The 144,179-nt window shown below is 41.1% G+C and overlaps 1 protein-coding gene across 1 annotated transcript; it reads left to right on the plus strand.

The window, feature by feature from the left end:
- The first annotated feature begins 5,334 nt into the window (after window positions 1-5,334).
- On the plus strand, window positions 5,335-114,748 carry AFG1L (AFG1 like ATPase). The gene is made up of 13 exons (XM_075862245.1): window positions 5,335-5,473; window positions 10,360-10,583; window positions 52,908-52,959; window positions 55,880-55,981; window positions 64,550-64,680; window positions 76,652-76,751; window positions 83,560-83,618; window positions 91,005-91,087; window positions 94,581-94,651; window positions 94,908-95,008; window positions 101,506-101,646; window positions 113,613-113,726; window positions 114,092-114,748. The coding sequence occupies exons 1-13, from the start codon at window positions 5,335-5,337 to the stop codon at window positions 114,218-114,220; spliced, it is 1,446 nt and encodes a 481-aa protein (XP_075718360.1). The 3' UTR covers window positions 114,221-114,748.
- Window positions 114,749-144,179: the final 29,431 nt, after the last annotated feature.

Below are 144,179 nucleotides of genomic sequence, written 5' to 3' on the forward strand. Positions count from 1 at the left end.
GGCAGGCTCAGGAGTGGGAGAGCCTATCGCGGCCTGGTCTGTCGGAGTTAGCTCCGCCCCCTGTCCTTTATTACCTGCCCTGTTCTCTCCCTCAGTGCTTGTAATTCTTTTGGATTCCTGGCCCCACTGCTGCTTGCTCCAGCCTGCTTCTGCCGTGCTTCTGCCTTGCTGCAGTTCTGCTTGACCTGCTTTGCTTTGCCCCTGGCTTGCTTCTGTCTCCTTGCCCGCTTGGGTGTACTCACTTCGTCCTGGTCCTGACTGTCCGTTCGCCGCTCCGTTTCCTCGTGGCGTTCCGTGGCTACTGCCCCTTCCCTTGCATGTTCCCTGTTTGTTTTCCTGTGCACTTAGACAGCGTATGGACCGCCGCCCAGTTGTACCTCGTCGCCTAGGGCGGGTCGTTGCAAGTAGGCAGGGACTGGGCGGTGGGTAGATTAGGGCTCACTTTCCCTTCACCTCCTTCCTGCCATTACAATTAGAAAGAGGAGGAAAAGCCCCTTCCATCAGCCCATCCCTCCCCCTTGTCATGTTTGCAGAGTGCAGATGGTTGTCATGGCAACCTGGGGGCTCGTAGGTCTGCCATTGTCGTGCCCCTAATAGTCCCTTAATGGAGAAGGTCAAAAATAGAATACACTGCAATACATAAGTATTGCAGTGTATGGTACCAGCGGCCAAATGATCGCTTGTTTAAGTCTCCTCGGGGGACTAAAAAAAAAAACCACAAAAACAGGTAAAGTATTTTTTTTATATACAAAGTATATACTACAGTCCCCCCCCCCCAAAAAAGCAAAATAATTAAAAATACAAAAAAGTTATGGGTGTGAGAATATGGTGATACAAAACAATTTTTTTTTAACAAATCGTTTTTTCTCTGTAAAAGTTTTTCACTGTGCAATAGTAAATATACGTTATTTTTCCCTTGAGTAATATATGTGTTTCACTGGATAAATACCAATGGGAATTTTTTGGTTAGAGCCTAACCTTTAATGTGAGATTTATTTCACTTTTTAGCAATTTAAGATAGTGATACAATTGTATCCATAAAGTTCGTTCACTAGTGCTTGCGCACTTTACATTGACATATGTAATAAATTCGGATAGGACAAGGATGAGATTTAAATGGTTAATACCATCACACTCTAGTATTTATATTTTATTTTAGAATTTTCCTGGTTTTTATTTATATATTTTTTTTTAAAAATATTATATTTAAATATTTTAGTTCCAAGTTGGGACCGGTACCCTCCTTAATATTAACTCTGTGAGCCCCTGATGAATTACTGCAGAGTTACTGATAGGCAGGATTAGTGTTTTGCTAAACATGAGATCTTCACAGTGGAATCCACAGCAGCAGCAGCTAAGGCTGGATTCACACGAGCACATTAACGTCCGTAATGGACGGAAGTATTTCGGCCGGAAGTCCCGGACCGAACTCAGTGCAGGGAGCCGGGCTCCTAGCATCATAGTTATGTACGATGCTAGGAGTCCCTTCCTCTCTGCAGGACTACTGTCCCATACTGTAATCATGTTTTCAGTACGGGACAGTAGTTCCACGGAGAGGCAGGGACTCCTAGCATCGTACATAACTATGATGCTAGGAGCCCAGCTCCCTGCACTGAGTTCGGTCCGGGACTTCCGGCCGAAATACGTCCGTCCATTACGGACGTTAATGTGCTCGTGTGAACCCAGCCTAAAGCTGAAGCTGTATCAGCTCCTGGCACGCACTGTGCTTGATAAAGCAGCTGATCTGCTAATAAGAGAGCTGCACAGCGAAATCTATAGCAGCAGTAGCTGAAATACAAGAGATTCATATAGAGGAACTCCTAGAGCAGCTGCTCATGCTGCATCAGTTCCTGGCACACACCTTGTGACAAGGAGGGTACCGGTCCCAACTTGGAACTAAAATATTTAAATATAATATTTTTTTTAAAAATAAATAAAAACCAGGAAAATTCTAAAATAAAATATAAATACTAGAGTGTGATGGTATTAACCATTTAAATCTCATCCTTGTCCTATCCGAATTTATTACATATGTCAATGTAAAGTGCGCAAGCACTAGTGAACGAACTTTATGGATACAATTGTATCACTATCTTAAATTGCTAAAAAGTTAAATAAATCTCACATTAAGGGCAGATACAGACGGACGTTGCGTTTTTGCGCGCGCAAACAACGCAGCGTTTTGCGCGCACAAAAACCATTTTACAGCTGCGTGTGTCATCCATGTATGATGCGCGGCTGCGTGATTTTCGCGCAGCCGCCATGATAGAGATGAGGCTAGTCGACGCCCGTCACTGTCCAAGGTGCTGAAAGAGCTAACTGACCGGCAGTAACTCTTTCAGCACCCTCGACAGTGAATGCCGAACACAATATACAGCAACCTGTTAAAAAAAAAGAAAAAGTTCGTACTTACCGAGAACTTCCCGGCCGTTGCCTTGGTGACGCGTCCTTGGTGACGCGCCTCTCTTGACATCGGGCCTTACCTCCCTGGATGACGCGGCAGTCCATGTGACCGCTGCAGCCTGTGCTTGGCCTGTGATTGGCTGGAGCTGTCACTTGGACTGAATTGTCATCCCGGGAGGTCAGACTGGAGGAAGAAGCCGGGAGTTATCGGTAAGTCAGAACTTCGTTTTTTTTTTACAGGTTCATGTTTATTGGGATCGGTAGTCACTGTCCATGGCGCTGAAACAGTTTAACTCTTTCAGCACCCTGGACAGTGACTATCTCCGGACGTCGCGTACCGGAAGTTTTTTTGCCGGGTTCGGCCACAACGAGTTAGGCCGAACCCGGTGAAGTTCGGTTCGATTGTCCGGGTTCGCTCATCTCAAAGACACTCCATTTGGATGTTTGGAAACAGAAAAGCACGTGGTGCTTTTCTGGTTACATTCATCCTTTTGACAGCTGGTGCGCTGTTTCAGTCGGTTCGCACGGAAGTGCTTCCGTGCGACCTGCGTGGTTTTCACGCACCCATTGACTTCAAAATACGCGAAGATATTGAACCTGTCGCGCTTTTTGCGCAGCTGACAAACGCTGCGCTAAAAAGCACGGACTGTCTGTACTGCCCCATAGACTTGTATTGGTCTGTGCGTGGCGCGTGAATACCACGCGGCCCGCACGGACCGAATACACGCTTGTGTGAATCCCCCCTAAAGGTTAGGCTCTAACCAAAAAATTCCCATTGGTATTTATCCAGTGAAACACATATATTTCTCTGTAAAAGTAGTTAAAAAATAAAAAAACTATATCAATTTGGTATCGCTGTAATTGTATTGACCCATAAACACCGTAAAAAGTAAACCAAAAAACTATAGCGGAATCACATTTTTACTATTCCACACCTCAAATAATTTTTTTTTTACTTTCCCAGTAAATTATATGGTACGATAAATGGTGTCATTAAAGAGGCTCTGTCACCAGATTATCAAATCCCGATCTCCTATTGAATGTGATCGGCGCTGCAATGTAGATAACAGCAAAGTTGTTTTTTTTGCCCAAGTTATGAGCAATTTTATATTTATGCAAATGTGCTTTTCAATGGACAACTGGGCGTGTTTTCTCGTTTTACCAACTGGGCGTTGTGAATAGAAGTGTATGATGCTCACAAATCAGCGTCATGCACTTCTCATCGTTCCCACCCAGCTTCTTTCACTGCAGACACACAGCGTGACGTCACCTACAGGTCCTTCAACCTTGGCGTCGGATGAGAGAAGATACATGGGCTCCAGCCGTCCGAGAAGGTAATATGCTCGTCTCTAGGGAGTTTACTATGCTTACCTGCACATGGTGATGCTGCTGCAGATTCAACTGTACCCTCTGACGCCTGGAGCGGATGTGTTTTCTCTCTTCCGACGCCAAGGTTGAAGGATCTGTGGGTGACGTCACGCTGTGTGTCTGCAGTGAAAGAAGCTGGGTGGGAACGATGAGGTCACCCACAGGTCCTTCAACCTTGGCGTCGGACGAGAGAAGACACATCGGCTCCAGGCATTCGAGAGGGTACAGTTGAATCTGCAGCAGCATCACCGTGTGCAGGTAAGCATAGCAAACTCCCTAGAGACGAGCATATTACCCTCTCGGTCGCCTGGAGCCGATGTATCTTCTCTCGTCCGACGCCAAGGTTGAAGGACCTGTGGGTGACGTCACGCTGTGTATGCAGTGAAAGAAGCTGGGTGGGAACGATGAGAAGTGTATGATGCTGATTTGTCAGCATCATACACTTCTATTTACAACGCCCAGTTGGTAAAAAACACAATACACGCCCAGTTGGTAATCACACAATACACGCCCAGTTGGTAAAACGAGAAAACACGCCCAGTTGTCCATTGAAAAGCTCATTTGCATAAATCTAAAATTGCTCATAACTTGGGCAAAAATGATCGTTTTTAAGAAAAAAAAAACTTTACTGTTATCTACATTGCAGCGCCGATTACATTCAATAGGAGATAGGGGTTTTATAATCTGGTGACAGAGCCTCTTTAACTACAACTTGTCCCGCTAAAAACAAATCCTCATATGGCTATGTTGACGGAAAAAAAAAACTGGGCTTTTGGAATGCAGGGAGGAAAACAAAAAATGACACCGCCGGCTTATCTCCGGGGAGAAAAAAGGGTCGGAAATCCAACATGTAGGACTGCCCCTATTCACAGTGGATTGCTCAGCTGACTCGTATCTAATGTATACGGCCAGCTTTACCAATGTTCTGATTATGTATCGGATTTTCATATATCCAGCGCTATGGCGTAGTTTTCCTCTGGCATGGTACAGAAATGCCTGGAGGGAACCTGATGCCAGGATTGGTCTCCTATGGCATGAGAAGTTCTGGCATCAGTTGCATTGGTTTTATTGCCGGATGTCTACCTTCACCGGAGAGGAAAACGTTGCATGCTGCGTTTTTCTGTCCGGCTATGGACGCTGGACCGGTGCACAACTTTGCCGACTTCAGTCATGTCTGGCTCAGGATAAAGCAACTGGCCAGACATAGCTGATATTTGTGAAGCCAACCTTTTTGGCGTTACATATTGGTCTTTATGCCACATTTAGTCACTATGTGACAAGAACATTTATGAAAATGCTAAGAAAGAGAAGAATTGTATATGAATAAATAAAATATAGTATTTTATTCTACCTGTTTTCTCATCAGGTGTATATATAATACTTATCTACTCCTTTCACATGACGTACAAATATGTAACGAAATGAAGAAATCACTAATGGCTGTGATCCTGCTGTTACTTAGGTTGCTTAGTAACTGGCCTCGCCCCATTCCATGCTCCGGTGTCAACATTTGCCGTCTCTTTGGCTTTCTAAATAAAGTTATTGAAACCTGCCACTTCCAACATGGCGGCTCCCATTGCGCCCTTGGTTCCTTTGCGCTGTTTATTAACAGTTTACCGAAGTTGGCGAAGGCTGCAGTATAATGCCCAGTGTGCTCAGCTGGCACGTCGTACAGTTCCCTGTCTATGGAGTACTGCGACGGGTGAGTGGCTCCGGGATTATACAGCTGTTCTAATGTGAGATCAATGAATGAAAGGCTGAGGAAATAATAACCAAACAGACTGTCTACTGGGATCACATGGTTTTTATTCTCCAGTGTAATCACTAGAACATAAATCCTTGCATGCAGCCTTTACAGTGTCCGGAGTGTATGCATTCTGCTCCTGTTTTATGTAAATAAAGCTTGTTGAAATGAACATATGCTGTGTATACCCACAAAATATATTAGTGTTGCCCTCAGCAACCAATTAGATCACAATATTTTCAGAGCAGGATGGAAAATGAAAGCAGTGGTATGATTGGCTGCTATTGGCAACTTTTATACAGGGAAATCCCACTGTTTGTAAATAAACAGCACCTCATAGTCTGGCATCAGCTCTGTGGGGAACAAATAAAAAGGTATCCAACTTTCTAATGTACTGTGGACCTATTGCAAAATCTGTAATAACAAAAAGTGTCAGTGTTGACCACTGCAACCAGATTACACCTTTCTATTTTTTAAAAGTGGGTTAGAAATGAGGGAAGTGATCTAATTGATTGCTATGGCCGATACTAATTGGTATTGTACAAAAATGTGTAGACCAGGGGCCTCAAACATGTGGCCCCTGATGCTGTCATCTGCGGCCCGCAGGGCACCGAAACTCCCTCGGGAGAGGAGAGAGCAGGCCAAAGGAGGAGAGCGCCGGTGCTCCTTTATGACGTCATGAAGAAGCGCAGACCTTTTTCTGCGCTGCTGGATCATTGGTGGTAGGTGATCAATGGCCACACAGCCCACTGTAGATAGCGCTACACCCCCCTCCCCTGTAGATCGCTCCATTGGGGCTCCCTCTAGGAGTGGAATCCCCAGCCAGAGCTTGTTCGGGGAATCCAGTCCAGGAGGATCGCCTGATGTCACTGTCCATATATGGACAGCGACTTCAGGGGCTTCTCTAGCAGAGGAATCCCGGGCCAGAGCGCTCTGGCTGAAGAATCCGGCCCAGGAGGATCCCCTGATGTCACTGTCCATATTTGGACAGTGACTTCAAGGGCTTTTCCAGCAGAGGAATCCCTGGCCCGAGCATCGGCAACGCTCTTGCTGGGGATTCTAGAGGGAGCCCCAATGGAGCTATCTATAGGGGGGTGGTGGCTCTATCTGTAGGGTGTGTGTCATTTTCTACAGAGGGCAGTGGGGCAATAATTACGGAGGGCACTGTGGTATTATCTACAGAGGGCACTGTCTAAAAAGGGGCTACCCAATCCTGATATTCTTGTGTCGGCCAAACGCTGCCAACTGAGCAGCCAGACTGCATTTAGCGACACCTAAACTGGGAAACTGGATTGTTAAAATAAGCACGTGGAGTAAATGCGCAAATTTCCGGTAAGTTTACACCTAGCGCTATTATTATAGTAATGTATTGTTATAATAGTTCAAATAACTCATTGATTAACAGTAATTTTGTATTGTATCAAAGTAAGGCGGCCCGTCAACTTCAAATTTTTTCTATGTGCGGCCCATTTACCTGTGTGAGTTTGGGACACCTGGTGTAGACGGAAAGCTAGTTCCACCAGTGATTTGTAGTATCCAGTGGTGTCTGCAGCAGTGATATGTTATCGGGCAGAGTGACAAAAACTGGCTACCTGAGAGCAGATGCATACTGAGTTTTGCATAGTGTCATCTTTAGTCCTCCCTTGCTTTCGTTCCTATGGCTTATACAACCAAGGTAGAAAAAAGAGAGATAAAAGCTGAAAAAGAAATAAAGCTGAAAAGATATGTATGTGAATAGAGCCTACACCTAAGTAAGTAGTCAATGTGTGCCTGGTCACCTCGCCTCATATCTTTCCAGCTTTATTTGCTAGTTGTTTAAATTTCACCATGTTCCTCTCTCAGTTTTACATTTTGATGTTGCAGTATTATTGAGTCACGTCATGTGCATCATCTTCTTACCATATATAAAGCTGGGATTTACTGCATAATTCCATCACATAAACTTGATAGCCATTCAGCTGTTGTTTACCTTTCAAATAGATTTTTGCCATATATTGTTGTTCTATTACATAATAGCTCCATATTCCACTGTCATTGTAGATGTAAACTACAATTCTGTCTGCCCATTGGTTCTTTTTGGTGATCCATCTCTTCTCATTCTTTTATTATGTGAAACATTTTTAATGTATTTCAATAAAATATATATTTTTTGTTGGTATAAGTAGTTATGGCTGCATTACTTTTTTTTTTTCTACCTTGGTTATATATTTGAATGGAGTTATAGCCACGTTCAATTATTGGTTTGGACTATATATGTATAATACTTATGGACTTGTCTACTTTATTTAAACTTTTAATTTTTTGTCTTATTTATATACTGATTATAAAAAAAACAGTTTCTTAACTGCTGATCTTTCTTTATTAGACCTCGGACAAAGTACAGTTATTGGGTATTACAATACAATGGAGGGTAAGGGTATGTTCACACGATTAACAAAATACGTCTGAAAATTCTGAACTGTTTTCAAGGGAAAACAGCTCCTGATTTTCAGACGTTTTTTGAGCAACTCGCAGTTTTCGCAGCGTTTTTTACGGACGTTTTTGGAGCTGTTTTCAATAGAGTCTATGAGAAAACGGCTCCAATTACATCCCAAGAAGTGTCCTGCACTTCTTTTGACGAGCCGCCATTTTACGCGCCGTATTTTGACAGCGACGCGTAAAATGACAGCTCGTCTGCACAGAACATCGTAAGACCCATTGCAAGCAATGGCCAGATGTTTGCCGACGTATTGGAGCCGTCTTTTCAGGCGTAATTCGAGGCGTAAAACGCCTCCATTATGTCTGAAAAGAGGTCGTGTGCACATACCCTGAGGCTGGGTTCACACGACCTATTTTCAGGCGTAATGGAGGCGTTTTACGCCTTGAATTACGCCTGAAAACACGGCTCCAATACGTTGGCAAACATCTGCCCATTCATTTCAAAGGGTTTGCCGATGTACTGTGCCGACGACCTGTCATTTTACGCGTCGCTGTCAAAAGACGGCGCATAAAATAACAGCCTCGGCAAAGAAGTGCAGGACACTTCTTGGGACGTAATTGGAGCCGTTTTTCATTAAATCCAATGAAGAACAGCTCCAAATTACGTCCGTAATTGACACCTCGCAAAACGCGACTGACCGACTGCAGCGTTTACAACACGCTGTAAGCTGATTGACTGACCGCAGCGTTTACAACCGGCTCCACAGCTTTTGGAACAGCCTGTAAGCTGACTGACCGGCCGCAGCGTTTACAACAGGCTGTAAGCTGACTGACCGGCCGCAGCGTTTGCAACAAGGTGTAAGCTGACTGACCGGCCGCAGCGTTTACAACAGGCTGTAAGCTGACTGACCGGCCGCAGCGTTTACAACAGGCTGTAAGCTGACTGACCGGCCGCAGCGTTTGCAACAAGGTGTAAGCTGACTGACCGGCCGCAGCGTTTACAACAGGCTGTAAGCTGACTGACCGGCCGCAGCGTTTACAACAGGCTGTAAGCTCACTGACCGGCCGCAGCGTTTACAACAGGCTGTAAGCTGACTGACCGGCCACAGCGTTTACAACAGGCTGTAAGCTGACTGACCGGCCGCAGCGTTTGCAACAAGGTGTAAGCTGACTGACCGGCCGCAGCGTTTACAACAGGCTGTAAGCTGACTGACCGGCCGCAGCGTTTACAACAGGCTGTAAGCTCACTGACCGGCCGCAGCGTTTACAACAGGCTGTAAGCTGACTGACCGGCCGCAGCGTTTGCAACAAGGTGTAAGCTGACTGACCGGCCGCAGCGTTTACAACAGGCTGTAAGCTGACTGACCGGCCGCAGCGTTTACAACAGGCTGTAAGCTGACTGACCGGCCGCAGCGTTTACAACAGGCTGTAAGCTGACTGACCGGCCGCAGCGTTTACAACAGGCTGTAAGCTGACTGACCGGCCGCAGCGTTTACAACAGGCTGTAAGCTGACTGACCGGCCGCAGCGTTTACAACAGGCTGTAAGCTGACTGACCGGCCGCAGCGTTTGCAACAAGGTGTAAGCTGACTGACCGGCCGCAGCGTTTACAACAGGCTGTAAGCTGACTGACCGGCCGCAGCGTTTACAACAGGCTGTAAGCTGACTGACCGGCCGCAGCGTTTACAACAGGCTGTAAGCTGACTGACCGGCCGCAGCGTTTACAACAGGCTGTAAGCTGACTGACCGGCCGCAGCGTTTACAACAGGCTGTAAGCTGACTGACCGGCCGCAGCGTTTACAACAAGGTGTAAGCTGGCTGACTGACCGCAGCGTTTGCAACAAGGTGTAAGCTGACTGACCGGCCGCAGCGTTTACAACAGGCTGTAAGCTGACTGACCGGCCGCAGCGTTTACAACAGGCTGTAAGCTGACTGACCGGCCGCAGCGTTTACAACAGGCTGTAAGCTGACTGACCGGCCGCAGCGTTTACAACAGGCTGTAAGCTGACTGACTGGCCGCATCGTTTACAACAGGCTGTAAGCTGACTGACCGGCCGCAGCGTTTACAACAAGGTGTAAGCTGGCTGACTGACCGCAGCGTTTGCAACAGGCTGTAATCTGACTAGCCGACCGTAGTGTTTACAACAGACAATAACTAGCTATACTATTGCTACAGGCACAATGCTGCTACACTGTAAAATATAGTATACATTAAACATATATTTATTTGTACTGGCTCTCCATTTTCTCTCATAAGGAACAGGGGACCTTACGCCGCTATGATAACCATATATCCTAATAGGGCATATGGACAAGTGATTTTCCAATTGACCAAAGCCTTTAATTTGGCGTCTCATTGTACTATAGACAACTGTGAACAGGATTTGTTTTAAAATCCTTAGTAATGTCATTTTTTTTCTCTTTCAGCAACTATTAGTCACGTAGCGGAGTCTTCTGTTTCCAATTGTGAAATAAACACAAATTCCAACGTGCTTAAAGAATGCACTGGGCCTCTTCAACATTATGACCTTCTAGTAAAGGACTGTGTGCTTCGAAAGGATGAACACCAGCGAAGAGTCATGCAGAACTTGCAGAGTCTTCATGAGGCTCTCCATGGGTACAGGAAGGAATCCAAAGGCGTTTTGTCAAAGGTAAGGCATGCAAACATTTGGTGGAATAAATCCATTACTATGTTGGACACGTCCTACTCTGCTCCATTAAAGTAGTTTTTAGGTTTCCAGCTTGCATTGTTTGAGTGGATGGATGGAAAGATTGCTATATAGATGTTCAAAATAAGATTGTCATGTGCTAATATTGTTTTTCTCACTTTTGGGACGAATCCTAAAAGGTGTAGTTTGTAGCTTCAAAACATTTTTATCATGGTAGATCTTAAGTACCCTCTATATTACTACAGTAGACCTTCACCTCACCAAGGTCTACTACTGATATACAGTATCAGTTACACAGTTTTGGTGCCCTGTTAAAAAATATTTGAGTCTTCCACAAAAACTGAGTTTAAATAAGGCTGTGCTTCAAGCGAATCTAACCTAGTCCATGCTGTCCTCTCGGAGAGCAGCATACAGTGACAGGCTCGCTGTTTTGATCTATATGACTGTAATGTGTAATAATGCTTTTATTTGGGTGAACTTCCATTTTATTGGTTGCAGCACGAACAGTAGTGCTGTGGATATTGTGAGCCTGGAGCCTGATGTATTTATGATCCCACCCACCTGTTGCTGATTGGCAACTTTCTCCTAGAATCTGCCATTACTCCATTATTATGTTAGCCTCAAGCTAGCCAAACATTGTAGATAGCCGTTCAGCCGAAAGCTATTCCAATCGACTCCCCTATACACATTCATGTTTTCTCAATAGCAAGAAGGAGTAAAGGCCCTTTTACACTGGCCGATATTCGTCCAGTGCAGCGAGCGACGATCAACGAGACATCGTTGATCGGCGCTCGTTTGCTCCGGTCACACGGAGCTATGGATGGGGACTCGTCCTCATCCATTATTATGTCGGCAGCGCGTCTCCCTGTATACGCAGGGAGATGTGCTGCCGACAACGATAATATTTAACTTTTTTAAAACGGTACCACCAGCAGCTGATCTAGCGTTTACTCATTCATCTACTGATCGTTCCCCTGTTTAGACTGGGCAATTATCAGTAACGAGCGTTCTATGAGCTCTTGTCTGCCCGATAATCGTCCTGTGTCCCATTAAGTCACTGCCTGATACCTCTGGCAGCAGCTTATCTTATTGCAAACAAATGAATCCAAAATGCCCGATCCTTCTTTCGTTACACCACCATACACATTAGATGGTCGGCCGGTCCTGATGAAATCGGTGGCTCACATGCATCCTCGGCTTCAACATTCCCAAAAGTTTTTTCCACGACATCTGCCCTCTGGGATGGTTGGGACACCCCATATATACTAGATTTGACTGACATTCATCTAATGTGTACGGGCACCTTAAGTCATCATTCATATGGCATATTGTACCCGTATTTAATTTCCTGTAACACTTGGACCACCCATGGTTCTTCTGATCTGAACTCGCCTCACCATAGATCCCTATGCCCCTTCAAGCACTGTTGTCTACATACTTACAAATAGTCTCAGACAATTTTTTTTAAGGCTTTTAGGACACATTGATTCTTGTTCACGCTTTATGATTGGCAGGGTCCTTTTTATTTTTCGATGTCCTGCTGCTTGACGCTTGTAATAAACAGCAGTATATGACTATGGACATAAAAGTTACAAAAGTTTTCAATTTATACATCAGTAAACAAGATTCTTTGCACCTCTATGGTACTCTTCAGCCTACACCTTTTGTGGGAGTTTAAGTGAATGTTCTTATTTAGTATTCACTCACTGAGAAAAAGTTACATTCAGTGAAGTTTGATAGAATCATTGCAATTTACATTGCTTGGGCAGTTCAATTCTTAAGAAAATGTTCTCAGACGATGAAGTGGTATACTTTAACACAGAAGTGTTCCTTGTGGAAAGTGATATAATGCTAGGGCTTTCTCAGGAAATAATTATACAGCAAATTCTGACTAGAATCGTCTGTCTCTGATTCTTTAAGGAGATAATGATGGATCCAAGAAAAGGAAATCATACATTTAAAAAAAACAAAAAAACTACTAGGCTTTTAAAGAATAAAGTTAAACAAGCAGGGCTTCTTGTACATGTATGGGGATAAATCATTGCATTGCCAAGGGACATTTATTTCATGATCTCGTCTAACAATAACTTAATTGAATAAGGTTGATTGAGGTAATTTGACTTCCGGCTATATACAATGAGAAAGTAGTACTGGTTTGTCTGAATAGTCCTAAGTGAGATACACTATATGGACAGAACTATTGGGACGCCTACACATTACACCTGCAGGAGCTTTTATGACATCCCATTCTAAATCCATAGGCATTAATATGGAGTTGTCCCCCCCTTTTCGGCTAAAACCGTCTCCACTCTTCTGGGAAGGCTTTTTACAAGATTTTGCATTGTCTGTGGGAATTTTTGCCTATTCATCCAGAAAAGCATTTTTGAGGTTAGACAGGGATGTTGGATGAGAGGGCCTGGCTAGTAATCTCTGATCTACTTCATCTCAATTGTGTTTGATGTGGTTGAGGTCGGGGCTCTGTGCGGGCCAGTCAAGTTCTTCCTCACCAAACTCACCCAACCATGCCTTTATGGACCTTGCTTTGTGCACAGAAGCACAGACATGCTGGAACAGAAAAGGACCTTCCCCAAACTGTTCCCACAAAGTTGGAAGCATACAATTGTCCAAAATGTCTTAGTATGCTGAAGCATTAAGATTTCCCTTAACTGAAGCTATGGGGTCTAGGCCAACCCCATAGCTAGGGCTGGGTGATTATGACCTAAATCAAAATCATGATTAATTGAACTTGTAACCTCGATTACGACTAATAAACAATTTTAGACAACACCCCTTTTTACATGCCATGACCCCTTTTTGCATTCCATTTAATTAATATAGATCCCCTGAGCCTGCTGTATACTATTGTATATAATATACCCCCGACACTACCCCCCACACAGTATAATGCCCCCATAGCTGCCCCCACACAATATATTGTCCCTATAGCTGCCCTCGACGCAGCATAATGCCCCAATAGTGCCTAATAAAAATAAAGAAATACATACTCGCCTAACCCCATTTCCAACGACGAGTGCAGGAGATCCATCTGCTTCTCTGGTATGTTTAACAAAGTTGCTGTGGTTCCTAAACGCTTCCACTTTGGAGTAATACTACTCACAGTTCATCATGGAATATCTAGGAGGGAAGAAATCTCTAGAACTGACTTCTCTTTAGAAATGGCTTATTCTGTCACAAATGTTTGTGAAGGCCGACTACATGGCTAGGTGCTGGATCTTATACACCTGTGTAGGGTTGTCATGATAGCAGAATTTGGACTTCGATACCGATACTTTGTGTAGTATTGCGATACTTGATACCAAAATGATACCTTGTCAACAATAATAAAGAAAAAACAAGTTCTTCCATTTTCTGATGTGAAGCACGTGGTGTGATGAATTTTAAACCTCCATGTGCCTCACATTAATAGTAATTAACCCCATCATGTTCCTCAGTCATAATGGACAACATTGGGTTAATGTGTAAGGTACATGATTGGGTTAATTACTATTAATGTGAGGCACATGGAGGTTCAAAATTCATAATACCTTGTGCCTACGAGCGTGTTTGGTCCGTGATATACGGTCCGTATGTCGGCCGCATTTGCCGGACCAAACACACTGCAGGGAGCCAGGCACCTAGCATTATGACAACTCGCTGCTGGACAACTGTCCCGTACTGTAATCATGTTTTCAGTACGGGACAGTTGTCCCGCAGCAAGGCAGTGACACCTAGCGTCATAGATAACTATGATGCTAGGAGCCCGCCTCCCTGCAGTGTGTTCGGTCCGGGAAATGCGGCCGACGTACGGACCGTATATCTCGGACCGAACACGCTCGTGTGTGTCAGCGTAACATCATATAACAGCATAAACATCATAATTATTGTTATTACGGTCGCGACGATACCGAATATGTGTATATTTTATGTATTGAGACTTATTTTAATGTTTGTTGTAATAAATTGTGTATTTTATTTTATATAACATTACGTTATTTTTTGTTTACTTTTTTAATTTTTAAACTTTAATGTACTGGCATATATCTTTATGCCAGTACATTAGCCTGTGTACTGATAGTACACAGGCAGATGTTAGGACATACTTAAGTATGTCAGAGAGCCCTGGGGTCCTTCAATGGACCCTGGGCTGTCTGCCCAGATATGGTATATCCCTCGATAGCGTCACAGGGATTACCTGTGACGTGATCCAAAGGGCATCCCCCCTTCTCATTTACCCCTTCAATGCTGCGGTCCGAATTCAAGGGAATAGCGGCGGAGATCAGAGGTTTCTCTGATCTCCGCTGTTAGAGCGGGGCTGCGGCTGTGCAATACAGCCATTGCCCCACTCCTGACAATAAGTGTGTGCTCACGATCAGCATAAGGTGGTGCTGCAATAATGAGTGGCGGCGCAGGCACTGAAGACAGAACATGGGGGTGTTTTGTAGTGCGCCCGCCATGTTCTTTCTTCAGTGCCGGCAATTATTAGTGCAGCACTGGTCGCATCACATCATTCTGACCGCGCGCGCACACTTGTCAGGACTCAGGAGCAGGGCAATGGATGTATTACACAGCCGCAGCCCTGCTCCAACTACATTTATGTGTTACTATACTTAGCTGTGCGGCCGCACAGCTTAGTATTGAAATACATGAATTAACGGTATTGAACAGTTTGAGGGTGCACGGTATTTAAACAGTATCGAAGTTTCGATGCTTCGTGCAACCCTGCACCTGTGGCAATGGAACTGAATGAAACACCTGAATTCAATGATTTCATACGTGTGTCCCAATACTTTTATCCATATTTAGTGCATCTACAACACCCTTCCGAAACTTGTCTAATCGCAGACAGTCCCACAATACACCCATCAAGTCGGCTTCTCCGGAGTTGCACCTTGGGCATGCTGGATCGGCTTGCACTCCTATAGTAAATTAGAACACAGGTTTTTATGCACTCTATGTAATAAATATAGATGTGACAACCTGTGCTGATAGCTGGGGTACTCTCTCAAGAATCTTCTACTATTGACCCTCCTCAATAGGCCCAATGTCCCCCTCCCATTTCTCTTTGCTACACTAGAAATTTAGTCAGTATCCTATCTAACAAGGACTTTCCAAGTAGAAATGACTCCAGCAGAACCCTCCATTTTCACTATTTGGCATATTCTGTTATTGGAAACCCCAGTGCCTCCCTTTTCAGCCGCCTCTGCCTGGTAAAAAGGTCTCCGCTGCAAGTATTTATTAATTTGTCTAGGGGAGGTCAAATTCCTTCCTTAGCTGGGATAACCCTTTAACCCCTTCCCGCATTTTCACGTACATGCACGTCGGGGAATGCAGCCTGGCATGGCATAATAGATTGCCTGTCAGTTTTACACTGACAGGCAATAATGCTTTGGTATACTAAGTATACCAAAGCATTATATATGCGATCAGCAGATCGCATATTGAAGTCCCCTGGCGGGACTAAAAAAAAAAAAATGTAAATCAGTTAAATAAAGTTTGTGTAAAAAATAAAATTACAGTCAAAATCAAATAAAACCCAAAAAGTGGTTTTATCTAGTAAAAGTGTCAAAACAAATAACACATGCACATATATGGTATCCCCGCGATCGTAACAACTTGACCAATAAAATGAACACTTAAATTAAACTGCCGGATGAACAGCGTCCACAAAAAACAACGGCAAAATTCTCTCTTTTCTCCCATTCCCCCCATAAAAAATTAAATAAAAGTTAATCTATAAGTCCTATGTACCCCAAAATAGTACTAATGAAAACTTCACATTGGCCCGCAAAAATCAAGCCCACATACGGCCACATCGACGGAAAAATAAAAAAATTACGGCTCTTGGAATGAAGTGATGCAAAAACAAGTAATTTTTTTCTAAAAGGCTTTTTATTGTGCAAACGTAGGAAAATATATAAAACCTTTACATATTTGGTATCCCCGTAATCGTGCCAACCCATAGAATAAAGTTAACATGTTATTTACGCTGCATAGTAAACGGCGTAAATTTATAACGTGAAAATGAATGCTGGAATAGCTTCTTATTTTCAATTCTCTCCTTAAATAAAGTTAATAAAAGTTAATCAATATATTGTAAGCATCTAAAAATGGTACAATTACAAAATACAACTCGTCCCGCAAAAAACAAGCCCTTATATGGCTATGTCGACGGAATAAAAAAAAAGTTCCGACTCTTAGAATGCGACAGTGAAAAAAACAAAAAATAATCCTTGGTCATTAACGCGCAAAATGGCCTGGTCATTAAGGGGTTATAAACCTCACCATCTGTAACGTGTATTAATCTCCTAACAGCTTTCTTCTTCCATCTATCAAAATCTTCCAATAAGTATAACCAGGGGGTATCCCATATTAAAGTGCACTGCGTGGGGCCAGATATAGCCTGTATCTTATGTACCTTCTAATATAGCTTATAAAGCAACCTTAGGGTTGGGGTTTGGGAAGCAGATATTTTAAATCTATGTCAAAATCTGATCAATGGGAAGAATTTTCTATATTTAGTGTTTTTCTAACGTTGATATTACCTCTGTCGTATTCCATTAATTTATGTAGGAAGTTTTATTATCTTCTGATCACTTTTTACAGTATGTACTTTCCTTGCTGACTGATTTCCTTGCAAATAACATTATTGTATTATTTTTTAAAGTGACCTCAGATTTGAGGTCTTTTTTTCTTTTTTTTTTCCTTGATTAAGCAAAATTATGCATATGCATTTTTCTTCCTGTGATTCTGATCATGACTGGATATTTGCATGATGCATATCTACAAAACCTGCCAATCTTCTACAAATAAGAAAAAATATATTTCATGATTGTGTGTGGGTTACGTTCCTGACCAAAGACAAATTACCTTTACTCCGTGATATCCAAGTGATAATCAAATGCATATACTGTATGTTTAGTTCATCAACCTCTGTCAGGGTTCATCGCTTTGGCATAAAGCATAGATACATCTTCGCTACGTCACTAAATGATGACCTTTTTTTAAGTTGCTCCAAGGCCCCATGTACATGACCGTAAAAACTCCCGTAATTACGGGTCGTAATTACGGCCCGTAATCATGGGCCCATAGACTTCTATTGGCCACGGGTACCTCCCCGTATGCTTACAGGAAGGTGCCCGTGCCGTTGAAAAAGATAGAACATGTCCTATTTCAGGCCGTAATACGGCACGGGCAGCCCATAGAAGTCTATGGGGCTCCTGTAATTACGGGTGACTACGTGTGTGCACCCGTAATTACGGGAGCGTTGCTAGGCGACGTCAGTAAATAGTCACTGTCCAGGGTGCTGAAAGAGTTAAACGATCGGCAGTAACTCTTTCAGCACCCTGGACAGTGGCTACCGATCACAATATAGATAAAGCTGTAAAAAAAAAAACCGTTCATACTTACCCAGAACTCCCTGCTTCTTCCTCCAGTCTGGCCTCCTGGCTGCAGCGGTCACATGGACTGCCGCGTCATCCAGGGCGGTCGGGCTGGATGTGAAGAGAGGGACGCATCACCAAGACAACGGCCGGGTAAGTATGAATTTCTTTAACTTTTATTACAGAAAGGGCTGTCCCTTCTCTCTATCCTGCACTGATAGAGAGAAGGGCTGCCGATTACTGCAGTTCTATTTTGCAGCCAAAAACGTGCCCGTAAATACGGGTGGAATACGGGTGACACCAGACCCGTATTTATGGGCACGGGTCCGTAAATACTGGTGCAATACGGGTCAAAAACGTGTGACCAAGGACCCGTATTTACAGGTGGGCAAAAATACGGTCGTGTGCATGAGTGATCAACACTTCCCTAGTACCAGATGGTTGAAAGGAAAAAAAAACCTTAAATGGTTTAAATCGCTGCTCCAATATAGGAATAAATGTGTTCACAAACACGTGGCAAAATAGCGCTTTTCAAAAATCGTGCCAAGTAATGCATTTTGACCCGCAGGATCAGAATACCTGTGCAGGTCAGGATTTGAATTCTGCTCTAAAAAAAATAAAAATAACCGTTTTAAATTCCAAAACGTAATTATTTTCTCCTTACCAGTGCTTGCAGCACATGAACAATATAGATTTGAAAAAATGGGTGAGGCTTAAAAATGAATCTCTGCTTTATATCATCATGTCGTTTTAATGTCCAAAATTCTGTGCTGATTAACTTTTTCTACATCTTTATCATGGATGGCTCTCCATTTTTCTAACGCATAGCTCTAAATTTCCTGCATAGACATCCTGGCTATCTGCAGGCGCTACTATAGGGGGCATGGGAGCTTACTACCAATTATTGTCTCATTGAGTACAATGTATGACCATAGGCAATACCGAAAAAAAGGTAACAGTGGGCACACATATATATATGTATCACAAGAGTGCAAGAGGTTTACACCTAAAGATAAAATGCAAAAAAACAACTGAGACCACTGTGAAAGTTGGCTGTTATTCCGGCGATATACATGGGGCAGGATATGGTGCAGCACCTAATTTTGGCAGATGTATCATCGTCTTTACCCCATTCCTAACATTTGATGAAAGGTTACGTCATACTTCGGAAAGGAGAGTATGGAGCGGGCTGAACCCTGTCCGTACTTAGCAGGTGTCCGGTGCATGTAACTACAAATTTGGATCTCTATCTCTCCCTCTCTCCTTTCTTAAAAAAAATTATATATATATTTATCCTATTCCAATATTCCCCCAAAAGTAATGTAAAGAAACAAACCAAAAACATAATTTGCATCGCCACATCCATAAAAGTCCAAACTATTACAATAAAACAATATTTAACTTGCACAGTTAGTAGTGTAAAGAAAAAGTTTCCAGAATTCCTGTTTTTTGGTCATGTCGTTTCCCACAAAAAATTCAATAAAAAGTTTCATGTACCTCCAAATGGTACTAATAAAAACTATGGCTCACATTGCAAAAACCAAGCTTTCACAATGCTCAATCGATGGAAAAATAAAAAGCTATGGGTCTATATAGCCACACAAACATTATTATTATTAGTTTTTAAGCAATTGAATTTTTTGGGTAAAAGTAGTAAAACATAAAAAAGATATACATTACCGTTCAAAAGTTTGGGGTCACCCAGACAATTTTGTGTTTTCCATGAAAACTCACACTTATATTTATCAAAAGAGTTGCAAAATGACTAGAAAATATAGTCAAGACATTGACAAGGTTAGAAATAATGATTTTTATTTTAAATAATAATTTTCTCCTTCAAACTTTGCTTTCGTCAAAGAATGCTCCATTTGCAGCAATTACAGCATTGCAGACCTTTGGCATTCTAGCTGTTAATTTGCTGAGGTAATCGGGAGAAATTTCACCCCATGCTTCCAGAAGCCCCTCCCACAAGTTGGATTGGCTTGATGGGCACTTCTTGCGTACCATACGGTCAAGCTGCTCCCACAACATCTCTATGGGGTTGAGATCTGGTGACTGCGCTGGCCACTCCATTACAGATAGAATACCTTCTGTCTGCTTCTTCCCCAAATAGTTCTTGCATAATTTGGAGGTGTGCTTTGGGTCATTGTCCTGTTGTAGGATGAAATTGGCTCCAATCAAGCGCTGTCCATAGGGTATGGCATGGTGTTGCAAAATGGAGTGATAGCCTTCCTTATTCAAAATCCCTTTTACCTTGTACAAATCTCCTGCTTTACCAGCACCAAAGCAACCCCAGACCATACCTCCACCATGCTTGACAGATGGCGTCAGGTACTCTTCCAGCATCTTTTCAGTTCTGCGTCTCACAAATGTTCTTCTGTGTGATCCAAACACCTCAAACTTCGATTCGTCTGTCCATAACACTTTTTTCCAATCTTCCTCTGTCCAATGTCTGTGTGCTTTTGCCCATATTAATATTTTCCTTTTATTAGCCAGTCTCAGATATGGCTCTGTCTTTGCCACTCTGCCCTGAAGGCCAGCATCCCGGAGTCGCCTCTTCACGGTAGACTTTGACACTGGCGTTTTGCGGGTACTATTTAATGAAGCTGCCAGTTGAGGACCTGTGAGGTGTCTATTTCTCAAACTAGAGACTCTAATGTACTTGTCTTGTTGCTCAGTTGTGCAGCAGGGCCTCCCACTTCTCTTTCTACTCTGGTTAGAGCCTGTTTGTGCTGTCCTCTGAAGGGAGTAGTACACACCGTTGTAGGGAATCTTCAGTTTCTTGGCAATTTCTCGCATGGAATAGCCTTCATTTCTAAGAACAAGAATAGACTGTCGAGTTTCACATGAAAGCTCTCTTTTTCTAGCCATTTGGAGAGTTTAATCGAACCCACAAATGTAATGCTCCAGATTCTCAACTAGCTCAAAGGAAGGTCAGTTTTATAGCTCCTCTAAACAGCAAAACTGTTTACAGCGGTGCTAACATAATTGCGCAAGGGTTTTCAAGTGTTTTCTAATCATCTATTAGCCTTCTAACACAGTTAGCAAACACAATGTACCATTAGAACACTGGAGTGATGGTTGCTGGAAATGGGCCTCTATACACCTATGTAGATATTGCATTAAAAATTAGACGTTTGTAGCTAGAATAGTCATTTACCACATTAACAATGTATAGAGTGTATTTCTGATTAATTTTATGTTATCTTCATTGAAAAAAACTGTGCTTTTCCTTCAAAAATAAGGAAATTTCTAAGTTACCCTAAACTTTTGAACGGTAGTGTAAATTTTGGTATCACCCTAAAGGTATTGACCCGCAGAACAAAGTTAACATGTCATTTTTATCGCACGGTAAATGCCCCAAAACCCAAAAAACAATGGAGGAATCACAGTTTTTTTCCCCATTCTACCCCACATAGATTTGCCAATTTCCCAGTACATTTTATGGTACAATAAATGGTGCCATGAAAAACTACAACTTGCCCAGCAAAAAACAAGCCCTCATATGGCTATATCGATGGACAAATAAAAAAGTTATGGCTTTTAATAGATGAGGAACAAAAAACAAAGTGAAAAGACGAAAAATGTCTGCAGCGGCAGGGGGTTAACAGCAGGGGGCCCCCATGTCTGCCATTGACCCAAACCTATTAGGCCCTGCCAGATTATTACAGTGTATTATGTAAACTATCAACAAATTGCTTGTTAACCCCTTCCCGACCACCCCACGTAGATTAACGGGCTGCAGCACTGGTCTTTGTGCCTGCAGCCCGTTAATCTACGTGTGCTCCTAACAGAGCACACAGGCACTTCCCGCAGTCCGGCATCTCCCAGTACAGGCAGCTTTAGTACTGGGGGAATCATCAGGTCGGATCACAGCGGTGATCCGAACCGATTAACCCCTTAAATGCGGCGGTCAATAGCGACCGCCACACTTAAGTTGTTATAACAATATCGGCACCCCGTGTGAAACTGACAGGTATAATACCCTGCAATACATAAGTATTGCAGGGTATTATAACAACGCTCCAACAATTGGATTCTCAAGTCCCTAGTCCTTTATTATTAGATAAAAAATAAAAAAATTAATAAACTATGCATAATTGGTATCGGTGCGTCCGTAACGGCCTGAAGTATAAAAATATAATGTAATTTATCCTGCGCAGTGAACGCCATAAAAAAACGATACCAGAATTGCTATTTTTAGTCATTACAGCTCCGAATTTTTTTTTATAAATAGGGATCAAAAAGTCGCATGTATTCAAAAATGGTACCAATAAGAACTACAATGGTTCCGCAAAAAACATTTTTTTTTTTAAAACCGTGATTTTATAATGCAAACACAATAAAACATAAAAAAACCTATATACTTATGGTATCGCCGTAATCGCAACGACCCACAGAATAAATTAAATATGCCATTTATAATGCGCGGTGAACGCCGTAAAAATAGAATAAAAAAAGAATATAAGTTTTCACGGCCTAATTACACTAAATTCAGCAAAAAAAGTATGGGATCAAAATGTTCACTATACCCCTAGATAAATTCTTTTCAGGGCTGTAGTTTCCCAAATGGGGTCACTTCTGGGGGTGATTTGGTCCCGCAGGGGCTTTGCAAATGCGACATGACGCCAGAAAACCCATCCAGCGAACTTGAGCTCCAAAAGCCAAATAGTGCTCCTTCCCTTCTGAGCCCTGCCGAGTGTCCAAACAGCTGTTTATTACCAGTTATGGGGTATTGCTCTAATCAGGAGAAATTGCTTTACAAATCCTGTAGTGCTTTTTCTTCTTTATTCCTTGCAAAAATGTATAATTTCTAAGTTTTATTGGAAAAAATTTAGATTTTCATTTTTATGGACGAATTCCACTAAATTCAGCAAAAAATCTGTGCTCACTATACCCTTTGATAAATTTCTTGAGGGGTGTAGTATGCCAAGTGGTGTCTTTTTGGGGGTGTTTCCACTGTTTTGGCCCCACAAGACCTCTTCAAACCTGACGTGGTGCCTAAAATATATTCTAATAAAAAGGAGGCCCTAAAATCTTCTAGGTGCTCCTTTGTTTCTGAGGTCTGTTCTTCAGTCCATTAGCACATTAGGCCCACATGTTATTTAGAAAAACTGCAGTATCTGGGCAATACATATTAAGTTGCGTTTCTCTGGTAAAACCTTTTGTGTTACAGGAAAAAATGGATTACAATGGATTTTCTGACAAAAAAAATAATAAAAAAATTTGTACATTTCCCCTCTACTTTGCTTTAATTCCTGTGAAACACCTAAAGGGTTAAGGAACTTTCTTTATGCTGTTTTGAAAACTTTGAGGAGTGCAGTTTTTAAAATTTGGTGACTTATGGGGGTTTCTAATATATAAGGCCCTCAAAGCCACTTCAGAAGTGAACTAGTACCTATAAAAATAGGTTTTGAAAGTCTTCTTGAAAATGTGAGAAATTTCTGCTAAAGTTCTAAGCCGTGTAACGTCCTAGAAAAAAAAAACGATGTTCAAAAAACGATGCCAACATAAAGTAGACATATGGGAAATGTTAATTAGTAGCTATTTTGTGTGGTATTGTGCTATCTTTTTTACAAGCAGATGTATATTTAAATTAAAAAATTTTTTTTTTTCACATTTTCTCTAAAGTTTGGTGTTTTTCACAAACAAATACTGAATTTATTGATCAAATTTTTCCACTAACCTAAAGTACAATATGTCACGAGAAAACGAATCGCTTGGATAGGTAAAAGCATTCCCAAGTTATTACCACATAAAGTGACATGTCAGATTTGAAAAAATTGGCTGCGTCCACAAGGCCAAAACAGGCTCAGTCCTGAAGGGGTTAAAGTATTCTTGTAGATATAATACATTTTATAAAATAAAAGTAAAAAAAAAGTTTTCGGAAGTATAAAAAAAATAAACTGTACAAAAAAAAATAAAAATGTTTTATAATATTGGAAACAATAAGCAAATAAAAAACTATACAAAATTGGTATTGCCACATCTCTAATTATCACGTTATTGTAAAAAAATAAGAACATTTTAAAATGCCAGCATTTTTTTTTTCATTCATCCAGCCTCACAAACAACAAAATAAAGAAGACATTAAAAATTTGTATGTACCCCAAAATGGTACTAATGAAAACTACAAGTCCTCCCTCAAAAAACAAGCTTTCATACAGCTCTGTCAATAGACAAATACAAATGTTATGGCCAGGGGCGTAACTAGGAAACACGGCCCCATAGCAAACTTTTGACTGGGCCCCCCTCTCCTGGGTGCCACACACAGCCTGCCCTTGTAAATATTGCCCACTTGTAGATAGTGCCATACAGCCCCCTGCTGTAGACAGTGTTATACACCTCCCCTGTAGACAGTGCTATACAGCCCCCCCTGTAGACAGTGCTATACAGCCCCCCTGTAGAGAGTGCTATACAGCCCCCCTGTAGACAGTGCTATACAGCCCCCCTGTAGACAGTTCTATACAGCCCCCCTGTAGACAGTGCTATACATCCCCCCCTGTAGACAGTGCTATACAGCCCCCCTGTAGACAGGGCTATACAGCCTCCCCATACAGTGCTATACAGCCCTCCCTGTAGACAGTGCTATAATTTCAAGTATCACAAAGAGAGACAATTGATACGGCGTGCAGCGGCAAATTTTTCTTTTCCTTTTAAGCCACGCCTCTAATCCCACCCATACACACCCGGTTCAGCCCACACAGTATCATGCTCTAATAGTGCCCCCCAGAATAAAGATAACATGTCATTTATAACACACGTGAACGATGTAAAAACAAAAACTATAAATTAATTGCAGAATTGAAGGTTTTTTCTACTGCCGCCACCTCACTCCCAAATGTAAAAATAAGTTATATAGTACATTATAAATACCCCAGTAAAAAAAAAAAAAACAACAAGCCCTAGTATGGCTATGTTGTCGGAGAAGTAAGAATTATGGCTATTGAGAACAGGTGTCACCAGGCGGGACTTGGATCAGGTTTTCGATATAAGTGCGGTTCCTGGAGCTGGGACCCGCATCTATAAGACATTTATGGCATAATCTGAGACTAAGTTGAGTTCTTGCCATATTATGGACTACTCGAGCTAGAAAAAAAATCCTATAAAATTGGGCACAGTGTGTGCCTTTAAAATGATTATTGTGGTTCATCAGTCTACATCTGGTAAATGAAAGATTTTTTTTTCATTTAAATTTTCTTGTGAAAATAAGTTCGAGTTAAAGGCATTTACTTTGCTATTTATATATTTGTCGAAGAAACTAATCAGGACAACCACTCCATATACTAATAGGGACAACACCTGTCCATATGCTCTGTTAGGGCATATGGACATCATAGAGTGGGGCCCTACTTGGACTCATGCGTTACACGTTCGGCCATTCATTTAAAAGGTAACTAAACTTTTTAAAAAACTTTTGACGTCAGATCGCTAAAACAAATCTGCAGAAGCGCTTGGGTGAGCGCTGTGCTGCTTTGTTACTGATTGCCTTTCCTCGGAAAGCCAATTTGCAGTGTACGTGCTCAATAGAAAGTCTGTGAGTCCGTACACTTCTCGCTCAGCTTTCCAAGGAAAGACGATCAGAAACTAAGCTGCACAGCGCTCACCCCAACGCTTCTTCCGCTTCGTTATAGCGATCGGTGGGGTGGATCAGTGCTCAGACCCCCACCGATCAAAACTTCTGACATGTCACTATGACATGTCAAAAGTTTTTCAGTAACCCTGCAATGATATAGAAGTAGGCTTCCATTTAAAAAAAGAAAGTAGTTGTCTTTGTGACAACCCATTTAAAACATAAACCTTTGGCTATACCTGTCCAAGTAGGTTTCTCATTATTTAAAGTATTGTGTAGTTCTGTATGTGGGGGTTTTTCAGACTTTTTTTTTTTTTGTGTAATATTCCTTTAAACAAAACTGAAACCTTACTGTAAACTTCTCACTTTATATTTCTGAGGAGTATAATGAAATATTGTCGATCATAGCTTAAATATGTATTTAAATAAGTTTCACTGTTTTGAGGCTGTCTTGAAAATTGTGTCCAGGAGGAAATTGTGCCTCTACTCGGTCTAATTGAATTGTAACCCAGCGCACTATATCTTATAATCACAGAAACAAGAATAGTTTGAAAATCATAGCGTTTTCGGAACTAGCACCTAAAAAAAGGCACAGAATTAGCAACACAATGTCTACAGCTGCAGAGTAAAGCAGATGTTGCACATTTAAATCAAATGATGTCTACTAGACACTTATAATTTCACATCTGGCATATTGTAGCAAAATTGTTTTTTTTTTTTTTTTAAATGGATGGATCAACTATATATACTTTGTCCACCTTTTTGTACATTACAAATTGTTATCTTCTATTTTCACATGGTTTAATTAAAAAGTTACTTGCAATGAAAAGACAATTCATGTTTTCCAAATGCTGTTAAGTCCTGCATTAGGTTTATTACAAAAATGACAATAATATTGAGACGATAAATTCAGTTACAGGTTAGCAAATCCGTGGCAGATGCGTTTTATAGGGGTTTTCTGGGACCCTGATATTGATGACCTATCCTTAGGATAGGTCATCAAATTCAGGTTCGTGGGGGTCCAACTCCCAGAACCCCACCGATAAGCTGATATGATGAGGCCACGGTACTTGTTGCTCCGGTCAGTGCTATGGCCTCTTCATTGTTTACCAGACACAGCTCTGTACATTCGGTAGTGCCTGTGCCTGGTACTGCAGCTCTTTGCGCCTCAGTCCCAGGCACAACCACTACTAAATGTACGGAGCTGTGTCTAGTAAACGATGAAGAGGCTGAAGCACTCACTGGAGCGCTGCGGCGACTTCAATTTACTGATTGATGGGGGTCCTGGGAATTAGACCCTAATAAATCTGATATTGAGGACCTGTTCTAAGAATAGGACATCAATTTTAAAATCCTGGAAAACCCCAATAATTCTGATTTATTTATTTATTTTAATTTAGTGAGGTCATCCAATAAACAATTTTCATATAAAAAGTCACGAGATGCTCGTGTTTAAAGTAATTTGAGGTGTTTCTAGAATAAAAAATACTGTTCTCGTCTTTTTTTGCTGCTGCTACTCTGTGCTGCTGGGGAAGGGGCTTTGAGCAGAATCCGTCTCATTCCCCTTATAGCAGCTGACAATATAGTCCATTCTTACTTTCCCTGCAAAAACAATGGGGGAAAGACCAGATCGTATAGTAGTTTTATGCAATTAGCCAGATAAACAATCAGGACTTAGTACTTACACAATCCCATAAGGGAATAACAGCTAGTCTGGTTCTCATGAACCTCGCTTTTTCACTGTCTTCTCTGATTGTGGTGGCGATAGAAGGAAATCCCAAGTCTCTATACTCCCATATGGGAGAACAACAGCTTGTCTGGTTCTCCTGGACTTCACTGGTTCAGGTACTTTCCCTGCAGATTGGTAATATGGGATCCAGAGTAGTGAGGATATATGCTGTGTGACATCCACAGTATGCATACCCTTAGAAACCAATTAAAATATAATGAAACTGATTAAGGCTTGGTGGTCATGTTCAGGGTTCATATTTGCTGTGAGGATGCAGAGCTTTACAATCCTAACAATCTGAGAAGGAGTCTGCTCAGCTATACTGCCATTCTACTGCAGAGGCTTTGCTCCTTCCCTGACAAGCAGGTCAGACAATTATTTATATTGGCTGTTTTGCAGTGAACAGAGGATTACTGGATCATTATTTTAATGTAAATACTAAATTGTTACATTATTTATGACCTTTACAATAAATACGATATTTAATGGTTGGACAATCCTTATAAGGATGATCTGGATTACTTTACATGCATTGTTTTTTCTTGCTCATATTAAAGAGGCTCTGTCACCAGATTTTGCAACCCCTATCTGCTATTGCAGCAGATAGGCGCTGCAATGTAGATTACAGTAACGTTTTTATTTTTAAAAAACGAGCATTTTTGGCCAAGTTATGGCCATTTTTGTATTTATGCAAAAGTACAACTGGGCGTGTATTATGTGCGTACATCGGGGCGTTTTTACTACTTTTACTAGCTGGGCGTTCTGACGAGAAGTATCATCCACTTCTCTTCAGAACACCCAGCTTCTGGCAGTGCAGACAGCGTGTTCTCGAGAGATCACGCTGTGTCATCACTCACAGGTCCTGCATCGTGTCGGCCACATCGGCACCAGAGGCTACAGTTGATTCTGCAGCATCATCAGCGTTTGCAGGTAAGTAGCTACATCGACTTACCTGCAAACGCCGATGCTGCTGCAGAATCATCTGTAGCCTCTGGTGCCGATGTGTCCTCGTTCGTCTGACACGATGCAGGACCTGGGGAAGTGACGTCACAGCGTGATCTGCCAGAAGCTGGGCGTTCTGAAGAGAAGTGGATGATACTTCTCGTCAGAACGCCCAGCTAGTAAAAGAAGTAAAAACGCCCCGATGTACGCACATAATACACGCCCAGTTGTACTTTTACTTTTCAACACGCCCAGTTGTACTTTTGCAAGCCTCATTTGCATAAATACAAAAATGGTCATAACTTGGCCAAAAATGCTCGTTTTTTAAAAATAAAAACGTTACTGTAATCTACATTGCAGCGCCTATCTGCTGCAATAGCAGATAGGGGTTGCAAAATCTGGTGACAGAGCCTCTTTAAGCAACAGGAATATAAATGCATTATAAAATGTTTACCAATTTCTACATAATATTAATATATTTTAAAATGTCACTAAATTACTGTTGCCCTCAAATGATAGAAATGTATGTATTTGTGTAGCTTTTTTCCCAATGTGTTTATTGAACATTTGTTAAATTTTCTTATAATAAATAGTCCCTAATAAAACAACAGACCGCACCATTCATTGTGTGTCCTGTTTGCACTATAGTATTGAAAGAACATTAAACACTTTATTCAAGACATAATTTATCATGATGTTAGAAGAATTTTCCATACTTAGCAATAATGATTACAATTTTCATCCCAATAAGAGTTTTATTCTCATCGATGAGGAGACAAGTGTCAAAATCGGCAGTTGTCTGCCTTCATTACATAAGCATAGGTTGATATACACATATAACAACTGAAAACCGTTTGTGGATTTCCTGTCATGAGATTAGGTCACAGTTGGACTTCCTCTGGAGATTGCAATCTTTATTAAGAAGTCCAACCGCCTCACACACTTAAAGAGAGACTGTCATTTAACTCTTTGTCAACTAAAGTATTTTCTGAGAACCCTGCATGCACATTTAATATCTTTTACATGAAGTAAGAATACATTTAAAATAAAACTTTTCTAACATTCCCTCCTGTTATAAATTTATCAAGAAATGTTTTGTACGATTATCCAGGACAGGTTGTCTTCTTTTGAATCTCTTCGCACATTGTCTTTGTCACTGAGGTCTCATTTAAATTTTGGATCAATCCTCTTATGCAGGGTATCGCACAACATCTACAAACAGTCAATATACTGGCAACAACGGCAATGGTCATGAGTACAGATGTTACCAGGCCAGTCCATTTTCCAACTTACCCCTCAATCCATGAGGTGAAGATGTCATTTATTCTGGAGATTTCCGCATGCTCTTCGGACAGGGAATTGAGTCCTTCCAATGCCTTGGTAATACTGCCATCAGGAGCTGTATTATTGGGAATAAAAGTACAACAGAAGATACAAACATTTTGCAGACACCCCCTTTTTCTGCTAGTAACATATCCAGGGCCATGCTATTTTGCCTTGTCATTAAAGATGTACGTCCCCACTAATTTGCAATGCCCTTTATTTCCTCTCTGGTAAAATTAACAACTCTCTGTTGATTGTGATAAATGTAATTAATCCAGTCGACATTCTTATTTATCATAGACCACCAGCATGATGCAATCTGATTTTGGGCCTTAAACTCATTTGGCACCCCACAGGGTACTCCTACTTCATCTATGTATATTCTATGGTTAAAGGAACTTCCATGGATAGACCGCTTATAGCGATTCAGATAGTCTCCAGGGCGTTTTCTCATTCTCTGAAACTCAGGGACTGAAAACAAGTGGAATGGCATCAGAAGCTGAACCAGAGTACAGCCTCCCTGCCACTGGGCCTTCCTGTCTCCACGTAGCCACCAGAGATCAGTCCTTGCCCTTGTCTGGTTGGTAAACCAATTAGAGGAGTAATTACCATTATCGGTCACAGAACTCTTCAGTGAGGTTCCCTACTTTATTACCTTGCCCGTTCCTCAGAAAGCAGGTGTAGTTGCCTGGGTAAGCAACTACTAAGGGAGGGATTTCATCTCTCCCCACAGGTGGGTACAATAAAGAGAATGTCTTACATAATTTATCACCTGGATTATATGATGCATTACATAAAGATAACACGCATAGCAGACCTTGTGGGTTCTCCTTATCTGATAGCCTGAAAGGTATAGTAGCCAGATGTGGCCTGGCTTTTGCACAAGCGATACAGTTAGTCCTATTATTTTGGATTGCAATGTATCTCATCCAGGCTAACCATTCATGTGTATCACTGTAACCTGTTTCTATGTCAATTTATCTTCATAAGTAAAGTTGGCCAGATGGACTATAAAGGGTAGGTCTATCTTCAGAACTAAAAAACTTTCAGTTGCAAGAAATGCCCTATAGCGTCAGTACCTGAAACATCAGTTCCTATAGTCCCTTATCATTTTTATTGGGGTATTTACATAGATAGTATAAATGTACTTATCTGAATATGCTACTTTGTAAGCTATGTTTCTATCCGTGCAGAAATCTATTCCATATGTTGCAGTCTCACCTTCAGTGAAATTAAAAATATTTAACTCTCCAAGCTAAGTCTTTAGGAAATCACACTCTGACCCTGTTTCCCAGGGATCCCATACCTTTGGTTGACACACCTTGGACCCACATAGGATACCTAGAAGAACTAATAACATTTTGCCCTGTCTCCTCCCAGGCTCTGGATGTTTTCTTCGCTGAAGTTTGAGACCAGTCACTTCTAACAAATGACCACCCTTTGTAATCAGTCTTTTTTAGCCTAGAAGGATAGTGGCAATTCCCTAACTACCTTACAGTGTGATAAGTGTATCCAAGAGGTACGTTCGGCTATCTTTACAGTCGTAGGTGTGGTAAGCAGAACCTGATATTATCTTTTTCAACAACATTAATATCCAATTTCCTAGCTTCACAGATTCAGGTTCAGGTATATTGTCACCTGGAATACGATTAGAGATAGAAACTTCCTTGTTGGTTAACATTTTTGCCATATATTCAGCAAGTGTAAAATCAAACTCTTCATCCATCCCAGAGAATGGATGTAACTGTGGTATTACAAATAGTCTAACCATTTGGTGAATACATCAATAATCGCTAAACAATATTTCTTCGCTTTGGGTTTCGCATAAGAACTAAGGTCAAAAATAACTAATTTTAATAACATACGAAATCAGCATTAATATACTTGTCTTAAAAGAACAATGTCTTTCTTATTCACTACATAAGAACAAGACGGGGTCTCCAGACAAGATGGCTGCTGCACAAAATGAATTAATTTAAACATTATTTTAATCATTTTCATTTTTCCCACCTTTTGTTAATTTGAGGACATTTTGTACCCAAGCCAGGTACTTAAAATAGGGCTTATCCCCCTTATGGACTTTATTTTCTTAGCTTGCTCTATGGTCATGCTTGTCCTGCATAATGCTAAAAAGGTCTATACAGTGGCAATAGGTTGGGCAGCATTCAAAACATCAAACACATAATCTGTAACAGTGTCCAATCTGTCTACCACTTTCTCTATATTATGAGCATTCTTTACTGCTAAACCTACTAATATTGTCAATAATCCAAACGTCTCCTACCACGGTACATATTGGTCATAATTGTCGCACTGTCACTTACTGTCCTAATTCGACTTTTACCCCTGCAGATATAACAGGTTGTGGGCAGCATCTTCCCCAAACCTAAAGACACCCAGGTAACATAACCTCCAGGCTCTCATTGCTGCCATGTACTTCTTACTTATGAGTGACAACAACCAGTGACCTTCACGTCATAACTCCACGTCATAACTCCACATAAAATACCTCAAGTTGTTATTCACAGTACCGCGGCATGTTTACATACATTATAATTATAAACCTCAGACAATCTAAACAATAGGGTCTCAACTAATAAAATAATACTATCACCAATCTCATGCTATCACCCCTCATGTTTGGGTCCCATCAGTTCATTGACAAGTCCTGTACATCAAACAAACAAACAAACAAACAAACAAACAAACAAACAAACCCCTTTATATAAGAAAAACTTCTCTCTCCCTCTGGACAGGGCACATAGATAATATGTAGTTACTGGGTACATTTTATGTCACACTTGGTGTTACACTTTTCAGCAAGATTTGTACCTTGATCTGAGCTGATTATCTGTAACATCTTCTACTCACAGAAATATTCACAGATACCATACATTTTATCTGACAAGTGTTCCAAACCAAATTTTTTCAAATTAACGCCCTTATACATATACCTAATATCTTAGGAAGCAAAAACAACTTCAATGAAATTCATACAAATGTGTTAGAATGGATATTGTGGATTTGGGAACTGTCCTCTCTTTGGTCTTACATTCCCCTGTAGATTATATTTGGCGCATGTTAAACAAGTTAAACTAAAATTTTTTAGAGTAGTTAGTAAAGCACATTATATATGATCTCTACAATCCCCCCTGTTGAGACATGGCTTGTCCCATGGCTCAATATAACTGCACATCTGAATAAGTTACTGGGTAGGATGTATTTGTTCTTACAAAATCCATCTACAAACAGTATGAGATCACTATCTAGTAGTGGAATATCTTTATGATCTGATCTTGGTAACACTCTTTCTGCTATGGGGATAGGCAATCAAGTGGTACACCATCCTCCGCAGTAGACATCAAGGTCAAAAAATTTATAGTGGTACATCTTTCTATCATAAATAACACTAATGTGACTGAAGCTCTTGTAGCTTCTGTGGCGGCTACAACTGATTGAATACAGGGAGGTAAAGCTCTAGCTACTGGGTCGAGTTTTGATGAGTAGTAAGCTAGAGGTCTATCCTTTCCCCCCACACTCCTGTGTTAGCACTGAAGTCATGTATCCATTTTTACAATCTACAGTTTGAATGAAAAAAAAATCTTTGTTGTTTTTTTTTAATTTTTTTATAATCAGTTAGTCCAAGCACTGAAGAGCCTACAAGATCCTGTTTTATCTGAAAAAAATGCCTCTTCATAAATCAAAGACATCAATGGTCCCGTAATAGTAGCCTAATTGGCTATCCAACTCCTGCAGAAGTTGGTCATACCCAAAAAGGACATCATTTGTTTTTTTTGTCAGAGGTTTCGGTGCTTGGAGTATTGCTGACTTTCTTCCTTCATCTAGATGTTTACCTTCTTGGGTAATATGGTGTATGGAATGCCTGTGTGATGCCGAGACTAGTAAGTATATGCCCTAATACTTCTCCTATGAAGTGGGTTCCTCTATCACTCTCAATTACTTCAGGAACTCCATATCGGCATACTACTTCACTGGGTATTTCCCTAGCAGTGTTTTTAGCTATGTTTTTGGTTACTGGCCATGCCTCAGGCCAATTTGAAAACACGTCAGTACATATGAGGACATATTCATATACACCTACATTGGGTAGCTGTATGTAGTCCACCTGCAGTCGCTGGAAGGGGTAATCAGGGCAAGGCATGTTCTTACTGGGTGTTTTTATCATTTTACCAGGGTTGTGTCTGACGCATGTCAGGCAACCCTCTACATGTCGAGCAGCTGCGTTCTGAATTCCAGGGCAAACCAGTGTTGTATTGGTTTGCCTGCTGCTGTCAGAAAGCCTCTTGCTCACCATATTGTGCCATAATTGTGTGCAACTACAAAGGTGTACCTTGAGTCTGTAAAGACGTTCACCCTTTTACCTGTGCCCCACTTACATGCTTCTGCGACTGCCATGAGTTCTGCCTCCTGGGCAGAGCTGCTGGAGGGCAGTGACTTTTGCAGCACTGTCTTACCTTCCTGGACTACTGCATACCCGGTGGTGAAATGTCCTGTCTGCTCATTCCAGTATCTGGATCCGTTTACAAAATACTGAACATCATAGTTAGTCAAAGGTTCAGTGACACCTGGTAACTCTTGGGCTTCAAATTGCATTAAACTGTGACAATCAGACCCATGTTCCATATCAAACAAATCATTGTTATTTGCAAGTTTGTACATTAAGGAAACTGTATTTATAACTTTAAAACCTGATTTTACACAGCTAACTTTAATTAATTTCTTAAAAAGTCAGTCTATTTACACAATCTTGTACTTTAGTTCAATGTTCTAGGACTTTTTACACACTAATTTTACATATAATAATAATAATAATTTGAAATTCAATTAATTCAGTTCTTAATCTGGATTGAGAAAAACATCTCACATCAAACAGTACACAATTTCATTTTCTCCTCAGACTAGTCTGCAACACACACACACACACACACACACACACACACACACACACACACACACACACACTGTATACATGGACACACACACTGTATACATGGACACACACCCTGCATACACGGACACACACCCTGTATATACGGGGACACACCCTGTATACATGTCTTCATCATACGTCTCGTCATCATCCGCCTTACTCATTGCAATGTAACTATCTGTATTATTCTTTATCACTAGTGCAGTCACTGTTATCAAATGCTATTATTTTATGCACATACTATACATATTAACATTTATTGACACACTCTTCTATAGTTCTGCTTTTCCGATCATTTCGTGGTCTTTCAACCAACCAGCATTTTGTTCTATGAAAGTTTTTTATCTTGAACTATATAAACAAATTTCTTTTAACCTTCCTGATCATTTCAACATTCTGTTAGAACCTTCTACCTTGTTCCCATTTGTGAGATTCTTCCAACCGTCGTCTTACACAATCAATAGCACACTTCTCTTTTTCCTTCACTAAATTATAACATTCAATTACCCTCAAATTCCTTTTAAATCCAAATTTGCCACACCCTTATCATCATCATCATTTTACATTCACCACATCTAATTTGTGCATATTCTTAACATCCCCTTCTAAAGGAATATTTTAATACTTTTTAACACAAACAACCACATCCTGAAACTGTTCCTGATATGTTACCCATGTTACAAGCAGTGTCCTTTTGAAAGGAAATCTAATTTTAGCAATTTCAGTATATGTTCCTTTCTATTTAATGGACACCTAAATGAGGCGTCTTCTATGGATATATACAGTTTGTCTCCTTCTAGGTCCGTTAATAATATGCCAATAGTTTTTTTTCTAGAATAGGAGTCTTACATATATTTCATTTAAACACTTTTAATATGGATAGATTTGATTAACTTTGTATCCTTTATCAATTATTTTGACTATTCTCCAACCTTCATTAGAAATAGCCAACATTAATCCAAACCTACACTCAGGACAAGAGATTTAAAACAATTTGGTGGGCCTTTGTCCTTTTCTAATATTTTTAAATATCTTAATCATCACAAATACAGTAAATAATAAAAACCAACCAAACTTAATGAGAAGCCTTCGGGACAATAGACATTAATCCACTTTTTTGCTACGTGACAATTTGACTTACTAATATTAATTTATCCCTTTATTCTATTATTTTGTTCTTGGTTCTATGATATGACTCTAATTTGATCTCATTCAAAGAGTCTTGTAGAATTTTGATGGTCAGTTGGGAGTATTGAATAACAGTGTTCGCTGCACCTTATAAATAAGGCCGCTTACCAAAACGTTATTCTCCCTGGACTGTAGTACTCGCTGCACTCTAGACGCCTATAGCCTCTTACCTAAACACAGTCCCAAGACAGTAATGTCGCTCACCCAAGGTGACCACGACAAGAAAATGTGAAAGACTGTTTCAACTCTCACCTTTACCACATTTAGACAAGACACATAATTAACTATTAACAAACAGACAAATTCGATATGAATAACAAAATTTACTATCATATTCTATATTTCTGTATACCTCATATATCTTGGCCACAAGGTATTTTCACCAAAGTTTCACAGTACACACACAAAACACAACAATATTTACAAGTATTATGCTGATTAGTCATATACTTAAAGGGAATGTGTTGCCAGCAAAACATGTTTTTTTTTTTTTTTGTTAAACAGTTAGTGTGTAGGTGATTAAACATTGTTCAATTTTTTTTTATTTTTTCACGAGTCAGGAAATATTATAAATTAGATTGTAATTTATAATATTTCCCATCGCTGGTCACTAGATGGAGCTATTCCCAAAATTGCAGCATTGCATGTGGTAAAGCAACCACATTGCTTTTTGCTGCAAAATTGGGATAAAATCACTCGCTCTAGTGAGCTCTCAGAATCCCCCCCTCCTTTATCCTGGCTAGTGCCGGGAGAAACGAGGGTATTGAACTGTCTAACCTCCTACACTGTGTGTCGCCATTTTTTGAGCTAACACACAGTGTAGTAGGTTTACATACAGTAGTAAACACACACAAACCCGAACATACATAGAAATCTCTTACCTGCTCCTGCCGCCGCGGCTCCCTCCGGCCCGTCCGCTCCGTCTGCTGCCGCTGCTTCATGTGCACAAGTCCGGAAGCCGCGACCGGAAGTAGTAATCTTACTGTCCGGGCGCGACTTCCGGTCCACAAGAAAATGGCGCCGGACGGCACGCATTTCAAATTGGACTGTGTGGGAGCGGCGCATGCGCCGTTCCCACACAGACGGCGTACACAGAAGTGGATGGGACGTGGCCCGTTCGCAGTCCCTATGGGACTGTGGCTGCCGTATTCCATGTCTGTATGTGTCGTTAATCGGCACATACAGAAATGGAAAAAAAAATGGCAGCCCCCATAGGGAAGAAAAAGTGTAAAAATAGAAAAAAGTAACACACAAACACACAAATAAATAAAAACGTTTTTAATAAAACACTAACATAAAACTGACATGAAAAAAATTTTTTGGGCGACACTGTTCCTTTAATGTTCCTGGGTGTTTTAACAGTATTTTTCCTACTGATTTGTCCTTGTAACAATTTTACAAAGGACCATTCCTAATTGGACTCCCTTATACACACAGGGTTTTATTTATTTAACCCTCATACATGCAATCTTCCCAGTCAAGGAGTCTCATATCTATTTCATCTATAACAACCATTTCTTTCAACTGCACCAAATAAATACTTGATTACCTTAAAACTTCTGGTGTCAGGGGCGTCCAGAGACAATAAGAGGCTGGTCAGACCAGCAGCAGATGTCATGGATGTGTCTTTACACCACAGTTTGAAAGTCTTTATCTTTCTTTAACTTTGGATTTAGTTTATCTCAATCATTCAATACTTTTAGTCACAATCTTAAACTTTATAAAACAAATAATCCTAATACTCTATAACAAATAAACCTAATACTCTATAACAAATAATCCTAATACTCTATAACAAATAATCCTAATACTCTATAACAAGTAATCCTAATACTCTATAATCCTTAATCTATAGGAGATCCTCCAAATCTCCAAGTACTATATCTTTTACGTGCTGCACGGAGTTATTTATTACCTGTAGCCTTCTCACATAGGCTATGGACTACTAACCTCGAGAACCTCTATTCCCAGGCTTTTATATTAAGACCTGTGCTTAATATAACTAAGACCCAGTCTTAGTACCTTAGATCCAACTTAGGTTTTTTTTGTTTTCTTTTTTTTTTGGTTTTTTTTTGTCACATAACCTTATAACATCTAAATATGAAAAATAATAAAAACATATATACAAAAAAAAAACTATATATACAAAATTATATTACCGTTATTCAGATGAAAACTCGAATCCTCAATTGTTCTTACGATGTTCTTTTAAAAACCGTCACTCCACCTCGTCCCTCCGGCTGACTGGCCTCTTTTTAACTGTAATTTAACCGGAGGTCTTTGAATTAAGTGAGTATTTTGATGACTCACCCCGTGCACGGTGTACAGTCCTCGGGTGGACGAGGGTCTGGAGATATTGGTTTCCGGCTTCGAAGGACCAAGATGTTAGAAGAATTTTCCATACCTAGCAATAATGATTCAAATTTTCATCCCAATAAGAGTTTTATTCTCATCGATGAGGAGACAAGTGTCAAAATCAGCAGTTGTCTGCCTTCATTACATAAGCATAGGTTTATATACACATATACCAACTGAAAACCGTTTGTGGCTTTCCTGTCATATGAGATTAGGCCACGGTTGGACTTCCTCTGGAGATTGCAATCTTTATTAAGAAGTCCAACCGCCTCACACACTTAAAGAGAGACTGTCATTTAACTCTTTGTCAACTAAAGTATTTTCTGAGAACCCTGCATGCACATTTAATATCTTTTACATGAAGTAAGAATACATTTAAAATAAAACTTTTCTAACACATGACTAACCGTATTATCAGGAAAAGCATATTATACTAATTATTAGATTAAAAAAAAATATATATATATATCTCGCGAGGTAATTAATATATAATTATATTCACCTCTATATAAGTCTGTCCCGATCCGTCCAGCCTCCTCAAGAAGATCTAGAAATTAAATGTATCGATTAATGGTTTAGTAAATTACATAGGAAACAAAAGTATCAGCAAATATTCTTATAAGTTATTCCCAGAAAGAGAATGTAAGTAGCGCTAACGATTTTAGGAATCGGTGGCTGTACAGGAACCAAGACAAAACCATGTTGCAATAGAGTATGCTTTGTCATATAGTCTTGGTGGCAGCCAAATGGGAGGGGGGACTCATGGGAAAAGAGAGAGGAGGCAACAATTAGACCGTTGGACTACTGCACATCGAATTGATAGGATCTCAAAGGAATGGATGAGTCAAGGGATAGGCGAATCACCCATCACTTCTATTTCTAGGCGCCATGTAATCAAGGAAAGTTGATGTTTTATTTTTTAGTGTATGTATCTAGGAAGTGTAAGTATAAAAGATTCCCAGGATTCAAAGAATTTCTCCGTTTTGTTTTCCTTGCGAATGGAAGATTCCTCCCAATCTATTTGAAATAGATACAAACAAAAAACATCTTACGGGGAGACACATGAGGTGTTATCCATAGCTGTAGAATAGCTTTTTTTCGTTGCGGCAAAGTAATTTCCTACTTCCTACTTATGTAAGAATATGATTTACACTACCGTTCAAAAGTTTGGGGTCACCCAGACAATTTTGTGTTTTCCATGAAAACTCACACTTATATTTATCAAATGAGTTGCAAAATGACTTGAAAATATAGTCACGACATTGACAAGGTTAGAAATAATAATTTTTATTTCAAATAATAATTTTCTCCTTCAAACTTTGCTTTCGTCAAAGAATGCTCCATTTGCATCAATTATAGCATTGCAGACCTTTGGCATTCTAGCTGTTAATTTGCTGAGGTAATCGGGAGAAATTTCACCCCATGCTTCCAGAAGGCCCTCCCACAAGTTAGATTGGCTTGATGGGCACTTCTTGCGTACCATACGGTCAAGCTGCTCCCACAACAGCTCTATGGGGTTGAGATCTGGCCACTCCATTACAGATAGAATACCAGCTGCCTGCTTCTTCCCTAAATAGTTGTTGCATAATTTGTAGGTGTGCTTTGGGTCATTGTCCTGTTGTAGGATGAAATTGGCTCCAATCAAGCGCTGTCCACAGGGTATGGCATGGCGTTGCAAAATGGAGTGATAGCCTTCCTTATTCAAAATCCCTTTTACCTTGTACAAATCTCCCACTTTACCAGCACCAAAGCAACCCCAGACCATCACATTACCTCCACCATGCTTGACAGATGGCATCAGGCACTCTTCCAGCATCTTTTCAGTTGTTCTGCGTCTCACAAATGTTGTTCTGTGTGATCCAAACACCTCAAACTTCGATTCGTCTGTCCATAACACTTTTTTCCAATCTTCCTCTGTCCAATGTGCTTTTGCCCATATTTATCTTTTCCTTTTATTAGCCAGTCTCAGATATGGCTTTTTCTTTGCCACTCTGCCCTGAAGACCATCATCCCGGATTCGGCTCTTCACTGTAGACATTGACACTGGCGTTTTGCGGGTACTATTTAATGAAGCTACCAGTTGAGGACCTGTGAGGCGTCTATTTCTCAAACTAGAGACTCTAATGTACTTGTCTTGTTTCTCAGTTGTGCAGCGGGGCCTCCCACTTGTCTTTCTACTCTGGTTAGAGCCTGTGTGTGCTGTCCTCTGAAGGGAGTAGTACACACCGTTGTAGGAAATCTTCAGTTTCTTGGCAATTTCTCGCATGGAATAGCCTTCATTTCTAAGAACAAGAATGGACTGTCGAGTTTCACATGAACGCTCTCTTTTTCTAGCCATTTTGAGAGTTTAATCGAACCCACAAATGTAATGCTCCAGATTCTCAACTAGCTCAAAGGAAGGTCAGTTTTATAGCTCCTCTAAACAGCAAAACTGTTTACAGCGATGCTAACATAATTGTACAAGGGTTTTCAAGTGTTTTCTAATCATCCATTAGCCTTCTAACACAGTTAGCAAACACAATGTACCATTAGAACACTGGAGTGATGGTTGCTGGAAATGGGCCTCTATACACCTACAGTGAAGGAAATAAGTATTTGATCCCTTGCTGATTTTGTAAGTTTGCCCACTGTCAAAGACATGAACAGTCTAGAATTTTTAGGCTAGGTTAATTTTACCAGTGAGAGATAGATTATACAAAAAAAAAAACTGAAAATCACATTGTCCAAATTATATATATTTATTTGCATTGTGCACAGAGAAATAAGTATTTCATCCCTTTGGCAAACAAGACTTAATACTTGGTGGCAAAACCCTTGTTGGCAAGCACAGCAGTCAGACGTTTTTTGTAGTTGATGATGAGGTTTGCACACATGTTAGATGGAATTTTGGCCCACTCCTCTTTGCAGATCATCTGTAAATCATTAACATTTCGAGGCTGTCGCTTGGCAACTCGGATCTTCAGCTCCCTCCATAAGTTTTCGATGGGATTAAGGTCTGGAGACTGGCTAGGCCACTGCATGACCTTAATGTGCTTCTTTTTGAGCCACTCCTTTGTTGCCTTGGCTGTATGTTTCGGGTCATTGTCGTGCTGGAAGACCCAGCCACGAGCCATTTTTAATGTCCTGGTGGAGGGAAGGAGGTTGTCGCTCAGGATTTGACTGTACATGGCTCCATCCATTCTCCCATTGATGCGGTGAAGTAGTCCTGTGCCCTTAGCAGAGAAACACCCCCAAAACATAATGTTTCCACCTCCATGCTTGACAGTGGGGACGGTGTTCTTTGGGTCATAGGCAGCATTTCTCTTCCTCCAAACACGGCAAGTTGAGTTAATGCCAAAGAGCTCAATTTTAGTCTCATCTGACCACAGCACCGTCTCCCAATCACTCTCCGAATCATCCAGATGTTCATTTGCAAACTTCAGACGGGCCTGTACATGTGCCTTCCAATGGTTTTCTTGGTGACTGTGGTCCCAGCTGCCTTGAGATCATTAACAAGTTCCCCCCGTGTAGTTTTCGGCTGAGCTCTCACCTTCCTCAGGATCAAGGATACCCCACGAGGTGAGATTTTGCATGGAGCCCCAGATCGATGTCGATTGACAGTCATTTTGTATGTCTTCCATTTTCTTACTATTGCACCAACAGTTGTCTCCTTCTAACCCGGCATCTTACTTATGGTTTTGTAGCCCATTCCAGCCTTGTGCAGGTCTATGATCTTGTCCCTGACATCCTTAGAAAGCTCTTTGGTCTTGCCCATGTTGTAGAGGTTAGAGTCAGACTGATTAATTGAGTCTGTGGACAGGAGTCTTTTATACAGGTGACCATTTAAGACAGCTGTCTTTAATGCAGGCACCAAGTTGATTTGGAGCGTGTAACTGGTCTGGAGGAGCCTGAACTCTTAATGGTTGGTAGGGGATCAAATACTTATTTCTCTGTGCACAATGCAAATAAATATATATAATTTTGACTATTTGATTTTTTTTTTTTTTTTATATAATCTATCTCTCACTGGTAAAATTAACCTAGCCTAAAAATTCTAGACTGTTCATGTCTTTGACAGTGGGCAAACTTACAAAATCAGCAAGGGATCAAATACTTATTTCCTTCACTGTATGTAGATATTGCAATAAAAACCAGACGTTTGCAGCTAGAATAGTCATTTAGCACATTAACAATGTATAGAGTGTATTTCTGATTAATTTATTGTTATCTTCATTGATAAAAATGTGCTTTTCCTTCAAAATAAGGAAATGTCTAAGTGACCCTAAACTTTTGAACGGTTGTGTATGTAATATACAGTGTATCATTTCATATTACCTCGCTGAGGTTAATATTTTGTAGGTATATTCCAGTGAATTAAGATCAGTGGAAGTATTTATAAAGTCTAATATGGGCAAAAATCATTTGTATAGGTGTGAAATGTGACCTCTTGAGTTGCAGTTGTTAGTTATGTTAGTGCATAAAGAGGACTCATTATTCCAAGGAAAGATATGGTATGATGGAATTTGCTTTACTACGGACTTGGTAATAGGCAAAGAGGTATTTGAAGATCGGGTTATTTCGAAATACCCGAAGTTTAAAAAACTTTTAGTGGATAGGTTGACCATATGTAAGAGAGAACAGGCACCTTGTCTAGCCCAGGTATAAATAATAGAATGTGCTTGACCACGATGGAAGCCTGAGTTATGCAACAACGAAAGATGAAGAGAATAATAGGGAATGAGACTTTTCATTCTTCCCAGGCTTTCCACGTAGTCAATAGTAGCAGATTAGACTTTATGTCCGTTGGCAAAAGTGAGAATTGTTTATGTAGTTGGTTAGAAAGTATGATATTCAGAAAAATAGCTTGATCAATCGTGTTATCACCATAAAGGGAAGAGCAAGTTAACCAATCTCCTGTTACTCTAGTTATAGTAGCTAGATTAAGTGTGCTGAATTCTGGGAGATTAAGACCGCCATGCAAGAGGGGGCTATGAATGGGTTTTTCCAATATAATAGTGGAAGTTTTTTCAAGGTGAGCAAAGATGTTTCTACCTGGGTTATATATGGGGCAATGTTCAAAGTATACACCCCAGGTGGATTTCTGGGTATAACCACCCCTAGTTTCGGATAGCTTTGGTTTGCCAATTGGGGATGAAAAAAGACCAAAGGGGTCTACCCAGGCCCTTAAGTAAAAGGGCTTCAGATTTAGCAAAGTTGATTGTAAATCCGGTCATATAACCCAAGTACCACACCTCCTGTAGTATTTTGTGAAGTGTTTGTTTTTGGTACTAATAGCCAAAGTATATCATCAGTGAAACCCATTACTTTTACCACCGAACTACCCAGTTAAATACTAGTGAAAGTACAAGAAGCGTGAAGGTCCCATAATAGAGGATAAACTGTGAAATTGAAAAGTAATGGGTAAAGGGGACAACACTGTCTAATTCCCCTAAAAATATCAATAGGTGCAGAGTTGGTGCCATTAATATTTATTTCTGTGGGTGCCTGATCAAATGGTAAAAATTGTCACCAAAGTTCCTGGCCAACAGGGTGTTATAAAGAAAAACCCAAGACACCTTATCAAATGGCTTCACTGCATCAAGGCTTAACAGCATAGAAACTTAGGCATACGCATCCAGGGCCTTAACTGTAAGGCTGGATTCACACGAGCACATTACGTCCGTAATGGACGGAACGTATTTCGGCCGCTAATCCCGGACCGAACACACTGCAGGGAGCCGGGCTCCTAGCATCATAGTTATGTACGATGCTAGGAGTCCCTGCCTCTCCGTGGAACTACTGTCCCGTACTGAAAACATGATTACAGTACGGGACAGTTGTCCTGCAGCGAGGCAGGGACTCCTAGCGTCGTACATAACTATGATGCTAGGAGCCCGGCCCCCTGCAGTGTGTTCGGTCCGGGATTAGCGGCCGAAATACGTTCCGTCCATTACGGACGTAATGTGCTCGTGTAAATCCAGCCTAACAGCTATTTTTATACATATTTTTGGAGTTGAGTGTCTAGTGTGTAAGAAGCCCTTCTGTGTGTCTCAAAGAATATGAGGCAGGATTGACTGAAGGCGGTTTGCTGGGGTCTTTGTGATTTGTCTTATAATTCTGATTCATGACAGCTATGGGACGATATGACTGAGGTAGAGTTGGGTCTTTGTGGGGCTTAAGTAGTAGTACAGTTCGTGCCAATGTAAATGCAGCAAGCTGCGCCTTTTGTTTGTAGAGGGCATTATAAAGTGAGGTTCGGTATGGAAGTAGTTCCGTAGTAGCATCGAGTATTTCTCCTTGGGAAAGCCATCATGACCTGGGGTTTTATTGTTGTTAGATTGTGAGATTGCCCTCTGGGTGTGGTGCCTCCTCAAGAAGGGATTTTTGGTCTTTTGTTAGTGAAGAGAGTGTTAGGGAATGTAAAAAGTCGAAGTTGAATTGAATAGGGTGGCTTTTTACAAGTTCTCTAAATAGTCATTAAGTATTTCAGTGATTCTCCCTTCCGAGGTAGTTATGTTCGTCGGATTGTGGGGTGTAAGAATGGGATGATGTTGTCTGGGACGTTGTGACGTTTTAGTTAACAGAGATCCAACTTTATTTCTCCGTCTGTAATATTTGTTTTATATAGCTGATAAATGCCTTGTCGACTGGCTTTGTGATTCAAGTAGTGTCTTCGCTATAGGGATCTGAGTATGTTATTAACCACAGTGGGGGGACTTATTTTCGAAGTGTAGTTGTAGATCTTTATGCGGTTGTATAAAGTGTTTATAAATAATTAGCTGTTTTGCTACATAGTTAATTATATGTCCCCATAAAACGGAATTAGAAGTGGCCCATAAGAGTGTTATGTCCTCCACATATTGTAAGTTATCATACATAAAGTTTGCCCAGCTTGATAGTAAATATAATTTGAAATCAGGGGACGTTAGTAGATACGTTGGGAACTTCCAAATGGGGCTAAGGTGTTTTTCTGTGAGAATATTGAGGGTGGTAGTAACTGGAGCTTGGTGTGATAAACTTAGGGTTTTACTCGTGTCTGACACCCGGGGGAATATATGAAAGGGTGTAAGGAGATTATCGAGTCTAGAATATGAGTCATGAACTGCTGAGTAAAAGGAGGTTTCCCTAATTGTCTGAAGGAGTCACCGTGTATCACAGAGATACAGGTGTTGGATAAAATTATTCCGAACAACCGTGGATGGAGACGATTGAGCAGTAGTCCCAGTTTTATCTAATGTAGGGTCAATAGGAGCATTGATGTCTCCTGCAATTATTAGATTTATTTTTTTTGTCATCCATATAAATAGACAACAAAGAAGAGTAAAGTTTTAGGAAAATTAGGAGCATAAATGTTAAGCAATGAGAATTGTGACATTCAACAATAAGAATCTACCTCCTGGGTTAGCATATGTGTCCTGAATGGAACATAGCAGGTTTTTACGTGTAAGAATAGCCGCAACTCCTGTACTTTTAGACAGACCTAAAGCCGAGATGCAACATTCCAACCAAGACACTCTAAGCGTGGATGTATCATCAGACTTCCGGTGGATTTCCTAGAAACAGATTAAGTTAGTAGAAATGCTTTAAATATGTGTGTTTTCTTTATTTTAATAGGGGTATTAAAACCCACCACCATGTTCCATGACACTAACTTCAGATTAGTAGGAGTGGTAAAAGTGTGGGTGTCAAGGGTAAAAAGTGTTCTCATCCTTCCGGGCAGTTAGCAATCCAGATGAGGAATGAATGATACAGCAGTACGAGATGGACCATCCTGTCCCAGTGATGGGGGTTTTCTGTAGTTTAAAAATAAAGACATTGCCATCTTCTTTTTGTACCTTTTGAAAATTGTTCTGACCTTTTCCAAATGAACAGATCTCACATGTGTATTATTGCAGTGTATGTGTTTATAATGCATCTAAAGAAAAGTGATTTTACTTGCCAATTGTACTGCTCCCACTGAGGAAACGTTTTCATTTTAACCATCTTATGCTGTAGCGCATCTTCTATGGAGCTGTAAATTTGAAGGATTTATTCATATCCGAGCAAGGACCGTTGTAGTGCATTGTAGTGGTTGTTACTCTATTGTTTTACATCCTGATCAGCCTTTTGTTTTTCATTTTTATCGTAAGACATGATTTCTGTATGCTATAGCAAACAGAAGTGACTCAAAATAAGGAGAGGAAACCACTCGGAGAGAATTGCCAAGTGGAGAATATCAATTACGGAAGACTGTAACTTAATAGTCAATTTGTGTTTGAGAGTACAGGGACTAGTATGCGATCTGTGTTTTAATTCTATTGAGCTTTCTTTTATTATTCCCAGCTTTAAGTGATTGTCCAGAATAAGAAACATTGATCTGCTTCTGTTCCACAAACAGCACCACACTGGTTCCATGGGATATGTCTGGTATTGCTTCTCAACCCTATGGACTTAATTGGGGCTGAAATAATAGACACAGCCTTTGAATAAGAATGGAGGGGTTTCTAGAAAAAAAAAAGCAGGACCATTTTTCTAATCCTGGACAACAGCTTAAAAGAATATGTGAAGCCATGTCCCTGCTCCTCCAAGTTTCTACAAATCGCTATACTCGCCTCCTCCTTTCACCCAGGTAAGGGAATGACGTCTATCTTCTCTGTAAGAATCCTGGGCAGGAGTTATAGAGACACGTAAAAAATATGTGGTCACCTACAATCGTTTCAGAAAAAAGCGGTGCAAGTCTCACAGATCCTTCATCTTTCTTCTGATCTTATTGTAGGCAGCAGGCCAAACACATGAAAGCAAAAGAAGCTAAACCTGGCAGATCTATTAGAAGTCAATGGGATCTATTATACAGGGTGGGCCATTTATATGGATACACCTAAATAAAATGGGAATGGTTGGTGATATTAACTTCCTGTTTGTGGCACATTAGTATATGAGAGGGGGGAAACTTTTCAAGCTGAGTGTTGACCATGGCGGCCATTTTGAAGTCGGCCATTTTGTATCCAACTTTAGTTTTTTCAATGGGAAGAGGGTCATGTGACACATCAAACTTATCGAGAATTTCACAAGAACAACAATGGTGTGCTTGGTTTTAACGTTACTTTATTCTTTCATGAGTTATTTATGTCATTATGTGTGTCAGGTCCGAGCATTCCTAGCTGAACAGTTTCCTGGAATGTGGATTGGTCGTCGTGGGCCAGTTGATTGGCCCCCTAGGTCTCCCGATCTGACCCCCTTAGACTTTTATCTTTGGGGTCATCTGAAGGCAATTGTCTATGCTGTGAAGATACAAGATGTGCAGCAACTGAAACTACGGATACTGGAAGCCTGTGCTAGCATTTCTTCTGCGGTGTTGCTATCAGTGTGTGAAGAGTGGGAGAAGAGGGTTGCATTGACAATCCAACACAATGGGCAGCACTTTGAACACATTTTATAAGTGGTCAGAAACTTGTAAATAACTAATGAAAGAATAAAGTAACGTTAAAACCAAGCACACCATTGTTTTTCTTGTGAAATTCTCGATAAGTTTGATGTGTCACATGACCCTCTTCCTATTGAAAAAACTAAAGTTGGATACAAAATGGCCGACTTCAAAACGGCCGCCATGGTCAACACCCAGCTTGAAAAGTTTCCCCCCTCCCATATACTAATGTGCCACAAACAGGAAGTTAATATCACCAACCATTCCCATTTTATTTAGGTGTATCCATATAAATGGCCCACCCTGTAGAACAGATCACAGTGAATCTGTCATCTCCATTATGGCTCCTGTTAAAATGAAGGCCATTATTCCTGTATGAACAAAGTTTAAAAGAAACACATGCATAACTGCGCAGTGTGGACTTATTTTTGCTGGAAAGATCTGATACATATTACAAACCATGAACCTGTGTAGGCAGCACATTTACAGAACTGCTTTTCAGCCACGGAATGAGTGTCGATCACTGAAAGAGGTCGCCAGAGGCGTAGCTAGGTTCTCCAGCACCCGGGGCAAAGATTCAGTTTGGCGCCCCCCCCCCAACCTCTTTCTCGACATCTCCTTCCCCCTCGCCGTGTTTGTTTTCTCTACCAATCGACGTGTCATTTCTTTTTATGTAACGCGAGCATAAAATTATTTGTACATTTCACAAGCAATATGGTTCTATACACAACACCAGAACCAAGCTCGGTACATATATACAGCCCCAGAACAAATACAGCTCAATTTAGTGCAACCCCTGCCATATAGGTTTGTACGGCGTAAAACTACAGCTCCCAGCATAGCCCGAACAATGGTAAGGATATGCTGGGAGATGCCGTTTCACAAAAAATAAATCCTATCATAATCATACCACCCATCATCTCGCTGCAGATCATACAGTGACTACAGTGCTGATTAGAGGCAGAATGAACATTTACATTAAGTGACTCACCGGTGACGTCTTAGATTCTAGTTCTTTTTCTCCATTTGGTCCAGACCTCTATGATGACTTCTCCCGGTCCATTTCTGCAGTTTGCCGCTCACATGTCTTCAGCTTCTCACTTTTCCAACATTTCTGCACCTATAAATAAATATAAAGTTATCATTATACCACACACTACGCTCCTAAATATAATAGTGCCATACACTGTAGATAGTGCCTGCCATAGAGCCCCCTGTAGATAGTGCCTGCCATAGAGCCCCTGTAGATAGTGCCCCTATATAGACCACCCCTGTATATAGTGTCCCACAAATAACTCCCCCTATAGTGCTCTACAGATAGCCCACCCCTGTATATAGCCCCCTGTAGATATAGCCCACCCCTGTATATAGAGCTCTACAGATAGCCCAACCATGTATGTAGCCCCCCTGTAGATATAGCCCACCCCTGTATATAGTGCTCCACATATAGTCCACCCCTGTATATAGTGTTTCACGGATAGCCCACCCCTGTATATAGCCCCCCCTTGTACATATAGTCCACCCCTGTATATAGTGCTCCACTAGATAGTCCACCCCTGTATATAGTGCTCCACAGATAGCCCACCCCTGTATATACTATATACAAGGGTGGGCTATCTGTGGAGCACTATATACAGTTGTGGACTATATGTACAAGGGGGCTATATACAGGGGTGGGCTTTCTGTGGAGCACTATAGGGGGGAGCTATTTGTGGGATACTATATACAGGGGTGGGCTATATCTACAGGGGGACTATATACAGGGGTGGGCTATATCTACAGGGGGACTATCTACAGGGGTGGGCTATCTACAGGGGTGGGCTAACTACAGGGGTGGGCTATCTACAGGGGTGGGCTATCTACAGGGGGACCATATCTACAGGGGGACCATATCTACAGGGGGACCATATCTACAGGGGGACCATATCTACAGGGGGACCATATCTACAGGGGGACCATATCTACAGGGCTGGGCTATATCTACAGGGCTGGGCTATATCTACAGGGCTGGGATACACACAGGGGGGCTATATATACAGGGGTGGGCTATACACAGGGGGGCTATATCTACAGAGGGGGCTATACACAGGGGGCTATATCTACAGGGGTGGGCTATATACAGGGGTGGGCTATATACAGGGGGAATATATCTACAGGGGGCTATATCTACAGGGCTGGGCTATATCTACAGGGCTGGGCTATATACAGGGCTACTATATCTCCAGGGGGGGGCTATATACTGGGGTGGGCTATCTATGGAGCACCATATACAGGGGTGGGCTATATCTACAGGGGGCTATATACTATATAGCCCACCCCTGTATATGGTGCTCTGTAGACAGCCCACTCCAGTATATAGCCCCCCTGTAGATATAGTCCCCCTGTATATAGCCCAGCCCTGTAGATATAGTCCCCCTGTAGATATAGTCCCCCTGTATATAGCCCAGCAGATATAGTCCCCCTGTATATAGCCCAGCCCTGTAGATATAGTCCCCCTGTATATAGCCCCCCTGTAGATATAGTCCCCCTGTATATAGCCCAGCAGATATAGTCCCCCTGTATATAGCCCAGCGCTGTAGATATAGTCCCCCTGTATATAGCCCAACCCTGTAGATATAGTCCCCCTGTAGATAGACTCCCCCTGTAGATATAGCCCCCCTGTATATAGCCCAGCCCTGTAGATATTGTCCCCCTGTAGATAGACTCCCCCTGTAGATAAAGTCCCCCGTGTAGACAAAGTCCCCCCCGCAGATACAGCCACACTTCTATTACAATTTTTTTTTAAAAATGTCAAACTCACCTTATTCCCGCTCCCACGCCGTCCGGCAGCCATGGAGACCTGCTCTCTTCTGCGCAGGTCTCCAGGGGGTTGAACACAGCGTCTATGAAAGGCGCTGATTGGCTGGGCAGGATGACTTTCCCTGTCAGTCAGTCAGCGCCTTTCATCGACGGAAGCGTCACTGGTACAAAAGGTACCAGTCGCTTCATTCGTGGAAAGGCGCTGAATGGCCGGGCACGGAACGTGCCCGGTCATTCATTGCTTCTAATTGTACCTGTGTCCTTGCGACACAGGTACAATTACAGTGCAGGAGGAGGGGGTGCTGGCGCCCCCCTCTGAACTGCGCCCGGGGCACATGCCCCGCTTGCCCCCCCTAGCTACGCCCCTGGAGGTCGCAGAATAAGTGACGAGTTACTGCAATAATTACAGCCTTCGTTTGTACAGTTTCCTGCAAAAATAAATATGATTGTTATCATGTTCTCCTGATCTATAACACACTATTCAGGCACATATATAACCATATTCATAATGTTAATTTGTATGTCATTTCTATTTATGTAGTGCTGTTTACTATGTTTAACCCCTTTCCCCTGCATGCATTCTGGGCCTTAATGACCAAGCAATTTTTTTAGTTTGTCCATCGTCACATTCAAAGTGCTATAACTTTTATATTTTCCCGTCGACGTCTTTGTATGAGGGCTTGTTTTTTGTGGGATGAGTTGTATTTTTCAATGGCACCATTTTGGGGTGTATAGAATTTTATTTGAATAACTTTTATTAACTTTTTTTATTGGGGGGGGGTATAAAAAAAAACCCCCTGCAGTTTAGCCATTGTTCTATGCATTTTAAATTTACGCCGTTCACCATTCGCCATAAATATGCTACTTTTATTGTATGGGTCAGTACGATTACAACGATACCAAACATATAGTTTTTATATGTTTTACTACTACATTTGCAGAATAAAAACACTTTTGAACTAAAATAATTTTATTTTGCATCGCCGCTTTCCAAGAGCCATAACTTTTTTTTATTGTTCTGTCGACGTCCCGATATGAGGGTTTGTTTTTTGCGGGGCTTCATTTCTACAATTTTTGAGTACATGGGACTTATTGATTAACTTCTATTATTATTTTTTGGGGGGGAAATGGGAAAAAAAATGTGCGATTTTGCTGTTGTTTTGTTGCATATCTTTTTTTACAGCATTCACCTTGCGGTTTAAATAATATGCTAACCTTATTGTTTGGGTCATTACGGTCGCAGCGATACCAGATATGTGTCGTTTTTATTTATTTTTTACACTTTTACTAAATAAAATCAGGTTTCTGTGTAGCTTTATTAATAATGTTTATTTCACATTAATTATTTTTTCAGTCCCACTAGGGACTTCACTGTGCGATCTTTTGATCGCTTATATAATGCTTTGGTATACTTTGTATACCATAGCATTATTGCCTGTCACTATAAAACTGGCAGGCAATCTATTAGGCCATGCTTTTGGCACGGCCTAATAGGCATATAGCTAGTGCAGGCCTGGGGGCCTTTGTTAGGCTCCCGGCTGCCATGGCAACACATCGGCGGCCCGCGGTCGCATTTGCGGGTTGCCGATGGGTGACAGAGGGAGCTCTCTCACTGTGTAAACTACACGGATGCAGCGGTCACTAATGACCGCGGCATCTGAGGGGTTAAATGGTTGCGGTCGAAGGAAACTTCGATCTCTACCGTTGGAGCATGAGCCCGGCTGTCGTTAGACAGCCGAGCAACCACTCCAGCCTGCACGGGACACCCATGCAGGACTCCTGATTAGGCCACTGTGAAAAGGCGGTAGCCTAGAATAAGGCCCCTTAATGACCACCGTAAAAAGGCGTATCAGTGGTCATTAAGTGGTTAATAATATAGATGTATAAAGCAATAGAAACTGACATGAGTAGAATAAACTGGAGCAGATCCTGGATGCATCTGTACAGCAAAATAAACTTAAAGGGGTTTTCCCATAATCATTATTTATCACCTATTCACGGGATAGGCAATATATATTTGATCAGTGGGAGTCCGACAGCTGGGACCCCGTCCTATCACGAGAATGGGGTTACTTTGTGTTCCTGGAAGCCCCATAGGAATGTAGAGGTAGTGCGCATGCTCGACCGCTGCTCCATTCATTTCTATGAGGCTGCCGAGTGATATCTTCGGAAACCCCATAAAAATGAATAGTGCAGTGTCCGATCATGCGCACTACCGCTTCATTCCTATGGGGCTCCCAGGAACGGCAAGGTACGCCGTTTTCGTGATCGGTGGGGGTCCCAGCTGTCGGACCCCTACTGATCAGATATTTATCACCTATCCCGTGGATAGGTGATGAATAGATAAATATTGATTATGGGAAAACCCCCTTTAAAGCTTAGGCTAAATTTACTCTGGAGTATTACTTTCAGCGTACTTTTCAGTTAATGCTTCCGACATATACGTCTTAACGTGCCCATAAACTTCTTATAGCAAAGACGTATGCCAAAAGAGGTATATGTCTGTAATGCCTCAAATGTGGTGTGAACCTAGACTTATGTTGAATCACAAAAAAAAAATACAGAAGGCTTCTAGTTACTAAGAATTTTGTATTATAACATGTTACTGATAAACAGCAGAATTAGTAGAATAAATATACGCATAATATGCTTACATATATGCTTTATGCATTTTTCTTGTTCTAGCTTTTCACTCGACGAAAACCTCAAAAAGGGTTGTATGTCTTCGGAGATGTTGGTAAGTGATGCTTTTAAATAAATATTAATTGTCCCCATAAATCCTTCCCATCTCATAAACAGGCAAATGACAAGTACCATTGTATATTTCCCCAGAAACGTACAATGTCATGAAAATAATCCAGTTCCATCTAATGAATACATTTAGCCATCAGTGTTGCAATAAGGGCAGATTCACACGAACGTTGCGTTTTTGCGCGCGCAAACAACGCGGCGTTTTGCGAGCGCAAAAACCATTTGACAGCTGCGTGTGTCATGCGTGTCTGATGCGCGGCTGCGTGATTTTCGCGCAGCCGGCATCATAGAGATGAGGCTTGTCGACGCCCGTCACTGTCCAAGGTGCTGAAAGAGCTAAATCTTTCAGCACCCTCGACAGTGAATGCCGAACACAACAGCGAAAAACCTGTAAAAAAAAAAGATAAAGTTCCTACTTACCGAGAACTTCCCGGGCGTTGCCTTGGTGACGCGTCCTTGGTGGGGCCTCTCTTGACATCGGGCCCCACCTCCCTGGATGACGCGGCAGTCCAAGTGACCGCTGCAGCCTGTGATTGGCTGCATCCTGTGCTTGGCCTGTGATTGGCTGGAGCTGTCACTTGAACTGAAGTGTCATCCCGGGAGGTCGGACTGCAGGAAGGAGACAGGAGTAATCGGTAAGTTAGAACTTCGGGTTTTTTTACAGGTTCATGTATTTTGGGATCGCAAGTCACTGTCCATGGTGCTGAAACAGTTTAACTCTTTCAGCACCATGCACAGTGAATGTCTCCCGACGTCGCGGACCGGAAATTTTTTTGCTGAGTTTGGCCGAACCCGGTGAAGTTAGCTTCGGTTGTCGGGGTTCGCTCCTCGCAAAGACACTCCGTTTGGATGCTTAGAAACAGAAAAGCACGTGGTGCTTTTTTGTTTCCATTCATCCTTTTGACAGCTCGTGCGCTATTTCAGTCGGTTCGCACGGAAGTGCTTCCGTGCGACCTGCCTGGTTTTCACGCACACATTGACTTCAATGGGTGCGTGATGCGTGAAATACGCAGAGTTATTGAACCTGTCGCGTATTTTGCTCAGCGAACAAACGCTGCGCAAAATACACGGACTGTGTGTACTGCCCCATAGACTTCTATAGGGCATTGCGTGCCGCGCGAAAACCACGCGGCCTGCACACTGCCAAATCACGCTCGTGTGAATCCCCCCTAATAGTTCACACAGATTGATAACCATTGATCACATTGCTCCCATAATATCATACCTGTTCCAGTCATCCAGGTTGAAAAACCAAACAAAAAATAAAGCACTAAATTCTTCTAAAAACTGTAGTAGTTTCTTGAATTTTGCTGTTGGTCTAAAAATGTTTACAACAACTTATTCATTTTCTACACAACAATAAAGAAAATTTGCACGCTAGGTCCAACAATAAGACACATTTGTTGTTTTCCCATTTACTAAAAACTACACTAAAGCGACAAACAGAAGTGGGGAGACACCTGCATGTGTAGGACCAGGCAGCATAAAGCTTCACCAAAGCAAGAGCAAACGATACACCAGGACAAGCCCACTCCGCATAGAAGAAAAAGTAATACATTTATTAAAAAAAACAACAGAAAGTGACCCAAAATAATCAAATTAGACTCAAAATTTCTGGCTGCACTACATCTAATGTAGATATACAACTGTCTAAGTAGTGATTATTTTTTACTATGCTTTAAGTATGCACCCTATGTCTGACAATTGACTAAGGGTCCTTTTAACATTTACATTGGAGGCTCCGTTACAGGTTCAGCTGAAAATGACAGAAACACTAGTGCAGCCTGCTGCGTTATTTTAACCGGTAAAACCATAGACACCCTGACGGAAACCTGACGGAACCTATTAAAGTTAAAGGGGTTTTCCCATGAGAGACATTTATGACTTATCCACAGGATAGGTCATAAATGTCAGCTAGATGCGGGTCCCATCTCTGGGACCCGCACCTATCTATAGAACTGGGTCCCCTAAACCCCATTCTAGCTTTGTCTGATCTCGCTGACTCCCGGCCACTTCGTGGTTATATGGTCGGGAGTTACGAAAACAGCGTAGCTCGCTGTGGATATGTCATAAATGTCCCTCAAGGGAAAACCCCTTTAATGGCTTCCGTTGGGCGCCTATGTTTCATACAACGGAACCAGCGCTTCCGGTATTTTCATTTTTCTGTTCCTTTGACTGAGCAGAACAACAGAAATACCAAAGCTGTAAAACAGTAGTTTATCCATTGTGTTATCAGTCAATTTTAAAAGTGGCCAGACGTGTGTTAACGTATCTGAATAAATATTATAGGGATAAAGCCATTTGGTGGTCCAGCCAAGCAACCAAATACAATTTTACATGGCACAATTTTGCTCTTTAGTTTATTGTATACCAAACGCTGTACTGCTATTTTTTACCACTGAGGATATTAGTTAATATATTTTTGCCTACAGCTTTCAGTCTCACTTAGTGTTTTAGTACTAGTAAAGAGATAAATAGATGGCCTGGCTCTCCAGAGGAAGTAGGCCCAGGCTCTGACCCAATAATTGGCCGAAAAAAGGTGCAGCAGAAGTCAACTCATTGGGAGCTAACTTTCTAGCCAATCACTTAACACTAGGGTCTATTTCTTATGGGTTGATTCACAAAGAACGTATTTGACCTTATTGATGCAATTAAAACTGGACATGCTTATGTTTTGTATGGATAGAAGGTGGGCCTTCAGAATCACTCCCTCTGGTAGGCCCGAGAAAACCCAGTCCGACATTGACTACCACAATGGTTATAGCTCAGGCTGTACACTAGCACAGTTCAGGCCATCTGCCGGATTGGGTCTTGGAGTTCTTCAGGTAGTTTATTTGTGGAATAAGGATCAATCGCATACTAATTCTACGAAAATACTAATACATTCATGTTTCTCATCGTTTAAGGTACTGGCAAGACTATGGTAATGGACATGTTTTTTGCACATGTTGAAGTTGACCAGAAAAAGCGAGTGCACTTCCATGGATTTATGCTTGATGTACATGAAAGTAAGTAATCAGAATTCAATTTTTTTCCTCCCATGCCATTTATTTCCATTTTTTTATGTTCTGTGTTCATTGTATCTTACAAATAAAGCGTGCAACTAATTCATTACATAGGATTATTATATCAAGGACAGATGAGTTGTAATAAAGACAGTAGTCTGCATTAACTACATAATGGAGGAAATAAAGTCTCATCTGTGAGTATTGTTGGGTCATATATTGGACGTTAAATTGCAATCTGCAAACTATATTAGACCGTAATAAAAATTGGAAAAAATTCCTTCAAAATTAAATAATATATAACTTTTATTAATTATATCATTATTTTAAAATGTATTCACGCCATTACCTGCAAGCTTTAAAAACAAATCCTAATAGGGACTACGATTCATCATTCACTGTAGTTCTAATAATAAGAGAATAGAAGGAGGGGTGAAAGAAAAGTCTGGTAGAACTAGAGCTGACAAATGCAAGAAGATAATTTTCTCCTTCTTGCTAACAGTCTCTTTTTCTTTTACTACAATGCCTCAGACTTATTCTGTCCTCTTTCTCCCTAGTATTCATTTATTATATGATACATTTTCAGAATTGGCTCCCACATTAGTGACATTCCTGCATTCCTGACTTCCTTCTCAATGCGTTTCATCCGCTTATATTATCCCTGCCTCATCAGAAGTGCTTAGATACATATTGAAAAAATTATAACAAATCCCAGCACTAATAGTGTTCTGGACGCATGATAGAGTAATGCCGTGGTGACCACGAACGCCAAGCAGGGACTGTATGTCATGCACACATGTCCTGCCTATGGCCAATGGCATTTTTGTCTAGAAGTATGATGGACAATTTCTCATCTTCCATTATCATTGACCACATCAGCGTCTATTTGATCAATGTAAAAATTGGTCGAGGAGGATTTTTCTTTCAAGAAGGATTTCCATATAGAAACTTTCAGAGTTGCCTTCTTAGAATTCTATTTATAGTATTCAAATGACAAATTATATTAAGGCATGTATGAATAACAGATGCAAACATCGGCACTGAGAAAATAGTTTTAAGTATAGATGTGTATAAAATTGCCATAGGAAGCCAAAAAGACTAATCGGAACTCGTTTTAGTCTTTCTGGGTGTTTAAGATGTGTAGAGAATTTCTATATAATCTCTCTCTTTGTTATATTCCATTTATTTATATTTTTTCTTGTAAAATAAGATCTATTGAATATTTTTTATGTTAAATTTACCATTCTGAAATAAATATATATATATCATACATTTATGAACATGATATTGGTAGTTTTTTATTGCTTGAATGTGTATAACTGGTAAAACAAAAAAAGATAACATTTGTCCAAATCCACTGCTTTCAGCGAGATAGGCCGTTGATCTAATGTGTATGGTGGGGCCCCGAGACTGTCCCCCAATGGCCGATGTCTGAGGAAAGAAGAATGGGGCGAGTTGGATTTAACCCCTTCCCGCTCCTTGACGTACTATTACGTCATGGCAGCTGTATCGTTCGCGCTCCATGCCGTAATAGTACGTCTCGGGAGTAACGGCCGTTTCGGCCGTCCTCCCGACACATACAGGAGCTGTGACACTGCTGTCTTGTTCAGCAGCTGTCACAGCTCCTACAGCGGGGACCGATCGCTGTGTCCCCGCTGATTAACCCCTTAAAAGCCGCGTTCTATAGAGATCGCGGCTTTTTAGGGGTTAAGCTGCCATCGCCGGCCTGCTACGCGATAGCGGCCGGCGATGGTGACTATGGCAACCGGACACCAAACAATGGCGTCCGGCTATGCCATAGACGGAAGCCTAGTGGGTCCTGACAACGTCAGGACCCACTATGCTTGCTGTCAGTGAGTAGCTGACAGTTCTAATACACTGCACTACGCATGTAGTGCAGTGTATTAGAATAGCGATCAGGGCCTCCTGCCCTCATGTCCCCTAGTGGGACAAAGTAATAAAGTAAAAAAAAAGTTAAAAAAAGATGTGTAAAAATAAGAAAATAAAAGTTTTAAAAGTAATAAAAGTAAAAGTCCCACTTTTTCCCTTATCAGTCCTTTATTATTAATAAAAATATATAAACAAACAAATAAACTATACATAATTGGTATCGCCGCGTCCGTAACGGCCTGAGCTACAAAATTATTTTGTTATTTATCCCGCACGGTGAACGCCGTAAAAAAAAATATTAATAAACCGTACCACAATCACAATTGTTTGGTCACTTCACCTCCCAAAAAATGGAATAAAAAGAGATCAAAAAGTCGCATGTACCTAAAAATGGTACTGATGGAAAATACAGTTCGTTACGCAAAAAATAAGTCCTCGCACGGCTTTATTGCTTGAAAAATAAAAACGTTCTGGCTCTTAGAATAAGGTAACACAAAAAGTGAATGATTGTTTACAAAACGTATTTTATTGTGCAAACGCCATAAGACATAAAAAAAACCTATAAACATCTGGTATCGCCGTGATCGTATCGCCCCGCAGAATAAAGTGAATATGTCATTTATAGCGCACGGTGAACGCTGTAAAAAAAAAAGTATACAAAAACAATAGTAGAATTGCTGTTTATTAGTCACCACGCCACCTAAAAATGGAATAAAAACTGATCAAAAAGCCGCATGCACCCCAAGAAAACTACAATGGATTCCTCAAGGGGTCTAGTTTCCAAATTGGGGTCACTTTTGGGGGGTTTCCAATGTTTTGGCACCACAAGACCTCTTCAAACCGGACATGGTGCCTAATAAAAAAGAGGGCTCAAAATCCGCTAGGTGCTCCTTTGCTTCGGAGGCCGGTGCTTCAGTCCATTACCGCCCGAGAGCCACATGGGGGATATTTCTCTAAACTGCAGAATCTGGGCAATAAGTATTGAGTTGCGTTTCTCTGATAAATCCTTTTGTGTTATAAAAAAAATGGTATAAAAAGAGTAAATTTCACCTCTACTTTGCTCTAAATTTCTGTGAAACACCTAAAGGGTTCATAAACTTTCTAAATGCTGTTGTGAATACTTTGAGGGGTCTAGTTTCTAAAATGGGGTGTTTGATAGGGGTTTCTAATATATGGGCCCCTCAAAGCAACTTCAGAAATGAACTGGAACCTAAAAAAATAAATAAATGAGGCAATACTTCGCTTCTTACATTATACTGATAATGAGCCGTGCCCACTCCGAGATGACCCCAGTTTTGACCGTTTGTATAAACGGAGACCCCTATTAGACCGTTCCAGTGCCCGGTTTTCCCAAGCATACACCCCCGAGAAGTGTTTTTCTATTGATGAGTCCCTGGTACATTTTAAAGGGAGGGTTCAATTCCGCCAGTACCTGCCAGGTAAGAGGGCAAGGTATGGCGTGAAGATGTATAAGCTGTGCGAGAGTGCATCAGGGTATACCTACAGGTTTAGGATATATGAAGGAAAGGCCACCCCCAAACCAGACTGCATCCTGGACTACAATAGGTACATGGGAGGGATGGACTTGTCAAATCAAGTCCTGAAGCCCTACAGCGCCATGCGGTGTGGTATAAGAAGCTGGCCGGGCACATCATACAGATGGCTTTGTACAATGCGTATGTGCTACGTCGATGTGCAGGCCAGAGGGGAACTTTCCTGGAATTTCAAGATCTAATCTTTAGGGACCAGGAAGGGGGGGCACCCAGTACTTCTGGAAGCGAGGCCACACGCATCGTACCAGGGCAACACTTTCCAGGAGAAGGTCCCCAAACCGGTGGAAAGGGAAAGAGTCAAAAGAGGTGCAGAGTCTGCTATAAGAGGGGGATAAGGAAGAACACAATATACCAATGTGACACGTGTCCCGAAAAACCAGGGCTCTGTATAAAAGATTGTTTTAAAATGTATCATACATCCCTTGATTTTTAATTTACCCTGATGCACTCCGCACAGCTTACCCCCCTCATCTTTCCCTTCTGAGCCCTGCCGTATGCCCAGGCAGCTGATAACAGCCACATGTAGGGTATTGTCGTACCCAGGAGAACCCACATTACAATTTAAGGGGTGTATATCTCCGGTGGCGCATGCTGGGCACACTATATTGGACACTGAAATGGCATATACATATATAAAATTGCAAATCTCACACTGCACCATCTGCTGCGCATTATCTTTTACACAGTACCTGTGGGGTCAAAATGCTCACTACACGTCTAGATGAATGTCTTAAGGGGTGTAGTTTTTAAAATGGGGTCACTTCTCGGGGGTTTCAACTGTACTGGTACCTCAGGGGCTTCTGCACACATGACTTAGCACCAGAAAAGCTCCAGTAGGCCAAATGGTGGTCCTTTCCTTCTGAGCCCTCCCATGGGCCCAAAGGGCAGTTTATCACCACAAATGGGGTATTGCCGCACTAAGGACAAATTGGGCAACAAAATGGGGTATGTTGTTCCTTGTGAAAATAAGAAATTTTGATCAAAAATGACATCTTATTGGAAATAATATAATTTTTTTCATTTCACAGCCCAATTCAAATAGGTGCTGTGAAAAACCTGTGCGGTCAAAATGATAACAAAAACCATAAATGAATTCCTTGAGGGGTGTAGTTTCCAAAATGGGGTCACTTCGGGTGGGTTTCCATTGCTTTGATACCTCTGGGGCTCTGCAAATGCGACATGGCACCCGAAAACCAATCCAGCAAAATCTGGACTCCAACAAACACATAGCGCTCCTTTCCTTCTGAGCCCTCCCATGGGCCCAAACGGCAGTTTATCACCACAAATGGGGTATTGCCGCACTAAGGACAAATTGGGCAACAAAATGGGGTATGTTGTTCCCTGTGAAAATAAGAAAATTTGATCAAAAATGACATTTTATTGGAAAAAATATCATTTTTTTCATTTCACAGCCCAATTCAAATAGGTGCTGTGAAAAAACTGTGCGGTCAAAATGATAACAAAAACCATAAATGAATTCCTTGAGGGGTGTAATTTCCAAAATGGGGTCACTTCTGGTGGGTTTCCATTGTTTTGATACCTCAACGCCTCTTCAAACCTGGCATGCTGCCTAAAATATATTCTAATAAAAAAGAGGCCTCAAAATGCACTAGGTGCTTCTTTGCTTCTAGGGCTTGTGTTTTAGTCCACGAGCGCAGTAGGGCCACATGTGGGACATTTCTAAAAACTGCAGAATCTGGACAATACATATTTAGTAGTGTTTCTCTGGTAAAACCTTCTCTGTTACTAAAAAAAAATTGAATAAAATTGAAATTCAGCAGAAAAAATGAAATTTGCAAATTTCATTTCCACTTTGCTTTAATTCCTGTGAAATGCCTGAAGGGTTAAAAAACTTTCTATATGCTGTTTTGAATACTTTGAGGGGTCTAGTTTTTAAAATGGGGTGTTTTATGGGGGTTTCTAATACATAGGCCCCTCAAATCCACTTCAGAACTGAACTGGCACCTTCAAAAAAAGGCTTTTGAAATTTTCTTAAGAATATGAGAAATTGCTGTTTATGTTCTAAACCTTGTAACGTCCAAGAAAAATAAAATAATGTTCAAAAAACTATGCCAATCTAAAGTAGACATATGGGAAATGTGAACTAGTAACTATTTTGGGTGGTATAACCGTCTGTTTTTCAAGCAGATGCATTTAAATTCTAAAAAATGCTATTTTTTGTAAATTTTCTCTAAATATTGCAATTTTTCACAAATAAAGACTGAATATATCGACCAAATTTTACCACGAACATGAAGCCCAAAGTGTCACGAGAAAACAATCTCAGAATCGCTTGGATAGGTTTAAGCATTCCGACGTTATTACCACATAAACTGAAATATGTCAGATTTGAAAAATGGGCTCTGAGCCTTAAGGCCCAAACTAGGCTGCGTCCTTAAGGGGTTAAACCGGGAGATAAGCTGTTATACGGGTTGTTACCCTTTCTGGAGAGATAGCGATCTCATGTGTTTGCCTGGTATAAGTTTTTGACCTTCTGGTTTCTAGGTGCATTTCCTTTTCAGATAATGATCCTAACTTTTTTTTTGTTATCATATAGAGAGATTTACACTGAATGGCCACTGTATTAGAGAAACTTGCCCTTTCACGATTGGAGCCTCCCTTTGAGAAAACTAGTGGTCCAGGAGTGCAGCAAAAATCAATTGAGCAGGTTTTCGGTGGATCAGTTTCAGTTTGAATCCAAATTAGAATAGGAAAAGAGCGATCTGAGCTACTTTGAAGAAAAGCATGGTCATCAGTAGAGATGAGCGAACTTATGAAAAGCTTGGTTCGGCTGGTTCGCCGAATTTCACGAAAAAGTTCGAATCGGACCGAACTAGTTCTGACCGAACCTGTAATTTCTGTGCGCCGAGCATGGTACTGTCCAGGGTGCTGAAAGAGTTAATTGGCTGCACTAACTCTTTCAGCAACCTTCACAGTACCATGCTCGGCGCGCGGAAAATAAAATGTAAATGAAATAAAAAAAAATAATAAATACGTTCATACTTACATTCCTCCTGTCCGGCCTCTAGCGATGACGTTTCATCCATGTCGCCGCTGCAGCCAATCACAGGCTGTAGTGGCGGTCACGCATGTCACGTGACCGCCTCTGCAGCCAATCACGGGCTGCCGCGGCCGCTGCAGCCAATCACGGGCTGCCGCGGCCGCTGCAGCCAATCACGGGCTGCCGCGGCCGCTGCAGCCAATCACGGGCTGCCGCGGCCGCTGCAGCCAATCACGGGCTGCCGCGGCAGCCAATCACGGGCTGCCGCGGCAGCCAATCACGGGCTGCCGCGGCAGCCAATCACGGGCTGCCGCGGCCGCTGCAGCCAATCACGGGCTGCCGCGGCCGCTGCAGCCAACCACGGGCTGCCGCTGCAGCCAACCACTGGCTGCCGCGTCAGGAAAGAAGGTCGGACTGGAGGAAGAAGAGGGACTCGTCACCAAGACAACGACCGGGTACGTATGAAATGCTTTTTATTTTATTTTTAATCAGCAGCCTCTTTTCTCTATCAGTGATTGATAGAGACAAGTGGCTGCCGATTAGTATAATATTTTTGTAATGTTTTTTCTGCCCGCCCGGGTTCGGTCAAAATGTGTTCGGCCGAACCCGGTGAAGTTCGGATTCGCTGTGAACCGAACTTTTCGCGATGTTCGGACCGAAACCGGGTTCGGTTGTCCCGGTTCGCTCATCTCTAGTCATCAGTGCTAGACTAGCCGGGGCCAGTATTTACCAAAATTGCCAACCTTGTGAGGTTTTCTGATGCAACGGTAATAGTATGCCGAAATCGAGGAAAAACCATTCAGTGAAAGAGGATCCTGTGAACATCAACAACTCTTCCTCAAATGGGTCAGAGGAGGATGTCAAGAATTTATCTGACGGACAGGAGGGTGCACAGTCAAGGAAATTGCAGTGAAAAAGGTAATGTGTGTGAACGTACAACTTGTTGTTCTTTAGTACGGATAGGCTATAACAGCAGTCGACTAGTTCGAGTGCAATTGTTGTCAAAGGGAACTAGAAAAGCAAGACTCCCGTGGGCAAAAGAGCACAAAAATTGGATCACTAAGCAGTGGAAAAGCATCGCCTCGTGAGATGAATCTAGAATTCTGTTGCAACATGCTAAAAGAAGAATCAGAATTTGGCGCGAGCAACATGAATCGATGAACCCTTCCTATCAAGTGTCAACTGTTCGGGCTGGTGGGCTTACCTAAGCATTGTGGACGATCAAGTTAACCTTTTCTTGGCAGCTGTTTATCCTTTGGCAGAAGAACACTTTAGCGGCAACTGTGTGAAATTATCCTGTCTGCATGGGCAAATAATTTTGCAGTACAATTTTATCACCCGGCGGAATCTCTGCCACTACAAATTGCTGCAGGTCTAAAGGCCAAAGGAGGTCCAGTGTGCTACTAGATGGGTGTCTCTAAGTGGCCATTCAGTGTATGAACTTTGGAGTACTTGCATTACCCACATAGGACCTTACGGTCTAAATCAATGCTTCATGGTCTGGGTGTCCCCCCCCCCCCCCCCCCCAGTTCTCGGTGAAGTTTAGCTTGAGAGCCAATATTGACATGAATTTATTCTGCACAGTCCTTTCTATGATTGCACCAATATCTTTTTTTAGGAAAATAGTGGGGGCCTTTTGTGCATATAACAATGTTTTACTGGGTGTAGGAGACAAATTAGATTGAGGTAAGTTTTTACGATTTTGGCATGGACTACAAACAATAGTGAGGCATCGGTATTAATTACCACATTCTGCCTGGTGAGGCCCCAGTAGAAAAAGATTAAGAAGCTGTGGTCTACATGGTATAATATTCCATTAACAACTGTATGCAGAGGCATGTTAAAATTATCTACCATGTCCCATAAAATTCCCATGTAATAGACGGATATCAGTCAGAAACTATTGCTTCTTTGTTTCTTAATGCAAAATTTATCAGTTAAAATTGTCATTATCTTTTATGTGACACTCATTGCTTAAAATTGAGACTGTACAATTGTATACTTTTCTTATTTCATAATTACAGTTTTTTTATATATATTTTTAAGATATTTTTAAATTCTCAGCATTACGTTTAAAAATGCAAGTATGCGTAGTGTGTATTAAATATATTGTCTGTATATGTTTAGGAATACACAGACTCAAAAAAACCTTACCAAAAAGGAAGGCAGGGTTCATGGCTAAATCCTATGACCCTATTGCCCCAATTGCTGAGGAAATAAGCGAAGAAGCCTGTCTTCTATGCTTTGACGAGTTTCAAGTAAGTAGCGATAAACTGTTTGATGCCTGTTCCTCTAATGTGGTGGCCAGGTTAATATATTCTTAACACCTCATATGCAGCCCACAGCTTCACAGAAGGACTTTTAACCACCCTAGTCACAATTTTTTCTTTTTAAATTCGTTAAAATGAAGTACTCATTTATAGGGATGTCACGATACCAGAATTTGGACTTCGATAACGATACTTTGTGTAGTATTGCGATTTCGATACCAAAACGATACTTTGCCAACAGTGCTAAAAAAAAAAGTTCTTCCATTTTCTGATGTGAGGCGTGAGGTATGATGATGAATTTAACCTCCATGTGCCTCACATTAATAGTAATTAACCCCATTATGTTTCTCAGTCATAATGGTTTAATGTGTGAGATACATAATGGGGTTAATTACTATTAATGTGAGGCACATGGAGGTTAAATTCATCACACCTCGTGCCTCACATTAATAAGTGAAAAGTTTTTATTTTATTTTTTTTACAGCGTACACATCATAAATGACGCAAAAAAAATGTTCTGCAGGTTATTACGGCCGCGCCAATACCGAATATGTGTATCTTTTATGTATTGAGACTTATTTTAATGTTTATTGTAAAAAAAGGTAAATGTGTATTTTTTTAAAATTTCATATTACTTTATGTTTTTACTTTATTTTTAAACTTTAATGTACCGGCATATATCAGATATATGCCAGTATATTAGCCTGTATACGTATAGTACACAGGCAGTTGTTAGGACATACCTAAGTATGCCCTAACAGGAAATATGGTAAGACAGCCCTGGGGTCCTTCAATAGACCCTGGGCTGTCTTGCCATATATGGTATGGCCCTCGATCGCGCCATCAGGAATTCCCTGTGACGCGATCCAAGGGGCGTTCCCCCCTTCTCATTTTCTCCTGAATGCTGCAGTCAGCTTTGATCACAGCATTCGGGGGAATAGCGGTGGAGATAAGAGGTTTCTCTGACCTCCGCCGATATAGAGCGGGGCTGTGGCTGTGTAATAGTCATCCTGACATAAGTGCGCGCGCGGTCAGCATGAGGAGATGCGGCCAGTGCTGCACTAATGAGCACTTGTCAGGAGCGGGGCAATGACTGTATTACACGGCCGTAGCCCAGCTCTCATACATTCATATATTACAATACTGAGCTGTGCAGGGGCACAGCTTAGTATCGGAATACGTGAAACAATGGTATCGAACCGTTTGGGGATGCACAGTATCGAAGTTTCGATGCATCGTGCATCCCTACTCATTTGTATTAAGACTTTGAACAAATCAGATTAAATTAAAGCCCTGCATTCAGATTTATATACTGCTAGATGCCATACATCTTTTCTGCCATGAGGAATTGCTCAGACAAATTACTTCTAATCGGGTTCATACACCATTAAATCATAACATTAAAACCACTGACAGGTGAAGTGAATACCGTTAATTATGTCGTTACAATGGCACCTGACAAGGGGTGGGATATATTAGGCGGCAATGAAAAGTAAGTTATTGAAGTTGATGTGTTGGAAGCAGGAAAAATGGACGAGCCTAAGGGCGGATTCACACGAACGTGAGCGTTTTGCGCGCGTGGCAGCAGCGTGACAGCTCCGTGTGTCATGTTCATATGGTGCGCGGCTGCGTGCTTTTCACGCAGCCGCCATCATTATGACACTCCGTTTGGATGTTTGTAAACAGAAAAGCACATGGTGCTTTTCTGTTTAAATTCATTCTTTTACTGCTGTTACGCGAATAACGCTTGTCCCACGGAAGTGCTTCCGTGGGGCATGCGTGATTTTCACGCACCCATTGACTTCAATGGGTGCGTGATGTGCGAAAAATGCTCAAATATAGAACATGTCGTGAGTTTTACGCAGCGGACTCACGCTGCTCAAAAATCACGGACCGTCTGCACTGCCCCATAGACTTGCATAGGTCCGTGCGACCCGCGTGAAAACCACGCGGGCTGCACGGACGTAAATCACGTTCGTGTGAATCCGCCCTAAGGATCTGAGTGACTTTAAAAAGGGTCAAATTGTGATGACTAGATGAATGGGTCAGAGCATCTCCAAAACTACAGGTGTTGTGGGTTGTTCCTGGTATGCAATGTTTAGCAACTACCAAAAGTGGTCCAAGAAAGGACAACCGGTGAACTGGCGACCGGGTCATGCGCGTGAGGAGTGAAGGTAGCCCATCTGGTCAGATCCCACAGAGGAGCTACTGCGGCACAAATTACTCAATAAGTTAATGCTAGCTATGATAGAAAGAACATTGCAGCTTTCTGCGTTTGGGGCTGTGTAGCTGCAGACCGGTCATAGTGCCCATACTGACCCCTGTCTACCTCCAAAAGCGCCTACAATGGGCACGTGAGCATCAGAACTTGACCATGGAGCAATGGATTAAGGTCGCCTGGTCTAATGAATCATGTTTTCCTTACATCATGTGGATGGCTGGGTGTGTGTGTCAGTTATCTGGGAAAGAGATGGCAATAGGATGCACTAGAAGGCAAGCCAGCGGGGAGGCAGTGTGATGCTCTGGGCAGTTAGGTCTTGACATTTATGTGGATGTTACTTTGACATGTACCCCCTTACCTGAACATCATTACAGGCCAAGTACACCCGTTCATGGCAATAATATTCCCTAATAGCAGTAAACTCTTTTAGCACAAAAATGCCCTCCTGGAACATTTTAAGGAAAATTTAAGGAACAAAAAAAAATCTTGAAAAAAAATAATTGAAATTTCTAACAGGATGGACATGCTTTGTGCCAACACTAATTACTGGTTATGTATGCTTATATTTGCTATTCATTATGTGGCTCTGTACCAATCAGCCGACAGCAGAGTCCCAGGCACTTACACATGTAAATTAACTATTAGATTTTTCTTTTCCCTTTTTTTCTTAGTTAAGTGAGTCATAATAGAAAGCAACTCTAGGTCATAATAAATCTTTTCTCTTAAATGCTAATGAAATTTCTCCATTCTCTTCATTAGTAGACTGCCATTAGTGGTAATTTGTAGCCTTCTCTTTTGTTCTACTGTATAATGAATTCGGGATAGTAGAACAAAAAATAAAACATAAAAAAAAAGACTATCACAAGAACACGTTGCCCATTGTTTTTCTGCTTACTTCTCCTGCTCTGAAACAGAGCTGTAATTTTACAGTATAAGTAAGGGGACTAGATCAAAAGAGAGTAAATTGGCAAGCAAGCACATCAAGTGACTCTTGCTTTATTAATTAGATAGCTTTTACAAATCAATTTATTCTCCGAAGGCAAAAGGCATTGGAATCGTGTAGCATCAAAACACTACATTATAGCCCCAGGCAGATCTATTAAGTGTGTTTCTTTTCTTTATCAGACAGTTTGGTATATTTCGGTCGGTCATATAATCCAAATGTTATTTCAGAGCTTTCCAAACACTAGTTCACAAGTAATTTTTGCCTCTGTAAAAGGGAAATTGTTACAACTGTAATAAGGCATAAAGAGGAGAGTTAAATACACGTAAATTGCATGCCAATTATCTGAAGCTGCTCTATAATGTTCTTATACAAACATGGATATCATCACTCTAGTCAAGCGTCTGATCTGGAGTAGCATTTTATTAAAGACTTCAGTCTACTTGTTTATTTGTCTGCCATATGTTCCTGTTGTCCAGGAGTCAGGTACCTGATGCACCTAGAAATTTTCTACTAGATCCTAACTTTTGCTGGAGTGATCTTACTGGCTCCTATAGTCAACCGTTTTTTTTCCATCCCTATTATTGCTTTGTCCAAAATGTAAATACATGGATGAGACAGGTTTTCTTACAGATCGGTTCTAATAGTAGGGGGTCCCGAGTAGGTGATATGACGTCCATATGCCCTATCAGGTCCTATAAGATAACCCTTTAAATCATATCTAATCCTTATGGGCACAGTCTTTCTCTGCACCTGATATCTCCTACGATACCTCTCATTTGTCATGTGGTCATCCAGAGGGTCTTCCACCTTTTTCTCTTGGGTCTCCCTGACAGTCAGTCACAGTTGGATAAACCTCATGGTTTTATGCTTTTAAAATATGAAACATGATCTGGTATCAGTGACCAGATGTGTATTTTCCACTCTAGTTTACAGCCTGTCAGGTTAAACTGTATTTTTTATTATATTATTTTTTATTTTTTTAAACATTTTATCTGGGACTTTTTCAAATCGTCAGCATGGCAGGGTATGGTGCAAAATAGTCAACTAGCAGATACCCAGTGAAATGCCACCCGCTCCAGTGCTGAGACTCCTGTCCCGGTAAGCTCCTGCAGAGGCCACGTGCCGCTGCAGCCAATTGCGGCATCAACGGATTCATGGCAGCATCGTCGCTAAGGCCAGCGATTAGCTGCAACGGCACATGACCGCTGCATTTGCTTCTGGGTCTGGAGCCGTGGAGAACGGGGCCTCTGCGCTGGATCAGGGAGCACTTCAGTAGTTGGGTATATAATAGATTATTACTTTATATCATCCCCTGCCCTGCTGCCAATTTTGAAAAGTCCCAGATAACCCCTTTAAACCTTGTTTTATTTAGAGAAAGTCTAAGGTTTTGACTGCTTGAGCTGAGAATCTGACAACACACATAGATCAGATGATGAAAAAGTGTCAATTCCATGTGTCATAAATTTGAATGGCACATGGCAAATCTCGTAGAAGGTGGATTCATATTTTAACCCCTTAAGAACCAGGCCATTTTTCATTTTTACCTCCCACCTTTCTAGGGCCATAGCCGGACCTAGCCGCATGAGGGCTTTATTTTTGCAGGACAAATTGTAGTTTTTAGTGGCAACATTTATTGTACCATATAAAGTACTGGGAAACTTTTCAAAATTATTTGTGGGGCTGAATGGAAAAAAACCATCAATTCCGCCATTGGGTTTTCATTTTACGACATTCTCCTAGCGGTAAAATTGACATGCTAGCTTTATTCTGAGGGTCAATACGATTATCACGATACCAGATTTAGAATTTTGTTTTTATGTTTTATTACTTTTACAAAATAAAAACAATTGTTAAAGTTTTGTGTTGCCATATTCTGTGACCCATAACTTTTTTATTTATCCGTCGATAGATCTGTGTGAAGTCTTTTTACCATCTCCTATTAAGCTCTTCCTCTGTCAGTGCTTAATAGGGGCACTTATATGGCAGACCTGGGGGTCATCATTAGGTCCCCAGGCTGCCATGACAAATAGTGGCACCCTGCAATCGTGAGACGGGGTGATGGGGTGACAGCGGGCTCCCCGCTCTGCTTAGATGGTGCTGTTGCAAGTTATCTCCGTTCCTGGTCAACTGACACCCGCAGTGTGTGGAGCGGGCTCAGCCTTACCCCTTACAAAAAGATGCCTTACACAGCTCTATAGACCGTAACGTAAAAAAGTTACGGGAATCACAATATGGCAATTCAAAATTATAATTTTTTTAATAGTTTTTTCCAAACTTTAAAAAAAAAAATGTTAACGGTATTAAAACATAAACACTATATTTAAGGGCTGGTGGCATGTATTTATACGTTCCACCACCACCACCACGCTTATCGCTGGTGGCAGCTTAAACTGAATGCTGGGTTTTCGACTTCGTGCTATCAATTGGAAGACTTTGTAAAATTTTATAGAATTTTGTTTTTGGCACATTTTGAAAGAATCTCTAAATGGCAAATCCATAAGTATTTTATCAATTGATTGATATAAAACCTTTTAAAGATTGCAAGATAATATTAGTGGTTGAGGATTGAAAGAGGGATATTTGAGCACTTTCACACTCTTAATACTTGTCTCTAACCCTCATCTTATTACCCACAATATGGGAATAATGATTATATGAACATCAAGAAGAAGAAAACCAGTGTTACCAGGTGTACACAAATAATTGTATACTTGTCCACGTTCTATGTATCACAGAAGCATTGATGCAATTAATCAGAGTAAATGCTCTAATGCGTATGTCTGTATGCATGTAGTAAGGAAAATGGTGCGCTTGGTGTCTGTTTGAAGTGCACTTCCATTGTGCAATGCATTGGGCTGATGGGAGGTTACAGGTTAAGGTCTATTGAGGAAGTGACTATGAACAATTGTTTCAGACAATAATAATAAAGCTCTGGCTCACTATGAAGCTACATGGATTTCAGATAGGCCATCTGTTGAATTGTGTTGTTCAGTTATCCTATAATAGTATCTGTATCATTTGATTCCACTCAACCGCAGAGGACAAGTAGCTGACTAAAGTGCTGTAACCTAGTATCTTTCACTATTTATTCCTAGAGAATAATAGAAATGTAAAATAACATTCATGTTTTGTGGTGTTCATTATGTTGGCTCTAATTAAATGGATCACCCTAATGTTTATTTCGACTTTGTGAAGGAAGCACTTGTATTCTTTGAATGAAAGATAATGGTATCAGCTGAGCCTAGACGATATGATAGAAGCAAAAAAACGGATTTTGTAAAAATATCCACTAACCACTATACAAAATTACATGTTTTCGACTGTTACGTAGGAAATTTTTAGCTCAAATGCTTACCCGTGTAGAGCCAAATACTTAGAAATGGAACAGATTGTACAGTCAGCTACTACTCATTTATGTACTTTTTACGTGAATATCGTCCGTGTGCTGCGCATGGAAATGACGCACAGCACACGGACCCATTAATTTCAATGGGGCCGTTCACACATGCGTGAGTTTTCACGCACCTACGCGCCCATTGAAGTTTATGGATGCGTGAAAACCACGCACTGCACATGATTTGTGCATTAATTCGATTGACATAAAAAAGATGTGCTTTGCGAGCGCATGAATAACGCATGCCACTCGCAAATCACACGGATCAGATTCACGTGCGTTTTTCACACGCATGAATCTGATACGCTCGTGTGAATGAGGCCTTAGTGTTATGGTGGCTTTACACGCTTCGATGATATGACTCATCAATTCGACCGCTTGTTTGAATTTAGCTCCGTCAAGGATACGATGCATTTTTACATGGGGTGAATATTTGATATTGCAATAAAGTCGAAATCGTAGTCACAATTATCATTGTGCATCCTGCTAGATGGCTTTGCATGACATCACCCTTTTAATTTTCAACATCATCCAGTGATTACATTTACTCACAACAATTTGCTGATCTCAGAATAGATTTTTTTTAGCACTCCTCTAGATTTGCAATCTTGAGTTTGACCATCTAAAGTAGTCCCCTGGAACAATGAGAAGTGTATGAGGCTGATTGGTCAGTGATTGGTCAGCGTCATACACTCGTCTGTACAACGCCCAGTTGGTCAAAAGTAAAAACACGCCCAGTTGGTCATTAAGAATCTCATTAGCATAAATCTAAAATTGCTCCTAACTTGCTCAAAAATTATCGTTTTTCAAAATAAAACCACTGCGGTTATCTATATTACTTCGCCGATCAGATTATGTAGGAAATAGGGCACTTATAATCTGGTGACAGAGTCTCTTTAAGTACAGCATGACCCGGTTTATGGATACAGACTGTTGTAAAACAGCTTAAAACTTGCTTGATGATAACAGCGAGCCCCCTGGGCAGCTGAAATCCCCTCTTAAAGGCAAATGTCAGAAGGACATTATTACAGGTACGTACATGACTTAAAGGGAATGTGTCGCTAGAATTTTTTTTCTTTTTTTTTAGTTAAACAATTATTATTTGAGTGATTACACATTGTTTTAATTTTTTAAATTTTTTCACAAGTCTGGAAATATTATAAATTAGATTCTAATTTATAACATTTCCGTGTGCTGGGCTAGAGGGAGCAGTTCCCAAAATTGCAGCATGGTCAATGTGGTAAAGCAACCTCATTGCTTTATGCTGCAAATTTGGGGTAGACACAATCCCCCCTCCCTTATTCTGGCTAGTGCCAGGAGAAGGAGGGGTTGAATCTTCAAATCTCCTACACTGAGTGCCGCCATTTTCTAAGCGACTGCACAGTGTAGGAGGATTAGATACAGTGCTAAGCAGACAGTATAACACAAACACATACGAACATAATACACACATTACATACACAAACATAAATTACCTGCTCCTGCTGCCGCCTCCGCTCCTATTCCTTGCGCCTTCACTTCCTTGAACTTATGGCTGGAAGCCGCGGCTGGAAGTCGTCATCTTACTGTCCGGCAGCAGCTTCCGGTCCACATGAAAATGGCGCCGGATTTCGCTCTGCTAACGATCTTCGTTTCGGTCTGTGTGGGAGCGGCGCATGTGCCATTCCCACACAGACGGCGTACGCTGCAGAGAATGGAACGGCTCTCGTTCGCATTCTCTATGGGGTTGTATGTGCCGTATTCCATCTCTGTATGTGTCGTTAATCGACACATACAGAGATGAAAAAAAAAATGGCAGCCCCCATAGAGAAGTAAAAGTAAGAAAAAAGTAAAAAGTAGAACACAAATAAATAAATGTTATTATACTAAAAGCAATATGATAAAAAAACAAAAATAATTAATGGCACCTTCCCTTTAAAGAGGGGCTTGACTTCTAAGGAAGATGCTCTGGAGACTGACACATTACAGGTGGAATAGAAGTACCCCAGAAATCCCTCTCTAGACTCAATTAGCAGACAAAACAAAGGGCATATAACAACCTTATGACTGATAAAACTAAACAGACACCATTGTCCTCTCGGTTATCTAATGGATTAATCATTCATTTATGTGGGTGAAGACCATTCGTTACACCTTATTTACTAAAGGGGGTTTTACACTGGTCGATTATTGGGCAGACAAGCGTTCATAGAATACTCGTTGCCGATAATTGCCCTGTGTAAACAGGGCAGCGATCAGCTGATGAACGAGCAAACGCTCGATCATCTGCTGGTCGTATCATTTTAAAAAAGTAAAATATTATCGTTGTCGGCAGCACATCTTCCTGTGTAAATAGGGAGACGCGCTGCCGACATGATAACGGAGACGAGCGATCGAAGTAATGACCGCTCATCTCCAACTATAGCTAAGTGTGACAGGAGCAAACAAGCGCCGATTATCGCTGCACCGGCCGATTATCAGTGTAAAAGGGCCTTAAAGGGAGGGTGTCATGAAATATATTTTTTTGTATCATATTGTTTTTAATATGATATTAACAAATTTTATTTATTTGTGTTCTCATATTCTACTTTTTACTTTGTTCTTACTTTTACTTCTCTGTGGGGGCTGCCATTTTTTTTTCATCTCTGTATGTGTAGATTAACGACACATACAGAGATGGAATACAGCACATACAACCCCATAGAGAATGCGAGCGGGAGCCGTTCCATTCTCTGAAGCGTAAGCCATCTGTGTGGGAACGGCGCATGCGCCGCTCCCACACAGACCAAAACGAAGTTCGTTCGCAGAGCGAAATCCAGCGCCATTTTCATGTGGACCGGAAGCCACAGCCGGACAGTAAGGTGACAGCTTCCGGCCGCGGCTTCCGGCCATATGTTAAAGGAAGCGAAGGCGCAAGGAATAGGAGCGGGAGCGGCGGCAGGAGTAGGTAATTTATGTTCGTGTATGGGATGTGTGTATTATGTTCATGTATGTTCGTGTTATACTGTCTGATTACCACTGTATGTAATCCTCCTACACTGTGCAGTTGGTCAGAAAATGGCGGCACACAGTGTAGGAGGTTTGAAGATTCAAACCCCTCCTTCTTCTGGCACTAGCCACAAGAAGGGAGGAGGGATTGTGTGAGGACACTAGAGCGAGTGTGTCTACCCCAAATTTGCAGCATAAAGCAATGAGGTTGCTTTACCACATTGACCATGCTGCAATTTTGGGAACTGCTCCCTCTAGTGGCCAGCACATGGAAATGTTATAAATTAGAATCTAATTTATGATATTTCCTGACTTGTAAAAAATTAAAACAATGTGTAATCACTCAAATAATAATTGTTTAACTAAAAAAAAATATATAATAATTTCTAGCGACATATTCCCTTTAAGACACACTTAACATTGTTTTCTAGGTTTAGTTTTACTGTTGTTTTTAAGCATCTTCAAAGCAACTGAACCAATATATTCAATGTGTAAGGCTGGGTTCACACAGCATTTTTTGACGCGGAAACCGCGCCGCAAAACGCGCCAAAAATGCCTCCCAGTGATTTTTAACGGGAGGCGGAGGCATTTTTTTCCCGCAAGCGGAAAAACCGGCTTGCGGGAAAAAGAAAAAACATGCCCTATCTTTGGGTGTTTACGCCTCTGACCTCCCATTGACATCAATGGGAGGCAGAGAAAGCATATTTTGTGCGTTTTACGCTCAACGGCGTGCAGGCAGAATAAAATCTGCCTCAAAATTCTGTATGAGGGCTTTAATTTTTTGAGGGACGATTGTAGTTTTTATTGGTATAATTTTGGAGTACATGCGACTTTTTGATCACTTGTTATCACGTTTGTTTTTTAAGACCGGATTCATAGAAAACAGCAAATCTTGCATTGGTTTTTATTTTATTTTTTACGGCGTTCACCGAGCGGGTTAAATAATGTAATGACTTTATAGTTGGAGTAGTTACGGACGAGACCATACCAAATATGTGTAACTTTTTTTTTAAATTTTTTATTATTATAATAATAATAATAATAATAATAATAATAATAAAGCATTTTGTAAGGGGAAAAAGTGGGTTTTTCACTTTTTTTTTCACTTTGGATTTTTATTTATTATTAACTTTATTGAACTTTTTTTGTACTTTTTTTTTATTAGTCCCACTAGGGGACTTCACTACGCGATAACCTGATCGTTTTTATAAGTTTATTACTTCCTGTCAGTGTAAAACAGACAGGCATCTGCTAGGCCATGCCTCTGGCATGACCTAGCAGGCATTAACTAGAGGCAGACCTGGGGGCCTTTATTAGGCCCCCGGCTACCATAGAAGACACAGGCACCCTGCAATCTTGTCAATACTTATTTCGATCTCGCCGTTCGAGCAGGTCCGCTCCCAGCCCTCAGCTACCTCTGGTAGCTGAGAGCAGCGAGCTTTAACTCCCGGCTCTGTTTATTTATTCTGATGCAGCGCCATGAGAAGGCTACTGGATCGGAATAAAGCCCATTAGTGGCCGCTGTAAAAAACACTAATGGCGCTCACTAACAGGTTAATAAGCTTTGATTTAAAAAAATATTGGCCCATCTGGTATGAGATAATAAGAATCAGACTTATATTTAGGTTATGAAAGATAAAGACGGCATATTTTATACAGACCCTAAAAAAAAAATACCATAATATGTGGATTTTACAAGGAGAATGATATAGATAAAAGGGATCAAATTAAGATTAATTTACAGAATTTGGATAATGAAATGCTAGATCCATTAAATGCAACTCCAACATTTGGAGAAATAAAAGAAGTTATAAGTTCTCTAAGGTTGGGAAAGCGCTAGGCCCAGATGACTGTTCATGGGAATTTTATGAAATCTTAGAGAAAGAAATAACCAGTACGATGCAGCCATCTGGTAAGATACCTCTCTGCTAAATTCGTATCCACCGATATCGCTTATGAATTAATATCTTGTCTATGATAATGGCAGCGAGATTCTCTGTATATCTTCCAAGACTTATAGGGAAACATCAAACAGGTTTCATTAAAAATCAGACAGCAATATCAAATATCCAGTGTTGATGGTGATCAACATGATCTAAAATAAACTGGATTTGAATAAATGTCCTTCTCTGTTTGTAACTGATGCATTATTTCATAATGTTAAATGGGATTAGTTAGATTTTGGTCTTGATAAGTTCAGAATAAAACCCCTTTTTTGTAACTATGTAAGTGCAATTTATACTAGTACAAAAGCCAAGGTTTATACTCCTGGGTTGTAACATCCCATATTCGACTATAAGCTCAAGTAAATTTGACTATAAGTAAATTTGTGATCGGCGCAGTTTTTGGGTGCACCGCGACCGCATCTTAACCATCCAGCGGTTGCTTCTTGTGGCCTCACCCTAAAGTTGGCTGTGTTCTGTTTCTCCAGGTGACAGATATTGCTGATGCCATGATCCTAAAGCAGCTTTTTGAAAATCTCTTTAAAAATGGAGTTGTTGTTGTAGCAACATCCAACAGACCACCAGAAGGTAAACTTATTTTTATGTTAGTTTTAATTTTAAATTAATATTTTTATATGTTAAAACAGAACTGATTGAATTCTAATTTATTGCCTTTTGCTCATACAGTCAACAACCAGAAGGTAAAGTTAAAGGGGTATTACCGTTTTAGGCATTTACGGCATAACTGCCTAATAGGTGTTGGTACCAACTGTGTTACCTTCACTTATGGGGAAGTCAGGGGTCTCGTGTCCCTTGCTCCGCCATATTCTCCATACACTTCAATGGAGAGGTGGGCGCTTTTTTCTCGGCTCATTCCGCGAGCTTGGCCACCTCTAAATTGACGTATGGAGAATGCGGCAGCCCGGAATCAGCGAGTTGTCCCGATAGGTGAAGGTCCCAGAGTGCCTAAGATAGGAATACCCCTTTAAAGTAGATTTTTTACATAAAACAAACTCCCACCTTTGCTTTAGAAGTACAAGTGTAAAGATATGTAACTCTGTACACTGATGCACACTGTCCTGTCTGATCACAGGACAGTGTGCGCCAGAATTTCATGCTGCTTGTCTATATGTGCAAACGTAGTGTAGAAACATTTTGTAGAATATACATATGCCACATTCATTATTAAAGAAGACGTACAGCAGAAACATAACTCAGGATCACTTCACCCCCCAGTTAGTTGTCTATCTAGCTCTAGACTTCTTGCTGTCGACATGATACAATTGCATGGGAACGAACGATCATATCGGCGATCGTTCATCCCCATACATTAACAGTCGTTGCTCCTTGTAAATGGAGCTAACAAGCGACAATCGCTCATTTTTCCGGCCAGTATCGGGTCATGTAAATCCACCTTTGATCTTTTTCATTATAACTGTGTAGAAGGAGCCTATCTAATCATCAGCAGTAACTATGATCAGAGTTATTTTCCTCTGTGTGTGACATTTAGTGATAGATGCGGCAAAAAAAAGAACTGGTAAGAGATTGCCATGTGTCCCATTAGGAAATTCCATGGGTCAAACTTAAAGGGGTTTTCCGGAAAGACTTAATTGATGGCCTATTCTCAGGAAAGGCCATCAATATCTAATCTCACACTGCTCAATACTGTGAAACGCTAACACACTTGTAGTGGCGGTTCACAGTATTATAGCCTTTTCCTCTTCCCATTTAATCAAAGTTCTAGTTTTACCCAATATAAAATAGATTTGCAATAATATGGAAACGATATAGGTGGTCTCTATGGACAAATTACATGGGAGGGTTATAGAGGACTAAACACATCTTGTCAAAAACTGTTTAGGTATGCCAGGCCCCTGCAACCACAGTCCTCAAGAACTTCCTTTTACTTCGAACGCGCTTTACGTTATGGTGTAATCACTAGATGGGCTTTTCTGTTATAAGTCCGATTTATACATAGACCCTTTTAACAAATGGCAACATTGTAATGCATTTAGAAATGTATTTTTGAGGTAATACTTCATTGTTTTGCAACGTATGAGCAGATTTGTGAATGTTAAAAAGTTGCACTTTCCCGGAAGATTACTTTGTAGTTGACATATAATTTTCCTTTAAAAATTTTACTCTTCATTGTTGAGTATTAATGTTCTCAGTCCCTTAGTGATGATACTTCGTGATAATGCTCAAAGATATAAACACTCTGTCTCCTGTGACAGTATTTGGATACCATCGTTTAGAAAACATACTTAAAAGAGAGCAAGTTACCATGTAGTGAACCCTGATCTTTCATAATGTTCATTAAACAATAGGATTTGCATAGGTGCTGTACGAAAACATCACAAATTTTAAGTTTCCCTTTTTTTTATTCTTCAAGTTCTCAAAGAAAAGCTTTGAATACCTTGCAGATAAGATATTCTTGATAGTTGGAGGAGAATGGTGTACTTCATTACCTTTCTAATTAGCATCATAGTAAAAAAAAATCTCCTCTTAAGATTAATCAATAGTCTTTTTTCTTAAGTGTCATAGAGTAACTGGTCTCTCATACTGAAATGCTGAATAAATTATGTGGGTGTATTTTTTTTTAATAGATAAAAAAAGTTACTTTGGATTCTATTTTAATATAATTGAAATGAATTATAATTGAATAATTATTTATTAAATTAATTATAATATGCAAAAATGCCATTATGGGCAACTACATTGTCTTATACAGTATTTACTGTTTTACACTAGACAACTTTTTTTGTGACGGAGATTTCTGAGTATTTACAGAGATCCTGGAGGCAGGGAAAAAGGCTGCTGGAAGGTGGGGAAGATGACACATTGCCCTATTTCAGGGATCAAGGGTCCCCTGTCCCTGTGTGGTGAGAGGGCCGCTGCATCCAGGTGCAGGCTCAGTGGCAAACTGGCCAGAATTACAGAAACCGCCAATCTCACTGAGCTACGTTGTTTCCATAACTCCCACAGACGTAAAAGGGAGTTACGGAAACAGCACAGCAATCTACACTGTTTCCACAACTCCCAATTTCCGGATACAGCTCAGCGAGTTTGACTGTTTCCGGAACCAAGCCACCTATGCACCAATTTTCCTGCCTAGATGCGGCGGACAGCGGCCATTTCACCAGACGGGGACTTTGTCGGGGGACCCACTGATCTTGACATAGGTGCAGGTCCCATCAGACGTTTATGGCATATCCTATGAATATCCCATAAATGTCTGGAATGGGGAATACCCTTTAACAGATATGACAAATCTTCACAATTATACTGATTTATGCAAAAATAAATAAATTATATTAACGTTAAAAAAATAAACCAATTCTTAAGATGGGTTTTCTTAAACTTTCTAAACGAAATGGGATCTGCACATCTTCCTGTAAAAATCTTGCAGAGATCGCAGATGACAATTTCCTCCTGATCCTTGAATTTTAGCTGGCAGACGGCTCAGTAAGAGGCGGCCAAGAGGGCAGAGTGAGGTGTACCTGGTTTTCCATTGCATTATTTGCCTTTTAGATCTAGTGCGAGGTGGTTAACTCATATTTTGAGTTGTTTCAATAACAATAAGGTTGTTTCTTTGCCTAAAGGGACTCTGAGGCCAGATTCGGTTTCTGGAATTAGCTATGTCTGTTTACATATGCATATCTTTAAAGGCTATGAGCACTTGTGCAACTAATGTTTTTTAATTGCACCAATTCATCTAAAATAACACATTTTGAAAGAGTCTTGATTTACAAAAAATATATATATCTTAGGCTATGTTCACTTCTCCGTCAGAGCTACTTTCCCTCTGAGCTTTTCGTCAGAATGGAGCTCTGACTGACACAATCGGAAATCATAGATTACCGTTTCCATCACCATTGACTGATCCGGTGCCAATGGTTTCCGTTTGTCTCAGTTGTGTAAGGGTTCCGTCGATTTGTATTGATTCCGTCAAAACAACGGAACCCTTGCACAACGGATACAAACCGAAACCATTGGCACCGGATCCGTCACCATTGAAATCAATGGTTATGGAAATGGAAACCTATGGTTTCCGTTTATTTCAGTCAAGGCTTCATTCTGACGGAAAGCTCAGACGGAACGTCAGAATAGAGCCCTGACAAATATGTGAACAAAGCCTTACTCTATTTTCTATGCCCATTTACTTGCAGACAGTGGAAGAGGCAATTTGGCATTAAAGGGATAAATGTCCAGGATCAGAGGTTTCTCTTATCCCGCCCTTTACAGCAGGAGTCTGACTGTCCATCACAGTTGTAGAGATGAAGAAACCTATAAAGCACTCCAAATGATTGTGTAGATTTCCAAGAAGAATTTGAATTTTGAATTTTTTATTATTCGTTCATTCCATAAGGTACATTGTGTACAGAACAAAGGAAAGTAAATGCAAGCGATAGGTATTAAGGACGTTTCGGCCCAACCAAGGCCTTTCTCACATTCGCTGCAACTGTATATGGTCAAGAAAGAAGATGTAGGATCTAAATGGCGTCTGTATATGGATCTGCATATAATCAAGAGAGAGGATGAAAGGTATACTTGGCGTCTGTCAGACGCTCCAGAGTCTGGCAGACGCCAAGTATACCTTTCATCCTCTTCTTGGAAATCTACACAATCATTTGGAGTGCTTTATAGGTTTCTTCATCTCTACAATTGGGGTACAACCCGAACCTAGTAATAGCACCAACGACTAGGAGTGCATCCTTACTATATTTTTTAACATTGTCCATCACAGTTGGCCTTCCTCTGTTGACGTGTGATCACCCTGACATACCTGTATGCTATGGTTCCTTTAGACAAAGCAATCCGTTCAGTAGAGTAAAGGCCCTTTTACATTGGCCAATTTTTGGGCAAACGCTCGTTGCTGAAAATTGCCCTATGTAAACAAGGTAGCGATGAGCAGATGAACGAGCAAACACTCATTCATCTGCTGATCGTATCGTTTTAAAAATTAAAAATACTATCATTGTCAGCAGCACATCTCCCTGTGTAAGCAGGGAGACGTGGTGCCAACATAATGATAATGTATGAGGACCAGCGATCAGAGTAACGAGCGCCCATCCCCGTAATAGCTCCTTGTGAAAGGAGCAAACGAGCGCCGGTCAACGAGCTGTCTCGTTGATCGGCGCTCGTTTAACGACCCAGGACATCGGAGGACTTGTCATGGCGCACCAAGAGGTTAACTGTACTCTGAGGGATATTCGGTCACATGTAAATGTTCTTTTATGTATCCTGGTACTTTCCAATAATTTTGTCACAGTGAAGTTTGCAGCGTTTTGTCTTCATGGTGTTACTTTTGGCAGAAGGCTGACTCATAAGCATAAAATGTCTAGGATACTACATAGATCATGTCCATTTAACTAAGGATGTGACTTCTAAAACAAATTGTCTCTTCCAGTTGTGGTTTAGGTGTGTCAAAGTAATTGAATAAATAATTACGCATTCCTTATTTATGTGTTTATATTAAAAACTTTATTTGAACGTGGTAAGGTGTGGAACTTGTTTTTTACATTTTTGTGGAGGTACAAAATAAGAATACTTCCAAAAAGCCAGGTCATAATGGGGCATCAAACATGGTTGATACTTAGCGATGAGGATTGTAGAACAATCCCAACAATAGGTAACACTTAGAACCCAGAACACTAATGTACAAACATACAGTAGTGGCCAAAGTTGTGAACACTTTTTGAAACACTTTGCATGCTGTGACTACTTGGGGGCAAGTTAGCTTGTGGGATATCCATCCTCGAGGTAAGATGGTTGGCACACTAGAATATTCTCACTCCATCACAGTGGATTAGGTTTAAAACTGGCCGCAACCAGCTTTATTATCTTTGTACATGACAAAGCAGTCTTAGAACACAGTGCAAAATAAACCTTGGGCCGTCCAGCCTCTAACTAAACATATGGCTTCCCTAGCTATCGGGCTGAAAGGCATACTGCCCAGCACTTTAAAATAAACCTTTGTTCTTACCATTTTTTCATCAGTATTAACACAAAATTCTTCATTACACTGTTCTTTTTTTTTTTTTAAATGTAGAATCATATCTTTAAAAAAAAGTTAGACAGTTAACCCTTTGTGTTCTGACATGGGTGAGCACGCATAGTCCCTTGGCTCACCTCAATATACCTGACTCGCACAGAGACCTGGAACCTAAGCATCATTACATACAACCTCATTGGTTGTGGTATACACCGTATCAACAGCTACCAAACCATTTACTTTCAGTACTCCCTTCCATTTTGGAGTTTGAAACTGCATGATTCTTGGAAGTTAAAGGGGTTTTCTTACAATTAACATTTATCACCTATCCACAGGTCTTCTCCTTATCATTTATGAATTAAGAGAAACACCAGTTATACCCAATTCACCTCTGATGGCCTTAGATAAAATTCTGCTGTCCTTGAGACACAGCCTTTTTACTTCTGTTATCAACATATTTTGTGAACTTTTTCAGACCTATATCGATTTTGTTTCCTAATAGCAAAACTTTTGTACACCATATTTAGTTACTGTCCCACTAACTTGCCTTGCAATGTCAGCATAAGGAAGACAAAATTCATGTAATACAATAATCCTGCTTCTTTTTGTGGGTGTCCAATCAACTATTTTCTATGGTGCCATTGCTCTATTTATTAGCTACGCATTAAATTTGACTTTGAGGCGTCCATCAAAAAAAGGCAATTGAGGATAGAATTGTTTCCTTGGCCCACGTAATAATGGAGGAAGAGCTTAAAACAGTTGTCGGCTCAATGAGCGCGCCATTCACTGAATCCGTCAGTCCTGCGGACCTGACGAGTTCAATGACAGCGGGTCCTGCGTGTCTCTGACAGCCAGGACACACCTGTAAACTATCACATCTAAGTTATGACGTTAGAGACACGCAGGACCTACTGTCACTGAGACAGTCAGGTCCGCAGGACTGATTCATTGAATAGCGCTACACACAGCTGCTTTGTATAGAGAATGCAGAGCAGCTGTATCTAAAAAAGTAAAACAGATTTTTAATAAACCGTATTTGTATAGTTGCACCAAACCCACTGATACATCTTTTTATTTAAAAGGTGCCCATAGCCTTTAAAGCGTCATGTTGCAGCAATGTCCATTTAGTGGGGTTTCGGAACAGCTGTATTTGGGTGCCCTCATACCAAAGTGTGTGCCTGCCCCATGTCACACGGCTTGGTTGTTGGGACTGAGCAGGCTGAAGCTAGGAGGACATCAGACATGAGTTACACAGAGGCATTATTGAAGCCTTTAGTGCGTTTGTAACGAGTTGCCTTTGGTCATTTTGGTCATCATGTGGTTATACCTTTGGCCAAAATGAGGTCCTAGTATAGATTATGGTTAATGGGAATAAATATTAATAATGCTTGTCTTTTCCAGACCTTTATAAGAATGGACTTCAGAGAGTTAATTTTGTGCCCTTCATTGCCGTTTTAAAGGTAAGCAAAGCCACATAAGGATTTTTTTTTTGCGTGAATCTATGTTTGCCCATCCCACAAAGTATTGACTTTTTTGTTGATGTCCTGAGAAGGAAAATGCAGCTATTAACCTTTGGAAACTATGATTACATTTCTAAAATGATTTAGTGACCATCTTCTTCAGTGTCTTCATTGTTCCATTTTCTAGCCACGTGCTTTAAGCAATCAGATGGTTAAGATGCTCACATGTGGTGGATTTGATTCCGATTTTGTTGCAGATTTCACACACAAAATCTGCAGCAAGGTACAGTGCAGTGCAAGTGAAGAGGGTGTTGCAGAACCCCATTTACACGCATCAGAAATAAAAATAATCACGGCTTTGAGGGCATGCTGTGGTTTGTCTCTATCTTCCCATGGGATTTGGTCTAGATTTCACCCTCATCATTGCAAAGTGCGTGGCCAAATCTATATACATACAAAATATGCTACATACAAAATGTATTATGGATTTGCTGGCCTGTTCCACACGGACATTTCAGCTGTTTGTGCAAATGGGATTTTTTTTTTATGCTAATCACCAAAAATATGCATTTTAAGGGATTCAGTACATTATAGATTATGTATACCTTATACATAATCCCATGCCATGGAATACTTTAACAGGCAGTATGGCAGGACAGCCCTGGGGCCCTCTCTGAGGAGATATTACAAGACTTTCCTTTTAGGTCACAAATCTGCAGTAAAACAGTGGCAAAATCTGCATGTGTTACACAGAATAAATTGCAGCAAATTTGTAACATAATAGGCATGCTGTCGATTTGAAAATCCACAGCATGCCCTCAAATCCACAGTGGAAAAATCCACTACGCGTGGATAAGGATTTGAAAAGCCCATTCACATGTATTGTACTGTACTCTCTTGCAGATTTTCAGTGCGAAATACGCATAGAAAATTCACTATCAATCCTCAATGACTGAACGTGGCCTAATGATGTCAAAGCCCCCCTTTCCTTTTCATTGTAGTACTGATGACAGTCTTAGGCTATGCTCACATTTGCGTTGGTGCCTGTATTGCAAATTCCATCAGACTTGACAGGAGGAATAGCGCTGCATGCAGCACTATTCCTCCAGTGAAGACTACAGACACCACGATGAAACCTCATCCATTCCAGGTAAAACAAAAAAAAACATAACTCCTTCAAAATGCTAAGATATTAACATTCTCAATATACTTACCTTTGTAGCTCTTCACCGTTTCCATCACCGCCACTGTTGGGTCCCCTACTACATCTGTTTACAGTCGTGAGTGGGCTGGGCAGCCACTGGCTTCTGCAATGACACAAACCATGACTGTTTGGAATTAACTCTACATCATTACTAACATAGTGCATAATAGTAATTTGAGGGACACCACTGAGGATTATATTTAGTATACGGACATGTACAGTGCTAGGTCTCACCTATAAAATGTAGTTACGGGAATGGATAGTCCTCCATTAATAATCATCTATGGAAGTTCTTGAAATGTAATCAGAAAAAAACTCTATTATAACATTTCAATTTTTTATTTGATGGGTGTGTCTTTAGTAATGTACAGTAAATTGTATTCTGTAAAAAGAAGTACTTATGTAATGTGAAACACTTTTTTTCTTTACTTCATTCCCCTCAATGTTAATCACATCCCAGAAAGAACTATAAACCAGTTAAAAGGACTTTCTAAGTTCTTTATCACAAGCCATCATGGAGGTCTGGATAGAGAGTCTTTAATCCAATAAACATTTCATTGAGCTTTTGAATAGAAAGCCAAGGGAGAAGCTACAACAAGAGTGTGTTGAGGGTCAGTTTAACCAGGTGGAGTTCCCCAGGATTTGACAAATGTACTAAGAAATTCCTATTCATTTCTATCAATGTTTATGGGAGCATAATTAGTTTACCTGGCCAAACTTCATATTGGCCATATGCGAGAAGCCACTGCTATTGAAATAATCCAGTGTCAAGCAGGATGGACAGGGCATGCAGAGGCTGTGAGAAATTCACATAGCTAATAGCTCTGTCCAAAGCTGCTCTTACGAGGGACAGATAATTAGATGTAATTAGGGTGTATGAATTGTTGTCTCTTTGCCCTCAGCTTGAATAATTTTGGAAGTAAAAACTGCTCATGGTGTAAATGCTTTGATGTATGAAGAGTCATTGTGGCTTGGCAGTATAAAGGCAGTGTTTTATTCTTTTTACATAATGGCAGCAGTACATAAAGAGTGAATGGGCACTGCAACCCCCTAAATCTGCTCAATGGCAAGGACCTCTGGGTTTTCTTGAAACAGAATGTGGAAGAAGTTTTTTTTTTCTTGTAGGTAATGAGGGAATGAATGTAAACTCAGATGTGATTTTTTTTTCGTACTTTCTACATGTTTTGTGTTCCTTATTTAAATGTAACGGCATTTGTCCTGTAAAGTCTAGCTAAAACAATTTGTGAAACGAATGAAACACTGAAACAGCTAAAGATACGTATTCATACAAAAATTTATATTAATGTTACACATAAACAGCATAAACTGACTAGTCAACTCATAGACCAAAATGAGAGGCTATGAAGGATACAACTCAAAAACTTGGTTAAGGGATATGAGATTTTAGAAACCCCTACCTATTGGGCGAACTGGGGCCCCTTGACCTCCCCATTCAGGATTGACAACCTGACTTTTTTTCTTATATTTCTTACAGACAAAAAAGGAAAAGCAAAATAAATCCTAGAGCTAAGTAATGTATGTCTATAACTGAGAACACTAATATGACAACAGGAAGTGTGGCCATATTGGTTATCACTTTTGAATTGACTTCAGTATATTTTATCAGTTACAAAGTAAAAGTTCATGATCAGTTGCTGGAAAAAAAAGACAACCAATATGGTGTCACGACGCGGGGTGTGGACCCACTGGGCCGTACCACGTAGCCAAACAGGTACAGTACAAAGTCTATAGTCCAGAAAGGGTACCTGAGGCAATGCAGACAGCGGTAATTCAGGCTGAAGATAAGGCTCCGGCAGTAGACGGGCACCCGGCGGGGTGTGACGCAGTAGATGCAGCGGAAGACACAACTTGACTTCAACTTTAGACGGCACAGAGGCACGGTAGCACAAAATACAGGGTACAGGCAGCAGGAATGGGTAACACTGGGAACTGGAAAACACTTTGCAAGACAAACTTTAGGTACACAACAACGCTCAGGCACTGATCAAGAGGGCAGAGCCCTTTTTATAGTCCAGCAGCACTCTGGACTTGATTGCAGATTTCCTGCAATAGTGCGCGCACCGGCCCTTTAAGGCCATGCGTGGGTGCGAGCGCCCTGCGGGAGACAGTCTCAGATCCAGGAAGTGAGTTCGGCATCTCACAGGAGGAAGACACTGCAGGGAACTCCTGTGTCCATGGTCCGTCGGAGGGTAAGTCAGAACGACGGGCCGCGGCCATAGACGTTACATATGGCTTGAAGTTTCGGAAAATATAGGAGGATTCCTCTAGCTCACCAGTATGTATGTCCAGATTTGGACTGCGCACGGATCCACGTGGTGGCACACGGTACAAACACAGCAGAAACTGAAGAATTTGATCCAGCGCTGGATCAAATTCTTCCGTTTCTGCTTGAAGTTTCTGTTACACACCAAGAGCCAAACCAAACAGGGCCATAGGCATATTCCCTATACCGGTATAGGCAATATTTCTGTATGGCGTGCCGATAAAAGAAAATAATAAAAGATGAAGTACTCAGTGTGCCATGCAAACCTGAGTCATATACCACAAACTGACTTTTTTTTTTACAAAGATGATCCGTCTGTGGTGCACACAAGGCTACTGAACACCAGCTGGGGGGTGCACATAGGAGAGACCGCAGCTACTGAACATCAGCTTGGGGGGGGGGGACACATAGGTGAGATCATGGCTATTGAACACCAGCTTGGGGTGGTTGCGCATAGGAGAGAGCTGCCAACTTTTTCTTTTACAGAGCAGTTACTTAAATCAGTCCTTGCGGCTCTGATCACCAGGAGAGAGTGGCGCTTTATAGTGCGCTTGGGGATATTGAACACCAGTAGAAAAAGCAGTGCTGCACTGTGTGCTTGACAAGTGTTCAGCAGCGACAAACACAATAAAGCACTGCTCTCTCTCCTGGTTTACCGTGTTCAGTGCCACCAAGCACTCAATGGTGCAGGACACCGAGAGAGGTAAGTGTGCCAACAAACCATGCCCCATGTGCTGGCTGTGGCACCGGTGCCACAGTTTCCTGACCCATGCAATATACTATGAATTAGTCAGGATCCACCCCAAAAATACTTAATGCCTTTTGAGTGGCTTTAGTGTCTATCTCTTTTTTTTCTCCGGATTAAGTACAAATACATTGTTACCTCAACATTGTCCAAATTTAGTTGCTAAAGAGCTCTTGTCATTTATTAGCGTTTCTAGGTCAGTAAAAATATAGCAGAATTAACTGATATACCTTTGAATGAAACTGAGATATCACACTAATGAATGTCATACTTTATAACCTCTTGGTGATTGCGTTGTGATATATTGGTAAGTGTATGCGTTTTTGTATTTCATGAACTAGATATATTAATAGCTGAATAAGGTAAAGAACTTATATTACTGCCTGACCCTTCTGTTGATATATTTCTATTCTAGTTAAGTAGCGTTTGTTCGCAAATTCGGCAAGAGAAATGTTTGACAATGTTAGAACATTACAGCAGATGGGATAATTATGGATGATTGTGCTTCAGATATGGGTCACATACAGACACCCTTGTACTACAGCCTAGATCAGCATAAGAAAAACTTGCTCTTCAATTGGGAATTCTTTGAAAGCTATTTACAGCTAATACTTGCATGAAGGTTAGAAAGGTTGATGAAGTGATACCAAGTTATGCCTTACTATTCTCTTCATGTCAGAATATAATTACCATTGATTCATAAAACTGTCTCGGAGAAGAGCGGTGGTTTATTAATCTGCTGATCAAGACGAGAGCTGACAAATAAAGAACATACCATTTGGAGTCTTGTTGCTTTTGAATGATTGCTAATTACCCTGGAGGTCATGAGATTCATTGACATTATTTATTGAAAATGGAGTTAAATTGGCATGATGGTGTGATAATCTATAAATGTCAAACATTTTTTGCTTCTTTTGGACCACCTTGAGATGTTGCGTTTTTTAGCTTGTGTTCTTTTGTTTATGATAGCTAATGTGAGGTCATTGGGGTGGTCCGTAATAAGAGGTGAAAAAAGTATATAAGCTTTACTAAATAACATTTACATCAGAATGCTATAACAAGTGTGTTATGTGTTGTTGTAATTACCACTTTGATTATGTATCATTTATTTTCCTCTTTGGAGTGTTGCTATCATCACAACTGTCTTGACATATTGTTGCTATGTTCATAAAAAAGCAACTTTGCTATGAGTTGTAGTACCTCCTTCACTGTTTAATATCCTTGTCCAATTGCCATGTCCCCAGAAATGTATTCCTTCAAAACGACTTGTTGTAGAGGAGTCCCCATATTTAACGTGTCTGCACGCTCAATACGGTATCTAAGTAAGACTTGCTACATAGGGAAGGTGCAACAAAGCATGTGCGATCCACAAGAGGTGGATCCAGCAATGTCCTCCGTGTTCTGCTCAGCTTGACTCTGAGCCCACACGGATTCAGAGAAGGGCCGGGGATATGGACAACAATACTGATCAGCAGAAAGCCCTGCTCATTCACAAATAGAACACAATGATTTTGGGGTAGTAAGGGTACCCTGGGCTGAGCAATACATACTGGCACTATACATTACTTTTCCTCAATTGCAGTCTGTGTGGCTGGTCGAGTGGCTGGTCAGTTTGAAATTTTTCTGAAGGCTGAGAGATAAAACTGCAATAGAGAAAATGTACTAAAACAATTAGGTAAAGGGGAGTTTTGTGCTGAAATGAGCGCTGTCTTTTACGGCTAAATTATAATGATACTTTAACTTTACAAAAAAATATTTATTAATTGACTCCTTATTCACTTGTGTTCTAAGCGGGAGCAATTTGTAGCTAGTTAAAGAAGACCTGTCACTAGGTCAAATAAGTTGAGCTGGTTCACTGACCTGAATAGCGCTGTCTCGCTGATTCAAGTGCTGTTTTTGTGTTTCTGGACCCCTCCCCATTCAAGAGATATGGCTCACTGTTGTGTTGGCTCCTCCCTATATGCTAACTTGATGTAGTTGGCCAAGAGGGTGGAGCTTTCTTCCCTGTCTCTGATGCTGACCAATCAGCGCGAGGCTGCTTGAGGATAGTTCATGCCCTGTTGACTAACTACAGCAAATTAGCATAGAGGGAGTCAACACAGTGGGCAATATCTCTGGAACAGGGGAGTCCAGGAAAAAACCAAAACTCTAGAATCAGGTAGGCCGCGCTATTCAGGTTAGTAAACCAGTTCAACTTATATGACCTAGTGAGAAGTCCTCTTTATGGGTAGCCAAAGAAAAAACAAATTCCCTGTGTTGCTTCATGGACTACAACATGCAAAACACTCTACCTGGAAGATCTCAACCTGTAGAGAATTTGATTTTCCCACAGCTCTTATCCTCTAGCTGTGTGTGGATTGCTCCTGTTTGTAGTAGATCCGTAACCAATAAAAAACTGAAAAATAAAATCTGGTTTCTATAATTTTACTTTCATTCCTTCATAAAAATAGATCCCTCTAACAATCTAATGCTTGTGCCTGGCAGTCAATCATCTTCCCTACTGAAATAACATGCAATTTTTCATGTTGTTTAGTATCATGAACCACTTGAAAACTGAGGACATGAAGTAATAAGCAGCAATGGAAGGTTATGATCTAACCCATTGCCTTATGCAATATGAACTAGGCACATTTTACAGTTCTTTGCTGTCAGATTTAAGGGATTGTCTGTGATGAGATAACCCCTTAATTACTTACGTTGTTTCATTTGTTTAAATTTTGAATATTAATTATACAATGAAGTCCAAGAGATTTGAAGGTAACAATGTATGAGTAGGATTACACTATTGTAACTTTTTGTTGTAGTTTCGAACAAATTTCTGTCTAGATTGAATTCTTTCAATGCTGTTAAATTTAGATTATAATTTGCACAGTTGCTTCCATAGTCATCCGTTTCTGTCTGTTTACTACAAGATTGTTAAGGTTAGGAAGTGCAACATGTTGAGTTTGTGAACACTCTCCTCCCCACCCTCTATATAAAGGAAGATGTAGTGAATGCAGATCAGAAATGTAAAGATTTGCACGTTAAAAATTCTACAGGGTACTTTGGCTGCGTTACCTACCTATTTTAAATGGTTTCTAAATTGTACTTTAACCTTTATGTGAATTATTCAATATACAGGTTTGACAGTATTTAATTTATGTTTTCTTTAAGGAATACTGCAATACTGTTCAACTGGACTCTGGCATAGACTACAGGAAACGCCTTCTCTCTGCTGCTGGTAAAATATATTTTCTGTGAGTTCGGATTTCCTTTTGCATCATTCACTATATTTTAGGCACTTTAGGATATAGATTGTACACATCAGCATGTTTTCTGACTGTGCTGGGACTACCACCTATTACATACTGCAGAGTCAGTGAGTATATTACAAAGTGTGAGCTCTACATGTGCTGTATTAGATAAGCAGTGTTTATTTTAACACTAAGGGACCATAGGCTAGGCCGCTACCTTTTTTAAAGCAGCCTAGTCTAAGCCTTGTGTAGTGGGTGCTCGGATGCCACATATGCTATGCTGCATACCTCCCAACTTTCAAGTATAACCACAAAGAGGGACAACCGGTGCAGCGCGTCACGTCAAATTTTTTCTTTTCAGTCATGCCCCTAATCCCACCCAATCCCCGCCCATACACGCCCGGTTCAGCTCACACCGTATCATGCTCCCATGGTGCCTCCCACACAGTATAATACCAAATAGCTGCCACCAACACAGTATAATGCCCGCATAGCTGCCACCATAAAGTATACTGCCCCACAGATGCACCCATACAGTATAATGCCCACACAGATATCCCAATACTGTATTTTGTCCACACATATGCCCCCATACAGTATAATGACCCCTAGTGCCATTTCCCATGTAGATAGTTACACAGTGCCCATGTAGATAGTGCCCATGTAGATAGTGCCCATGTAGATAGCACCACACTGTCCCCTGTAGATAGTGCCCCTATATAGTGCCACAGTGTTCATGTAGAAAGTGCCACACTACCCTTGCAGATAGCTTCACCCCCCTGTAGATAGCACCATTGGGACTCCCTCTAGGAGCAGAATCCCCAGCCAGAGCGTAGGCCGGGGATTCCGCTTCTAGAGGGAAGCCCTGATGTCACTGTCCATATATGGGCAGTGATGTCAGTGGCTACTCCTTGAGCGGAATCCCAGTTGCCGACTATATGGACAGTGACCTCAGGGGTTTCCTCTAGGAGCGGAATTCCCGGCCAGATCATCGACAACGGGGATTCCACTCTGAACTAATGCTAAAGCAGGGAGCTGATGGTTCCTTGCTTCAGAATTGGGTTAAACTGTATCTGCGTCCTGAGGACATAGATACAGTTGACAGCGGGACATACCCCCAGCCGCCCGGGACAGCAGGACACCGCCTGGAATCCGGGACAGTCCCGCTAAATCCAGGATGGTTGGGAGGTATTCTGCTGTTTTACAGAAGAGATCAGACTATCACAAACCTAAAAAAAACAATGTTGGAATTGCTATTTTTCTGTTCCTCCCACCTCACAAAAAATCGAAATAAAATTAATCAAATAGTCATATGCATCCCAAAATAGTATCAATAAAAACGACAACTCATCCTGCAAAAAACAAGCCCTCATACGGCCGTCGGTGGAAAAATAAAAATGTTATTGGTCTTGGAATTCGGCAACGCAAAAGCAAATAATTTTTGTTAAGTGTTTTTACCGTGTAAAAAGTAGTAAAACATAAAAAAAACTATTCAAGTTTGGTTTCACAGTAATCGTATCGCCCCATTGAATAATGTTATGGAATAAAGTTAAAATGTTATTTATACCACACTGTAAAAGCTGTAAAAACAAAACCCCCAAAAACGATGGTGGTATTGCTGTTTTTTTCTACAACCCCCCAAAACAAATTCATAAAATGTATACGATACATTACATGTGCCATTAAAAAATACAACTCGTCCTACAAAAAACAAGCCCTCATATGGTTGTGTTGATGGAAAAACTTAAAACTAACGGCTCTTGGAATGCGACCATGACAAAACGGAAAAAAAGTTTGCTTGGTCCTTAAAGGGGTTTTCCCTGTGATCCGCATCTATTAGACATTTATGGCATATCTTGTGGATATGCCATAAATGTCTTAAATGGGAATACCCCTTTAAGGAACAAATTAGGCTGGTCAATAAAAGGTTTAAAAGGACAGTGCCCCTATAAAGATGTTGTAGGAATAGATAGATAACTACTACTATATGTCTGCTGAGCTACACTGAATTTGATTGGTCAGAGCCCTCACTGAAGCTCCTGCCTGTAGACTCCGTTAGACACAAGTCAACCCTTCAGACTCATTCGCTTCAAAGTGAAATCTACTGAAAATATCACTGAAGAGACACTAAAGTAAAAGATATCATTTACCTGAATGTTCACAAGGTAATAGATCATAAACTAAAGCCCTGTTCACATCTGCGTTGGAGGCACCGTTAGGGACCTATGTCACAGAATCCGTAATTTTTACTGGAAAAAATAGCGCAGCATGCTGCTCGATTTTATCTGCAGAAATCACGGAAACCTACCGGAATCCATTCAAGTCAATGGGTTCCATTGGGTGCCGTTGGTTCCCGTCTTGCGACAGATACGGCGCTTCCAGTATTCTGGTTGCTCTGCTACTATGATGGAGCAGAACAATGGAACACAGAATGCAGATGTAAACACACTTTAAGGGGTGCTTATGTAACTCTTCCACCTGCAGTTTGAAAAATTAAAGGGGTTGTATGAAATTTGAAAAATGACTCTGCATTTTTAGCTGAAACAGAGCCCCATGAACAAGAGTGGCAATGTCTGGTATTGCAGGCCACTCTAATTTACTGCAATATTAAGCCAAGCCCATGGAGTGGCACGGTTTCTGGCAAAATCAAACCTTATTTTATTTATTTTTTTAATACATTTCAGACAACCCCTTTACTGTCTTTATTGTCTTTGAAACATTACATTAACAATGGGAGAATATGTGATATTAAGCCGAAAGGTCATGTGTCCTGTGGGAAAAGGGTGACCCCCATCTCTGGATGGTTGAATACCCTTTCCCCATAAGCATGGTAAACCTGTGCAGGGCTCAATCTCTACTAACACCACAGTGAAAAAAAGGGGGAACCATGCTGAGGGTCTTCGCTTCTGCCAGGGATAGGAAAGGGGCAAAAAAAAAAGTGATGAGGCCACTTGTCCTGGGATGACCTAAACTTGCAACAGGAGGAAGACCCATTATTACATTTTGTTCTAAACTCTGCTCTGAATATATTACTGTTCATTGAATAGCATCGATTTCACGTTCAAGTAGTATACCGCAGATTCGCAAAACGTACACAGCTATGCACCCAGCGCACATAAAAGTAATGACATAAACACATTTGTCGTTTTGCCGTTTTTGCTTTGCGTGCAGGAGCAAGCTAGAAATCTCCTTCCCCTCCGCACACATCGCATCACCAGCTTTGTTGTGCCTGCACGGCCTCATTACTAGACGCTCGCGGAATTGCATCAGTCTTTCAATGTATGCAAATAAGGCTAAATCATCTCCATGCAAGTTAATATTCCCAATCTTCAATAGTATTGTAAAAGTAATGTTTGTGTTTAGAGCACAACACCCTTTTCTCCGCTGAATCTAGACATATAGGTGTGTGGGCAAGAAGCTAAGCAGGTCCGGGCAGCTGTTCGGTGCTGACTTTGAGTGTTATTAATCTGGCGGGCTATTCTTCTTTTCTCTCTAGCACAAGTGAAGCTGATGTGGAGGCTGTCATGGATAAGTTGTTTGATGAGCTGGCTCAGAAACAAAATGATGGTACGTAAGTTAATTTCGCTTGAAAGAGAACACATTTTAAACACAATGCGCAATCTCTACTGACCAATTAATAAGTTCCATTGCTGTCTATGGGTTGATGCCACACTCAAGTGGCAGTCATTGTATCAGCATTTTGTCTAATTTATGTGTTGAATCATGTGCTATTATTCATCAAGCTACGCGTTTCCTAGCTGTAAGGGATGAATTTTAGGGTAATTATCCAGACAAGACTGAGCTTTTGTTCCGGTTTCCATAGTTACAAGACCAAGGATTCTGAAAGTGCAGGGCAGGGAGCTGAAGCTGAGCAAAGCCTGTGGATCCATTGCTGACTGCACATTTGAGGAACTCTGTGACCGCGTAAGTGCCCCAGCAACTATAAACAAGTTAATACACCCCTGGCGTTTGTTGTGGGTCTTTTCTTTTTAGAGAGTTTTGTTTTTGTGAACACCAAAACATGTTTCCCATAAACACCGAACAAAAACATGTTTTTAAGCAATAACACCCAGATTATACACTTTTCTATATAATTAGGGCCTGTTCAGATCAGCGGTTGGTTTCCATTCATGTGTTCCGTACAACCTTTCTGTCGGGGGAACCGGTGAACGGAAAGCCGAAAGGAAATTAAAGCTTCCGTGGTTTCCGTTTTCGTAAAGTTTTGTTTTTTTCACGGAAACAATAGCATAGTCGACTACGCTATTGTTTCCGTAAAAACATTAACTGAAAACGGAGTATTACAGGGAGAGTCTGCAGACTGGAAAACTGCTAAATAATGCCACGTACAAGTCATATAATGGTAGAGATAGTGTTATTTCTCATGTACACACACACGCACAACATTTATGGAAAGTCCCCTGAATGGGCCAAGCATTTTTCTCTATTTATTTTTTTTTTTTTCAAATCTTCATCTTCCGAGAGCTATAACTTCTTTTTCCGTCGACATAGCCGCTCAAGGGCTTGTTTTTTTGCGGGCCGAGTTTTTATTTTTATAATGGTACAGTTTAACGCTCTCCTGTTGCTAGACTATTTACGCCAGGAGTGGGTTAAAATATTGCCCACTCAGAAATAGAGCGGGCACTATAGCCGCCGGGTCTCTGTTGTGTTACACAGCAGGGACCCAGCAGCAATGCTATGATCGCAAGCATTTAAACGCTTAGACGCCGTGGTCAGATGTGACCACCGACATGTGAGGGTTTTTCACTTTCACATTAATGCCGATCACCGACTCCCACGTGGCAAGATCGCAGGAGTCGGTGTGTTCTTGTTGCAGCCGGGAGCCTTCTGAAAGTTCCCAAGCCTGCTATAGGAAGATTGTTATTGAGCTCTGCCTGTAGCAGGTCTCAATAGCAATGCACTGATTTTGACATAGACTGCAATACTGTAATATTGCATTCCATGGGATAAGCAATCTAACGATCACAGGTTTAAGAACCCTAGGGTGGAAGCTAAAAAAAAAGTAGTACAATTTTTTTTTAAAATATATAAACAAAGATATATTTATAAAAATTAAAATCACACCCCTTTCCCTAGATCACATATAAAAATAAATAAAAATAAATACATTAGGTATCCCCACATCTGAAAATGGCCAAACTATAAAAATATCCAATACGGTGAACGCCGTAGCTGGAAAAATGATCAAAATGGCCAAATCTCCGTTTGTATGCCACCTTAACCCCCAAAACAATTGAATAAAAAGTGATCGAAATGCCACATATTCCCCATGGTATCAATAAAAACGATACCACATGGTATCAATAAAAACAACATCTTTTCCCGCACAAACGATGCCTGACAACTCTATACACAGAAATATAGATTTTTTTTTTTCAAACTTTAACATTTTTATAAACTATATAAATTTGGTATCTCTGTGATCGCACTGACCCGCAGAGTAAAGGTAACGTGTCATTGTCACCGTACAGTGAACACCGTAAAAATTAAACCCTTAAAAAATGGCGGAACTTCTGTTTTTTTTAAAAAAATTCCACCCATTCTGAATGTTTTTCCAGCTTCCCAGTACAACAAACATAATATTAACCCCTTCCCTACATTTGACGTATCCATACGCCAAAGTCGGGTAGGGGAAGTATGGAACGGGCTCACGGAGTGAACCCGCTCCATACGATGCCGGTGTCGGCTGTATGTTACAGCCGACACTTCAAAGTAACGAGCGGGATCGTGCTCGAGCATGATCCCGCTCGTTTAACTCGTTAAATGCCGTCTTCAATAGCGACCGCAGCATTTAAATTGTTAGAGCGGGGCGACCCCCACTAACAGCTCAACGCGCCCCCCGTAACGCAATCTCAGGGGAGCGATGGTTGCTATAACTGCCTGGGGGCCTAATGAAGGCCCCCAGTTCCGCCTTCTTTGTGCTCCTATTAAGTCTTGCCTCCGGCAGGGCTTAATAGAAGCCTGTCAGATCACGATATACTGCAATACATTAGTATTGCAGTATATCGTGCAAGCGATCTAACGATCGCTTGCACGATATACTGCAATACATTAGTATTGCAGTATATCGTGCAAGCGATCTAACGATCGCTGGTTGAAGTCCCCTAGGGGGACTAATAAAAAAAGTTGTGTTTTATTTATGTATAAAAAAATAAAAGTTAAAAAAAAAAAAAAAACTTTTCACATTTTCCCCCTAGAGCATAGTAAAAAAAGAAATAAATATACATAATTGGTATCGCCGCGTCCATAAAAGTCTGAACTATTACAATATATGATTATTTAACCCGCGTGAACGGTGAACGCCATAAAAAAAACAAAACCTGTAAACGCCAGAATCCCTATTTTTTGGTCACCTCATCTCCCACAAAAAAATGAAATAAAAAGTGATCAAAACGTTGCATGTAGCCCAAAATGGTATCATTACAAACTACAGCTTATCCCGCAAAAAATAAGTCCTCATACCACTTAATTGACGGAAAAATAAAAAAGTTATGGCTCTCGGAATTTGGCGACACAAAATAGTATTTTTTACACTTAGGTTTTTACTTGTAAAAGTAGTAAAATATAGAAAAAACTATATATATTTGGTATCGCCGTAATTGTATTGACCCACAGAATAAAGTTAACATGTTGTTTTAATTGCAAGGTGAATTCTGTAAAAACTACGTGCAAAAAACAATGGAGGAATCGCTGTTTTTTTCATTTTCTACCTCACAAATAATTTTTTTCCCGTTTCCTAGTACATTATGGCACAATAAATGGTGCTACGAAAAACTACAACTTGTCCCGCAAAAATCAAGCCCTCATAGGACTATATAGACTCAAAAATAAAAAAGTTATGGCTTTTGGAACGTGGGGAGGAAAAAATGAAAATCTGAAAAAGGGCTGTGGCAGGAAGGGGTTAAATAGTGCCATTAGAAAGTACCGTTTGTCCCGTAAAAATTAAGGGTTAATGTACCATACAATGTACTGAGAAACTTTACAAAAATTATTTTGTGGGGTGGAATTGGAAAAAACCTCAATTCCAACATGTTAGCTTTATTAAGTGGGCCAGTACGTTTACGGCGATAAAAAAAAAACGATAAAAATTTTGTGTTTTACTACTTTTTTAAAATAAAATCAGTTTGTCAAAAACAACTGTTGTATATTATGAGATCCATAACTTTTTTTATTCTGCCATCATTGGAGCTGCGTGGGGGCTTGTTTTTTTTAAGCTATAGCTTTGTTGGTACCATTTTGGGGTACATGCAACTTTTTGATCTCATTTTATATAGTTTTCGGGGGAAGCGAAATGACCAAATAATAGCAATTCTGGCATTGTACAGTTTTTGTTTTCCTACGGTGTACTTATGTGTTGCTGCGTATTGCCTTTTTTGTGCTTTACTTTTAACTTTTACTAGTCCACCGGCTGCCATGGCAACCACTCAGCACCCCATGATTTTGTTGCAGTGAGCCATAGGGGTACAAAGGGAGCCCCCTCCCGTTGTCTAGCAGCTCATATGCCTTGGTCATCTGAGGGGTTAAACAGTTGGGATTAGAGTTCTCTCTGATCACGGTCTTTGCAGGCGGGTGTTAGCTGTATAAAACAGCCATCACCCATCGCGTATAGTGCTTCTGGGCCACACCGTGTTGTAACACACATCCGCCATACATGTAAAGGGGTTAAGAGCCGTAACTTTTTTATTTTTCCATCAATGCAGCTGTATAAGGACTTGTCTTTATGCAAGACTAGTTGTATTTTTCAATGGCACCATTGAGGGGTACAGATAATTTTTTGATTATCATTAATTTAAGGCATCATGACGCACAGTTATGTCATGGTGATTGTTCAGACACAGGAGCAGTGTCCGTGTAAACTACTTGGGAGACCGCTGGTGACTGACAGGCAGGACTGTTAGTGACAGGGAATGGATTATTTATGTTGTAAAGATAGCACTTAAATTACCCAGTTTATGACACAGTAACTAGTTAATTAGCCTGATAATTTACCTGGTGTGGGTCGGAAAGGGGTTAATCTAAGGCAATCCATGACATACTGTTATGTCAAGTGTGTTAACGGTTTAAACATACGGTGACCACTAGTAAGTAAAATAAATGCCCAGAATGTGCAGAAGAATGTACAGCGGCACACGGAGTCTTCTGTGGCTCTGTTTGCTTCCATATGTTGGCTTATTAGGTGCTGTATGTCGGAGAAGCAGTGCTTTTATGGGAGAATACCTCCATAATACAGCATGTGATGGAGCCTGAAAATTATTTTTGGCAGATTCGTATGTAAGGCTATGTTCACACCTGCGCCAGGGCTCCGTTTCGACGTTTCGTCTGAGCTTTCTGTCGGAACAGAGCCCTGACTGACACAAACTGAAACCATAGGTTTCCATTTCCATCAGCATTGATTTCAATGGTGACGGATCCGGTGCTAATGGTTTCAGTTTGTTTCCGTTGTGCAAGGGTTCCGTCGTTTTGACGGGATGAATACTGTAGTCGACTACGGTATTCATCCCGTCAAAACGAGCTCTGATAATCTGTTTTTGGAGTTTGCGTGTCAGCACAGTGATGACTACTTACTTAAAAACCAGCAGAATTACTAATGCAGCTCTGGACTAAGGCATAATGTAACTGGAGTTTATTCCAGAATAAAATAAGCAAAGTATTTGCAATATAATATGTATGTACACATACCTTGATGAAAATTGTAAAATAGTGTTCCAATTGAATCCATGCTTTATCCAAGGCTATATATCATAATCTGAAAAAAAATAGATTATTTATTGATGAATATCTTTGGGTGGGGGTTTAATTATTTACACAATCTTGGAAGGGACTGACCATTTGCTAATTCTCATCGATCGAGAATCTGTTAAATGAACATTGCTCATGTGAACACTTATCGTTGGCAATTGGAATGGGTTTGTCTTTCCAATCTGAGTTTGTGATGATGGGTATTTTCTGTATTCTTTTCCACCCTAGAAGGTTCAGATGGTTGAAGAATGATACAGCGTAATACAATACAGAAAGTCTTAATTGTTTATGTATTGGGACATAATTAATGTAAGCAGATGAATTAAGTATTAAGTTATTTCTTTTTAATTGCTCACATGGAGAATGTGGAATGTGATAATTGCCATAAGATAAAAAACAAACATCAAAGTACGTAAGCATGTATATGTTCCAACTGTGATCGCCGTCTGGAGTTGGATGGAGAGCTGAATGCATCAACAGCAGCGGCATTTGTTAGAAAACAAAGAACAAGTATACATTGCCCCTTTTTGTCCATTCTTCTTTTAGATGAAATCTAAGAGACTCCTCTAACCATCACATCAAGTTTCCCTGCCCTCTTGTATCAGGGAGGAGAAAAGATTTTTTTTCATTCTCGGAATGTACTGCACTAAATTACTTGTAATTGTTCACTTTTTGTACTACAGGGCTTTAGATGGAGATTACAGACTAACATTGTTACAAATAATATCTTAAAGGGAATGTATCGACCTATGTATTTTTTTTACTAATTAAAGCCAGATCGTGAAACATAATCTTTTTTTCTAGTCTGTTTTTGTTTTTTGATTTGTAGATTTTTTTTATTCTATTTTCTTTACATGATTATAGGGGTAGCCATCTTGCCTAAGCTGCTATCAGCATTTAGAGATATGCTTTACAACAGCCACATAGACCATAGGCACTTGTGAATAGGAGTAGCCCTATTGACTTCTATCATTGTGCAGGCATGGATAGGAGGGAAGCTGTATCCATCACCTACTGTCGATGGTGGATCCTGTGTTATCTTGATAGAAGTGTTACCTGTCATTGTATAATCCTGCCTGTGATGATAATGAAATGACTGCTGAGAAGTGATCTCTACAGAACAGGAAGTATCAGTCTATTGTGAGGCTCAGTGGCCAGAGTGAAAACTGCAAGATTTTATGATTATTTTTTAATATAGAAAATAAAAACAAATCACCAAAAATTCTCCAAGAATATGTTTAACATAAAAACTTAATTTAAACAATAGGTCATTTTCTGATGAAATATTCCATTTAAGCACTGATGTATCTGTAGTGATGTAGGGGTAGCCGATGCATCAGAGTCCCTATTTCTAGATTCATATAAGTCGCTCAGTAATGTAATCATGCTATACAAAGCTCTGTCAGTATATAAATGAAAGAATTTCTGCAGTATGATATCACATGCAGTAGAATGTTAAGTCATCTCTGGTGAGGTGGCGGACCTGTGCTTAACATTTGCACTGGACCCAAGAGCCTCAAGTTTACGCCCCCAATTTTTAGTGCAGTACTATCCATGCATTTACAAGGTGTTTAAGGCAAATATAATGGAAATATCTTCTCAACAATAAAAACTTCCTTTTTATTTATAATACCCCTGGTGACTTGTTTATATTTACATTGTAGCCTTTGGGTGCCAGTGATTATCTGCAGATGTGCAAGAATTTTGACACCGTGTTTATTCGACAAATCCCGCAGCTAAATGTGACAAAGCGATCTCAGGCTCGCAGGTTCATTACTCTCATAGATGCCTTCTATGATCATAAGGTAAAGTCATTAGATGTTATATTACATATCCTCTTAAAGAAAAAAATTATCTGGTGATATGTAATATTTCTCTGTATATTACAACTTTTGCATTCCTGTGTCTATTCACTAGAGTGTTCACTTATACTAATCTTCCTCAATTTGTGTAATATAAATGCACTGGAAAATCATAATGTAATATTTCATTGTAATATTTTTAGTAGGAACATGCCTACTACACAACCTTGATTTTTCAAACTACATGTATTGATACACAACGTAAAAGTTAAAGTTCTCAGAGCATGGCAAGTTCTGGCTTCTTTCTCTTTCTAATATATAGTCCTAAGAGCAGTTACAATCTCAGCATAAATATTAAATTCATATTAGGGCCTGTTCATATCAGCGTTGGCTTTCTGTTCCGGGGTTCCGTCGCAGGTTTCCGTCGGGTGAACCCCGCAACGGAAAGTCAAACTGAAACCACAGCTTCCGTTTCAGTCACCATTGATATTAATGGTGAAGGAAACATTGCTAATGGTTTCCGTTCGTCACCATTCAGAATCAATAGCGGAGTCGACTGCGCTATTGATTCCGTCAGAAAAACGGAAACCTGCCGGAATGGTGACGAACGGAAACCATTAGCAATGTTTCCGTCACCATTGATGACTGAAACGGAAGCTGCGGTTTCAGTTTGACTTTCCGTTGCGGGGTTCACCCGACGGAAACCTCAGACGGAACCCCGGAATGGAAAGCCAACGGTGATGTGAACAGGCCCTTAGTTGGCTAAATAAATTTACGCTTGTGCCACCTTACCTGGCTACCTTTCTGGCTAACAGGGAAGTCATGCCCCTGGGTACATGTGTAGTAATTTGACTACTAGATGTCTCAATGTTTTATTATACATTTCTGACAGCATGTGTATTTAGATTGTGCACTTGATGGTCCAAAAATCTTTCCAGTCTGGCATATTGACCAAAAATGTCATAATCAAAAATAATCCATGCTTTATTAGCAGAAATTTACCTGATAGTTGGAGGCTTGATTCCCTTGTGGTGGGTCTATGGCATGGGCATACGTAGGATTTTAAAGCTTCCAAGTGCCTTGGTGCCTATAACAAAACGGCAAAATGCCCCCGATTTATACAGACTTTGCCAACTTTCAACATAAATTACATAATTTACTTTAAATGGGGTGGTTTTGAGGTTAGTAATAGCATTCCTATTATACTCCAATTGTTCTAGAGTTGTTTAGCAGCGAATACCTCTGGTGGTCTAAGACTAAGAAGTGGTGTTGATATATATTATACATGGTGGTTATGGGTTATCTAATAACACTATTGTGCTTCAGACGTTAATACTTAACCATTTATTGTAATTATATCTTGTTATGTAATACTATTATACGGTTTAGTTGCGGAATACATGCGATTTTCGTGCCAAAATATGTGTGAAAATCCACATTGTGAACATGACCTAGTTGTGACCCTGCATGGTGTCTGGTGGGATCCACAGCATCTGTTTTCTGGTGCTCCAATTTTAATATGCATGTGCTAATGATTGTGTGGACGCCCCTGTGTACAAGAGCACGTTATTGATAGTGTTGGCATGTGCATGTTGCAAAGGTTCTCTGAAAATAAATACTGTTGACCTCCATTGTCAAGGATGATGGGGCTTGCGGCTGAGGACTAGGAAAGTACACACCTTTGAGCACATATGTATGTGTTTTTATAATTATATCCTGCATTTGTAAATATGTATATATATTTATATATACACCGTCGAGTCACATTATTCTGACCACCTCCTACTGTTGACGTAAGCAGCAAGTAGCCCATGAAGTGATGTGTTGTGGGCTGGCTTGGTGGGTATATAAGGTGTGCGATAGGCTGTCTGAACACATCTCACTCGTTGTTGCACTGGATAAAAGGGGCAATTTATCAGAGTTGCAAAAAGGGATGATTATTGGCTTTCGGGCCAAGGGTGGCAGCATTTCTCAAACAGCGCAGTTTGTGAACTGTTCGCGTGCTGCTGTGGTGAAAGTGTATCGTGAGTGGACATATGGCACTATTGGGAATAAACGACGTGGAAACTGCGGAGCATCACGTGCCAATGATGTGAGAGGTGAACGTCGGCTTCGAAGGTGCACGAGGGCCGAACAACACGCTACAGTGGAGCAGCTCATAGCGAAAATCGACTAAAGGGCCACCAGACGTGTGTCTTAAACAACAGTTCAGCGAACCCTACTGTGTCTGGGGCTCAGAAGCAGACAGATGGTCACTTCTACTATGTGTACAAAGGTGCATGGGAAAAAAAAGGCTTCAATTTGCACGGCAGTATCAGAATTTGACAACCGATGATTGGTGATGGGTTGCCTTCTCTGATGAGTCACGTTTTCTGCTTCATCAAACGGATGGACGTTGGTGTATTAGGCGAGAAACATCAGAGAACAAACACCCTGCAACCATTGCTGGAAGAACACAAGTTGGCGGCGGCAGCAGCGTTATTGTCTGGGGAAATTTTTCATGGCATTCGACCCACTCATCCGTGTGGAAGGCACTCTGAACCGATTTGGGTATGAATCCAACGTTGCAGATCACATCCACCCATACATGCTATTTGTCTTCCCTGGGGCAGTAGGAATCTTCCAGCAGGACAATGCGACATGTCACACGGCTAGAAATGTCCGACAGTGGTTGGAAGAGCACAACCAAAACTTCAAAGTACTTCCCTGGCCCCCTAATTCACCACACTTGAACCCAATTTACCATCTGTGGGACGACCTCAATCGTCTTGTTTGCTCTATTGATCCTCCCCACACACCCTCCAGCAAATGTGGAATGTACTGCAGTCAGCATGGCTCCAGATACCTGAGACAACCTACCAGAACCTTTATTGAGTCACTCCCAGCACGTCTAGCTGCTGTCTATTTCTGCACACGGTGGTTACTCTTTGATATTAGCTGGTGGTCATAATAATTTGACTCGACTGTGTGTGTTTTTGTGTGTGTGTGTGTGTATATATACATATATATATATGTGTGTGTGTGTGTGTGTGTGTGTGTGTATATATATATATATATATATATCTCTGTGTGTGTGTGTGTGTGTGTGTATATATATATATATATATATATATATATGTGTGTGTGTGTATATATATATATATATATATATATATATATATATATATACATACACACACTACCGTTCAAAAGTTTAGGGTCACTTAGAAATTTCCTTATTTTTGAAAGAAAAGCACAGTTTTTTTCAATGAAGATAACAGTAAATTAATCAGAAATACACTCTATACATTGTTAATGTGCTAAATGACTATTCTAGCTGCAAACGTCTGGTTTTTAATGCAATATCTACATAGGTGTATAGAGGCCCATTTCCAGCAACCATCACTCCAGTGTTCTAATGGTACATTGTGTTTGCTAACTGTGTTAGAAGGCTAATGGATGATTAGAAAACACTTGAAACCCCTTGTGCAATTATGTTAGCACCGCTGTAAACAGTTTTGCCGTTTAGAGGAGCTATAAAACTGACCTTCCTTTGAGCTAGTTGAGAATCTGGAGCATTACATTTGGGGGTTCGATTAAACTCTCAAAATGGCTAGAAAAAGAGAGCTTTCATGTGAAACTCGACAGTCTATTCTTGTTCTTTGAAATGAAGGCTATTCCATGCGAGAAATTGCCAAGAAACTGAAGATTTCCTACAACGGTGTGTGCTACTCCCTTCAGAGGACAGCACAAACAGGCTCTAACCAGAGTAGAAAGAGAAGTGGGAGGCCCCGCTGCACAACTGAGCACCAAGACAAGTACATTAGAGTCTCTAGTTTGAGAAATAGACGCCTCACAGGTCCTCAACTGGCAGCTTCATTAAAGGAACAGTGTCACCAAAATTTTTTTTTATATCAGTTTTTTGTTAGGGTTTTATTAAAAACGTTTATATTTATTTGTGTGTTACTTTTTTCTATTTTTACACTTTTTCTTCCCTATGGGGGCTGCCATTTTTTTTTCCATTTCTGTATGGTGTACGCCGTGTGTGTGGGAACGGCGCATGCGCCGCTCCCACACAGTCCGTTTGAAATGCGCGCCGTCCGGCGCCATTTTCCTGTGGACCGGAAGTCGCGGCCGGGCAGTAAGATTACTACTTCCGGTCGCGGCTTCCGGACTTGTGCACATGGAGCAGCGGCAGCAGACGGAGCGGACGGACCGGAGGGAGCGGCGGCGACTGGAGCAGGTAAGTGATTTCTATGTATGTTCGTGTTTCAGTGTGTTTTACTAGTGTATGTAAACCTTCTACACTGTGTATTAGCTCAAAAAATGGCGACACACAGTGTAGGAGGTTAGACCGTTTAAACCCCTCGTTTCTCCCGGCACTAGCCAGGATAAAGGAGGGGGGGATTCTGAGAGCTCACTAGAGCGAGGGATTTTTTCCCAATTTTGCAGCATAAAGCAATGTGGTTGCTTTACCACATGCAATGCTGCAATTTTGGGAATTGCTCCATCTAGTGACCAGTGCTGGGAAATATTATAAATTGAATCCAATTTATAATATTTCCTGACTCGTGGAAAAAATAAAAAAAATTAGAACAATGTTTAATCACCTACACACTAATTGTTTAACTAAAAAAAAAAACATGTTTTGCTGGCAACACATTCCCTTTAAATATAACCCGCAAAACGCCAGTGTCAACGTCTACAGTGAAGAGGCGACTCCGGGATGCTGGCCTTCAGGGCAGAGTGGCAAAGAAAAAGCCATATCTGAGACTGGCTAAAAAAAAAGGAAAAAGGTGTTATGGACAGACGAATCGAAGTTTAAGGTGTTTGGATCACACAGAAGAACATTTGTAAGACGCAGAACAACTGAAAAGATGCTGGAAGAGTGCCTGACGCCATCTGTCAAGCATGGTGGAGGTAATGTGATGGTCTGGGGTTGCTTTGGTGCTGGTAAAGTGGGAGATTTGTAAAAGGGATTTTGAATAAGGAAGGCTATCACTCCATTTTGCAACGCCATGCCATACCCTGTGGACAGCGCTTGATTGGAGCCAATTTCATCCTACAACAGGACAATGACCCAAAGCACACCTCCAAATTATGCAAGAACTATTTAGGGAAGAAGCAGGCAGCTGGTATTCTATCTGTAATGGAGTGGCCAGCGCAGTCACCAGATCTCAAACCCATAGAGCTGTTGTGGGAGCAGCTTGACCGTATGGTACGCAAGAAGTGCCCATCAAGCCAATCCAACTTGTGGGAGGGGCTTCTGGAAGCATGGGGTGAAATTTCTCCCGATTACCTCAGCAAATTAATAGCTAGAATGCCAAAGGTCTGCAATGCTGTAATTGCTGCAAATCGAGCATTCTTTGACGAAAGAAAAGTTTGAAGGAGAAAATTATTATTTCAAATAAAAATCATTATTTCTAACCTTGTCAATGTCTTGACTATATTTTCTAGTCACTTTGCAACTCATTTGATAAATATAAGTGTGAGTTTTCATGGAAAACACTAAATTGTCTGGGTGACCCCAAACTTTTGAATGGTAGTGTGTGTGTGTGTGTGTGTGTATATATATATATATATATATATATATATATATATATATATATATATATATATATACTAGTCCCTCTCAATGAATTGGAATATCATCAAAAAGTAAATTTATTTCAGTAATACAATTCAAAAAGTGAAACTCCTATATCATATAGATTCATTACACATAGTGATCTATTTCCAGCATTTTTTTCTTTTTAATGTTGATGATTATGACTAACAGTTCATAAAAACCCAAAATTTATTCTCTCAGAAAATTAGAATATTAAATCAGCCAAATTTCAAAAATGATTTTTAAAACCAAAATGTTGGCCTACTGAAAAGTATGTACAGTATATGCACTCAATACTTGGTCGGGTTCTTCTTATTTATTTTTTTATGTTTGGGAGGATACCTCCTACCTTTGATCTTATGTACCTGTAAATTTGTATAGCTTGAATTTATTGCACTGCGTGCAAAGTTTTATATGCTGTTTTATATTCTAATAAAAATTGTTGACAAAGAAAAAAAAAAAGACTTGGTCAGGGCTCCATTTGCATGAATTACGGCATCAATGCGGCGTGGCGTGGAGGCGATCATCCTGTGGCATTCCTGAGGTGTTATGGAAGCCCAGGTTGCTTTGATAGCGGCCTTCAGCTCCTCTGCATTGTTGGGTCTGGTGTCTCTCATCTTCCTCTTGACAATACCCCATAGATTCTCTATGGGGTTTAGGTCAGGCGAGTTTTCTAGCCAATCAAGCACAGTGATACTCAGGTCAGAAGAAGCGCGATCTCCAACGCGAAACAGGCTGTAACCTACAACTAGCTGTCCTCCCTGTAATGCTTTTACCCTCGCCAAGGTGACACAATAAACTTAAGAAGATTTGCAAACGGGTGAGTGCCGCATTTTCATTTCTTTCATCTATATTATACTACAAGACCGTCTGTTTTTATGCTGAGCACCGCCCGAATTTTGCTTAAATGAGAAAAACCCTGATTCCACTTGCATCTATCTGCCTGTTCCATGCTGTGAGGATTGAGAGTGGTGCCGACTTCCTTCTACTGTGCTTGATTTATTAAACCAGGTATTGGTACTTTTGGCAGTGTGGGCAGGTGCCAAGTCCTGCTGGAAAATGAAATCTGTTTATCTCCATAAAGTTTGTCAGCAGAGGGAAGCATGAAGTGCTCTAAAATTTCCTGGTAGACGGCTGCGTTGACTTTGGACTTGATATAACACAGTGGACCAACACCAGCAGATGACATGGCTCCCCAAACCATCACTGACTGTGGAAACTTCACACTGGACCGCAAGCAACTTGGATTGAGTGCCTCTCTACTCTTCCTCCAGACCCTGGGACCTTGATTTCCAAATTAAATGCAAAATTTACTTTCATCTGAAAACAGAATTTTGGACCACTGAACAACAGACCAGTCCTTTTTCTCCTTAGCCCAGGTAAGACGCTTCTGACCTTCTCAAGGAATGCAACAGTTGTAGCCCATGTCCTGGATACGTCTCTGTGTGGTTGCTCTTTATTAATACTTTATTACCACCTTAGTAATGGCAGTTGTCTGTCTGTTAGCCAGTAAAGAAGCTGGCACTAAGCCCCCCATTATTACCCCAGTACCCACCGCCACCAGGGGTATCAGGAATAGCCGGGTACCAACCAGTACCCGACCATCTGTAGTAATGGTTGGGCACTGGGGCGGCTGCAGGCTGGTATTCGTAGGCTGGGAAAGGCCAAGAACAATGGCCCTTCCTACAATGGTAATGCTAGGCTGCGGCTGTTTTACTGTATCTGGCTGGTTATGAAAAATGGGGGGACCCCACGTTGTTGTTTTTTTTAGTTTTTTTTTAATGTATAAATTGACAAAAACGACATGGGGTTCCCCCAATTTTTCATGACCATGGAGGTCATCAAACAGACAACTGCCATTACTAAGGTGGTAACGAAGTATTAAAAAACAGAGATATAACTCCCTGTTCACACAACGCTTGCTAACTCTGATTTCGATGCGAAAATCGCGTCGGAATTCGCACCATAAAACTGCCAAAATCTCCCCACATTGATTTCAATAGGAGGCAGAGGCGGTTTTTTCCCAGATGGCTTTTGACTGCTCACGGGGAAAAAAAGCGACGTTTCCTTTCTTGCCGCTTCCGCTTCTGACCTCCCATTGAAATCTTTTCGGGGCGTTTTTGCCCATGGTTCTTGCGTTAGCTTCAATGGCTGTGGACGAAAACAGCGGAAAAAAAGTGCAGGCGGTTTAAAATTGGTTTAAAAATTCCTGAAGGAATTCTAAGGCACATTTTTTTTCTGCCTGCAAAACACTGTGTGAACAGGCCCAAAACTACAATAATGTGGTTGCATACTGTAAGTGTGAACACCCTCTTATAATTGGGGATGTGGTTGTGTTCAGAATTAGGCAATCACATTTAAACTCATGTTAAATAGTAGTCAGTACACAGCTGCCATTATTTAAAGTGATTCGGAGTAACCCCATATAAAGATCAGCTGTTCTATTAGGATTTTCCTGACATTTTCTTTGTTGCATGCTACAGCAAAACCCATGGTCCGTAAAGAGCTTACAACACATCAAAGGGATCTGATTGTTGAAAGGCATCAGTCAGGAGAAGGGTACCAATTAATTTCCAAGGCATTAGATATACCATGGAACACAGTAAAGACTGTCATTAAGAAGTGGATTACATTTGGCACAACAGTGACATTACTAAGAACTGGACGTCCCTCAAAACTTGATGAAAAGACAAGACGAAAATTGGTCCGGAACTCTACCAAGAGGCCTACAGCAACATTAAGGGAACTGCAGGACTCTCTAGCAGGCACTGGTTGTGTAGTGCATGAGACAAAAATCTCCGGTATTCTTCATACGATGGTTGTGGGGTAGTTTGGCAAGACGGAAGCCTTTTCTAACAAAGAAAAATATCCAAGCCCGGCTATGTTTTGCAAAGACCTACATCAAGTCTGCCAAAAGCGTGTGGGAAAACGTGTTATGGTCTGATGAGACCAAGGTTGAGCTTTTTGGCCATAATTCCAAAAGGTATGTTTGGCGCAAATCCAACACTGCACATCGCCAAAACAACACCATACCCAGAGTATTGCATGGTGGAGGCAGTATTATGCTTTGGGGCTATTTTTCTGCAGCTGGGGCTTTAGTCAAGGTGGAGGGAAATATGAACAGTTCCAAATATCAGGCAATATTGGCACAAAACCTGCAGTCCTCTGCTAAATAGCTGAAGATGAAGAGGAATTTCACCTTTCACCAGAAGAAGATCAAAGTTTTATAATGGCCCAGAGCCCAGACCTAAATCCCACTGAAAATCTGTGGGGTGATCTGAAGAGGGCTGTACACGGGAGATGCCCTCGCAATCTGAGCGCTTTTGCACAGAAGAGTGGCAACAATTGCCAAGTCAAGATGTACCAGGCTGATAGACGTCTACCCATAAAGACTGAATTCTGTGATAGTCAAAGGGTAAATCAGCAAAGTAAGAGTTTCAGGCTGTGTTCACACTTAGTTTTTTGCAGGAGGAAAATTCCTCCTGCAAAAACTGCTCCAGACGTTTTTTGCACAGTGGTTTGACAAAAACTCGTCAAAACACTCGTCGAGGTGTTTTTTTTACCCTTTCTGACTGATTGAAATGGGGTTTTGGAGGCGGAAACCGCCTCAAGATGGGTCATGTCGCTTCTTTTTACCGCAACGCATTTTTTTGCTTGCAGTAGAAAAACTCGTCCAACTCCCATTGAAATCAATGGGAGGCATTTTCGGGCGTTTTTTGACGAGTTTTGCGGAGTGGTTTCCGTGCCAAAAAACGAGTCAAAAAACTCTGTGTGAACAGGGCCTAAGGGTGTGCATATTTATGCAACCACATTATTTTTGTTTCATTATTTTTATTTTTCTCCTCTAAATGATTTCCTTTTTTTCAATACAATTGTACAGACTATAGGTAACAATAAAGGTGGGAAAAGTTCTGAAATTATTCATCTTGGACTGATTCTTTGCCATGACAAAAACCTGGCATTTTTATAGTGTGTGTGTGTGTGTGTGTGTGTCACCTAAGCAACTAAATATAGATAAATATGCATTACTGATAAATCTACTTACAATAGGGAGGTTCTTAGCGCAAGCTTTGATCATATTGTGTGAGCCCACCTGCCACGACAAGGTGACCTCTGTAAGGTGGGGACCTACGCTGCACATACAACCAGAACAGGGACTTAGCTATAGTCCAAAACATACACAAGTGAATCAAAATATCTTATTAGTTGATGATTATAATGTGTTCTACTCTCCTGCTAAACAAACAGCTTTACTTTGTGAGCAGTTTTGGTATTTCTGAAAGAATGTCCCCAGTAATGTACAAGCACGCATGGCTGCTGCTGCGTATAGCTGTAAACTGGGAAGCTGAAAACTTTTACCACCATTCTCAATATCCTTCAATTTTTGTTATCGTAATTGCACGCTGATATTGTTTTTCCTGAAATAGTACGGATGTTGAAATGTCATTTAACCTTGTGCCTGACAAAGAAAACAAAACAAAAGTAGAATTTAAAAGCAGCATCTATTTATAAAACACTGAATAATACATACATTGATAATTGTTATAGTGATTGGATATGCTTACATACCCAAATGAATAAGACGCTTACACTCATCACATGTACCATGCAAAAAGTGCCGTTTGTAGTACAGTGTGAGGCTTGGTAATGCTCTGCCTTTTTACTGTATCATTTTAACCATTTCTACCTCCGTTCTACATTGTTTACAAGGACATCCTGTCACCTATGCTGCTGTTTATATGTGGATCCCATCACTGAGGTCATAGTTAGTCCCATCCCATAAACAATAGTAGAGTCAATATAAATATAAAATCTGTTCATAGCTGTACCTTCTATTCTGCACCCAAACCTGTGTTTTTATAAAAGGATCTACACCGGATCCTATTGCTTAGGCCTCATGCACACGGCCGTGCCTGTAATCACGGCCGGCCGCCAACAGCTGCGGGCCGCATTTTCGGGCTGTGCTCCCATACAAAGTATGGGAGCACGGCCCGTAAAAAACGAAAAGCAGAACATGCTCCATAATTTCCGGCACGGTTCTACTGCATGGAGACCTATCCGTAGCGGCACGGACACCTATCCGTAGCGGCACGGACACCTATCCATAGCGATACAGAAAGGTGTCCGCGGCCAATAGAATCGGGCAGGTCCGTAATTGCGGACCGTATTACGGTCCGCAATTACAGAGCTTTTTTACGGTCGTGGGCATGGGGCCTTAGGGCTGGACATTTAATTGGGAAGAAAAAAAACGAAACCGAAATTCAGTGCAGGTAACGGACGTCATCTTGCGCATTTTTTCCCCCCCGGTTTTAACTGTATCTGCGTCCTCAGAATGCAGACAGATTTAAATCCAATGGTTTATTTTTTTCAGGACGAGTTGTAATTTTCAATTTGCATTCTGTATTAACTGCGACATCTAAGGGGTTAATTGAGGGATATCAGAGGTTCCTCAGATCTTTGTTGTTAGAGTGCACATCATACTGTAAAAATAATAGGTATGCCTAAGCATACCGCAAGAATGAATGCCAGAGAGGACATTTTTTTGGCATATGTCAGGCATATAGGCTATGGAAGCGATCAGTATGGTGTAAACATAGTCGTATCCAAACATAGACACTGTAGGAGGAATTTACTAAGACTAGAGTTTCATATGCCAGTATTAAATAGAGTAAAACGCGCTGAATTTATTAAAAAGCAAACGCCTCTTTATGAATTTGGTGCATCTTGTGTTGTCTGTGCGCCACAAACTGAAAGCTAGGAGCTGGCATGGAAGTCCGCTATAATTTATGCCACTTTCTGGCAATAAATTATAGTAAATTTGTCGGACTGCATTGACTCCGCCCCTCCCGCTATGCCCCATTCACTTTATGGAAAAGTGACACGTGAAATCTAAAAGAAAAGTTGCAACACAGATACGCGCCAAAATTCTGGCCTTTTTTTTTGGCCAGAAAACTGGCGCAAATAACTTCGTAAACCTCCCTGTGTGTTCCTCCATGAAGCACCATATTCTCTACTTGTGGATAATAACTTCATAATACAACATCCAAACAAGCCACAATGACTTTTTCTTTGCCTCACATTTCTATGGTTGACACATTACAGATCCGTAGTACAATCGTGCACATGAGCCCTTTTCATTGTTCTTTCCTTTCAACAACCCAACCATGGCTTCCCTTTTCCTCGTCTCTCATCACTATTTTCTCTTTTTTTACTCTTCCTTTCGTCTCTACCTCTAGAGCACAATCCAGTGTCCCACGTGTTTCCCTAAATATTCTGGGTTTATTTCTGGTTTCTAAAAGTTCTGCTTCACTTGGAAAAAGAATCATTAAAATTAGTGAAAAATAAGTTAGAAACTAATGTAGCACTTTTTTTTTTTTTCAAGGTGCGTGTTGTTTGCTCCGCAGAAACACCTTTGCAAAGCTTATTCATGCAAAAACTTCAAGATACTGTGGATGTAGAGTCTAGAATACTCCTTGATGACCTTGAAATTAATCAGGTATGTGAACTCTGCAGGAATATATATTGTTACGACTTATATTATTACAAACGTTCCAACACTTTCCAGTTTGGATTTGGACAGGATTCATTGACAATTTTTTATGTTTATGGGGGCCCTCTACATCTGGTGTGGGTGTAAAGAAAGATTCAAATGGTTGGATTTTAACCGCTCCAACCGCTTTAATTCACCTGGGGGAGTGCTGCTTATACCCCCGCTCCCAACTACCATTATTGGAAAAAGATGCATTCTGCATGTTAATGGAGAAGTCGGGGGTGACAGATGTTGGCGAAACAATTATTTAGCTTTAACTCTTGAAAGACTGATCATAAAAGTGTTCGTCTATGTCTTCCTAATTTGTTCAGGATTCATCTGGAGGATTGTCCATGTTTACAGGTGAAGAGGAAATTTTTGCGTTTCAGCGCACCGTATCCCGGCTTACTGAAATGCAGACAGACCAGTACTGGAAAGTAGGAGATAGAAGTCAGGATTAGTGCCAAAACATGCAAATAATGCACACTACATCACTTTATGTGAGGTGACATTTTCTCTGAAGTGGACTTCCTCACTGGGACTGCATATCGTTCTCAGGACCATTATTTTACATAAATCTTTTATTTTCTTACGATGTATATCCCTGCGCTTTATTATTGCCACATAATGCCTAATTCTACCAGTCGTTATGCAGATATTTATACTTATGTATTTTATTGTGGTGTCATCCAGGGTACCAAGGTGGTCAGTGTTATTGTACTAAAGCACACAGCTGGAAATTCCACCTGTACAGAATATGAGAATTAAAAATAGAGTATGTTAGAGCTCCATTTAGTGCAGTCATAAATCATGTCTAAAGCGACTTGAAGTTTATGGACACCGTTTGTAGGCTTTTTTTTAATTGTTATTAGTATTCGTTGAACTGACGGCTCGGCTGAGTGTGGGTCCTGTGTGTCTCTAGCACACAGGATCACCACACTATCGATTATATCTAAGTTGATCAACTTACATGTGATCGATATTATGGTCATTCTGTGTGTTAGAGACACACAGGACCCACACTCAGCCGAGCCGTCAGTTCACTGACTGAATCGGCTGATAGCAAACAATGCACATTCTATGTATAGAGGATACATAGAAGTTGCATCTGAAAAAAAAACGATGAGAAATTTTTAATAAAAGTCCATTAAAAAAACATCAGAAATCACCTAAAACATACATTTATAAAAAATAAAAACCCACAAAGGTGTCCGTAGCATTTAAGGCTGCAGTGTAGTGAGAGTTGGGAATATACTTGGCAATATATTTATTATATGTGTCTTAAAAGGTGTTTTATTGGGTTTTGGTCACAATACTGAATGTTCCAGACCATAGCAGCCAGGAAAGTGTTAACTGACAAATTGAGCACTGATAGCTGAAGGGGAATTCTAAGGTGCCCATACACGTTGGAGAAAAATCATCCAAACCCGCCAATTTCTAAGGGACTGTCCGACTATCTAATGTGTATGGGGATATCCTGACCCTCCCTTGACGGCAGATGTCGGGGGAAAGAAGTATCAGGCTTGTTGGATTTCACCTGGCAGTGCACGTGTTTTTGCTCTATTGAAAACACATGCACGCTTGGCCGGGAGTCGTGAGGAATAGCTGTTGGACGAATGAGCGCTCGCCCGATAACTAGTGTGTCTGGTCAGTCTGATGTCCCAGGAGACAAAGTGACTTGTATGTGTGTAATGAGGCTATGTGTTATTGTAGGTCAGTCGTATAATATTATATTTTAAACAATGTATTACAACAACCAAAAAACACATTACAACAAGATGCTGTAATTTATTCTTCCCATGCATTACATGGGATAAACTCTGGAAGTCAATATTCCTGATGTTGTTTTTATTTTCTAATACATAAAAACGTTATTGTGATTAATTGATGTCCTTGTGAAAGTTTTGCTAGCTCTAGTTAATAAACTGCCTCTGTGCACGTGACACTGGAGCAGTCTACGATATGGGCTGCTATATTTAGGCATCATGGCAATTATTTGCTATTTTAAACCTTGATTTTAACAGATGTTAATTCTTCATTTTCTTTTTAATAAATTAAAATGAGAAGAGAATAAAGGATAACTGGAGGACAAAATGATGTCAATTCTGCACTGTACACAAAGTGATCACTACAAAATAACTGTATACATAAAACTACATAGATATATAAAATTATCTTTTCATTCAAAATTACTTCGATTTTACTTCTATCTGGAAAGTGAAAAGATTAAGGAACATGGATGGCTTAAAGACCCTTTTTTTTAGTTGTGCAATGAGGATCGGGGGATCATTTCCATCAAGACTATCCTTGCTAAGCAATTGCTATTGTAAATGTCACTACGAGCAGCATTCACATTTACCATTAGAGCTGTCGATAGCCATAATTTCTGTGGTGGCACCATCAATGAAGATCATTAAATATAAAGGGAAAACTTAATGATGGCCAAAATAAACGTGCCCTGAAGGAATCAAAGGTATATACTGGGCTTTGGATAGAGAGTAAAAGCACCCTAAGATTACAAGTAGCCGTTAGGTCCCCTAAAGTAGCTTGAAAAACATTTTACATTTTTAATTTTTAAAGCCTGTAGTGTAAAATGAGATTTATGCGGTGCTTCCAGCTTACTTTTTACTTTGCTTCCATCGACTTCCAGTGCCTCGAGAAAAATAAAAATATACTCTACCCTCGAAGGAACCACCACTGTTCACAGTATAGCAAAAACAAGTTCAACAAGACATAAACTATACAACCAATGCATGTGACGCCCAATCTTCACATCCATATGTTCATGTTGAAGGTCTCATTCCAGAACCATGGGCATTAATATGAAGGTAAAAGAAGATTTAGAAATATCTGCAGGCATTCACATCCATTCCGCCACAAGTTCAGTGCCAAGGTCCGGCCTTATTTGCAGTCAGGCCACAAACCAACCACAAACTTAGATATTCTCGTATGGCATTTCCATTTCCCTGCACCGAAACAAAGTCCAAATAATAGGAAACTTTTACAAACCAGTATTCCATTACAATTCAATACTATCCTCCACCAATATATAGTTTGACTACCCATTTATCCGCTAGGCTGCCAGAAGAAAAAGTGCAATGCATCGCGTTTCTACTCGTTCAATGGTAGTTTACCTTATATTTCTTGCTGACAAATTGACTTCATATGTTGGTGCCATATTAAGAATCGCTGTGCTTTTCTGTATGACACATTTTCTGCTAATCATTCTCTAGTGTCCTCATACTTTTGGACAATTATTATATGTTTAATGGTGACATGTTGCTGTTCATGCATGGCCGTTAGTGTGTTTAGGGTAAAGTATGCACCGTCCCTAGGATTTTAGATATCATATTTTTGATTGCATATGCATTAGGACTATGCAAAGTGTTGTAAAAAAAAAAAAAGCTCTCACTGTTTTACAAAAGTACTGTTTAATAAGATTTAGTAGGTGTTTTTATTCTTGAGATTAATGGGAAGAAAAACATTCAACATTCAGGTACATATAGGATGTACCTGACTAATGATTGGTCAGATAACGACATTAATTGGCAAAAAGTTTTTGATTAACGCAAAGATGCCATAGTGGAAAACTCTTTGAACACGTTCAACCGTATACAGTTACATTTTCCTTAACGCATACGTTTAGGTGGTCATAGAAAAGTATTGGAAACTTGTAACCGCAGAACCTCTAGTACGTCAGATATAGAATAACATAACTTCTGCTACTATATCCGATAATCAGATGCCCCATTGTTTATCTCTGTTCAGTCTTCTGCTTCTGGTCATATGTATGGCTATACTGTAAAATATTTTGGTGCCGGTTTTCTTTTGTTATGACAAATTTCCTAAAGAATTTATACTTTTGGATCATTTACATTTTTATCTTCATTTTATATACAATTCTTTTATGTGGTTTCTATCTACCGCCAAACTGTATTTTTTGGCAGGCTGCCGTTAGGTTGCCATTCACTGCTGTACATGCAGCCTGTAGTCTGCTAATAGATAGCAGGGAAGCTGGCGACCTGTTGTAGATTCACATTGCGCCACTGCTCACTAATCGGCTTCCAAATATAATAATATAACTAGCTCCATTTTTAGCTCAATGTAGATCACACTCCACAAACGTAAAAAAACTCAAGAAATTGTGTAAACAAGTATGAATGTTGCCCTGTAATTAACCTGTACCTTTATTCTGTATCACACAACACAGAACTCATTTGTTTCTGATAGTGCCTGTCTATTATTTCATATGAAGTATCATTTTTATGTCTATACAAGTACTTGAGTGCCAACTTATTGTAAAATATTTATGGCTAAGAATGTATGTAAGAAAAATTTTTGCTGACTGATGGCAGCACAATAAATCTAACATTATCTGATAACATCATTACTTCTAGTTTGTGTTGTTTTTCTGTATCTGTGGATAGGTGATAACTGTTTGGTTATTATACCCTTTAAAGAGGCTCTGTCACCACATTATAAGTGCCCTATGTCCTACATAAGGAGATCGGCGCTGTAATGTAGGTGACAGTAATGCTTTTTATTTAGAAAAACTATCGATTTTTACCACTTTATGAGCGATTTTTAGCTTTATGCTAATTAGTTTCTTAATACCCAACTGGGCGTGTTTTTACTTTAGACCAAGTGGGCGTTGTACAGAGGAGTGTATGACGCTGACCAATCACTAACCAATCAGCGTCATGCACTTCTCTCCATTCATTTACACTGCACTAGCGATATAGCTATATTGCTATGTGCAGCTACATACACACACTATAACGCTACTGCAGTGTCCTGACAATGAATATACATTACCTCCAGCCAGGACGTGATGTGTATTCAGAATCCTGACACGTGTGAATCTTTTCTGTGAGATTACCAGCAAGGCAAATGTAATCTCGCGAGATTACGATGTAAACTGTCATTTAAAACGAGATTACGTTTGCCTTGCTGGAAATCTCACAGAAAAGATTTTAACCAAATTATTTGTCATGTAGCGTAAATACTTCAGATTTTCTGCAACGGATTTTGTTGCGGAAAATCCGCAGCATAATACAGTAGCAGCAAAGTGGATGAAATTTGAACAAATCTCATCCAAACGCTGCGGAAAAAACGCTCCGAAATCGACCTGTGGTGCAGTTTTTTAATCCGCAGCATGTCAGTTGTATTTGCGTTATCGCTGCTTTTTTGTTGTGGGGTTTTCCCCATTGAATTCAATGGTGAGGTAAAACCCGCAACAAATAGCAGATGTTGCGATTTTTGCCCAAATATCGCAACTGACAAAAAAAATTATTTTATACTTATCCAGAATTCCGTGCTTCTTTGTCCAGTCTGGCCTCCTGGGATGACATTTCATCGGATGTGACTGCTGGAGTCAATCAAAGGCTGCAGCGGTCACATGGGGTGAAACGTCATCCCAGGAGGCCGGACTGCAGAGGGATCCGTCGCCATGGCTACGTAAGTATGAAACATATTTTTTTTTGTGCAGTTTTCTACATACCTTCCGAAAAACTGCACCACAATTTGGTGCGGTTTTTCAGCTGGAATTCCCAACAGCGCCCAAGGCGGATAACTCTTTCCCAACCAGCCCACATAAATTAATGAACTAAATGCTCAATAATTTACGTATTCTGTTGGATGGCTTTGTGCATTACTGCTCTCAGTGACATCAGCAGCATCCAGCTTTCACACTGACAGCCTAATCCTGGACTGTGACAGTGAACTGAAATAATCAGTTCCCTGTTTTTAGCAACCCTGAACAAAGTGCTCGTATTGAGTGTTGTGTTCCCAAATGCAGAAACCACTGCGTCTGCATTTAGTTGGTTGCCTAGGGCATAGGGGCTTGAGGGCATATACATACCCCTGTCTGCTCTTGCATGTCACCTATGTTTAAAGGGAATGTGTCACTAGAAAATTATATTTTATTTTTTTTGTTAAACAGTTAGTGTATAAATGATAAAACATTGTTCTAATTTTTTAAATTTTTTCACGAGTCAAGAAATATTATAAATTAGATTCTAATTTATAACATTTCCCAGTGCTGGTCACTAGATGGAGCAATTCCCAAAATTGCAGCATTGGCATGTGGTAAAGCAACCACATTGCTTTATGCTGCAAAATTTGAGAAGACACACTCGCTCTAGTGAGCTCACAGAATCCCCCCTCCTTTATCCTGGCTAGTGCCAGGAGAAAGGAGGGGATTGAACGGTCAAATCTCCTACACTGTGTGTCGCCATTTTTTGAGCGAACACACAGTGTAGTAGGTTTACATACAGTAGTAATCACACACTAAAACACGTACATACACAGAAATAACTTACCTGCCGCCGCCGCTCCCTCCGGTCCGTCTACTCCCTCCGCTCCAAGTGCTTGCATTAGAACACAAGTCCAGAAGCCGCGACCGGAAGTATACATCTTACTGTCCGGCCGCGGCTTCCGGTCCACAAGAAAATGGCGCCGGACGTCACTCGGTCGAAGACCTTCAATTTGGACTGTGTGGGAGCGGCGCATGCGCCGTTCCCACACAGACGGCGTACAGCATAGTGAATGGAACGGGTCCCGTTCGCATTCACTATGGGGCTGTATGTGCCGTATTCCAAGTTAATCGACACATACAGAGATAAAAAAAAAAATGGCAGCCCCCATAGACAAGAAAAAGTTAAAAAATAAAAAAACACAAAACACACAAATAAATACAACATTTTTTAATAAAACACTAAAAGCTAATTTATATAAAAAAAAATTTTTGGGCGACGCCCTTCCTTTAAAGGCTGCTTTGTAAGGGAAATACATGAACACTAATAATATGGTCTTACTTCTTTGCACTATAGCCAGGGCCGCCATCAGGTATTTCAGGGCCCCATACAGCTAAATTTTCTGGGCCCCCCTTTTACTGCTTGCGGGAAAAAGACGCCGACGCCTCCCATTGAATTCAATGGGAGGCATTTTCGGGCCGTTTTTGACGAGTTTTGCGACGTGGTTTGCACGTCAAAAAACTCGTCAAAATACTCTGTGTGAACATAGCCTTACACGTATAAATTCCCTGCGAGTGGTGCAGCCCCCCAGCCTACTGTATAATGACATTCTGCAGCTTTTTGTCTTCCTGCTTCAGTTCCTCATGATTTTCAAGATCTCTGCCTGCTGTCTGTGAATGAGACAGCAGGCAGAGATCTTGAAAATCATGAGGAACTGAAGCAGGAAAACAGAAAGCTGCTGAATGTCATTAGTCATTATACAGTAGGCTGGGGTGCTGCACCACTCGCAAGGAATTTATACGTGTTACGTAGGTTTTCTAGGGAGACTGAAGGCAATGAACACACCGGCCGTACTCACCCCATCCAATGCACAGGTAGAAGCTGAAGAGCCGCTGCTCGGAGAACACAGACAGCACCAGCAGGGTGTGCAGGTAGATGCCCTCTGCAGGGGCCTGTTTTTTTTCTACCAAAGGCAAGTCGTGGCAGTTGCCGGGCCCCCCTTTCAATTAGGTTTGGCCGGGCCCAGGGGCGTAACTAGGAAAGACTGGGCCCCATAGCAAACTTTTGACTGGGGCCCCCCCTCCCCTGGGTATCACACAACCCCCCCCCTTGTAGATAGTGCCTTTTTTACAGCCCCCCTGTAGATAACGCCATACAGCCCCCCTGTAGATAACGCCATACAGCCCCCCCTGTAGATAACGCTATACAGCCCCCCTGTAGATAATGCCATACAGCCCCCTCTGTAGATAGCGCCATACAGCCCCCCTGTAGAGAACGCCATATAGCCCCCCCCTGTAGATAACGCCATACAGCCCCCTGTAGATAACGCCATACAGCCCCCCCTGTAGATAACGCTATACAGCCCCCCTGTAGATAATGCCATACAGCCCCCTCTGTAGATAGCGCCATACAGCCCCCCTGTAGAGAACGCCATACAGCCCCCCCTGTAGATAACGCCATACACCCTCCCCACGTAGAGAACGCCATACAGCCCCCCCTGTGGAGAACTCCATACAGCCCCCTCTGTAGATAGCGCCATACAGCCCCCTCTGTAGATAACGCCATACAGCCCCCACTGTAGAGAACGCCATACAGAGTCCCCCCTGTAGATAACGCCATACAGCCCCCTTTGTAGATATCTAAAGAGGGGGCTGTATGGCGTTATCTACAAAGGGGGCTATATGGTGTTATCTATAGGGGGGACTCTGTATGGCGTTATCTACAGGGGGTCTGTATGGCGTTATCTACAGAGGGGGCTGTATGGCGTTATCTACAGGGGGGCTGTATCGCGTTCTCTACGGGGGAGGTGTATGGCGTTATCTGCAGTGGGGGCTGTATGGAGTTATCTACAGAGGGGGCTGTATGGAGTTCTCTGCAGAGGGGGCTGTATGGAGTTCTCTACAGGGGGGGCTGTATGGAGTTCTCTACAGGGGGGGCTGTATGGCGTTCTCTACGGGGGGGGTGTATGGCGTTACCTACAGGGGGGCTGCATAGCGTTACCTACAGGGGGGCTGTATGGCGTTATCTACTGGGGGGACTCTGTATGGCGTTATCTACAGGGGGGACTCTGTATGGCGTTCCCTACAGTGGGGGCTGTATGGCGTTATTAACAGAGGGGGCTGTATGGAGTTCTCTACAGGAGGGCCTCTATGGCGTTCTCTATGGGGGGGTGTATGGCGTTATCTACAGTGGGGGCTATATGGCGTTACCTACAGGGGGGGCTGTATAGCGTTACCTACAGGGGGCTGTATAGCGTTACCTACAGGGGGCTGTATGGCGTTATCTACAGGGGGACTCTGTATGGCGTTCACTCCAGTGGGGGCTGTATGGCGTTATCTACAGAGGGGGCTGTATGGTGCTAACGCCATACAGCCCCCCCTGTAGGTAACGCTATACAGCCCCCCTGTAGGTAAAGCTAGACAGCCACCCCTGTAGGTAACGCTAGACAGCCCCCCCTGTAGGTAACGCTATACAGCCCCCCTGTAGGTAACGCTATACAGCCCCCCCTGTAGATAACGCTATACAGCCCCCCTGTAGGTAACGCCATGCAGCCCCAACCCCCCCAAAGAAATCTGACCTACAGTGTGTCCTACAAAAGACATGTATCCCCTATCCACAGGATAGGGGATACATGTGTGATCGCTGGCATTGATAGGGAGAACCCCCCGAAGTTCTCCATGACTAACCTCTGACTTCCGGCGTCTGCGCAGCTCAATAAAAATGAAAGGAGCGCTGGTCACGCATGTGCACCAGCGCGACCGGCGCTCTATTCATTTCTACGGAGCTGCCGACACAGACCCCGGAAGTCCGAGGTTTGTGATGGAGAACTTCAGGGGACTTTCAGTCCCCCGTTCTCCCTATCAATGCCAGCGATCACACATGTATCCCCTATTCTGTGGATAGGGGATACATGTCTTTTGTTTAATTGCAGAGCGGGGAGATACCTCCCTGCTCTGCCGTAGTGTTTAGTGGCGTCGCGCTGTAGCAGCCATAGCGGCTGCTAGCGGAGCCTCCGGCCATGGTGGGGGCCCGTGACGGCGGGCGACACGGGCCCTCTCATGCCGCGGGCCGCCACTGGCCGGGCCCCTTACGGAAGTACCCCTAAAACCCCCCTGATGGCGGCCCTGACTATAGCAATATAATACGTTAGATAATGTGCGCATATTTGGAACCACTGGAATGCACCAGAGAATTAGAAAATGTTATATTATTGATTTCCAACTATTTTTATTGATAAAAAGGTTGTACAGTAAAATGTATGAAGTAGTCAATAACCACATACATGCCTCAATAGCAATGGTGTGATAAAATGCAAGTAGACTACTGGAATCGGCAAGGAAAGAAGTACAAAAGAATATTCAGGTATCTGGGAGAGCAGAAGAAACCTATGAAAGGTTTCGGAGCTGAAATCACTTGCACTATGTTGCCTGGCTCAACTTGATTCGCACAAACATAGCACTTACAAGTAGACAACCCCATCCGAAGCTGACTGTAGAGCTGGTTAGTTGCTGCTGGGTTTAATGAAAATTATTTTGTCATTTTATAAACTTTTAACATAAGAGATTTACAATAATTATTAATGTTTAGATAACAGTTTTAGAAAATGAAAAGGAAACATGCAATTTACTGTTGAGGGCCTACGGTATCTCAGGCAGACACTGGGTCATCAACTCTAACAGTCTAGACAATCTGTGCCAAATAAATCAGAGACGTTCACAACCCATTAATCTGTGAGTGATTATCCGACTGACAGTGATCTGTTTGGTACTTGAAGTTTGCCTTTAATTGTTCTACATACGACTGAACATGTCATGCTGTAAATGTTGATGTTCAACGAACGCAACCCCACTCTGTTTTAATCCCTCAAACCTAGATTAGGAGTCTTGAGGACCCTTGAAAGAACCAACTTTGTCTTCCACAGCCACTAAACTAGTTGAGGCAAAGCTCAATTGGAAAAAGACTCACAATGAGGTGACAGTTTGCAGCTAAGGAACAATAGAACAAAAGACATTTTCTCCGATAGTATCTTCTCACCATTAAACAATAACCATGAAAATGGCTGGATTCTGCGAGCAGATTTCCATATAATCCAATGATAACAAGGTATATCCAATCTATACCATCTCACACTTTGCTGCAGCACAAATTTATCTGCAAGAAATTAGGAAGATTAGTATTAGGCCACTTTAACACTTTTTTATATTTTAGTCAGTATTTGTAAGCCAAAACCAGAAGTATTAAATAAACACTGTAAAAGTATAATGGAAACATTAGCTCCACTTCAGTGTTTTTTATCCACTCGTAGTTTTGGCTAACAAATATTGTCGCCATACATAGCTCTTTGTAAAAGGAGTAAACGAGCGCCGATCAGTGCGCTGTCTCGTTGATCGACGCTCGCTGCACTGGCCAAAATCGGCCGGTGTAATAGGCCTTTACAGTGAGGCTACTAATTCCAAGTTTTCCATTAGTGCAGGTGGTCTATCATTCAACCTCCATGTGTTTGATGGTAATTCTCTGAAACTCCTTCAGGCACTCCTGTAGAACGTATGCTTCTGCTGCCACCATGCTGTCACCACGAGAATTTTTATTCATGGTCAAATTTTGGTGTTACGCCAGTACTGCCTTTCAAACCAGTTTTTGGATGATTCCCATTTAAACCAGAGCCCTAAGGCTGCCAATGTCCTCTGTCAATTGCTGCTAGGATTACTGAAATCTTCATTGTCATTAGAGGTTATTGTAGCGAATCCCTGGGTTCCAAGAAAATAAAGACATACTGTATTTGAATACAGTCATGTGAAAAAGTAGACACCCCATGTTATTTTTTCTAATTTCTCACAGTTGAACATAGATTGTAATGTTTTTTAATTGTCGATAAGATAATGGTCATTTTGAAAAACTGCCACAAGTTGCTTTAAACCCCATTACGCCATACTCTCCATTTAGAGCGTCAGGGCTCCCTGCCACCTATCTCCTACCTTTCCTTTTTAATGAAGAATTGCCTTACCTGTTTTGACTCAAACGGTTTTGCATTTATTTGACTATAATGATCTCATGCTGCTCGTGGAATGGTAATTCGACACCATGTCAAAATGTTGTTTGTTGGTCCTTCACACTGTGATATTAAGGGTATGTTCACACAGGGCGGATATGCTCTGGAACCCACAGGAAATTCCAGCCGAAATACCGCACCAAATTGTGGTGCAGTTTTTCAGCTGGAATGTCTGCAGGGGAAAACAGCAGGTAAAAAAAAAAAACTCATACTTACCTGTAGTCATGGCGACGTCCTGCAGCCCGACCTCCTGGGTCGACGTTTCATCCCATGTGACTGCTCCAGCAGTCACATGGGATGAAACGTCCTCTGGAGGCGAGGCTGGACGGAGAAGCACAGAGATCTGGGTAAGTAAGGACTTTCTGAGACTTTTTCTGAGTTGCGATTTTTGCAGCGGAATCGCAACTTTTACCGCCACAAAAATCGCAACATCTGTCATTTGTTGAGGGTTTTACCTTCCCATTGAATTCAATGGGGAAAACACGCAAAACAGAAAAGCAGCAATTCCAAAGCATAAATTGACACACTGCGAATTAAAAAACCACACTGCAGTTCAATTCATGAACGTTTTTTTTTGGCAGACTTTTTGCGCAGCGCGTGGATGAGATTTGATTATCCTGCCTGCTATTAATGTTGAAATGAAAACCTTTTATAAAAAAGGGAAAAAAGAAAAAGTTGGAAACTGCCCCTGCATTCTGAAACTTGAGACTTACATCTGCTGGGGAGCCACAGGATTCAGGCCACTATTGTAAATGTATAAATCCACTATTATTTATTTTACAGCACACAAGAGTTTGGCCAACGAAAAGCATCCACAGGATAGGTGATAAATCTATGATTGCTGACGGTCAAAATGCTGGGACCCCCAACGAGGGTCTCATCATATCCCATGTTTGAATTGAGCGGTGGTCTCCCGTACACACTATCGCTCCATTTGGGGCTGACTGGGATAGCGGAGTACAGCGCTTGGCTTCTTCCGTTAGCCCTATAGTTAGTGTGCACGCGTAACCGGCCCTTTATTTAAAAGAAGGTCCTGTGAATAGGTGATAAATGTTTTTCATGGGCCAACCCCTTTAGTTTCCAGCAGGGCAGCACACCTCCACAAGGTGAGATGAAAATCTTCTCAGGCGGAAGTCTACCATGCCTTTAGGGGATGGCAATTTAGCTTTGAGCCCTTTACTCCTGCACATATTTGGAACTAATTTTCAGTTGCCTAAAATATTTTGCAAGAAAATCTGGCACGTGTGATTGCACCCTAAGAATCCACTGTTTTTATTTGCAATAGTTTTATACATGTCCCCAAGTAGTTCTTTAGATAACACATTTCCCTGAAACGAATATTCTACAAAATTGGTCTGATTCTTTTTAATTCTATTTCTCTTAATAAATCATGTAGTGCCACCAAGTGTTTGAAATCGACAATTTTACAGCTGTGCAAACAATATAAGCAGTTACATAAATCACTGTATAATTTATATATAGAATGCTGTCACGTTAGCCTAGACCTTTATTCCTCTGTATATAAAAAAAATTATATTCCTGGTATATTGGGGTTGCTAATCATCCGTAATTTTGTCAGGGCTAAACTTCCCTTTTTCCCTGTTATCTCACACCGAATAACCACCTCTGTAAATTGAAAACTGAAAGCATGCATGGAAAAAAGTACACCAGACAGACAGATGTTGGTAGCCATCTTTCCCTCAGTCAAGTAGGAAGTGAACTGAAACTTTTTATTGAACAAAGAAAAGAAACACATGTTCCCTCCCTAGAGATGTAGGACGTGCTTAAGCCCCATTGGCTCCTCAGCTGTAAGTCCATCTGTACACTCCTCTTGCATTCCAGGGGCGGTGTCTCCATAGGCGTGTTTCTCATACAGACTCCATCTTGTTTCATTTACAAATCTTTCTGTAATATACTGATTTTTAGTTTATATAAAGTAATAATGTTTTTGCAAACAATATACATGGTAATGATCCCTGACAATTTCACAGACCGTAAAGAAAATGTAGGCTTTTTACCGTAATAAAAAGTAGATTGTTTTATTTTCGACTGGGGGAATTGTGCAGATAATTGTGATTGTATTTAATAATTATCATTTTACCATTCACAGTAAATTTTTGTATTCCTAGCTATGATCATATTATTTATAATCTTTATTCATTTATTTTCATTTTTAAATTTGTCCATAAAAATATTGTATGGCTTTCAAAGAATACCTAGGGGGATGTCTTTAGTGTATAGAAGGAGCAGAAAACTAGTGTCCCCAGCCCTGTGACTCCTTAGAACCAGGATAAGATCTGCTTATAAGGAGTCCCGCACTAACAAATGAATTGTCTTGGCGCAGATGAATGACCTAAAGTGCTGGCCATACACTTAAGATAGCAGTTGGGCGCAGGGCCACTATCTGAAATTTCTGTGCCTTATACATTTAAGTAGTGTAAATCCCGCTATTATTGGAGGTGGGCAACAGAAGTGTTGCGCTCACATTCGTATGTCATATGGTGGAACTGATTGAGTCTGACATCATAACGGTGAAGGAACCATGGAGCAGGCAGTGACTGGTTGATGTTCTAGATTTAGTTTAATTTAGACAAGTAATTTGGCTGAATTAAAGAAATCTGTATAAGGATTTTTCCAAAATTAGTATTATCTGATGCTTTTTACCATGAAAATAATGAAGATGCTGCCCCCTATAGACAAAAGTGTGGAGCTGACCGGATAAAATACATTTTTTAACCGTAGTCAATTTTCTCACGGTCAATAACCCTTCACCCTAAACACATTTCTGGAAAGAACAAAGGATCCGGGAGGTTAAAATCCAACCTGTTTGATCCCCCCCACCCCCATCTCTTTGGGTAGAGACCATAGTCATGACATTGTCTGCAGATCCCGTCCAACAAGAATCTCATGTTTATAGTCAACTTTATTCCTGATTTCCCCTCTAAATTAGAACATATAAGGCAATGCAGACTGGATAGAACAACTGCCTGTTCCCCCAAGCCTCCAGTATTTCTGTTAAGGATCTGCCAGGCACAGCTTCTGTATCTATGCCCATAGGTAATCAGTCTGCACCTAGTTCTATGTCTGTGAGACTGACTCCATCTTCCACCACTCAGGATGGCAGGCTTAGGAGTGGGAGAGCCTATCACAGCCTGGCCAGACGGAGCTAGCTCCCGCCCTCTGTCTATTTATACCTGCATTTCCTGTTCCTCCTTGCTTGTGATTCTTCTCGTTTGGTTTCCTGGCCCTGCTGTAGCTTCTTGATCTATTTGACCCGCTTCATATTGACCCTGGCTTACTGACTACTCTCCTGCTCTGCGTTTGGTACCTCGTACACTCCTGGTTTGACTCGGCTTGTTCACTACTCTCCTGCTCTGCGTTTGGTACCTCGTACACTCCTGGTTTGACTCGGCTCGTTCACCACTCTTGTTGCTCACGGTGTTGCCGTGGGCAACTGTCCCTTTTCCCTTGCTTCTGTGTACCCTTGTCTGTTTGTCTGTCGTTCACTTATTGAGCGTAGGGACCGTCGCCCAGTTGTACCCCGTCGCCTAGGGCGGGTCGTTGCAAGTAGGCAGGGGCTGAGTGGCGGGTAGATTAGGGCTCACTTGTCTGTTTCCTTACCCCCATCATTACGATTTCACCCTGTCATCCATCTGGTGTGTTGGATTCTAGAGTAGTTATAATGTAAAGACCTGTTTTCTGTCCTGCATCCTCCTTTTACTGGCATAGGATTCCCATCCACAATGTAACTCAGGAGATGGATGTACGCCTTCGAATGTCATCCAGCTGGGATAAATAAAATACATTGGGATTTTACACTCTGGCAGCAAGCACTGCACGCTCCCCACTACAATTGTTACAATTGTTCAGTATGTCCTCAAACATTGAACACCGGAAAAGTATTCAACAGTCCAGCAGAATAAACAGTCACTGGGTGATCATATAAAGTCATCCATATATAGACTATTATAAAAAGAAAAGGGGCTTGTACAGAATTAGAGAAATCTGGCTACTTTTTTTCCAAAAACAGTACCCCAGGTGTCTACAGGTTTTGTGTGGTATTGTAGCTTAACCCCTTTCACGTCTATGATGCTGAGCTGCAATACTAGACACAACCTATGGACAGGTGTGGCACTCTTTAAATAAAGCATACATAAAAGCAAGAGATATATATTATTTTCGAACCAGATGTATCAGGCCTGGGAAGGTATTCTGCTCTATCCAGGGTTGCCAGGTCATTATGAATAGGTCCATATTTTCAGATCGAAGGACAGATATTTATTTTCCTAAACCATCATTCTGTTAATCCTGTGTGGTGTTATGTGAACTTTGCACTTCTCAACATTTTATTTTTGGAAGGTCCTTTGTAGAGAAAGGGTTTGCTTGAGTCAACTTTGATTCAAAATTGCATGAAGGTGGTCACAAATGGGAAGTACTTGGTGGGACTTGCAATTCAGAGACAAGAGGGTCTGGGAGTACAAACTTACGATCGTGTTTGACGCCTTTAGAACAGGAATGGATGTCGCATGGATTTATGTTATTCTACATCACTTGAGCAATGTGCCCTCAGACTTTGTGGGGGCATCAGAACCATGACCAGATCTCAGAGGATAATAAACTTATCCCTGACTTTCTCTAACAATTTTCTGCTACCAGTGTTTACTCCCCTCCTTATTGATGGTTCTGCTTTATATCACTTGTCTTAAGGGGGTTTTACACTGGGCGATTATCGGGCAGACAAGCGTTCATAGAAGGGGAACGATCAGCAGATGAACGAGCAAACGCTCGATCATCTGCTGGTCCTATCATTTAAAAAAAGTAAAATATAATCGTTGTCGGCAGCGCATCTCCCTGTGTAAACATGAAGACGCAGTGCCGACATAATAATAATGTATGGGGACGAGCTTATCGGCCTTTATTTACCACACTAGTTCTTTCTCCTTTTATGTATAAAATATTCTTCAGACACTTTTCAGATTCTATGTTAAATCATGCCTGATCTAAGTAGTCTTGAAAACTTCCAATTTGTCGTCATCTTTTCAGTTTGAAACTTCATATCTACTCAAAACAAACCCCATATGTATCCAGGTCCTCACCCCTCTGCCAGTTTTCCTGAAAAAGGGGGCATGGTGTTGCACTCACGTGAAGTGTGACTGATTTACTAAGTTTATTCCATAATTTTTTTCTTTAAGGAGACCTTTGATGAGGTCTGCAGCTGTTCAGTAGGGTGGGCTGCATTCCCCAACAGTCATATACTATGTTGGAGAATACAGCCCACACTACCCCACTCCCTCAGGCTGGCATGCCACTCTGTATGTCAGACACAAATAATCCTTATTTACGACTGTTAAATCGTTTCAGGGTAGAACAAATATGTACTTTTCAAAGCAGCCACTAGATGACGCCATAGCACCAGTTTTGCATTTGCTGCATTCATTTATCATATTTGGTTTTATCTTGTTACAAATTAACATAAAAATAAAAGGTAAATAGTTTTTTGTAACTTAATCTTTACAAGAAGAAATAGTAGTTTTAGGTGTGATAATACAAACACTGTACTGCATTTAGCTGTGTTTTATTTATTGTTAACATTTAGATAAATTGACCTCTCCACTACCTATATCTTCATTTCCATATTCAACAATCAAAGTTTTACCTTACGTCCTGATTTTGGTTTCATGTGACTCTAATATTAACTAATATTTGATGCATTTTAGACACCAAATACATATTGACTGAGTAAGACTTGGGCCTCATGAACACTTCCGTTGGCCGTCGTACGGCCGTTAATGACGGATCCGTGAAACATGGACCGCACATAGATGGCTTCGGTGTTCAGTCCGTTGTTTCACGGACCAAAGGCCAAGACTGTTCTGTCAATAACGGACAGGAGTAGGACCTGTCCTATTTTTGATGGAACGGCCACACGGGTCCGTAAAAACAACAGAAGTGTGCATAGCCCCATAGAAATGAATGTGTCAGGGTGCGACCAGTTAAAACAACGGATAGCACCCTGACGAAAAAAACTGAAGTGGGCATGAGGCCTTAACATATTATCAGTGGTTAATACTGGTATCAAAAAGTCCTATGTTCATTTATTACATGATATTGATGCCTAGACAGGCATGTGAGGAACCTGCAAGCATTGTTCCCTCTCAGCCATTGTAGCCAGTGAGCGAGGCAGTAAAGTACCTGGGCACTGTTCCCTTTAAGCCATGTGATAAAAAAAAAGCATAAAAAAATATTGCCATATAAACAGCAGCCCAAATAATTAGCCATATAGCAGCCACATACACAGTACCACAAAGTCTTATACATTGTCCAGATAAATAGTGTCTGCATCCCTGGTGGTCTATGGAAGCGAAGGGGTCAATGCCCACATCCCTTGTGATCTAGGGTAGTGAAGGTGTTTATGGTAAGATTCCTGGTGGTCTAGGGCAGAGAATGGGTCACTATTTCATAGCAACATACAGAAAAGTTCTCTGTATGATAACTCATATTCAAATGACTTACGGTAAGTTTCTTTTGCTTGTTATATGTGTTGTGTATTATTGTTGTCTTTTTATAGTAAAAAAAATAAATAAATCATGCTTTGTGTTAAAGTGTATGCGTATGTCTAAATTTTTGGTATCCAAATAATTATTATTTTGACTTAAAAGTGTCCATCCAATTCCAATCTCCTGCCCGATGTGACACCAGGCATGGTGCACGCTGGGCCGAGTAAACCGCATGATGCCCGGAAAGTATCATGCACGGGTCCTATTCTAAATAATAGGATCTCTTTCCAGGGGTATACCGGGTTCAGAAAATACAGGATGTTCTTTATATAGTAGAACGCTATACAATTTTTCTAATATACTTTCTGTAGTAATTGCTCATGATTTTTTATTTCAAGATTTCTGCTTGTCATTGAATAGAAACCTTAATTTTTTTTATTTTCAGTGGATACAAATCTTTCCTGATCTTGTGATGGTCGTTTTGTTACCAGGCAGAGCTCTGATAACTGTATTTTTTATTGAATGAGAAATAGCAGAGATCTTAAAATGTGAGGAATTTATACAGAGAATATATTGAAAAATGGTATAACTTATCATAACATAATGAATAACCTTTATTTGCGGAAACTGCAATACCTCTGTATTATATTATTATAACTGCAATATATGTTTCAATATTTGTATTAACTGTAAGGGTATGATCACACGGCCTATTTTTGGCCGTTTTTCGGGCCGTAAATGATTGAAAAACGGGCGAAAAATCGGAAGCAGAACACCTCCAAACATTTGCCCATTGATTGCAATGGAAAAAACGGCGTTCTGTTCCGATGGGCCGTTTTTTTATGCGGCCGTTTTGAAAAACGGCCGCGGAAATAAACGGCCAGTGAAAAAGAAGTGCAGGTCACTTCTTGGGACGATTTTGGAGCTGTTTTTCATAGACTCTATTGAAAACAACTCCAAAAACGGGCATAAAAAATTCCACGAAAAACGCCGCGAAAATCACGAGTGGCTTAAAAAACGTCTGAAAATCAGGAGCTGTTTTCCCTTGAAAACAGCTCCGTATTTTCAGACGTTTTTGACTCAGCGTGTGAACATAGCCTGATACATATTTTTTTAATATTTGTATGAGGCCCAATCATAGAAAGTAAATGTCCACCTTTTATCACATTTGTGTAGCTTGATCTAGAAAAGTGTAACTAAACGTTCAACAAACTTCTGACATGTCATAGTGACACGTCAGAAGTTTTGATTGGTTGGGGTCCGAGCACTGAGACCTCCACCAATCACTCAAACGAAGCGGCAGAAGCGCTTGTGTGAGCGTTCTGCCGCTTCATGCCTGTTCGGCTTTTTCTAGAAATAAATGTATCAGAGTACGGGCTCAATAGAAAGTCTATGAGCCCGTACTCCCGATACATCGGCTTTCCGCTCACACGATCGCTTCTGCCACTTTGTTTGAGTGATTGGTGGGGGTCTCAGTGCTCGGACCCCCACCAATCAAAACTTCTGACATGTCACTATGACATGTCAGAAGTTTGTCAAGCGTTTAGTTAGACTTTAACAACAGCGTCCCTTTAAGTCTTCCCATCCCCTATCCCACCCCTAACTACCCGCTGTGACCCGCAGATAGAGTGGAAAGACAAAGAAAAAAAAAATTAACCAAACAATACCACAGTATTCCCATCATGAAATATAAAAGACCTAGTCTTGTTAATTTATTCAGCCATGGATCCCATTAGCTGTTAGGCTGAGAACTCCCAACCAACAACCTAGATCTTTTATGAGATCATCCTATCCACAGTGAGTGTAAAGGCAATTTACGAAACATCCAAACATCAAAAATATTTTTTTATCCACCAACAGCAACTTTATAACTTTCTATTGATGTGAAGTACATTGTATGTTTTATATATATATATATATATATATATATATATATATATATATATATATATATATATACAGTGAAGGAAATAAGTATTTGATCTCTTGCTGATTTTGTAAGTTTGCCCACTGTCAAAGACATGAACAGTCTAGAATTTTTAGGCTAGGTTAATGTTACCAGTGAGAGATAGAATATATTTAAAAAAAAACAGAAAATGACATTGTCAAAATTCTATATATTTATTTGCATTGTGCACAGAGAAATAAGTATTTGATCCCCTACCAACCATTAAGAGTTCAGCCTCCTCCAGACCAGTTACACGCTCCAAATCAACTTGGTGCCTGCATTAAAGACAGCTGTCTTACATGGTCACCTGTATAAAAGACTCCTGTCCACAGACTCAATTAATCAGTCTGACTCTAACCTCTACAACATGGGCAAGACCAAAGAGCTTTCTAAGGATGTCAGGGACAAGATCATAGACCTGCACAAGGCTGGAATGGGCTACAAAACCATAAGTAAGACGCTGGGTGAGAAGGAGACAACTGTTGGTGCAATAGTAAGAAAATGGAAGACATACAAAATGACTGTCAATCGACATCGATCTGGGGCTCCATGCAAAATCTCACCTCGTGGGGTATCCTTGATCCTGAGGAAGGTGAGAGCTCAGCCAAAAACTACACGGGGGGAACCAGGGGCGTAACTAGGAAAGACTGGGCCCCATAGCAATCGTTTGACTGGGGCCCCCCCTCCCCTGGGTGTCACACAACCCCCCCCCCTTGTAGATAGTGCCTTTTTTACAGCCCCCCCCCTGTAGATAACGCCATACAGCCCCCCTGTAGATAACGCCATACAGCCCCCCTGCAGATAACGCCATACAGCCCCCCCCTGTAGAGAACGCCATACAGCCCCCCCTGTAGAGAACGCCATACAGCCCCCCCTGTAGGGAACGCCATACAGCCCCCCCTGTAGAGAACGCCATACAGCCCCCCACTGTAGGGAACGCCATACAGCTCCCCCTGTAGGGAACGCCATACAGCCACCCCCCCCCTGTAGGGAACGCCATACAGCCACCTCCCCCTGTAGGGAACGCCATACAGCGTTCCCCCCTGTAGGGAACGCCATACAGCGTCCCCCCTCCCAAAAAAATGCGACCTACAGTGTGTCCTACAAAATACATGTATCCCCTCTCCACAGGACAGGGGATACATGTGTGATCGCTGGCATTGATAGGGAGAACGGGGGACTGAAAGTCCCCTGAACTTCTCCATGACAAACCTCTGACTTCCGGCGTCTGCGCAGCTCAATAAAAATGAAAGGAGCGCTGGTCACGCATGCGCACAAGCACGACCGGCGCTCCATTCATTTCTACGGAGCTGCCGACACAGACCCCGGAAGTCCGAGGTTTGTGATGGAGAACTTCAGGGGACTTTCAGTCCCCTGTTCTCCCTATCAATGCCAGCGATCACACATGTATCCCCTGTCCTGTGGAGATCCTTTGGAGAGGGGATACATGTATTTTGCGCCTTCAGGACCAGACACCGTTTAGCCATTTTTAGCACGTGTTAGTTAAATGGCTATAACTTTTTTATTTGTTGGGCTAACGACGTGATTTTTGCGACGTTTTTTCCGTAGACAATGCAGGTTTCATTTTTTATCGTTTTTATACACGCCTTTTTTGCTATTTTAGAATTTTTATTCATAAAGTTTGAAAATAATAGTAAAAAAATAAGCTTTTTTACATTTCAGCTATTTTTTTTTTTGGTAATAACATAGTTTTACCATAAAATAGACCTTTTATTTGTGATCGCCATTATCTACCGTAAATTTTTATATATTACATGTCTATATTAGGGTAATTGGGTCAGCGCTAGCGTTACAACAATAATTGGCGGGGGGGGAACGTTTTTTTTTGGGGTGGGTATTTTATGTGTGTTTATTATTTACATTTATTTTGCACTTTACTTTATTATTTTTTTATTACTATGGTCTGTCCCTCAAAGGTCAAAGAAGACCTTTGGGGAACTTTATATATTTTTTTTCTTTCTTTTACACCATGTTTTTCCACTGTAACTGGAGTTGCACAGCAGCCCCAGTTACAGGGGAAATCAGCCCTCTCATAGTGACGATTGTCACTAATAGGGCTGTGCTGGGTCTAGTAAGACCCAGCAGCAGTCTGCCACTAACGGCACCCGGCGATCATGTGACCAGTCACATGATCACCGGGAGGAATAGAGACAGCGCCGCTGCTGCTGTCTCTATTCCTGTACACAGCGCGCATTCAGCGCTGTGTACAAGTGATCAGAGAAGACAGAAGCAGCGAAAGCTGCTTCTATCCTCTCCTCAGGGTCCCCGGCAGTCACTGACAGCCGGAGACCCGACATTCAGCTGCCCGATCGCGCGGGCAGCAAGTTAAAACCCGAGCCGTAGAAAGTCTATGGCTCGGGTTTTAAGGACCCTGACCGCTGGCCGTAAAAATACAGCCAGCGGTCGGGAACCAGTTAATGGCAGAGCGGGGAGACACCTCCCTGCTCTGCCGTAGTGTTCAGTGGCGTCCCGCTGTAGCAGCCATAGCGGCTGCTAGCGGAGCCTCCGGCCATGGTGTGGGCCCGTGCCGGCGGGCGACACGGGCCCCCTCATGCCGCGGGCCCCGTAGCAGCCGCTACTGCTGCTACGGCGGTAGTTACGCCACTGGGGGGAACTTGTTAATGATCTCAAGGCAGCTGGGACCATAGTCACCAAGAAAACCATTGGTAACACATTACGCCGTAATGGATTAAAATCCTGCAGTGCCCGCAAGGTCTCCCTGCTCAAGAAGGCACATGTACAGGCCCGTCTGAAGTTTGCAAATGAACATCTGGATGATTCTGAGAGTGATTGGGAGAAGGTGCTGTGGTCAGATGAGACTAAAATTTAGCTCTTTGGCATTAACTCAACTCGCCGTGTTTGGAGGAAGAGAAATGCTGCCTATGAACACTGTTCCCACTGTCAAGCATGGAGGTGGAAACATTATGTTTTGGGGGTGTTTCTCTGCTAAGGGCACAGGACTACTTCACCGCATCAATGGGAGAATGGATGGAGCCATGTACCGTCAAATCCTGAGTGACAACCTCCTTCCCTCCACCAGGACATTAAAAATGGCTCGTGGCTGGGTCTTCCAGCACAACAATGACCCGAAACATACAGCCAAGGCAACAAAGGAGTGGCTCAAAAAGAAGCACATTAAGGTCATGGAGTGGCCTCGCCAGTCTCCAGACCTTAATCCCATAGAAAACTTATGGAGGGAGCTGAAGATCCGAGTTGCCAAGCGACAGCCTCGAAATCTTAATGATTTACAGATGATCTGCAAAGGGGAGTGGGCAAAAATTCCATCTAACGTGTGCAAACCTCATCATCAACTACACAAAACGTCTGACTGCTGTGCTTGCCAACAAGGGTTTTGCCACCAAGTCTTGTTTGCCAAAGGGATCAAATACTTATTTCTCTGTGCACAATGCAAATAAATATATATAATTTTGACAATGTGATTTTCTTTTTTTTTTTTATATATAATCTATCTCTCACTGGTAAAATTAACCTAGCCTAAAAATTCTAGTCTGTTCATGTCCTTGACAGTGGGCAAACTTACAAAATCAGCAAGGGATCAAATACTTATTTCCTTCACTGTATATATATATATATATCCCAGAATGAACACCACAGGATCCAAACTGAGCTGCACGCCGTGTCTACTTTATATACGCTGTAAAATATTCTGACAAGGGGAGGCATAAGGGTATGTGCACACGATAACGGCAATTACGTCTGAAATAACGGAGCTGTTTTCAGGAGAAAACAGCTCCTGAATTTCAGACGCAATTGCTCGTACTCGCGTTTTGCGGGGCGTCTTTTACGGACGTATTTGGAGCTGTTCTTCATTGGAGTCAATGAAAAATGGCTCCAATTACGTCCCAAGAAGTGTCCTGCACTTCTTTTGACGAGGCTGTAATTTTACGTGCCGTCTTTTGACAGCGACGTGTAAAATGACAGCAATGCAAGCAATGGGCAGATGTTTCCCGACGTATTGGAGCCGTTTTTTCAGACGTAATTCGAGGCGTAAAACGCCTCCCTTACGTCTGAAAATAGGTCGTGTGAACCCAGCCTAAGTGTGCAAGGTATTGGGAAGAAAAATTTAATAATATTTTTTCTGTGTGATGTTTTGTATTGTAATTTTGATATGCAAAAAACGGGAAAAAAATCCATAAATCAGTGGGAAGAGAAGAACAGCGGCTGCAACCAGTAAGGTAGAAAATTCAAAAGAATACTTACTAGGGAGTTTGGAACATTTGAATAGAATATGAAGGACCACATGAAGGACCGGTTAGTAGCAGACAGAAGACAAAACGAGTAATCACAAAATGCAGCTAAATGATCATTCCATTTATTGAGGATACAGATCTATTCAAATCCTATATGTGAAAAAGTAATAGCCCCCCTGAGCCTAACAACTGACTGTGCCACACATGGAGGGTTTTCAAACATGAACTGCACATTTAGGGTCTTGCCACAGCATCTCAATGGGATTCAAGTAAGGACTGACTAGACCACTCCAAAACCTTAATTTTGTTTCATTTGAGTCTTCAGAGGTGGACTTTCTTGTGTGCTTTGAATTATTGTCCTGCTTCATAACCCAACTGCACTTGAGCACTTGAGCTTTAGATCATAAACTGACGGGTGGACATTCTCCTTCAGGATTTTCTGCAGAAGTCCATGGAATATTATCCCAAAAGTCTTGGGGCTCATCTAGATGTTTTTTGGCAAAAGCGAAATGAGCCCTAGTGTTCTTTTTGGTCAGCAGTGGTTTGTGCCTTGCAACTCCCCATGGATTCCATTTTTGCCCAATATTTTTCTTATGGTAAAATCGTGTACATTGACCTTAAGCCCTTCCTGACATGCGCGTATTCCCATAAGGTCTTCCCGTAAAGCGCAGTACCATTATGACGCGGTGATAGTGCGGGCTCAGGAGGTATCGGCCAGGACCGGAGCTAACATCCGATCCGGCCGATTAACCCCTCAGATGCTGCAGAGATCGCAGCATGTGAGGAGTTTTTAGACACTGGCACCCCAGCAACGTGATCGCTGGGTTGCCGGTGGCTGCAAAGGTGATCGGAGGCCTAATACCTCCCGGTCTGCCAGCAACGGAAGCCTCCTATGCACTGCTCGGCAGCGGGGCCTAAAAGGCTTCCGGTACCATCGGCAAGATGGCGCCGGCTCAACTTCCGGCTCAGAAGTTGAGCCGGCGTCATCAGCTGTGGGTGTCCGCTGTTAAATACAGCTGTTAGCTAGCTCCAATTCCTGCCATTAACCCCTTCGATGCAGCGATCCAATGCGATCGCTGCATCAAAGTGGTTTGTAGCAAATCGGCAGGCTGCCATGCGATGGCAAGGCTGGCGACTGCTACTATGGAAATAGGAGGCCTAACAATGGCCTCCTGTCTGCCATTACGGAAGCCGATTAGGCCCCGACCGGAGCCTGATCGGCTTGCTGTCAGTGAATAACTGACAGTTCTAATACATTGCACTACATAGGTAGTGAAATATATTAGAACATCAATCAAACAGTTGGACCTTCAAGTCCCCTAGTGGGACTAAAGAAAAGTGTAAAAAAAAGTAAAAATAAAAGTTGTAAAAAATTAAATAAAAGTTTCAAGTTATAACATAAAACACGATTGCCCTATTTCCCTTATCAAGTCATTTATTATTTTAAAAAAATAATAAAACCATACATATTTGGTATCGCCGCATCCGTAACGACCTGAACTATAAAAATATTGTGTTAGTTGTCCCTCGCCGTAAAAAACTACCTAAAAAATAATGCCAGAATTGCTTTTTTTTTTGGTCACTTTGTCTTACAAAAATTGAAATGAAAAGTGATCAAAAAGTCGCATGGCGCAAAAATGATACCTATAAAAACTATTACTCGTCTCGCAAAAAACAAGCCCTCAGACAGCTCCGTCGACGAAAAAATTAAAATGTTATGGCTCTTACAACTTGGCGACAGAAAAAATACATTATTTTTACAAAAGTAATTTTATTGTGCAAAAAGTTGTAAAACATAAAAAAGTTCTATAAATTAGGTATCGCCGGAATCGTACTAACCCGAAGAATGAAGGTAACATGTAATTTATAACGCATGGTGAACGCTGTATAAAAAAAAACCTAACAAAAACGATGGCAGAATTGCTGTTTTTTTATTACCTTGCCTCCCAAAAAAAAGGATAAGTGTTCAAAAAGTTGCATGTACCCCAAAATGGTACCAATAATAACTACATCTCGTCCTGCAAAAAAAACATCCCTCCTACTACTATGTCTATGGAAAAAAAAAATAAGTTAAGGCTCCAATAAGTCAGGAAAGAAAAATATGCAGTTGTGCCGGCCCGAGGGGAACATTTCTTCTGTTTCAAGAGGCGAATTATCAAGGCACTAAAATTAGGGAACCAGGAAGGGGAGGGCCCAAACATATCCGCTGGAAGCGACGGTGCCCGAATTATACCAGGACAACACTTTCCCAGCAAAATTTCTCAAACTGCAAAACTGCGAAGTGTGGCCCAAATGGGAGATAATTAAGGACACCATTTATCACTGCCACACCGGCCTGTGCAGAAAGGATTGTGTCACAGCATAATACACATCTATGGATCGTTTTATTGTTTACCCCATTATTATACCACCTGACTATGCCCCTGATGTACTCTGCCCAGCTTACATGTGCCCCCACATTATAAACTGAAACTCCAAACAAAACTACTACCAAGCAAAATCTACGCTCCAAAAGCTAAATGGCGCTCCTTCCCTTCTGAGCCCTACAGTGTGCCCAAACAGCTGTTTAATTCCACATATATGGAATCGCCATACCTGGGAGAATCCTTTTAACAATTTTTCGGGTGTGTGTCTCCAGTGGCATAAGCTGGGCACGACATATTTCCCACTGAAATGTCACATCTAGGGAAAAAATAATAATTTTACTTTGCACCATCCGCAGCGCAATCATTTATGGAAAAAACCTGTGGGGTGAAAATGCTCACTACACCCCTTAATAAATGCCTTGAGGGGTGTAGTTTCCAAAATAGGGTCACTTCTCAGCGGTTTCTTTTATTATTTCACATCAGAGCCTCTGCAATTGTGAACCAATACTGTGTAAATTGCCAAATTAGGCCTCAATTTCGCACGGTACTCTCTTACTCCTGAGCCCTGTCGATAGTCCAAGCAAAAGATTAGGGCCACATGTAGGGTGTTTCTAAGACCAGGAAACACAGCATAATAATTAAAGCGCTGTCTTGTTATGGTGACACAAGCTGGGCACCACATATTGGCATATCTATGGAAAAAAATAAAGTTTTCACTCTGCAATGTCGAGTGCACACTAATTTCTGCGAAACACCTGCGGGGTTAAAATGCTCGCTACACCCCTAGGTGAATACCTTGAGGGGTGTAGTTTCCAAAATGGGGTCACTTGTGGGGGGTTTCCACGGTTATGGTCCCACAGGGGCTTTGCAAAGGCGGCATAGTGCCCAGAAACCAATCCAGCAAAATCTGCACTCCAAAAGCCAAATGGCACTCCTTCCCTTCTGAGCCCTACCATGTGCCCAAACAGCAGTTTATGACCACATATCGGGTATTGCCGTACTCGGAAGAAATTGCTTTACAAATGTTGTGGTTCTTTTTTTCCTTTATTTATTGAGAAAATGAAAAAATCTGAGCTAAATCTACGTCTTATTGAAGAAAAAGGATTTTTTTTATTTTCACTGCCCAATCCTAATAAAATCTATGAAACATCTGTGGGGTCAAAATGCTCACTACACCACTAGGTGAATACCTTGAGGGGTGTAGTTTCCAAAATGGGGTCACATGTGGGGGGTTTCCACTATTTTAGTCACACAGGGGCTTTGCAAATGCGACATAGCAACCAGAAACCAATCCAGCAAAATCTGTACTCCAAAAGCCAAATGGCACTGCTTCCCTTCTGAGCCCTATTGTGTGCCCAAACAGCAGTTTATGACCACATATCGGGTATTGACAAACTCAGGAGAAATTGCTTTACAAACGTTGTGGTTCTTTTTTTCTTTTATTTATTGAGAAAATGAAAAATGTTGAGCTAAAGCTACGTCTTATTGAAGAAAAAGGATTTTTTTTATTTTCACTGCCCAATCCTAATAAAATTTATAAAACCCATGTGGGGTCAAAATGCTCACTACACCTGTAGATTAATTCCTCAAGGGGTGTAGTTTCCAAAATGGCATCACCTGTGGGAGGTTTCCACTGTTTTGTCCCTTCGGGGGCTTTGCAAATGTGACATCGCCTCCGCAAACCATTCCTGCTAAATTTGAACTCCAAAAGCCAAATGGCGCTCTTTCCCTTCTAAGCCCTGCCGTGTGTCCAAACAACCATTTAGGACCACATGTGGGGTATTGTTTTACTCGGGAGAAATTACTTTTGGCACACGTCTGCATAATAGAAATTGATGTGTACAATACAGTATACTGACGACTACTAAGCTAAGGACGTTGTGGGTCTCTATGTTGCCCACAGCTACCAATAAAATCACTGATTTTATTCAATCTGGCCTGGAAAAATGTAAGTTGTATATTGATTGGTTACTATGGGCATTACTTGTTAGAACAGTTTTGATCTTGCTTTGATTTATCTTCTGTTGATTATATACTGCTAACGTAATCAGCAGAGATTGTCACCATTCACATCAGTCCCTGTCCCAATGGGCCTTACTAGGGCCATTTTCATAGGAAGCCAATTAACTGATCAGGATGTTTTTGGAGTGTGGTACAAAATCCAAGCAGACATGGGAAGATCATACAATCTTCATGCCATGTTGCAATTGGTTGGATTCAAGCCCAGGACCCCAGTACTGCAAGTTAACATTGCTGACCAATGAGCCACCGTGCTACCCAAAGGCACAAAGGCCTGTATGTTATATTGACTGACTGTCCCTTTTACAGACACTTTTTCCTATCCACAATGGCCTTGTTTATAGATCAGCTGAAGGTTGGGTTCCCACAGTGCAGATTTTGCCTGCATTTTGCAAACCAAAATCAGAACTGGATCCAGTAGAGCAGACATAATAAGGCCTATATATATATATATATATATATATATATATATTTTGTTTAGGTTCCGTTCCTGGTGTTGGCTTGAAAAATACATGCAAAATCTGCACTGTGGGAACCCAACTGAGGTTCCTCCTCTGTACAATGAATCACAAGGAACCACGTAATCACTTAAGATTCCAGGGCCATGATGTTCATAAATGGTTTCCTAGGTACAACAAATTAGAGCGCACATGTATGGATAAACATTGGGATTCCGTTGTTTATGTGGGCAATAGATTTCCTGAAACTTGTCTTTTAAGCACCATTCATATAATGATCACAATTATATTTATCCCATTAGGGCAGTTACTAAAGTGATTGACAATCTGTATGCAGTGCTGTGAAATATGCGGGCACTATATAACTATCCGGTAAAATTATGTTCAGATACAAATTTAGTATGCTCGTATTAAGTCCTTCTACTGGTATGTTTTCAAATAGTAAAAAATGAGAATTTTATTGAAGTATTTACACAGGAATCACCTAACATCCTACAATAATATCTATGGAAATATCATATATGATATACCTCCAACAAAATAGGTATTATTTTTTCTAGAGCAGTTGTGATCTCCAAGATTTACTAGGACACACAGTGATAAAGTGTCATCAGCCAGTCCATACTCTGTCTTCTTACATCTATTGAAATAAATCTTTAAAACCATCACACGTATGGATAGTTCTTCCTTTTCCTAAAGTGTGATTACGGTCACTTAGTCGTACTACTGTCATACTTGCATTCTGAATAAATTGGGCTGTGGTATACTTAACTGGAACGATTCAATGTCTATCTCAAGATCAAGTCATACTACAAATTTTTATCATGCGTCTCTTTCAGGTCACCTTGGCCATTTGACAAGACGTAGGAGGTAAATAAAAGGACACGTAATGGAGTAAATTAGGCTCATTAGCAGTAACGATCTTCAAGTCTTTATCAAATGATCACTTTAATTTTGCATGCCATTGCTTGTCACTCAATAACGCTCAACAGGAAAAGGTCAAAACCCCTTTACATCAGCTTCACTACATGCAGTCATGGTCACTATTATTTCTCGGAGCTTAGTGTTCGAAATGTTAGAGAAGATGAAGAAATGCTAAGAAAGAGGACTCAATATAATTTTTTTTTTTTTTTTTTTATTACATGGTTTTCAATAGTCTAAAATAGTACGACATCCTACATTTCTATAGGGGATTCAAATAGTTACCATCACTAACCTGGTAAAAAGAAAAAATACTAACACGTCTGAACTATTAAATATATTTTTACTTTTGTATGAACTTTTGGACAGGCCACTGCTTCCCATGACTCATCTCTTGCTCCTGTGATCTTCTTGGTTAATGCCCTCCACTTCAGTACTACAGGACAACAGCAGGAG

Source organism: Rhinoderma darwinii, chromosome 4, assembly GCF_050947455.1.
Source record: "Rhinoderma darwinii isolate aRhiDar2 chromosome 4, aRhiDar2.hap1, whole genome shotgun sequence".
NCBI classification, from domain to species: domain Eukaryota; kingdom Metazoa; phylum Chordata; class Amphibia; order Anura; family Rhinodermatidae; genus Rhinoderma; species Rhinoderma darwinii.

Bases quoted from the DNA above. Each gene is read 5' to 3' on its own strand.
- AFG1L (XM_075862245.1), top strand. From the start codon at position 5,335: ATGGCGGCTCCCATTGCGCCCTTGGTTCCTTTGCGCTGTTTATTAACA. The intron at 5,474-10,359 runs GTGAGTGGCTCC...TTTCTCTTTCAG, and splicing joins TCTATGGAGTACTGCGACGG to CAACTATTAGTCACGTAGCG. The intron at 113,727-114,091 runs GTATGTGAACTC...TAATTTGTTCAG, and splicing joins ATGACCTTGAAATTAATCAG to GATTCATCTGGAGGATTGTC.